Source organism: Lactuca virosa, chromosome 3 (assembly GCF_052849685.1).
Source record: "Lactuca virosa cultivar CGN04683 chromosome 3, Lactuca_virosa_CGN04683_v6, whole genome shotgun sequence".
Classification (NCBI taxonomy): domain Eukaryota; kingdom Viridiplantae; phylum Streptophyta; class Magnoliopsida; order Asterales; family Asteraceae; genus Lactuca; species Lactuca virosa.
In genome coordinates this window covers 334,891,828-335,036,006 of record NC_136428.1, presented here as the reverse complement: position 1 = coordinate 335,036,006, position 144,179 = coordinate 334,891,828, and the positions used below count along the sequence as shown (strand labels likewise).

The 144,179-nt window shown below is 38.4% G+C and overlaps 2 protein-coding genes across 2 annotated transcripts; one reads left to right on the top strand and one right to left on the bottom strand.

The window, feature by feature from the left end:
• Positions 1–89,656: 89,656 nt before the first annotated feature.
• LOC145167444 (F-box protein AUF1-like) lies at positions 89,657–91,273 on the top strand. Its single transcript, XM_079086653.1, has 2 exons — positions 89,657–90,680; positions 91,068–91,273. The coding sequence occupies exons 1-2, from the start codon at positions 89,668–89,670 to the stop codon at positions 91,132–91,134; spliced, it is 1,080 nt and encodes a 359-aa protein (XP_078942779.1). The 5' UTR covers positions 89,657–89,667; the 3' UTR covers positions 91,135–91,273.
• Positions 91,274–115,289: 24,016 nt separating this feature from the next.
• On the bottom strand, positions 115,290–117,654 carry LOC145167443 (uncharacterized). Its single transcript, XM_079086652.1, has 3 exons — positions 117,075–117,654; positions 116,039–116,095; positions 115,290–115,446 (listed from the first exon to the last, which is right to left on the bottom strand). The coding sequence occupies exons 1-3, from the start codon at positions 117,311–117,313 to the stop codon at positions 115,413–115,415; spliced, it is 330 nt and encodes a 109-aa protein (XP_078942778.1). The 5' UTR covers positions 117,314–117,654; the 3' UTR covers positions 115,290–115,412.
• Positions 117,655–144,179: the final 26,525 nt, after the last annotated feature.

Below are 144,179 nucleotides of genomic sequence, written 5' to 3'. Positions count from 1 at the left end.
CCTTCACTTCTTTGGAGAATTGATCAAAACACCAAGAATGCACTCAAGGGACCTTCCAAGCACAAGAGCACACAATATAGGAATTAGGATTTCGTGGGGGCTGATTAGAGATGAGAGGGAGGCTGGTCCTTAAGGAATAATGTTCTTTATATAGTGCTCAAACCCTAAAATGTAGGGTTTTGGGTCTGGACACGTACGCTTCACGTACTCCTTAGTACTCAGCGCGTACGTGCATGGCATCCGCGTCCAACTTCAATCAGTACGCCAAACGTACGTAGGGTGGTATGCCCAGCGTACGACACCCTCTCATGGCCCAAAATGATAAAAGTCTAAAGATTCCAAAGCCTAACCAAAATTATTTAAGCAATCAACGATTAAAATAAGTACCTTAGAAATCGAGCGTTATAGTGTTTACGATTCTAAAAATGAACAAATCTTTAAAAGATCTTTTGAGAAGGGTTACTTTTAAATCAGATATATGCCTAGAAATGTAGCAATATGTTTTGGTATGCAAGTGATCCATAACACTACTAAAAAATAACTATATTTACAAAGAAAGAAAAAAATCACTATCATTGGACCTTTTAAAAATAGGATATTTACCCTAGTGACCATATTTTTGAAGTGTTAAGAAGCTAATAACAATTTTTCTCATCTTGTTACAAATGACCAACATGTTCGAAAATTGTTTTTTCTAAAAAATATTTCAACATTTCAAACATTTTTTAAGCAAAGAAAATTCAAGAATCATATATTTTTCAAAGTTTCAAAAATGCATCGTAAGTTAAAGAAAGGAAAAAAAAGGTCTCCATGTGGAATTATATTACCATCATCAACCAACAATATTAGTTTTGTTTGATCATTTTTATAGTCGTCAACATCAAATGTTGGGCTAACATCAAAAATAGTCTTACCTTTATACATAGAATCACCTCTTTCTACAGACCCATTGTACGAAGGAATATGATTCAGTGTTATAGGTAATAAATTGCAAATTTGGATACTTCCAGTAAATCTCATTTATTTTTAAAGAGTTCTCTTACGAATCATGAATGGAAAGGGAGATACTTTTATTTTTTGTTAAACCTAGTTCTCTTGGTCAAGACCTTCCTTCCCAATATTGGCCAACCGAGGATGGAGATTTTATATTTTAGGAATCTTATTTTGTATTTTCCATTAATGCTGACTTTTTCTTCCTATTCCAGAATAGTTCCAAAGTTCGACGAACTTTTCCCTCTTCAAGAGGATACTGAAGTGAAGGTCCGAGAATTTTTGAGGATCTCAATAGTGGAAAGAAGCTTTGGGCGAGCAGAAGCTTGTCTTTTGGGAAATCTTAGTTCATCCACTGCAATTTAGGATTCAAAATCGAGCATGTATACAAGTAAGTAAAAATTTATTCTTTATCTCCACCATTTTTGTGTCGATTTACAACGTTATTTTTACTTAGGTTTAAGGCAGACTCGTTAATGTGCTCGCCTTAGCTCTTATTTCAATGTAGATGACTTCCTGTCTTCAGAGCCTATTGTGAAAGTTGAGAAACCTACCACTATAGGTACAAGAAAATTGGAGACCAAAGCCAAAAGTCCTTATCCTAAGAAGAGGAAATTTGTTGTGCAGATAGGCCAAGAAGTGTTTGAAGGGTTGAATCCTTTTGATGTTAAACATAAAGTGGTTATGATACTTCAGTCTGTAAGTTTTATATTCTCTTCCCTTATTAATTTCAAGGGAAATTTCTCATTTATAGTATTTTGAGTTTCAGGCTACTACCTTAATGTTGAAAGGTACCGAAGAACTTAAGAGGGAACTCGAGACCACCAAAAAACAATTTAAGCAGGATATGGAAAAAAGGATAAGGATCTTGTGTCGAACATGAAGGAGCTTGCTAGTAAGAGGGAAGAATTAGAGAGGGTGATGGAAGAGATGTATGATTTGAAGGATCAACTAGACGATATTGAAAACAAGGATAAGACGTTCATGGGTGTCTCGGTTTTAGAAGCGAGGTTGAAGATAGTAGAGGATGTTCAGGAGAACATGGTTGAGTCTTGGGATCAGATATTGAGAAGGTTGGTGAAGAGAGTGTTGAGGATCAGATATTGAGGGTCCAGTGGAGGGTGAGGATGTTGTTCCTTGATGTGTTTAGGTTTATTTTGTAACAACCCAAATTTTCCAATAAAATGTTTCATTTTAAATAACAAAATCATTTTCATAAAGTGTAAAATTCCAGTCACAATTGTTTTCAAAATCCATAACATCAGATAAATTATTCATAATATCATAGTGTCCCAAATAGAACGCCAGAGAGTGCATGCCGCGCCATCATGCTGGGCTCTTGCCCTTAGATCCTGAAGTACCTGAAACAACCAACAAACTGTAAGCTAATGCTTAGTGAGTTCCCCATAACATACCCCACATAATCCACATAATCAAATAATCCATATAAACCATATCAGTCATATAAGCCATGCATACAAACATATAAGGATGCCATGGAAACCCTCTAGGGTCTTACTCCAGGATGTCGTGGGCTCCCCTCAGGGTCTTATACCTATGTCCCATGGGCTCCCCCATGGTCTTTACCTGGAGTGCCATGGTCTCCCCCATGGTCTGATATCCAACTGCCATAGGCTCCCCCGAGGTCTTCACATATCTAAATAATAAGATACTAGCACATTCACATATATACATACTAACCATATCAATAGTGATCCTAAAATAATCACCACAACTAACTGAATGGGTCGGCCTTGGTGCCTTCGACCCATTGGTATGGTGAGGAGACTCACCTTAGTCTGCTTAACATGAAAGGTGCTCGCCTAACAGTCCGAAACCACACGCGCTGAACAGTAATACAATTAATCCTAAATTAGGATTAAGCACTATCTAATTAAAGAGTTAAAATACCTAAGCCCAAGTTCTTTCATAATGGCCCAAGGGTCTTCCTTTTTGCTAATGGGCCTAAGGTCCAAGATAAAATCACTAATGAGCCTCATGGCCCAATAAGCCCAACTAAAACAACTATGGACCCAAAACAGATTATCAACCCAAAACTCTAAAAGGGATCAAACCCAACATTGAATAAGGCCCAATAGGTTTACAGGCCCAAAACAAGCCCAAGCCCATCTGAGTGCGTACGCTTGCGTACCATTCCAGTACACTCAACGTACTAGCTCCTTAAGCATTACGCACTGCGTACATGCTACTACGCACGACGTACAAGACAGACATGCACAAACGACCATTAAGCTCTTAATGCTTGGGATATTAACGTCAAGATTTAGATCTGAGTCCATTAAGATATACTAAGGCATAAAGTTGGCAACTTTATGCCCTTGCATGCTCCATATGCTCCCAACAACCGTTTACAACCCATAAGACCTTTCCAAGGGTCTTAACTCATGCATGAGGTCAAAACACCCATCAAGACTGCATTTTTATGGTATGAATGAACTAAGGGACCTCAGATCTATTATTCCTAAGCTCTGGAGTTGATCAAACTCCTAAGAGGTGATTAATGAACACAAAAGGGGACTATATAGAATACCCTAGCTCTAGAAATGATAATGATGACCAAGGAGAACGCTTTTTACCCCCTCAAGCTTGCTAAGCTGCTCTAAATGCAAGATCAAGAAGCCATTCCTCGTTCACGCTTGTTTCCTCTTCTTCCTTTTAGCTAACACACCAAGAATATGGTATTAAAGGCACTCACAAACTCAAGAAACACACATTCTAATGATTTTAGGGTTCTAGGGACGATTGAGGGTGGAGGAGGCAGGTTAGGGTGATGCTCAAATGAGATAAGGATGCTTAAATATGTAACAAGTCCGGAAATTAGGGTTTTAAACATCAGTCACGTACGCCTCGCGTACCCCTTGGTACGCCCAGCGTACGTGTCAACCCTCCGCAATCAACCATCCTTAGTACGCTAAGCGTACTCCAAGAGTGCGCCCAACGTACGAAGAGACCATTATGCAATAAATTATCATTCCAAGGGTACAAATAGTATTTAACCGATTTTTAGTGTTACAAATCTCCCCCACTTGTTCTATACTTCATCCTCGAAGTCCGCTGTAAACAGATCCGGGTAATGCTCCCGCATCTCACCCTCCAGCTCCTATGTCCATTCCGAGCCCTTTCAATGCTGCCATTACACCTTCACTAGCTTCACTTCTTTGTTACGAAGAACCTTAGTCTTCCAATCCAGAACCGAAATGTTTTTCTCAATGTAGTTCAGGCTCTCATCCACCTGAATGTCATCGAAAGAGATAACTGTAGTTTCGTCAGTGACACACTTCCGAAGCTGGGACACATGGAAGGTGTTGTGGATCTGACTCAGCTCATCCTGAAGGTCCAATCGATAAGCGACCCTGCCGACTCGGGCAGAAATCCTGAACCGACCAATAAATCGGGGCCCCAACTTTCCCCTCTTCCGAAACCTAATGACACCCTTCCATGATGACACTTTCATCAAAACGAAATCTCCCACCTGAAACTCGAGATCCGATCGGCGCCGGTCAGCATAGCTTTTCTGATGGCTCTACGCGACTCGCAACCTGTCGCGCACCTGCTGAATCAACTCGGTAGTCTTAAGCACCGCCCCAGTGCTTCCCATGACTCGATGCCCAACCTCACCCCAGCAAACTGGAGTCCTACATGTCCGACCATACAGCATCTCAAACGGGGGTTGGTCAAAGCTAGCATGATAACTGTTGTTGTATGAAAACTCTGCTAGTGGAAGGTAGGTATCCCAGCTCCCTTCCAAAACGCAAGCATAAAGCATATCCTCGAGCATCTTAATCGTCCGCTCTCTCTGACCATCGGTCTGAGGGTGGTAAGTGGTGCTAAAATGTAACTTGGTGCCTAATTCTTCATGGAACTTCCTCCAGAACCTGGAGGTGAATCGAACATCGTGGTCCGAGACAACAGATACTGGCACTCCATGTCTGACCACCACCTCTCGCACATATATAACTGCTAATTTCTCAGCAGAGATACTCTCGGAGATCGGAATAAAATGGGCGCTCTTCGTCAATCTGTCCACAATGACCCAAATGGAATCCACACCCCTCGCCGTCCTTGGTAACTTCGTGATGAAGTCCATGGTGATCTCTTCGAAATGGGTAGTGGCTGAACCTTGCCCAGAGGTCTCTGATGTTCGGCCTTGACCTTCCTGCAGGTCAAGCACCGCTCCACAAACCATGCAACTTCCCGCTTCATGCAGGGCCACCAGTAACTCAACCTTAGATATTTGTACATTTTTGTAGCCCCCGGATGAATAGAGAACTTGGACTTGTGTGCCTCCTCCAAGATATTCTGTCTCACTCCCCCATATACCGGTACCCACACCCGACTACACTGTGTCAAAAGACACCGACCATCCTAAACAAACAAGGGAATCTGACCCTGAATTCGCTCTATCTTCCAGTTCTCTTTCTTCAAACCCTCCACCTGAGCCTCCTTGATCATATCCAACAAGGGGGAAATCACCGTCATCCTCAAACAAACATCCCTAAGGATAACAATCAATATGAAGCAGTAAAATAAATTATGTACCAGCCATGACGTCTGACGCTGCCCGAGCCTCCTCGGTAGTCAACTGAAATGCGCGACTCTTCACCGCAGGAACTTCCGCCTTGGTAGGTCGGCCATCAGTGATCCTTTCTGTGTCGGGCGCAGGCACCGCCACTGCTCTTCTTCTTCCCTGCAACCTCAGACAATCGGCCTTTTTATGACTGGTCCGGTTGCAGTGGAAACAAATCAAGCCCTTCTTGGGGCAATCCCTACTCACGTGGCCCGACTGGCCACATACGTAACATCCCGAGCCTGCTGCTCGACAAGCCCCACTGTGCAGATTACCGCACTTGGCACACCGGCCACGACCCATCTGGCTCCCCCCATGGTCTGATATCCAACTATCACAGGCTCCCCCCGAGGTCTTCACATATCTAACCAATAGGATACTAGCACATTCACATATATACATACTAAGCATATCAATAGTGATCCCACAATAATCACAACAACTAACTGAATGGGCCGGCGTTGGTGCCTTCGACCCATTGGTATGGTGAGGAGACTCACCTTAGTCAGTTGAACACAAAAGTTGCTCGCCTAACAGTCCGAAACCACATGCGCTGAACAATAATACAATTAATCCTAAATTAGGATTAAGCACAATCTAATTAAAGAGTTCAAATACCTAAGCCCAAGTCCTTTCATAATGGCCCAAGGGTCTTCATTTTTTTCTAATGGGCCTAAGGTCCAAGATAAAATCACTAATAGGCCGCATGGCCCAATAAGTCCCAACTAAAACAACTATGGCCCCAAAACACAATATTAGCCCAAAAATCTAAAAGGGGACCAAACCCAACGTTGAATAAGGCCCAATAGGCTTACATGCCCAAAACAAGCCCAAACCTATCTGAGTGCGTACAGCTTGCGTACCACTCCAGTACGCTCAATGTACTAGCTCCTTAAGCAGTACGCACTGCGTACATGCTACTACGCCCGTCCTACAAGTCAGACATGCACAAACGACCATTAACCTCTTAATGCTTGGGATATTAACGTCAAGCTTTAGATCTAAGTCCATTAAGATGTCCTAAGGCATAAAGTTGGCAACTTTATGCCCTTGCAAGCTCCATATGCTCCCAACAACCCTTTACAACCCATTAAGACCTTTCCAAGAGTCTTAACTCATGCATGAGGTCAAAACACCCATCAAGGCTGTATTTTTATGGTATGAATGAATTAAGGGACCTCAGATCTACTCTTCTTAAGCTATGGAGTTGCTCAAACTCCCAAGAGGTGATTCATGAACACAAAAAGGGACTACATAAAAAATCCTAACTCTAGAAATGACAATGATGACCAAGGAGAAAGGTTTTTACCTCCTCAAGCTTCCTAAGCTGCTCTAAATGCAATATCCAGAAGCCCTTCCTCGTTCAATCTTGTTTCCTCTTCTTCCTTTTAGCTAACACACCAAGAATATGGTATTAAAGGCACTCACAAACTCAAGAAACTACTCTATTGATTTTAGGGTTCTAGGGAAGATTGAGGGTGGAGGAGGCTGGTTAGGGTGATCCTCAAATGAGATAAGGATGCTTAAATAGATAACAAGTCCGAAAATTAGGGTTTTGAAAATCAGTCACGTACTCCCCGCATACGCCTTGGTACGCCCAGCGTATGTGTCAACCCTCCGCGATCAACCATTCTTAGTACGCTAAGTGTACTCCAAGAGTACGCCCAACGTACGAAGGAACCATTATGCAATAATTATCATTCCAAGGGTACACATGGTATTTACCTGATTTGGAGTGTTACATATTTCATTATGGGTTGTTTGGACAATTATTTTAATTGCATTTCTAAGATATTTTATGGCATGTAATAGTTAATCTAGGTTATTCATGCTTTGGGAATACATGGTACTTTTTCTTTTGAACGATGATGGTCAATTTAAAATACTTTTTTTGGTTTCATATCTAATTTTTAAAGACATGTTAGAGAATAATCACTTAAAAATATATTTAGATAAAATATTTTCAAGGATAAAAATAATTTACAACACGGAATGATATGATGTTAAAAATGTAGCATAAAGGTTCAAACTTATTAAATTATGATAGGTTCAAGGAAACTAATGTGTAGAAAGCAATCTTAGATACGAATTCAAAGATGTTATAAATATTGTGTACCTTATGTTGAATCTTTAGGATGATATCTTGGACAAATGATACTTCGTTTTATTTCTTGGAATGCCCCCATTTTTTGAAATCTTTTGATTTTGATTTTCTATCTTAGATTCAAATGTCTTTAGCTTAGTGAACACGACCATGTTCAAACCAATTGACATCATAAAAATGTTGCACGTATTGGGATAACCTCATCCTAGGATTGTTCCCTTGGGATTTCCACATCCTTGGGATGTTCCCTTGTGCTTAAGTTTAACATGCCAATGTTAAATGGGTGGGTATAAGTTCCCGGCTATATGACACACCCATGTCATCCCATTTATTTTCGCTTACGTTCTAACAGATAGTTAGTAATATGAAGGTTGTCGGTTAGTAAAGCGTAAGTCGATCCCCATATCCTTTGACTATTTATAGAAATCGTACGTCCAAGAAAGGTGTTTAAAACTAATCTCATAGAAAGATGTTAGTCTTTAAACCTTATAAGGTATCTTAGATACCTTGGATGTTAGGAGGGGAGATCAATCCCTAAAATCTTGGTCAAGATTTTTGGTGTCTGCAAAACAAAGATCTTGGGTAAAAGGTGGGTGTTAGCTTAACTAACACCCCTCCGATGATTAAGTCAATATCAAGAGTAAGAATATATAACTGATAATTGACATAAAAAAGGAAAACATACATGAATATCTCAGACCAAAATCTTAAGTTTAAGCAAAAATAGGTCTTAAGATGTATAACATTCTAGGAGCTTGGTAACACTTGACCATATAGGGTAAATAGCCAATATACCCCCTTTCTAGCTTCTGAATCTATAAGGTAAGGACCTTCCCACTTTGGAGCGAGTTTCCCTGCACTATGTATTTTGGAAAACTTTTCTAAGGAAATGATCTCCTACCTAGATACTTCTCATTATGATATTCTTGTCGTAAGGTTTGGCGATCCTTTGTTGGTATGCCACCATCCGTATCTTGGCAAGATCCTTGAGTTCGTCCACCATGTCAAGATCTTTAGCCAGGATCTTTTTATTTCCCTCTTGGTTGCAGAATCTTTTCCTATCTATAAGGATCATGACTTTTGGTGGAATAAACTCCCAAATCATAACCTTATTTTCGATATTTTTTACAAGAGAAAGAAAAAAAATTCAAACTCGATCTTTATATTGTGAAAATATCATTTAATCAAGGCTCTGATACCGCTGATAGGTTTTCTATATACTTCTTAGATTAATTGCATATCAATGAAAAAAAACAATTTTAATCTAAGGAAAGCAAACTCTAAAACCTACAAAGATCTTTAACCTAATTGATATAAACAACTACAAGATGGATCAAGAAAATACTAACCTTTAGTAAACTAATCTGCTTGATGAAATTTGATGTAAATCGAATTACAACAAGCCAAGGAAGATGGAAACAAAAGTAGATTGCCTCTAATGGTTTACACCTAACAATAACAAATTATTGAATGTAACTACGTAAGAAATTAACCCTTAGGACAACAGAGATCAACTAAGGAGTTATTAAAGAGAGAATAGAAACTCTAGAACAATAGGGTTGGATGAATTCTAAGAGTGCCTAGGAGGGGGTATTTTTAGGCTCTGATTTATTGGATCGAAGGAAAATTTGAATAATTAAATAATCTAATTTAATCCAAATTCAATATGTTTCCCATCCATGCCTTGGACGAAAATTCAAGGGCTTATTGTAACATTTTCATTCTCGTATCTTTCCGTTTAGCCCTTCATTTAAAAATCCTTGCAATTTGGTCCCTAGCCGAGTATGATGGGCATACTGTAGGAGTACGCTGGGCTTACTGGCTCGTTGGATTGGTCGCAGAGGCGGCCACATACGCGGGGAATACATGGAGGTACGCGGGGCGTATGGTCACAAGGGGCAAACCCTATTTTTTTTGGGTTTGTGCCCTATTTAAACACCTTAAATTGCTCATGGACTTTCTTATGACCAACCTCCACCTCTCCAAACCCAAAGAATGAAACCCTAATTGCCTTTTGAGTGTTTTGAGCTTGGAAGTGAACTTTGAAGGTGTTTTTGGTGATCTTGAAGGAAGAAGAACTCTTGGAAGTTGCATTGGTGTGGCTAGAGCTTGTGGATCCCGAATCATCACCAACTTGGAAAGATTTTTGAGGTATAAAGCTCTTAACTTAATGATTCATTTTGATAGATCTAGTTAGGGCTTGTTTTTGTGCTTTTTATGGTCCTTTAAGTCATGCATGAGAATATTAGCTACTCCAGAAGCTAAGGATGGTAGATCTTAGCATTTTTGAGGTCCCTTGTTCATAAAAATGCAATCTTGGTGTGTTATATTTGACCATGCATGATTTGGGGTTCTTATTATGGGTTTTATTGAGTATTGGGTCCCATTAAGTCATGCAAAGGAGTAAAGTTGCCAACTTTACGTGTTAAACATCATTTAGGATCAGATATGAGAATTAGACTTAGTGGCTTACCCAATTAAGCATTTAATAGTGAGTTGGGTTGGATGCGGAGTACATGGATCGTACCCAGCTTGTATGCAGTGCGTACTGGCGAAAGAATGTGTACACAGGGCATAAGTCTGAGTACGTCGGGCGTACTCAGCATCCATTGACTTTTGTTGACTTTTGAGATTTGGGCCCATATGGGGTTTTAGGCATCATTTAGGATTTTTGGGCCATATTGGGCTTTTGGGTGTCATTGGGCGGTGCCCGATTATGGTTTATGACGTAATTATTAATTAGGGTACTATTTAATGATATTTAATGCAGAGGTTTCCCGGACAAGCATTCTGATCATTTACCTAGTTGTTTCAGCAGTTTGAGGTGAGTCTCCTCCATGTGTTAAGCAGGTCAAAGGCACCAATTTCCGCCCATGATTTATAGTTATTGAGGTTCTAGCTGTCTGTGTGACCTTGCATGTGTTATATGTGTATCGGGTCGGGCCCGATGCTAGGCGGGGCCTGATGAGTGTGTTATAATATGATCGTTGTTACTGTACTTGCGGGTCGAAGGCACCAATGCTGACCCAGTGGATTATGTTATAGTATGCTAGTTGTCTTTGTGACTCTTGCATGTCTTGTATGTGTTTGTATGTATACTGGGAGGGGCCCGATGCCAGGCGGGGCCTGATGAGTGTGTTGGGCGGGGCCCATCACATGTTACTGACAGATCTGTTCCGGGCGGGGCCCGATGGTTGTGGGGCATGGCCTATTGTATGTTTGATATGTATGGTATGAGGTATTTTGGGGAACTCACTAAGCTTCGTGCTTACGGTTTTCAGTTTATGTTTCAGGTACTTCCAGATCGAAATGGAAGAGCTTGGGGGTGATCGCATCGCACACACACCATGATTTCTGCCTTATATGAATTTGATGTATTGAGATGATTAGTTGACTTACTCTGATGTTCCTTATGTTTTTATGAACATGTTTGGTTGGTGGTTTTATTATTATGAAAAATGAAATCTTTGGTCTTGAATTTTGGAATGTTTCAAGTTGGTATCAGAGCCTTGGTTTGATGGATTCAGGCCTATACTCGGGTGTGTCTGAACTTAAACTAAGGATTTGCTAAATTTTTCATAAAATAAATTTTTACACAAAGATTTTTTCTAATAAAATAAAGGGGTGTTGTGTATGCAATTGATCGAGCTCAGATAATTTTTCCCAAAATACCCATACATGTTTATGTTATGCTTTGAATTATGAATCTATGAATCACATGCTAGATTACGGCTAAGGATCTGCTCAGGATTGCATGATAGAATTCTAGGAGAGATACATTTGTATGCCTGATGTATGAGCTTGTAGACTTGCATGCTAGTACTGATCAGTCGGTGATAGGATGGCCTGTTTAGGTTATGCTTGATTCCGATTACTCGATGCTCGAATGCTGCTTGCTTTGTGCTATTTAGGAGTTACCATTAACATCAGCTAATTAGTAAGCGAATATATTAAGTTACATATTATTAAGACTAGATAATTTTAGAAGGTTAGGTTTTAACTCTATTGCACAACTCTTGTTTGAGTGCAATCGTTGTAGCGTGAGACCTTTCATTCGAAGAATTATCTGGTGTCAGTGATATGCAATAGTATCTGTGAGCTAGTTAGAGGGTGTTAGAGGGAGTTCCTTATGCAGATGATGGCAGAGAGTGGTGTGGTGGTTGCCGTAGGAAAACCTAGGAGATGATTCGGTACTGAGAGCCTTGTCTTGTTGAGGGTTGTTTGGATTGATTAGGGAGTGACTTGGAGGACTCTGGGCGATCCTTGAGGAAAGTACGAATAGATGTGGAAGGTAGTATAGTCCAGTACTACTGGAAGCAGAGGATTTGTACTCGAGTCAAGGAAAACCACGATGATACCAGGGAGCTTGTAGAGTGTGGGATTTTCTTCGAGTTTGTTATGATGGTTTATATGGTTTATGTTTCAGTATTGTGGTAACTCGAGGATGTTCTAGTGCAGATGGGGGTGCCGGTGATGGTTCAGGTTCGGGCTCTAGGGTCGGGTTTATGGATAATCAGATGTGGGAGTTCATGTCAGCAGAGATTACCCGCAATATTCTTGAGCAGACTCTGATGATCTTTGGCACGATCAAGGACGGTATTCTGGAGATTTTGGATGAGTGCTTGGGCGCTTTTTGTTCTACTATGGTCACAGTGATGGGCGCTTGCACTTTGATCTTATGTGAGTTACGGGCATGTGGAGCCCCGAAGTTCTTCGGGAAGAAGGACCCAATTGCAAGCAGGCGTTGGTTGGTAGACGTCGGGAATGCCTTTCAATCTAGCCTTTGTCCTAAGCAGGTGAAGGTCAGACTTGCAACCTATATTTTGAAAGACAGAGATCGAGACTGGTGGGAGGAGGTTCGACATGTTGTGGGAGGCGAGTCGATTGATTCGATGACTTGGGAGGATTTTGTGTCGAGGTTTCGGGCTGAGTTTGTACCTGTGATTGATGTCCAACAGTTAGCAAGGGAGTTTCAGGACCTTCACCTGACTATTGAGACGGTGGTAGCGATCACTGCTATGTTCAGAGAGAAGGGTTACTGGTTCCGCAGTATGTGTCAGATGAGGAGATGAAGAAGGCGAGATACCACAAGATGTTGAGGAGCGATATCAGGCAGTTTGTGAGCTGATCCAGTTGCAAGACATTTGAGGATATGATAGTACGAGGCAGAGAGAGAGAGAGAGAGAGATTTACTTGGAGATGGAGAGGAAGAGAAAGACGGATCAGGTTCATAGTTCAGAGGGCTCGGGCAAGAAGCCCAAGGTTTTTCACTCAAGATTGAGGGGCCAACAGGGTCGAGGCCGCTGCAGCAAGTGCGGCAAGACACACGATAGGGCGTGCAAGGTGGGTGGTTCTGGTTGCTTCAAGTGCGGCAGGATAGGTCATATCATCAGGATTGCACTGCTTCCACCACCACCCATGTATCTGATCTGATTTGCTTCCATTGCAATCAGAGGGCGCATAAGAAGGCCAATTGCCCGTGTTTGGTAGCGGGGGAACCAGTTGTAGCACCCGCTTCAATGACTTTTCTTATTACTGATGGCCGATAGGGTAAGGCGGATGCGCCTGTTGTGAGGAGCAGGGCATTCCAGCTATCAGCCGAGGAGGCCCACGCAGCACCAGATGTGCTGACGGGATCGTTCCTTGTGATCAATATCTCTACTTTGGTATTTTTTTGATTCGGGGGCTACCCGATCTTTTGTATCTCTTGCACTCAGCAAGAGGTTGTTCGATGCTCCGGGGGAGCTGGATTTCCCATTAGAGGTTGAGATTGCAGATGATCATCCAATGCGGGCATCGAGGGTTCATCGGGGTTGTGTTTTAGAGTTGTTCAGTGAGCGGTACCCGATTAATTTGGTTCCTATAGCCCTACATGAGATCAAGGTTATAGTAGGGATAGATTGGCTTAGCCCCAATGGGGAAATAATTGATTGCGAGCAGCGGTTGGTGCGTATTTGGACCTTGAGTGGGGGAGAGTTGGTGATTTAGCGAGACAGTGTTTAGCATGGGCTGATCCTATTTTCAACAGCTAGGGCCAGACGCTATCATCAACAAGGTTGTTCTGGATTTGTGGCCTATGTAATGGATACCCGGGAGAAGGGTAAAGCGACCGTGGACGATGTTCCGATTGTTTGGGAGTACCCGGATGTATTTCCGGAAGATTTTCCTGGAGTGCCTCCGATATAACACTTGGTCCAGGTATAAAACAATTCTTGTTATTTTCGAGAGTTTGGATTGGAACTCGACGAGTTGGGGAGCTCCAAATCATCGTGTTGGAACTTTTCTGCCCGCAAATTTTAAGAGGCCGACTCGACGAGTTGGCGCAGGTGGAGAAAACCCTAAATTTCGGGTGTTGCACCTTTTATAAAGGTCTTAACTCTTGTGGCTGGCCTCCCTACTGTTGGGTTTTGAGCACTATAACACTCCTATGGTGCACATGCAACCCTAAATGCGTTGGATCTATGTTTTCTCTATTATACATGCATATTTTCAATTTTTCCAAAGCATTGTCCTAACTAGCATACAAATTGCCAAATGAATAATATATCAAGATAGATGACTTACCTCTTAGAAGGATTTGTAGTTCTTGACCTTTGAAAGCTTGAGCACCCCAAGTGTGATGCCTCTAATGGTTCACAAACACCAATATGAAAAAGGTGACTTAAGAGAATAAGCTACTTATCTCAAAGAGAAGGTGTGACCGATTTTGGCTCATGAGGGTTCTATTTATAGTGTTGCTCATGCTAGGGTTACACTTTGTAAACCCTAATGACCCATGACTTTCCACATTCTCATGCTCCATGGATTTAACCTCCATGTACTATCCATGGATTAACTTATTGGTTTAGCTCATCTAAATAATCATGGATCATTAGCCCACACTACAAGAATCATTAATTTACATAATCAATCCCCATATATTTAATTAGTCTCTTTTGACCCCAAAATTAATTCCAAATTAATTCTTTATCAATACTAATTAAATAATTCCATATTAATATATTATACTTGTAATATATTAATAAACCATAAATAACCTTATTTTCAAAATCCATCCTATCAAATTGCACCGGTGAAGGTAACCCAAAAGGACCATGCTCCAATCGGGTCAAGTACATACCAGTTATAGTTATGGGCTTAGACACCAAATCCAACAGTCTCCCACTTGGATAAGTCTAATAACTATTACTGCTAATGCACTTGAGGATCCGACTTAGCAATCGTAAGCTTTCAAAAGCCGCTGTCGAACTCTGACCTAGTCAGTGACGCGTCCTTCAGATAAGGGATCATATACTCCTCTGTGCTTAAGATAACTATGCGGACAAACAAATGGAACATAGTCTACTTATTGTCCTACAATTTGTTTCCCGATTTCCGATTTGTCTGACATAGAACGTAACTGAACACATCAATTTAGTTCTGACCGTGCCCGACACATAGTCAAAACAGAATCATCGAGGGGCCCAAGATATCGCTTTTAATCCTCTTAGGGTAAAAGGAACAGATAAACGTCGACAAGTTTTATAACATCAAGTTACTGATGTGTTTTCACGCCATCAATGCACAACCAACTCATAGTCAACAACTCATATATCTTGGTTTGAAGATTATATGATATTATCGTCTCACAATCACTCGTGATAAATTCCATGAAGTGATTCAGGCGAGCGCGGGTTGAATCCAATACTCAAATCTTATTTCAGGAGCACTCATGAATGGTGTAGCAAACTTTTGCTATGTCTAACTCCTTAGACAATCTACAAGCCAACTCATGACAGTCTTCTTTCATACTTACTTCCGACGTATGATCGACTGTGGATGGTTTGAATAATTTTATTATTCTGGAAGTCAAAACATGCAAAGTGAAACAATAGTAAATAATTGACACAAGACAGTAACTTTACTTATAAATAAAAATCCTTTTATTTAATCATCAAATGTCAGTTACAATTTAGCTATTACAAGTTTCGATTTATCTAATTACTAAAACTAATATCGTCCGTTAGCCCAATGCCCCTCGCATGCTGCAAGTGCTTAACCCTAATCAGTCCCTTTGTAAGGGGATCTGTTGGGTTGTCCTATGACGCTATCCCATTTACCACGAGGTGTCCTTCTTCTACTTGATGTCTTATTAAGTGGTACTTTCTGTCGATATGCCTGGATCTACCATGATCTCTCGGTTCCTTGGTTAAGGCAACCACCCCTTCATTATCGTAGAAAATCTCCATAGGCTCCTTTGTGGATGGAATAACTCCAAGGTCTCCGATGAAGTTTTTCAACCATATCGCCTCCTTCGATGCTTCGCTTGCTGCTATGTACTTTGATCCGCACGTTGAATCAACTACAGTCCCCTACTTGGAACTTTTCCATGTCACTGTTGGGTCTAAAATATGGTTTATACTTTGCTTTTCTAGGCAATTCTATTATTTAGTCTAGGACCGTAAACATCCTTGGTGTTTGCGGTTAGATGTGTTCACGAGTGTGTTCACGGCCAGGTTGTGTTTACGGCCGTGAACCTGTTCACGGCCCATGTTCCATATAAATAGATTTTAGGTGAGTGAGGAGTGTACGGCTAGAGGAGCTTAAGTGTGTGTATTCTAAGGTGTTCTAGAGAGAGAAAGGAGAGAAGGTGCAAGTGTGTGTGAATCTTGTGTATTATTCATCATTCCAATCTTGAATACATCATAGATTCATATTATTCTTCTTCTCCTTCTTTTTATTTTGATCTTGCATCATCCAATTGATTGGGATTCCGCACCATCAATTGGATCTGATTGATACACAAGCAGATTTGGGACTTACAAGTGGTATCAGAGCTTGGATTGTATCAATCAATTTTTGCAAAATAGGGGGGGTTGTTCTTTGCATTTTTGATAAAAACGAGTTTTTCATCGAGTTTTGGAGCAAAAAGGGTGTAAAACGTCGTTTTTTTCGTAACTGTTGAAGGGTTTACGGCCCTTGAAGGGTTCTCGGCCTTTGAAGGGTTCACAGCCCAAGAAGGAGTCACGGCCCGAAGTTTGTTTACGACCGAGAACAATTTGCGGCCATTGGAGTTCACGATCCTCGGTGTACGGCTCAGCATCCTCGCACGTTCACGGTTCTCGCTTCGTCCTCGGCCGAGCACGTGTTCGACCCAGCGAGTCTTCGATCAGCAGCATTAGTGCGAAGCAGCGCACACTTAAAAAAGGGGAAGGAAATTTTGGGGTTGCCTGGGATCGAACCCGGGTCCCCTGACTCTTCAACCAAGCGCCTTACCAGTTGGACTAGGAAGCCACATGTTTCATTCCTCTCGGATTTAATTCAAAAAGACTCCATTTCGAACCCAATTTCGCAAATTTGACACTTTCAGACCAAAAATCAATTTCCTTTTATTTTTAAATTCCATTTTCTTCCAAAAATTTTAGCTTTAATTTTTTGAATTTCTAAATTGACCTTTGACCTAAAATTTTGACTTTGACTTTCAAGTTTGACCTTTGACTTTAAATTTTGACTTTCTCGTTTAACTTTCGAATTTTCAAATTTAGTTTTCGGTTTGACTTTTAAGTTTTACTTTTTAAATTTGACTTTTAAGGTTGACTTTTGAGTTTTCAGTCAAAGGGCATTTTTGATAAAAATGAGTTCCGCATCCCTCCCTGTCGATGACGTTTCATGTACTCCATCTTGTGAAACTACTATTAAGTTTCTTCGTGAACAAATCGATTTATTAAAAAGAGAAAATGAGGAACTTAAATATGAGGGGTACCAACTTAGGAAATGCCAGAAACCATTGAAAGAACAACTAGAGGACAAGACTAAGGACTTTAGGAAATTACAGGCAGAGTACAGTGACAAGTGTGTCCATTATAGATATCTTAAGAAAGATTTTGATGTTGTGACTGCCGAGCTTGACACATTGAAAAACAAATTTGAAAATGCGGATTTTAATTTCAGAAAATATGATGTGTCAAGTGAGGTAGTTGCATCCATGATTGAAAAATAATTAAAATTTAAAGATAATCAAAATAAGGGTCTTGGGTACCACATTGTTCCACCTCCCTTTAATGACAACTATAACCCACCCCTTGAGACCAACGAGGAAGAGACACCTGCTCAGTTTGACCCACTCCCTGAACCAGCTTCAGTTAAGACTGAACTAGCTTCAGTTAAGACTGAACCATCTGGGCCTACTGAGATTATTGAGGTGAATGTTTCTAATGCTTCTACTTCATGTGCAGGTAAAGTAGTAGAGGATGAGAACAAGGAGAACTCTACTGAACAAACAAACGACCCCTTGAACTCTGAATCTATTGCTTCTAATCAACCTGATGTTGGTAAATACAGGCCACCAAAACAAGCAAATCAGAGTACCTGTTGCAACTGTGCTTGTGGGAACAATAAGAGACAATGCAAGGGCACACCACGAGGGGCAAGAAGAAACAACTTCCCAATGAACAAAAAGACATGTTTTCACTGTGGAACACCTGGACACATTGCCCGAAACTGTCCAAATCGCGCATATGTTCCCTACTATGCACAAGGGTGGCAAAACGCGCCAAGAGGGAGATTTTCCAAAAGAAATCCCTCAAGGTCAAGTTCAGACAATGGCGACTGGAATTCCACGAAGGGCAAGAGTTCAACTCCCAAGGCCAAGAATCCAAATCCCAATGGCAAGAAGGGAATGCCGGCCAAGAAGTCCAATCCAAGAGATGCTCCAGTGAAACCAAGACCGGTTAGGTCAAAGTCATCTCGGCGATTGGCTTCGAGTTCAAAATCAAGTGTCGGGGCACCCATCGGATCGAACAAGAAATGGGTTAAACCCGACTACAGATGGGTTCCGAAGGTTCACTCTCCCAAATCATCTAATGACTCTAATATTTCTTCATCTTCTGTTTGTGATAAGCAGGACATGACATGGGAGAGAGTACCTTGTGTTGATGACAAAGGTCAACCCATTTTCAAAATGGACTGGGATCCAAAGACCAACTGATCCCGCTCTGTGTCGGAGCAGCTATGGAGGCATATCATCAGACTTCGGTTTGTTGATAGTGGTTGTTCCAGACACATGATAGGGGACATCTCTCAACGGTACAACATTCAGAACTTTGTTTGAGAGTATGTGTCTTTTGCGGGAAAGGAAGAATGGAAGGTATCACTCATGGGGTTAGTTCTTAATGACATGAAGAATTTTCGGATATGTTCTGAGATTATGCATGCTGTTCTCAGACATTCTGGATGCAAATTCAATCAGGGACTTACGGTTTGATTTTTCTTCTCGATACTCCTGAGTTTATCTTACACTAATTTGTGTTGAAGACAATCTTTTATTTTCTTATAGTTTTTCATTAGTAGGTATTATTGGGAAGTGATATCAAGAAAGTGATAACGGCCAGTCTAAACTTGTGTAAGGGACTGAATCTGAATTGTCTAGACTCTGTGTTCAATGTGCTGGTAGGCACGAAGGATTTGACAGTGTGGATTTAGATAGGATTGTTTGGACTGACCATACGACGCTCGTGTAGATTGAGCTGTGAGATAAACATGGGAACCCAAGGGATACACTAAATTAATACGCATCTAGAATAGCGGTTCAACTTTTCCTTGATGTACAGACTTATGTCCTTAATTCTGGTTCTGATAGGGCAACTGGGGGTTCTGATAAAGTAGGTCTGTAGGAAATTATTTTCTTGCTTTCTATCTGTCAGTCATATGTTGCTTCCTCTGCGTGATTGGAAGAGATTCGACCTGGAATGCAACATATGCAACTCTATTTATACGCACCTCCTTATCTATGAAATTATTTCTATCTGTTAGCCATATGATGTCCCCTCTGCGTGATCGAAAGATCCAACTTGGGACACAACATATGCACCCTACTATCTCTATAATCCTCTATCTCTGTTAGTCATATGTTGTCCCCTCTGCGTGATTGAGAGAGATCCGACCTGGGACACAACATATGCACCAATTTTAAATCTGACTTCCTCCTTAATAATTGTTTACTCACCTAAAGTAAAGAGTTCTTTGGAAGTTCTTGATAACTAGTGTATATCGGGAAGTGGGGAACACATTCTAGTGCAACTAAAATTGAACCATTTAGAGGTTGTCTGTAGATCTCACTGCTTAATTTAAGTGGACAACAATACCCATGGTCGTCGTCAGCTGAATGGTATATTTGGAAATTTTTGTCAATATTCTTCGTGTTTAAGTGGACCACAGTACCGACAATTGACCAGATTTATTCATGAAGGTGAAGGTACTGATAAACAAAGTTAAGACTGTCTCACAACTTTGATCCCAAGTATTTTTGTTTTTGTTAAATTTGTTCATAGTTTTCCTCTATGCACAAATTTAGGGGGAGAATTAAAAAAAAATTCAAAAATCAAACAAAAATCAGAAAATTCAAAAATCAAACAAAAAATAAGAAAATTCAAAAATCAAACAAAAATCAGAAAATTAAAAAAATCCAAAAATAGTGTTGTTTTTGTTTTAATGCTCAGAAAATTCAAAAATCCAAAAATATTGTGTGTTAAGTTCTCTTTTAGTTTTGTTTTGTTTTGAAAAGTGAATTCAGATGTAGATGAGACTCATGGAGACTGTATCGAGATTTTCTGAGCCAAGGCTTCGTCCGTGATCATCGAAGAATTCTCATTCGAAGGAGCAAGAAATGAAGATTATTCTTTCAACATTCAATCCTTCAACCCCAGAAGCAAGGTCAAGTTGTACTTGAAGATTATGTGACAGATTGCATTGAATCCTCCTCAATCAATTTGTTGCTATCTATGTACCTGCTGAAGTGATCCAGAAGATTAGATCTCTCTATTGTTCTCTCTGAAGATTCTCAAGCTGAAAGCGCCATCTTTCAAGAATCTTTTCAAAAAGCCTCCTCACCCAATGTGCGTTCATAGTCAAATTTTGAAGAAAAGCCCAACTGCTCAAGATGAAGTCATTCATTGAAGATTCATCAAGTTCATCTTGAAGTTGTGAAAGAATTTGAAGATTAATGTTGAAGCCAAGCTCCCAATGAAGATTGACAAGAAAAGCCAGCTACATTTTTAGGGGGAGTTTGTTGGGTCAGTTAAAAAAGAAAGCTATAAACCAAGGGGGAGATTGTTGGGTCTAAAATATGGTTTATACTTTGCTTTTCTAGGCAATTGTATTATTTAGTCTAGGACCGTAAACATCCTTGGTTGTTGCGGTTAGATGTGTTCACGGGTGTGTTCACGGCCAGGTTGTGTTTACGGCCCATGTTCCATATAAATAGATGTTAGGTGAGTGAGGAGTGTACGGATAGAGGAGCTTAAGTGTGTGTATTCTAAGGTGTTCTATAGAGAGAAAGGAGAGAAGGTACAAGTGTGTGTGAATCTTGTGTATTGTTCATCATTCCAATCTTGAATACATCATAGATTCATATTATTCTTCTTCTCCTTCTTCTTATTTTGATCTTGCATCATCCAATTGATTGGGATTCCATACCATCAAGTGGATCTGATTGATACACAAGCAGATTTGGGACTTACAGTCACTGCTCCCCCATTCAGGGTAAACACCCAGCCCGAGTGAGAGCGGAAATTATCTCGGTCGGTTTGAAAGTTGGCGTCGCTATACCCTGTCACTCTCAAGTCATCACTCCCACCAAGGGTAAGCACCCAGTCCTTAGTCCTCCGTAGGTACTTAAGAATGTTCTTAACCACAGTCCAATGAGCTTTACCAGTATTCCCTTGATATCTGCTGACCATGATCAAAGCAAAGGCCACATCAGGGTGAGTACAAGTCATAGAATACATGATCGAGCCAACTGCGGAAGCATATGGTATCCGACTCAATTCTGCTATCTCAGCCTCTGTACTCGGACTCTTAGTCTTACTCAGTTTGGTATTGCTCTGGATAGGTAAGTCACCTTTCTTGGACTCCTCCATGCTGAAACATTTCAACACCTTGTCCAAGTAGGTAGTTTGACTAAGTCCTATTAGTCTTTTACTCCTGTTTCTCAATATCCTTATCCCTAGGATATAAGCAGCTTCTCTGAGGTCCTTCATAGCGAAACACTTCCCAAGCCAGGACTTAACCTCCTGCAAGGTTGGGATGTCGTTTCCTATGAGCAGTATGCCATCTACATACAATACCAGAAAGCTCACTATACTCCCACTAGCTTTGACATATACACAGGACTCATCCTCGCTTCTCGAAAATCCAAACTCTTTCACTTTATCATCAAAACAAAGATTCCACCTGCGAGATACTTGTTTTAATCCATAGATGGATTTCTCAAGCTTACACACTCTATTAGGGTACTTTGCATTGACAAAACCCTTTGGCTGACTCATGTAAACATCTTCATCCAACTTTCCATTAAGGAAAGCGGTTTTGACATCCATTTGCCATAGTTCATAATCATGAAATGCAGCTATGGCCAACATAACCCTTATAGATTTAATCTTTGCTACTGATGAGAAGGTCTCATCATAGTCAACTCCCAGAGTTTGAGTAAAGCCCTTCGCAACCAGTCGCGCTTTATATGTGTGTACTTTCCCATCGATGTCGGTCTTCTTCTTGAAGATCCATTTGCACCCGATTGTCTTTCGACCCGGTACATTATCAACCAAGTTCCAAACTTGATTGTCATACATTGACTGAATCTCGTTGTCCATAGCCTCTTTCCATTTTGCAGAATCGGGGCCTGCCATGGCTTCCTTGTAGTTGTTAGGTTCATCCAAATTTACCAGTGTGCTATCACTGATAAATGTATCACCTTCAGTAGTAATATGGAAACCATAAAACTAAGGTGTATTTCTAACTCTACTGGAACACCTCAGAGGTAAGGAATCGTCAATTGGATCAACCGGAGTTTCCTCCTCAGGTTGATTGCTAGTGTTTGAGGTTCCTTCACCTCTTGACTCTTGAAGCTCTTCAAGGTCAATTTTCCTCCCACTATTTCCTTGGCCTATGAGTTCTCTCTCGCGAAAAACTCCTCTCCTTGCAACGAAGAGAACATTGTCACTCGGTCTATAGAAGAGATATACAAAGGATTTATGTGGGTAGCCGATGAAAATACATCGCTCACCCCGAGGTTCGAGCTTGTCGTGAGTTTCTTTTCTCACGAAAGCGTTGCAACCCCAAACTTTGATGTGGTCTAATGTGGGAACTTTCCCTGTCTACATCTCGTGCGGTGTTTTGGAAACCTTTTTGATAGGGACTAGATTAAGGATATGGGTGACAGTCTCTAAGGCATACCCCCAAAATGAGATAGGTAACGAAGCTCGACTCATCATGGAACGAACCATGTCTAGCAAGGTTCTATTGCGCCTCTCAGCCACACCATTAAGTTGTGGTGTCCTAGGTGGCGTTAATTGTGAAACAATTCCACATTCCTTAAGATAGTCTAGCAACTCGATACTAAGATACTCTCCTCCTCGATCGGATCGCAACATCTTTATCTTCCTACCCAATTGATTCTCCACTTGTTGCTCAAACACCTTGAACCTTTCAAAAGTTTCCGACTTATGCTTGATTAATTAAATATACCCATATCTACTATAATCATCAGTAAAAGTCACATAGAAGCGGTTAGCATCCCTTGTGGCGGTTCTGAATGGTCCACACACATCAGTATGTATGAGATCCAACAGACCTTCACCCCTTTCACAAGAACCAGTGAAGGGTAACTTGGTCATCTTTCCAAGTAAACAAGATTCGCAAGTGTCATCCGACTTTAAGTCGAATGACTCCAAAACTCCATCCTTTTGGAGTTGGGCTATACGCTTCTTGTTGACATGTCCAAGATGACAATGCCACAAGCAGGCCTTATCCAAATCATTGGAAGAATCAATATTCAACACATTATTTCCTAAGTTATCTACAACCATCACAGTTTCATATATACCATTGCAAGGTAATGCTTCAAAATAAAATACACCATTACAATAAGCATAAATACCACCATTTTCATTATTAAAGGAAAAGGTAAAACCTTGTTTATACAAACAGTGAAAGGAAATAACATTTCTCGCCATATCGACCGAGTATCAACAATTATTCAAATATAAATTTAAACCATTACTAAGCAATAAAGAATAAACTCCAATCTTGGTCACAGGCGACATTATCCCATTTCCCATGATTAAGTTTATCTTCCCGTGCTCCACATCCCTACTTCTTTTTAGTCCATGCAAATCAGAACAAATGTGAATACCACAACCTGTATCAAGGACCCAAGAATTAGCATGTAATGAGTTATTAGATTAAATAGTGTAAATACCTGCAAAGGAGGGCATGATCTTTCCATCCTTTATGTCCTGCAAGTACTTGGGGAAGCTTCGTTTCCAGTTCCCTTTTTCATGACAGTGGAAGCACTCTGCTTCTTTTGGATTGGAAGAGGGATTAGCAGAACCAGCTTTGGTCCCACTAGAAGAGGATCCATCAAGAGACTTTCCCTTGCGGCTCTTGTAGGGAGCCTTCCTCTTCTTTCCCTTCCCATGTCCAATTGCCAGAACAGGGGCAGAAGTAGTAGTAGTAGTAGTAGGAGTAGACACAACCGACTTGCCTTTCAAGTTGCTTTCTGCAGTCCTAAGAAAACCTTGAAGCTTGCTAAGAGTGACCTCCTCCTTGTTCATATGATAGGTCATACGAAACTGATCATAACAAGAAAGTAAAGAGTGTAGAATAATATCTATGGCCAATTCTTCATCAAAATTGACATTCAATTTAAGCAAGCGGTTCACGAATCTCTGCATCTTCTGCAAGTGGGCCGTGATGGGTTCACCATCCTTCATTTTGGTTGTGATCATGGAGGCAATGATCTCATACCTCTCCTGTCGAGCACTTTGATGGTATCTTTCCTTCAAATCTTGATACATTTCAAAAGGATAGTAGTCCTCATAGGACTTCTGCAGCTCAGCAGTCATGGTAGCAATCATTAGACACGACACCTTTGTTGCATCCCTCTCATGAGTAATGTGTTCAACGATTTGTTCAGGAGTAGCAATGGTGACATCAATCTCCTTAAGGTCTTTATCTAGGACATATTCTTTGTCCTCATAGAGAATAGCCATTCTGATGTTTCGAATCCAGTCATTGAAGTTCGAGCCATCGAAAATGATCCTCCCACAAAGGTTCATGAGGGAGAAAGAGCCTAAAGGGATTGGGTTGGAAGCATTGTTTGGGATAGACATCTGTAAACGAAGAAGAACAAAGTTTAGATTAGATGATAATCCTAAATATTACAACCAAATGAAATATTAAGGCTAGGACCCAACATAATATTCTACAATTTCGAAAAGGGATGTCGTAATCCAATTGTAAAATATTTGAAGGTAGGTAAATGACGATTTACCAATTTCCACCATGAAAAACAAAATAGATTATTAAGTTTTAATTGAATTGAAATTCCTAGATCCTTTGAGATTCATTGAACTTTTTCAATGACATGTTTAAATCTCGATTGTGCCCTTCAAGTTTGTGACTAGAATGCCGAGGATCACAAACAAGGTGTGAATAACCATGCAAATTAGCTTGGTACACCCAATGTTACAAATCACCTAATCAATGTGCCGGTTAACCACACACGCTCCATTGATCTATGATTAACATCAAGTTACCCTTTGCCACACATTGTCAGTCCCAGATTAGTCTGCCGGTTAACTACACACGCTTCACTAACGACTTAACAAGGTGCAAAGTGTAATTTCATGGATTAGCACCATTTTCACATTTTTCTAAAGTAACTAAGATTGGGAATTTTAATAAAAGTTTAGTTACTTTATTTTTTAGTCATTATACTTTTAATGAGGGAGAATTAATGTCCTATCCTACCCGTTCGGCTAACGACCCTCCACCAGTCAAGGAAGCAGTGGGTGAGAGTGGACAACCATTAAACTACCATTTTATAGGCAGCAACCTTATACCCCCTTATAGACCGGCTTCGTGAATGAGGCCTACTAACGGTAAGACCGACTTGTCTTATACATATATATATATATATATATATATATATATATATATATATATATATATATATATATATATATATATATATATATATATATATATATATATATATATATATATATATTATTAAACTTATAATATTATAAAGTATAAGGGTTGAATTTTAATTTTTAAAACTCTAGGGTTTGGAATTAAAGTTTCATTAGTGTGACTTTACAAATTCCAAAACTTGAGGGCAAGTTTTGAAACTTGTCAAAACTCTTCACATTCATAACTTATGAGTTTAATTGGATATTAATGTATGAGGCCTTTTATTTTCTATAACTTGAGGACAAGTTATGGAGGTCATTAAAATTCATTTAGATCATTTTTCTAACAACTAAAATTATCACATAATCTATGATCTAACTAAACTCATAATCAAGATAATTTCTAGTCAACAATTTGAAAGCAATTTTGTTTATCATATAAAAACAACAATTATTTTAAAACTTTGACAATTATCTTGTGGTTGGATGAGTACAAGCACCACCATATCATAAAAACATTTCCAATGATCCAAAACAGTTTGTGGTAATGTTCCCAATCCAAACCAGGCCAAGAAACTCGAAATTCTACAAACAGAGCCTTCAACTCGTCGAGTCATGAACTGGACTCGGCGAGTTGCTCTTTTACTGAGTGGACTCGTCGAGTCTGTTTATGTACTCGGTGAGTTCACCAGTCAGAGGCCAAAATTTCGACTTTTTCAGCTTTGAAAAACTAGTAAGCATCAAATATAATAGTGAACAATCGTAGGCTCTGATACCACTGTTGGGTTTTGAGCACTATAACACTCCTATGGTGCACATGCAACCCTAAATGCTTGGGATCTATGTTTTCTCTATTATACATGCATATTTTCAATTTTTCCAAAGCATTGTCCTAACTAGCATACAAATTGCCAAATGAATAATATATCTAGATAGATGACTTACCTCTTAGAAGGACTTGTAGTTCTTGACCTTTGAAAGTTTGAGCACCCCAAGCATGATGCCTCTAATGGTTCACACACACTAATATGCAAAAGGTGACTTAATAGAATAAGCTACTTATCTCAAAGAGAAGGTGTAATCGATTTTGGCTCGTGAGGGTTCTATTTATAGTGTTGCTCATGCTAGGGTTACACTTTGTAAACCCTAATGACCCATGACTTTCCACATTCTCATGCTCCATGGATTTAACCTCCATGGACTATCCATGGATTAACTTATTGGTTTAGCCCATCTAAATAATCATGGATCATTAGACCACACTACAAGAATCATTGATTTACATAATCAATCCCCATATATTTAATTAGTCTCTTTTGACCACAAAACTAATTCCAAATTAATTCTTGATCAATACTAATTAAAGAATTTCATATTATTATATTATACATGTAATATGTTAATAAACCATAAATAACCTTATTCTCAAAATCCATCCTATCAAATTGCACTGGTGAAGGCAACCCAAAAGGACCATGCTACAATTGGGTCAAGTACATACCAGTTATAGTTATGGGATTAGACACCAAATCCATCACCTACCAGCCTCCCTTGTCCAGAGAAACCCTAGATTCATATTGCATCTTCCGTCTTGAGTGTGGTGAGCTTAAAAGAGTGGTTTTTGGTGATTCTTGAAAGGAGCTTGGAGGTGGGAAGCAACTAGCTTGAGGGAGGGGCTTTACATCTAGAAACTCTTCTTCAAGGGCAACATCTTTGAGGTATAAAGTCGACACCTTGTCATGTAGTTATCTAGATCTCCTTACTTGAAGTTTAAGCTTGATTTTTGGGTCCTTGGTTGAGTTGTACAAGAAGAAGAGGATTCCAGGGGTTGATAGGGTAGATATGACCCCTTCATGACCTCTTGAAGCTTAAAGTTGCAAACTTTGTTAGCCCCTATGTCCCATTCATGCACTGTGTCCATTATAAGATCATAAATGAACCTTAGAGGGTGTTTCTAGCATGCATGGACGTAAAGTTGGAAACTTTACGTGATTTGCCTGCCTTGGGACATCAAATCTGTGTTTTGGAACGTTGGAGTGAGATTTTAAGGGCTTAAAATGGGTGAAGACCCTCTTTAAAGAACCTAGGGTTTGAGTTTGAAGCTTTATGGATGGTTCTTGGGGTAAAGTTGGAAACTTTACCCTATAGACATCATTTTCGAAAAGATCTAAGGTTTGGAGTCCTTAGATTCAAAGGAAGCGGCTTAATGCATCAAGAAGTTGGTTTTCTGACCCACTCGACGAGTTCATGAGTGAACTCGACGAGTTGGTGGGTCTTTTCACGAACTGACCGGTCGACAGAGGAACTCGACGAGTTGATAGCCAAACTCGACGAGTTGAGTCAACTCGGAATGTTGACCTTGACTTTGACTTTGTCTAAAGTTGACTCTTAGGGTTTGAAGTATTGAGTTGAATCTAAGGAGTTGTTTATGTTTAGGTATTGAGTAGAGCTGATACTCAGAGCCAGGACCTATTCAGCTACTGTCAGCATTTGAGGTGAGTCTCCTCACCATACCAATGGGTCGAAGGCACCAAGGCCGGTCAATATTATTTAGTTGTAATGATTATTTGTGGATGTGTTATCTATGTGATATGTACTCATGTGAAGACCATGTGGGGGTTCCCATGGCAGTTGGTTAAGACCATGTGGGGGTTTCCATGGCAGTTGGTTAAGCCCATGTGGGGGTTCCCATGGAATTCGGAGTAAGACCAAGGAGGGTTTCCATGGCCTCCTTATATGTTGTTTGTATGCATGACGTATGTGGATTTATATGATTATATGTGTGGTATGTATAAGGAACTCACTAAGCATTAACTTACAGTTTTCTAGTTGCTGTAGGTACTTCGGGATCTAAGGGCAAGGACCCGACATGATGCCGCAGCACGCACTCTCTAGCGTTTTGTTAGGAGCACTCTGATCTTTTGAATAATTTAATCGATGTAATGGATTTTTGAGAGATATTTTGTGGCTGGAATTTACAATTCAGGAACATGGATTATTATTTAAATGAAAAAATTTATTTGAAGAGTTGTGATGTTACAAATTGGTATCAGAGCCTTGGATTGAGAGACTCGAGCACACTCGCGGGTGTGTCAGAACTCAAACTGAGGGAATGGTAAAATTGTTTTTGAAAAATCAAAAGTTAAAAACTTCTTGAAACCGATTTCTTTGTAAGAAAAAGGGAGAGTGCAATGCGAGTAATCGGCCGAGATCAAGTAAATGTTTCCCTAACATGTTAGCCATGCTAGAGTTATATTTGGAAATTGATAATTGGATGGATTTTGCTATGTGCATGCTTTCAAAGTTGTATACGTTTAGGATTGCATAGCCCTAGAATGATGAATTCTGCCTTATTACTGTTCCTTTTCTGGATTGTGGTCTAGGGTAGAAGCTTATTTAAAAGTGTATGTGATTCTATCTGTGTATAAATTGAATGCATAGGGCAACCTGTTATAATTGATTTGAGTTCTGGTTTGATGGGGATGGAGAAAATCTTAGGATAGCCTACGTGCGAGTTATGTGGTATTCTGTGGGTCATGCTATTATTTTAGGGAAAATTAGAGTTTTTAGGTAGAGCCTTGGGGAGGGTACAGGTAGCTGTGGAAGGTAGTATTGGGCCCGTACTACTGAAAGCACATGACCTATACCCGAACCAATGTTAGACCTGGAAGCTCTAAGGAGACCGGTGAGGACGAGGAATTCCTTTTTCGAATATCCTTATCATTCTGTTTTGTGGTATTTTCAGTTGAGGATGGTGATGATCACTCGAGGTTTAGGATCAGGATCGGGATTTGGGTCGGGCTCTGGTGCAGAGCCCATTGATGAGAGGCTGCACAATCTTATCGCAACCGAGGTGACTCGTGGCATTCTTGATGCTACCTCGGTGATTTTTGGGACCGTCAAGGAGGGTATCATGGAGATCATGGAGGAACGGCTCAGGTCTTTTCGATCCAAGATTGCTACATGTCAGGTTGGGGCCCGAGCTCCCTCATTCCGGGAGTTCAAGGCGTGTGGGGCGCCCGAGATTTTTGGGGTCAGGGACCCCATCACGAGTCGATGTTGGGTGGCAGACATGGAGAATGCCCATCGCACGAGCTTTTTCCCCGAGGCGGAAAAGGTGGGGTTCACATCTTGTATGTTGAGGGACTGAGCCAGGGATCGGTGGGAGGAGGTTACCCGCAAGGTAGGGTCAGCAGGTGTGGCTGAGATGACCTGACAATAGTTTGTGAGGAGATTTGATCAGGAGTTTGCACCGTCTATTGAGGTGCAATGTTTGGTGAGAGAGTTTCAGGATTTACAGCAGACCGCTAAGACTGTGGCGGAGATCACCGCCAAGTTTCGGGAGCGAGCATTGTTGGTTCCGCAGTACGCTACGGACGAGGAGATGAAGAAGACCATATATCATTCCATGCTGAGAGATGATATTCGAGAGTTCGTGAGCTTTTCAGGGTGCAAGACCCTAATGAGATTGTAGAGAAGGCCCGGGAACGGGAGATTGAGTTAAAGCTCCGCACGAAGCGGAAGCCGGAGCAGGTTCAGGCGGCAGTAGGTCGGGCTAAGAAGCCTAAGACCCCCGATCATTCCAGCAGGGTCCATCCGCGCCGTGACCGATGTGCTAAGTGCAGGAGGTCGCACAGTCGAGCTTGTCTAGTGACAGGTCCAATATGCTATACATGTGGCCAGCCGGACCACATGAGCAGGGATTGCCCCAAGAAGGGCTTGATTTGTTTCCACTACAACCGGACCGGTCATAATAAGGCCGATTGTCCGAGGTTACAGGGAGGAGGAGGACCAGTGGCGGTGCCTGCGCCGGCCACAATGAGGATCACTGATGGCCGCCCCGTCAAAGCCGAAGCTCCTGTGGTGAAGAGTCGTGCATTTCAGCTGACTACTGAGGAGGCCAGAGCAGCGCCGTATGTCGTGCCCGGTACGTAGTTTACTTCCTGTTGTTTATCTTATTTTTTATGCTTATGTATGTGTGATATTGTTTAGGGACCTTTTGGTCAATGGTATGTCAGCTCAAGTTCTTTTTGATTCGCGGGCTACCCGATCATTTGTATCTCTTGCGCTCAGCATGAAGTTCTGGGATGCTCCGGGGACTTTGGATTCCCCACTCGAGGTGGAGATCGCAGACGATCGCACCATGAGTATTGCGAGGGTACATCGGGACAGTGTGCTGAATGTGTTCGGGGAGAGGTTCCGCGTCGATTTGGCTCTGATACCGTTGTAAGGGATGAAGGTGAGCATCCGAATGGATTGGTTGGGGCCCAATGGGGTCATGATAGACTGTGAGCACCAGTTAGTGAGGGTTTGAACCCCAAGTGGGGAAGAATTGATTATTCATGGGGAGAGAGCCTCGCATGGGCCAACCCTCTGTTCGACTACGAGGGCTAGGAGACTTCTCCAACAGGGTTGTTCGGGATATTTAGCATATGTTTCTGATACGAGAATTGAGGCCGCGTCAGATTTGAGCAGTGTACCAGTTGTACGAGATTTTCAGGATGTATTTCCTGAGGAGTTACCTGGGGTGCCTCCGGAGAGACAAGTGGATTTTCGTATTGATTTGGTGTCGAGTGCAACTCCGATAGCCAAGGCACCATACCGCCTAGCTCCGCCTGAGATGCAGGAGTTGTCTACGCATCTTCAGGAGCTTCTAGACCGAGGGTTCATTCGTCCGAGCAGTTCCCCGTGGGGAGCATCGATCCTATTTGTGAAAAATAAGGATGGGTCACACAGGATGTGTATTGATTATAGGGAGCTGAACAAGCTAACGATGAAGAACCGTTATCCGCTTCCAAGGATTGATGATTTGTTCGATCAGCTTCAGGGTGCATCTTGGTTCTCCAAGATTGATCTTCGGTCAGGGTATCATCAGATGAGGATTGGGGAAGTGGATATACCGAAGACGGCTTTCAGGACTCGCTATGGTCATTATGAGTCTGTGGTGATGCCATTCGGGATCACCAATGCTCCAGCAACGTTCATGGATCTCATGAATCGGGTTTGTAGACCAATATTGGATCATCTGTGAATGTCTTCATTGATGATATCTTAATTTATTCTAAGAGCAAGAAGCAGCACGAGCAGCATTTGAGGGAGGTGTTGGAGACCTTGAGGATGGAGAGGTTGTATGCCAAATTCTCTAAATGTGATTTTTGGTTACGGGAGGTGCAGTTTTGGGGCACATTATCAATCAAGAGGGTATTTTGGTTGATCCAGCCAAAATCGAGGTGGTGATGCATTGGGAGGTTCCAAAAAACGCATCCGAGATCCGAAGATTCTTGGGTCTTGTAGGGTACTATCGGAGATTTATTTAGGATTTCTCCAAGATCTTCGTACCTTTGACTCGTTTGACCAAGAAAAGTGTGGCCTTTCGGTGGGGTCCAGATCAACAAACGGCATTCGAGACCTTGAGGCAGAAATTATGTGAGGCCCCGATTCTAGCACTACATGAGGGATTGGATGACTTTGTAGTGTATTGTGTTGCTTCTATTTTGGGATTAGGACTGATTCTAATGCAGAGGGGGCATGTGATTGCTTATGCTTCGAGGCATTTGAAGCCTCATGAGATGAATTACCCCACTCATGACTTGGAATTGGGGCGGTGGTGTTTGCCCTCACGACTTGGAGGCACTATTTATATGGGGTTCGATGCACCATTTTCACTAATCACAAGAGTTTGAAGTATTTAATGGATCAACAGAATCTGAACATGCGGCATAAAAGATGGCTTGATGTCGTAAAAGATTATGATTGCGAGATTATGTACCATCCCGGGAAGGCCAATGTGGTGGCCGATGCCTTGATCCGCAAGGCGGCGAGTGCTCCGATCGGAGACGTTTGTCTGAGGATGATGGTGATTTCCCCTTTGTTGGATATGATTAAGGAGGCTTAAGTGGAGGGTTTAAAAAGAGAGAACCGGAAGGTTGAGCGGATTCGGGGTCAGATTCCACTTTTTGTTCGAGACAGTCAGAGTTTACAGACTCAGTGTGGTAGAGTTTGGGTACCGGCATTCGAGGGTGTGTGGCAAAAGATCTTGGAGGAGGCGCACAAATCCAAGTTTTCTATCCATCCGGGGAGACTTGAGGTTGACTTATTGGTGGCCCTGCATGAAGCGAGAGGTTGCATGGTTTGTTGAGCGGTGTTTGACCTGCAGGAAGGTCAAAGCTGAGCATCAGAGGCCCCACTACAAGGTCCAGCCCTTGCCTATCCCCATATGGAAATGGGAGGAGATTACTATGGATTTTATCATAAAGTTGCCTAGGAAGGCTCGGGGCGTGGATTCCATTTGGGTTATCGAGGACAGGTTGACCAAGAGTGTGCATTTTATTCCAATTTCTGAAAGTATCTCCACCGAAAAAGTAGAAGATATTTATGTGCGGGAGGTGGTAGTCAGGCATGGGGTGCCGATATTTGTGGTCTCGGACCTTGATGTTTGATTCACCTCCAAGTTTTGGAGGAAGTTCCATGAAGAATTGGGCACTCAGTTATATTTACGTACCGCTTACCACCTTCAGACCGATGGTCAGAGCGAACGGACGATTCAGACGCTCGAGGATATGCTTCGGGCTTTCGTATTGGATTTTGGAGGGAGCTGGGATACTTACCTTCCACTAGCAGAGTTCTCATACAAAAAAAATTATCATGCTAGTATTGTCCGACCCCCGTTTGAGATGTTGTATGGTCGTAGGTATAGGGCTCCAGTTGTGGGGGTGAGGTTGGGCATCGAGTCATGTGTGACAACCCGAAATTTCTAGCTTGTACAAACTATTCACTTCAATAAAAGTCAGACTTGTTTCTGCTAGCTTTTAGCACTGTTTGGAGTCTGTTTGAGCATTATAAGCTTAGTACATCAAGGGACCAAGTGTTAGAATGGGTCAACTAAGGTTCCAAACCATTGATCAAGCCATAAACCCTCAAATGAGGAGTTTACGGCCAGGACCATGAGTTTACGGCCGTAAACTCATGATGGCAGTAAACTCATGATGGCCGTAAACTCCAGCCTATAAGTATGATGATTGGTCCATTTTTCTACACTCTTTCCATTTCTAAGGCTTGGAACTCGAAAGCTCTCTCAAGAACATCAAGAACACTAAGGTGTTTTGGGCCGAAAACACCCTTCTTTGCCTTCAAATCGTAAGTATAACTTCCCTATTCTTGTTAGCTAGTTAAGACTCAAAATGCTAGCCTTGAAATCAAGCTTTTCCAAGAACATGAGGTGTTTACGGCCAAGAGCATCTCCCTTGGCCGTAAACCCTAGTTTGGTGTGCAAATTGGACCTTAAACTCTTCCTAAGGCTTGGACATGAACCTAGAACCCTTCTTCAATACTTTTTGCCCTTTAAAACACCCATATGCCAAAGTAGCATGAGTTCATGGGCAGTAAACTCATGGGCAGAAAACTCTTGGCAGTAAACTCATGGGCAGTAAACTCATGGGCAGTAAACTCTTGGCAGTAAACTCATGGGCAGTAAACTCTTGGCCGTAAATTCCCTTGGTCATGCCATTTTGGCCGTAAACTCCTTTGAGTGGTCGTACACCCTTAGTATGCAATCATATGTGATTCATATCCTTCAATCTTAGAGTTTCCTAGTCTAAATAAGGTGTTACCTTTCATGATTACTTGTATAAACTTTAATCTTATACATATATGTGTCCTTATATGCTAATTAGGATTCGTGTGTGTGCTCAAGTCTTCACTTGACACCTAGCATCCTAGACCGATCTCTCAGTCGTATCGCCCACTACAGGTGAGTTCATACCCCTACATTTTCCGTGCTTTTAATGTTTTCAGGGGGGAATACAAGCTAAACATAAATATTTTCAAAACTCATGCAATTCTCATACTTTAACCCATTTGTACTGTGTTGAGCATAAGGGACGTTTTCACTAAAATTGCATAGTTTTCCGGACTCGATATTCACTACGTTATACATGCAAACTATAATTGGTATAGTTTGGGATTTTCAAAACATAACAAGTACAGAAACTTTCACTACTAAACATATGCACTAAGACAGAAACAGTATACAGTTTACATCACTACTTTATCATGGTATTCATAACTGTAACTATCACTACATACGGTATACATACGGATTTTCACTATGGTAGAACGCTACTACACTACATGTAAACTAGATTGTACGATACTGTGAGGCACTACTTCAATATTGTACCCTTAGGTGTACAGGGATAAATCCTATCATAGTATAACCAGAGTCTCCTGGAGGGAGAGAGTGAGATTTGTGAATAGATCTATTCGGGACTGACAATCCCACACCCGAACTACTAGCTACAGTTGGGCAGACATGCCTAGGGTGAAAAATGTCATTTAACTCGACGCCTGAAGAACGTTGGAAAGGTCTCTAGTCATATCAAGTATTGTTATACGACTCACAATATGTAAAATCACTCTTGGTTTACAAACTGTCATTCTTCAACAGTTTTATTTTACTAAATAGAACTAATACACACTACCACTGGAGAATTTCCAGGGTTTTAAAACAGTATCGATCATACAATGGTTTCACGTACGAAATACTTATGCATCATGATTAGCATTAGCTAGTCACATGAAGCATTATTTTCGCATATCACTATAGTTTTCAGTAACGAACATTCATGGTTTTATACAGAATTGAAAACACTACATTTTCACTAAAGAAAATATCGGATTTTCTTGAAACTATACGAACACCTTTACGAGCTCATCAACAAGTTTTCATTACAAAATACCGCTTATGAACTCACCAGCTTTATGCTGATATTTTTAAACTGCTTGTATTCTCAGGAAATCAGTAGACAGGTACTTGCTGGATTTTTGAGAAGCTGGAGTAATAAGAGTTTTATGTTTATACTTTACAAGCTATTTGATGTAATTCAAACAAGTTTCAGACAAAGTTTCAAACTGATGTAAACATTTTTATTTAAGTATTCACTGTAATGGTTGTGTTGCTATGATTGCTATTATTCATTGGTTGTGATGCTACATATGACGTCATCAACCCCATAACGTTTCCGCCATTCTGGTTTTGGGGTGTGACAGATTGGTATCAGAGCCCTTGTTTATAGCGAACTAGTATACCGAACCTTACGTGGTACACAACTATAAACACTAATAGGCCTAAGGCTCTACGCTAAAAGTATACTTTCGAAAATATAAGTATTTTTATAAAAAGTATACGAGCATGCATACATAACAGAATTTGTGTCATTAGTAGAACAAAACAAAAGTATTTGGATGTCAGAATGTTGCGGTTAAACTTGCGCACTTATGTAATCATGTCTAGGGTGAATATAGCTTGATCAACTATATTCAGTCGAGACATGACCAACATGTGCTTGGGAGTGACTGTGGTGTTACAGCATGCCTAAAACTTACCAAAATCATCCCACATAAAATACTATAGGAGTATTTTAGCTAGAGCCAAACTCAGTACACGGATTCATTCCAAGCATTGCTACATCTTCTTTCTTAAGCGATAACTTACTTGCATTAGTAATATTTCTGTGCTTATCGCTTGGTAGAACACTTTTGTTATCAGGATGAGATATATCTTGTTTGATATATCTTGAGGACTTACCATCCCCTTCTTCCTGATTGTTTCTAGAGAAAGGTGCCTCCCCGACCAAGACCCATCAGAAGAAACAACAACACTCCGCCACCACCACCACCTCCTCAGTTCGACCCTGTCATGTTTCAGGCAGCAGTCACAGCCGCCGTGACTGCAGCAATGGCACAAGTGAATGCTGGTGGGGCTGGAGGTGGAACCGACCCATAAAGACAAGACGGAAGTCAGGGACATCAAAAGGAATGTTCCTACAAGGATTTCATGACTGCAAAACCCAAGTCCTTCGACGGAAATGGAGGTGTCATCGCTTTGACTCGATGGTTCGAGAAGATCGAATCCATCTTCAAAATTTGCGCCTGTTCCGAAGAAAACAAGGTGAAGTTCCCCGCCTGCACTTTCACCGACAGAGCTTTGACCTGGTGGAATGGTCGAGTCAAAACCCTAACCCTGTCAATGGCTAATGCCATGGGTTGGGAAAGACTGAAGGAACTCATGCTTGTGGAATACTTCCCGATGGGCGAAGTGCAAAAGGTGGAGCACGAACTCTAGAATTTGAAGATGAAGGGTTCCGACATCGCTGCCTACACCGCTAGATTCTGTGATCTGGCTCTCCTCTGTTTGGGAATGGTCACCCCGGAAAGCAAGAAAATCGAGAGGTATATTTGGGGACTGACGTAACCAACCAAAGGAAATGTCTTGGCTGCTAGATCAGCTACATTTGAATGCGCCAAGGATCTGGCACAGACTCTGATCGATCATGGAATCGATCTGGATGAGGTGGCAGTTGTTCCCGAGCCACAAAAGGAAAGTGGTGGGAAGAAGAAGAAATTATGGAACAAGCGGAAGGGTTAGCCTTCGCAGGAGCCCTCCAAGAAACAACAAACAGTGGCAGTTGATGCTGTTACTGCTCCTGCTGCTGCTTCAGCTACTGTCCCAGCCACCCAATCTCCTACCGGTGTTTATGCTGGAAAACTACCTCTGTGGCTGTGCAACAAGTGTAACTTTCATCATCACGGACCCTGCCGTGAGTTGAGCTACAACAGCTGTGGAAAGAAGGGACACACAGCTCGATACTGCAAGGTGCCAACACAACCAACCAACCAGGCTGCGGGAGCGGGTGCTGGTCAAGCTTGTTACGGATGTGGAGAGGTTGGGCACTTCAGGAGAAACTGCCCCAAGGCAACAACTGGTGGCAATACAGGAAGAGTTCTGGCGATGGGCCAGGAGGAAGCGGTCGCTGATCCTACTGTTGTTACGGGTACGTTTCTCCTTGACAACTCTCATGCATGCATTCTTTTCGATTCTGGTGCGAAGAGGAGTTTTGTTAGTCATGCATTCAAACACCTAATCAAATGTAAATCCCAACCTTTAACCGAAACGTTCACCATCGAGATGGCTAACGGAGAGAAAGAAAGCGCGAACGAGATATTCCTAGGCTGTAGTCTTACTTTAGGCAATCATTCCTTTACCATCGATCTATTGCTTGTATCTATTAAGAGTTTCGATGTCATTATTGGTATGGATTGGTTAAGCCCCAATTGTGCTGATATCCTTTGCTGCGAGAAGGCTATCCGTCTCAATCTTCCCTCTGGCGAAACCCTTATGATTTACGGTGATAAGCTCAGTTCAAACCTCCGTATCATTTCGTGCATCAAAGCTCAGAAGTACCTGCGGAAGGAATGCCATGCGTTTCTAGCTCATGTTGTTGATGAGGCACAAAAGGGTAAAGACCTCGAGAGCATCCCCGAAGTCTGCAACTTTCCTGATGTCTTCCCTGAAGATCTCCTAGGAATCCCTCCTGAGCGTCAAGTCGAGTTTCGCATTGACTTGATCCCCGGAGCTACTCCTGTAGCTAAGTCTCCTTACCGTTTAGCGCCAGCGGAAATGCAAGAGTTATCCAGCCAGCTCAATGAGCTGATCAGCAAAGGATTCATAAGGCCGAGTTCCTCACCCTGGGGAGTTCCGATCTTATTCGTGAAAAAGAAAGATGGATCCTTTCGGATGTGCATTGACTACCGAGAACTGAACAAGCTGACCATCAAGAACCGATATCCCTTACCCAGAATCGACGATCTCTTCGACCAACTTCAGGGAGCCAGTTATTTCTCAAAGATAGATCTGAGATCAGGGTACCATCATTTGCGAGTTCATGAGAATGATGTGCCCAAGACAGCATTCCGAACTCGCTATGGACACTACGAATTTATAGTAATGCCCTTTGGTCTGACCAACGCACCGGCAGTATTCATGGACCTGATGAATCGAGTGTGCCGCCATTTCCTGGACAAGTTCGTGATCGTGTTCATCGACGATACACTCGTCTACTCTCGGAGTGAGAATGATCATAAACAGCACTTGAGACAGGTGCTAGAAACATTAAGGGCGGAGAAGCTATATGCAAAATTTTCAAAATGTGAGTTATGGATCAGGAAGGTGAATTTCCTCGGTCACGTGGTTAGCAAGGAAGGCATACATGTGGACCCTTCAAAGATCAAAGCCATAGAGAATTGGTCTGCACCAAAGACACCCACAGAAATCCGTCAATTCTTGGGTCTCGCGGGCTATTATCTCCGGTTTATCCAGAATTTCTCCAACATCGCTAAGCCTTTAACTACCCTGACACAAAAAGTTGTAACCTTTAGTTTGGGAGTCAAGCAAGACACTGTGTTTCAAACATTGAAACAGGCCCTATGCAGCGCACCTATCTTGTCCCTGCCCGAAGGGACGGAAGACTTCGTGGTCTATTGTGATGCATCCAATCAGAGCCTAGGTTGTGTGCTCATGCAGCGAGGAAAGGTCATCGCCTATGCCTCGAGGCAGTTGAAAACACACGAGGTCAATTACACAACTCAAGATTTGGAGTTGGGAGCAGTGGTCTTTGCGTTAAAGATCTGGAGACACTATCTCTACAGAACCAAGTGCACTATCTTCACCGACCATAAAAGCTTGCAGCATATCTTTGATCAAAAGGAGTTAAACATGAGACAGCGGCGATGGGTAGAGCTACTCAGTGACTACGAGTGCGAAATTCGCTATCATCCCGGCAAGGCCAATGTGGTAGCAGATGCCCTCAGTCGAAAGGAGTATTCAGGGCGTAAGGTGAAGGCACTAACAATGACCATCCATTCCCATTTTTCCGCGCAACTCAGAGAGGCTCAGATGGAAGCTTTGAAACCAGAGAACGTGGCGAATGAATCATTGCGAGGAATGGACAAGAACTTGGAGCTCAAGGGAAACGGAGTGTACTACTTCATGAACCGGATCTGGACCCTAAAGTACGGTGGTTACAGAGAAGTTGTCATGAATGAAGCTCACAAGTCTAGATACTCCGTTCACCCAGGTTTGGATAAGATGTATCTGGATCTCAAACAACTCTACTGGTGGCCGAACATGAAAGCGGAAATTGCAACCTTCGTGGGCAAGTGTTTGCCTTGCTCCAAGGTAAAGGTGGAATATCAGAAGCCCTCAGTTTTACTTCATCAGCCAGAAATACCTGAGTAGAAGTGGAAAAGGATAACGATGGATTTTATCACCAAGTTACCCAGATCTCCGAGTGGGCACGACGCCATCTGGGTAATAGTCGATCGGTTGACGAAGTCTGCCCACTTCCTGCCAATCAAAGAAAACTTCAAGATGGAGAGACTCACACGGATATTATGACATCCCCATTTTCACGGCCAGAAAAGACCGATTTTGTTTATGCTTTATAAAAATCATAGTACTTCTTTTGATAAAAATGTTGCGGAATTTGTTCCCAGTAAAACATGATAAGTACGTTATCAAAGCATTTATGAAGAAATGTATTTTTATTCATTTTAAAACATTGGGGTGTCATCGTAAATACAGAAACATAAGCATAAACAGAACTTACATTCATTTACACTAGTGATCTACATCTCTTTTAAATCCCTAAGTGTAAAGTAGCTTCATATCGACACCTGTGATACAAATAAGCTTGAGTGGGTCAGGTTGGGAAACCTAGTGAGTACATAGGGTTTTCAACCCACAATAATATAATTATTATGTTAAACATCAAACAACCAACCCAATTACCCATCCCCCATTATCTTCTTTACTCTTAAGGATCTACCCTAAGATTCAGTTATTCCTCGTTCATTCATTCCTAAGGAGTATCCTAAGGAATCGGCACTAAATCTGCATAGTCACCAGGATTTATCTCTGTCGCACCCCCAAACCAGAACGGCGGAAACGTTTGGGGGCGGACGACTTAAGGTAAGTATCACAACACATGTAACATAGTAATCAAAGTGCAAACAACCATTGCATTAGTAAGTATAAGTTTTACATAAGTGTTTAAACATTACATATTCAAATACTAAAGTAGGTACAGCAGAAGACAAGAGTCGCGGTACGGTACTAGGTAGTCTTCTCAAAAGCTTCGAGAGTGTACCTGTCTACTGGATTCCTGAGAACACAAGTTATTTGGAAAGAGTAGATCAGCATTTAAGCTGGTGAGTTCATAAGTATTTTAGTTTTGTTAAGTATACCCTAAGTTCTTTGAATAAGTTCACTGGTTTCTCCAGGAAATCCTATATCTCCTGAGGTGATTAACTGATAACCTCAATAGTTTCCCTCTATAATTACTTAGTTTATACTGAATATACATAACATAATATTGAATTGACAGTTAAATGGGTGTATCTGCCCTAAGCCCACAACCAAACAAGGAACAGGAGATAAGGCGGAAGTCACACATTTCATTGTCAATCGGATATTACTTATGTACAACTCTGATGTAATAACTAAGGAATTATAGAATTAACCACTAAAGGTCTTTTATGTTATACTAGTTTACAAAGATTGAATGACTAAGTTTCATTTGATAAGTGGTTTAATCCCATAAACCGTTTCATTTGTAAAAGTAGTTTAATCCCATAAACCGTTTCATTTGTAAAAGTGTTCTTAGTTATATCTGTTCTATAATAAAAACCTTAGAATTAATCCTGGAGAGTATTGTATTATCCATAATACTGCCTTGTGGTTTTAAATGTTCAAAACCAGAAGTACAATACATGGTTTCATGATACGTAGCTTTTACTGTAAGTAAAAACTGCTGAAGGTATATCTGGTCGGGATGTAATTAACTTTTCTTACTATTATAAGATAAGTATATTACTTTGTAATTCACTCGTTGTTTTATCCATGTGAGTCGTATTAACCATACTAATATGACGAAAATGCTTGCAGCGACGTTCTTCAGGCGTCGGAACGGTATGATATTTGACACCCTAGGCCTGCCGGCCAAACTGTAGCGAACAGTAAAGGTGCGGGATTGTCAGTCACATATAGATCTATACACAAATTCACGCTCTCCCTACAAGAGATTTTGGCTAATAGTTCAGGACTTAAAAAGGTCGTACTTAGATAAGCACACCGTGAAGGGTTTCACAAATTTATTGTTTCAACGAGATTCCCGATGTATTATTGTTATTACCCGATGAATGCTAACTCTGGTACTTTGTATCGTACCCTTGGTTAATGCAAACCCGGTAAGATGTATTATTACCTCGAGTTTGCTAACTCGGGTACTCTGTATAGTACCTTTGCTAATGCCAACCCGGCAGAATGTATTATTACCCGTGATTGCTAACTCTGGTACTCTGTATATCGTACCTTTGTTAATGCAAACCCAGTATGATGTATTATTACTCGTGATTGCTAACTCTGGTACTCTGTATATCGTACATTTGTTAATGCAAACCCGACATTACCACATGTTTGCTAACCTTGGTACTCTGTATCGTACCTTTGTTAATGCAAACTAGGTATGATGTATCTTTACTTCTTTAATATGTTATTCGTATATTAAAGGTATTATCCATATCTTGGTATAGTTGAATGAATTTTGGTAATTTCCTTGGAAAGTATACAGTTGTAATTCATACTTGTATCTTTAGTTTTGAATGATAAATTATACCTATTATAATTTATATGTTCTATCTGATTAGCATGGTTTTTCATGGATGAACACCTTTGCTCAGCCTGATACAAAGGTGAAGATACCAAAAGGAGTAACCTTTGGTAGTCATATATGTATAATATATATACATATATATATATATATATATATATATATATATATATATAATTAAGAAGGAAACGACATTCGGACAAACAATACAACCCTAATTCCACATCCAAACAAGGAAAAGGATATAGGATAATTCATTAGTCCTAAGCCCTTCAAATCTTATTTATATGTTTATACATATATAAACATGATTTTGGCATTTATACTTTGAAATAGCTTATAAAACATTTTTCAAAGAATTTAACGGAGTTTTTACATGACTTTAAAGATTTAACATGGCTTCACGTTATTTTGGAAGTATTTGATAATTCTTAAAAGCATACAGAATTATTTTGCGTGATTATTATCACATACAGTTATTAACACAATTTAATATTGTGTTAAACTTGTATTCCCCCCTAAAAATTATTTAAAAACCATTGAAAAGGTAAATTATAGGGGTATGAACTCACTTTGATAAGCGGTGATTTGGGCAGCGTTTCGTTTCCCGTAAAGAGTTTATTTAACGAGAAACCGGCTCAAACCGGGCAGAGTTTCCACAGGAGAGAGGTTACTTCTCGGGAATCTCGGGGCTTCGAGGCTTGCTTAAGGTTCGAGACTTCATACCGGGGCTTTAGGGGTTGTATATGAGTTTGTGGAAGTGGAAAATGTGAAAGAGAATGAAAATTGGGGTGAAAAGTGTAAAAAAATCTGGAGGGCTCGCTGCTGGCTGGCTCGGATTGGACCGGACTTCGGTCCAATAGAAGGAGGACACGTGCGAAGGAGGGTGTCCGAGGGGTGTCTCCGGTGCATCTCATGCGAAGCTGTTCGCTTCTTAGTGGACCTCAGCTGCGGTCCAATCAGGAGGTGCCACGCATGGCTTCGGTCCACTCAGCAGCTGCCACGTGCGAGGTGACGTGTCACATGCGAAATTTCCCAGTTTTTCTTATTTTTCTTTATTTTTGTGCCAAAACTTGCGAAAATCATAACGTTCGCATACGAGCTCCGTTTTTGGCGTTCTTTATATGCACGCGTAGGTAAAATCATACTCTACGACTTTCGTTTAGACTTCGTCGGCTAATTTTGAATTTATTTTTAATATTATTATTTTAAACAGACCGAGACGGGAATCCGTTAAAAATTCATAACTTCATCATACGACGACCGTTTTTGTCTGTCTTTTTACCGTTGTGCTACTTTTGACGAGACCTTCGATTCTCGTTTAAGTTGCGTCGGCTAAATATCGATCGATTTATATTTCGAATTTTTAGCTGTCTACTGCTAAACCGAAACTTCGAAAAATCATAACTTCCTCATACGAAGTCGGATTTTCACGTTCTTTTTATGAACGTTCTCGGTTTAACATATTCTACAAGTTTCATTTAGATTGTTAAGGCTAAAAATCCTTTTATCGAAAATTCGCTTTTTACACTGAACAGTGTTTTGCCGGTTTTACCTTGGATTTTCGATTGGTCATAACTTCTTCGTTATAACTCGGATTTCAGTGTTCTTTATGTTTTTGGAAACCTTGTTACAAACTCTACCACTTGGTTCATCCCAATTATGATTATTGATCAATTAATTTTTGACCAAACTTTGACTGGTGTCACATTATCCCCCCGTTAGAGGGAATTTCGTCCCAAAATTAAGTCTAAAGTGATACTCATGGACTAGGTCTAATCTTTCCTTCCCAAGTGAATCCAGGTCCCTGGTTTGTAATCCAGCGAACCTTCACTAACGGGATAAGACTTAGCGTGGTTCTTCAGATTTCCCTATCCATGGTTTTTATTGTTTCTTCTACAGAGTGTAGACTTTTATTTAACTTGATTTCATCGAGTGAAATAACAAGTGTTTTATCGGATGGACACCTCTTTAGATTTGATATGTGAAAGATGGGATGAATGTTATTAAGTTTTTGTGGTAGTTTAAGTTTAAAAGTACAAGACCGATTCTAGTAAGAATCTCAAATGGTCTTATGTACCTTGAATTTTGTATTCCACGCTTTCACAAGCGCATCTTGTCCTTCCAGGGTGAGACCTTCATATGACAAGGTCATCAATCCTGGAATTCCAAGGGTTTTCTTTTATCGAAGTCGTAGCTTCTCTAGTTGACTCTAGAAGCTTTATGGCGTTTCCCGATTCGTATTTTGTTTTTGGTAGTTTCTCGGATGAATTCCAGATCAGCGAGGGTGCTGTGTGGAAATTGGATCTCTAGCTAGTTGCGTATTACCTACTTTAGTCCAGTGCAGATAGAATCTGTACTTATGACCACAGAAGGTTTCGAATGGAGCAACTTAAATGCTAGTGTGTTAAAGGACTCGACTAATTGGTAAATGGATATCCCATTCTTTACCATAGTCGATCCCATAGAATCATGACTACTCTGGTTGCTAGAGATTTTTGAGTGACGGCCTGAACTGAGAGATGAATCTATTATCTCAGTAGAGATAACAGATATTGGCATACCGTACACTCACACGTTCTAGTTATCTTCTCTACTTGCCACATGTTCAGGTTTCAAGGCTTCCTGTTGAGCCTCCTTACTCTATGTGGAGAGATTTGAATGGGTTATCATAGTCCATGATTGGTACTATGACTTGGGTACTCCTTCCGACTTAGGGTGTTAGCTACTATATTGGCTTTGTCAAGATGAGAACGAATTTCAAATTCGTAGTCATTTAGTAGCTTAACCCATCGTTGTGGTCTCATGTTGAATTCTACCTGGTAGAATATATGATGCAGGCTTTTGCTCCGAAGTTCATGATCAGACTCATACTTGGCTCATCCACCATAACCTCGTGTATACAAGTCGTATATAATTTAGATTTCACAAGACGTTCGGATGGGTGACTCTGCCCCAGGTCCACAACCAAACAAGGAACAGGAGATAGGGCGGAAGCACACATCCTTAATCTTGTTAAGTCTAACTTATATACCACCCTCGTGTATACACTTAGCAGCGATAGATTAACTTAATGAGTTCTTAGTCTCTATTCTTGAACTTGACCTGCGGTACAATGATTTTCCTATGAGATCTATTGAGGTACTTCGGTAGTTACTGACTTCTAAGACTACTTCGGTGCTTTTCGTTTGAAGTTTCCTGTCTACTGAGTAGGCTAGAATGGCGAGGTACTCTTCGCATGGGTACTTCTGAAGTGTTGAAACGAGAGACAACCTAAGGGTTTTGTGTTATGGATTGAAAGAATTTCATCTTACGGCTGATTAAGGAAAAAGTTCTCTTATACATCATAAGAATTTTCACATGGTAAGGGCCAGGCCAAACCATGTCGAATGAGGATGTCGGAATTTTCTCGATGAAATAGATAATAAGTCGTTCTGGGACAAATGCTTACTAGGATGATATCCTATGTACCTAAGTTCTCAGCGTTTCTAGTTTTATTATGTTATTATTGCTACGAACCCCTTTTGATTCGAAATTGGCGGGTACTACCAATACGAGGGTTCTGACAATTTGAAATTATGAACTTTCATGAAACGATCCTTCATAGGTCTCTCTATAATCGCTTGGTGTATACAAGTCTTGTATAATTAAGATTGGTAAGACCTTTGATTGAGCAACCCTGCCTTAAATCCACAACCAAACAAGGAATAGGAAATGAGGCGGGATTACTCACTCTAAGTCTACAAATCTTAATTATAAATGACCCTTATGTATACACTAAGTTATCATAGCTTACCTGTTAGGGTTTCAAATTTTTATATAAGTAATTATAGATAATTATCGGGGTTTGGAAGCGTACCAAAATATAGCAGGGTTCTTTGATGCTTTCCCATGTATTGGGATCAAAATCCTCCTGCTCCCCCGTCGTTCTTCTCTGTGGACAGTCCCTCTTGTAATGTCCTATTTCACCACAAAGGTGACATATGGGAATGGTTCCAACATCGGTAGCTAAAGTGATGAACTCGACCGGAGTTCTACAGATGCGGGCGGTATGCCCCTTCATGTTGCATCTTTCAATGCAGCTCTCGGCAAACTCCATGATGATGGTAGTTGCACTTGCTGCAGTGTGGGAGGTTTCCTAAGTATGGCTTGGTTGGTGCTAGAATAACAGGGCTGATGGGGGTATTGACTGCCCCAGTTCGTTGCCCTCTGTTAGGTTCTTGAGTTGAACAACTCCCTTTCGTGTTCTCGAACTTTCGTTTAAGGTTATTAGGCTTAAGGTTCAAGGTGTTCTTACAAGTAGGTGCTCGTTGTTGTACTTGGCCCACACCACGATCGGGGTTACCGATAACATTACTACTAACATTTGTATTGTTAGTATTAAGGTGTGCCGTGACAGCTGCTACAGCTGCTGTGACCGCAGCTTGAAACGTAGCCGCATCTATCTGGAGGATTGGTGTTTTGCTGGTGGGTTGGTTACACTTCTTTGGAGGCATGATTCTGTTACATGATAAGAAAATGAGTTCGTGAGCGACTATCGTGTCTCTAGATGTATCCTAACCACTTGTATCTGTGTATTAATCTTTTGTTTTGTTATATTGTTCTTAATGATTCGACCTGCATCCCTATGATGCAGTCCTGGTAAGGAACATAGTTAAGTTTCTAGAATGGTTAGGAACCGAGTATCATCCGAACTAAGTTACCTTCGTTTGGTGGATATCGTTTTCCCAATTTTCGAAAATATTCGAAAACAATTCATAACGGTGTCTACATAAAATAGACTTATGAATTTGAGAAGTAATCACTATCAATTAAGATTTCGTGATCTGATTTATTGTTATTAGCCGTGATAGAAAAAGAGGATAAGCTCCAAACCTAATGTGAGTAATGAAATCACTAACTCACTAGGTTGAACCGATTTACTAGTTATTTACTTAGATGAAAAGGTGCTCGAACACTTCACATGAATCATGCGTGGTTTTCCTTTGTTCTATTCTGGGTGGTAATGATTTGTTCTCTCCTGGTATCTATAGGGTGTCCCTCTCCTCTGTAGGTATATTGAATTCCCGGGCTATCTTACTTCCGATTCTGACACTGATCCCATTACTTCGTAATGAAGATTTTGAATCTCGGAAGTTCATGCGAATATCTCATTGGTGTCCTTAATAGGGTAAAGGCACTAAATGATTTCTATAGTTTATGTACTTCTCATATGTTTCTTTCTTGGGATTCCCCTAATGAAATTATGTTGGATCCTCCTTGACTCTTCTATTGATTGCTGGAGTAACTATGTTTATCTAACGGGTTTATACGAGAATGGGAATGTCTAAAGAATCTATGAGAAAATTTTTACGAAGGTGATTCTTTCTGGTCCTTCTATAATCACATGGTGTGTACCGATTATATATAATCCAGATCAAATAGACCTTTGAATAAGTAATCCTACTCTAAAACCACATCTAAACAAGGAAAAGGAAGTAGAGTGAAAATCACATATTCTAAGTCTATAAAATCTCGGCTATATATAACCTTAACGTATCCACTTAGTAATTATAGATCTATCAGAACAGATCTTTTTAACATTTTCCTAAAGGTATGAAACATACCTCCATGTTATTTTAGTTATGAGTTTGATTCTTGGACTTCTAGATATAAGAACTTGACAAGTTCTCAGTTTTCTTGTTATAACATCCTAAAATACTCCCATAGTATTTTAGTCTTTATGTTTGGTTCTACAATTCTTTTGGTACTTAGGTAAGTCTTAGACCAGTTGCAACACTACAATCACTTCCCAAACACGTGTTGGTCATATCTCGGATGAATATAGTTGATCAGGCTATATTGATCCCAGATATGATTACGTCACTGTCTAGGTTTGACTGCAATGTCCAACATCCAAATACTTTAGTTTTGTTCTTCTTGTGATACTCATTCCGGTATATATACTCTGCATGTACTTATACTTTTATAAAATATTAATATATTTTTAAAGTATAACTCTTGGTCAGAGTGTTTTTATCCCAATGGGTTTATAGTTGTATATCTTTTATGACTGATATACTGAGTTCACTATAAACACTGCTCTGATACCAATCTGTCGCACCCTCAAACCAGAACGGCGGAAATGTTCGGGGGCGGAGGACTTAAGGTAAGTATCACAACACATGTAACATAGTAATCAAAGTACAAACAACCATTTCATTAATAAGTATAAGTTTTACATAAGTGTTTAAACATTACATATTCAAATATTAAAGTAGGTACAGCAGAAGACAAGAGTCGCGGTACAATACTAGGTAGTCTTCTCAAAAGCTTCGGGAGTGTACCTGTCTACTGGATTCCTGAGAATACAAGTTATTTGGAAAGAGTAGATCAGCATTTAAGCTGGTGAGTTCATAAGTATTTTAGTTCTGTTAAGTATACCCTAAGTTCTTTGAATAAGTTCACTGGTTTCTCCAGGAAATCCTATATCTCCTGAGGTGATTAACTGATAACCTCAATAGTTTCCCTCTGTAATTACTTAGTTTATACTGAATATACATAACATAATATTGAATTGACAGTTAAATGGGTGTATCTGCCCTAAGCCCACAACCAAACAAGGAACAGGAGATAAGGCGGAAGTCACACATTTCACTGTCAATCGGATATTAATTATGTACAACTCTGATGTAATAACTAAGGAATTATAGAATTAACCACTAAAGGTCTTTTATGTTATACTAGTTTACAAAGATTGAATGACTAAGTTTCATTTGATAAGTGGTTTAATCCCATAAACCGTTTCATTTGTAAAAGTAGTTTAATCCCATAAACCGTTTCATTTGTAAAAGTGTTCTTAGTTATATATGTTCTATAGTAAAAACCTTAGTATTAATCCTGGAGAGTATGGTATTATCCATAATACTGCCTTGTGGTTTTAAATGTTCAAAACCAGAAGTACAATACATGGTTTCATGATACGTAGCTTTTACTGTAAGTAAAAACTACTGAAGGTATATCTGGTCGGGATGTAATTAACTTTTCTTACTGTTATAAGAGAAGTATATTACTTTGTAATTCACTCGTTATTTTATCCATGTGAGTCCTATTAACCATACTAATATGACGAAAATGACTGCAGCGACGTTCTTCAGGCGTCGGAACGGTATGATATTTGACACCCTAGGCCTGCCGGCCAAACTGTAGCGAACAGTAAAGGTGCGGGATTGTCAGTCCCATATAGATCTATACACAAATTCACGCTCTCCCTACAAGAGATTCTGGCTAATAGTTCAGGACTTAAAAAGGTCGTACTTAGATAAGCACACCGTGAAGGGTCTCACAAATTTATTGTTTCAACGAGATTCCCGATGTATTATTGTTATTACCCGATGAATGCTAACTCTGGTACTTTGTATCGTACCCTTGGTTAATGCAAACCCGGTAAGATGTATTATTACCTCGAGTTTGCTAACTCGGGTACTCTGTATAGTACCTTTGCTAATGCCAACCCGGCAGAATGTATTATTACCCGTGATTGCTAACTCTAGTACTCTGTATATTGTACCTTTGTTAATGCAAACCCGGTATGATGTATTATTACTCGTAATTGTTAACTCTGGTACTCTGTATATCGTACATTTGTTAATGCAAACCCGGCATTACCACATGTTTGCTAACCTTGGTACTCTGTATCGTACCTTTGTTAATGCAAACTAGGTATGATGTATCTTTACTTCTTTAATATGTTATTCGTATATTAAAGGTATTATCCATATCTTGGTATAGTTGAATGAATTTTGGTAATTTCCTTGGAAAGTATACAGTTGTAATTCATACTTGTATCTTTAGTTTTGAATGATAAATTATACCTATTATAATTTATATGTTCTATCTGATTAGCATGGTTTTTCATGGATGAACACCTTTGCTCAGCCTGATACAAAGGTGAAGATACCAAAAGGAGTAACCTTTGGTAGTCATATATGTATAATATATATACATATATATATATATATATATATATATATATATATATATATATATATATATATATATAATTAAGAAGGAAACGACATTCGGACAAACAATACAACCCTAATTCCACATCCAAACAAGGAAAAGGATATAGGATAATTCATTAGTCCTAAGCCCTTCAAATCTTATTTATATGTTTATACATATATAAACATGATTTTGGCATTTATACTTTGAAATAGCTTATAAAACATTTTTCAAAGAATTTAACGGAGTTTTTACATGACTTTAAAGATTTAACATGGCTTCACGTTATTTTGGAAGTATTTAATAATTCTTAAAAGCATACAGAATTATTTTGCGTGATTATTATCACATACAGTTATTAACACAATTTAATATTGTGTTAAACTTGTATTCCCCCCTAAAAATTATTTAAAAACCATTGAAAAGGTAAATTATAGGGGTATGAACTCACTTTGATAAGCGGTGATTTGGGCAGCGTTTCGTTTCCCGTAAAGAGTTTATTTAACGAGAAACCGGCTCAAACCGGGTAGAGTTTCCACAGGAGAGAGGTTACTTCTCGGGAATCTCGGGGCTTCGAGGCTTGCTTAGGGTTCGAGACTTCATACCAGGGCTTTAGGGGTTGTATATGAGTTTGTGGAAGTGGAAAATGTGAAAGAGAATGAAAATTGGGGTGAAAAGTGTAAAAAAATCTGGAACCCTCGCATGCTTTATATAGTCCGAAGGTTCGGACCCGAGCCTATGCGAGGCTGCCATGCATCGGACAGATGGCGAAGGGAGGGGGCTTCTTCGGACCGGAGGCTCGCTACTGGCTGGCTCGGATTGGACCGGACTTCGGTCCAATAGAAGGAGGACACGTGCGAAGGAGGGTGTCCGAGGGGTGTCTCCGGGGCATCTCATGCGAAGCTGTTCGCTTCTTAGTGGACCTCGGCTGTGGTCCAATCAGGAGGTGTCACGCATGGCTTCGGTCCACTCAGCAGCTGCCACGTGCGAGGTGACGTGTCACATGCGAAATTTCCCGGTTTTTCTTATTTTTCTTTATTTTTGTGCCAAAACTTGCGAAAATCATAACTTTCGCATACGAGCTCCGTTTTTGGCGTTCTTTATATGTACGCGTAGGTAAAATCATACTCTACGACTTTTGTTTAGACTTCGTCGGTTAAGTTTGAATTTATTTTTAATATTATTATTTTAAACAGACCGAGACGGGAATCCGTTAAAAATTCATAACTTCATCATACAACGTCCGTTTTTGTCTGTCTTTTTACCGTTGTGCTACTTTTGACGAGACCTTCGATTCTCGTTTAAGTTGCTGTCTACGTCGGCTAAATATCGATCGATTTATATTTCAAATTTTTAGCTGTCTACTGCTAAACCGAAACTTCGAAAAATCATAACTTCCTCATACGAAGTCGGATTTTCACGTTCTTTTTATGAACGTTCTCTGTTTAACATATTCTACAAGTTTCATTTAGATTGTTAAGGCTAAAAATCCTTTTATCGAAAATTCGCTTTTTACACTGAACAGTGTTTTTCCGGTTTTACCTTGGATTTTCGATTGGTCATAACTTCTTCGTTATAATTCGGATTTCAGTGTTCTTTATGTTTTTGGAAACCTTGTTACAAACTCTACCACTTGGTTCATCCTAATTATGATTATTGATCAATTAATTTTTGACCAAACTTTGACTGGTGTCACAATCTCGTTTATTGACAACATCGTTTTTAAGAGTCCACTCGTAATACCTGTCAATGGGTTTTTAGAGTACACCGGGTGAACACATCGTTCACAACACCTACAGGTTGCGAGCCTGCTAGTGTGCCACTAGACTGTCTAGAATAGTCCGTGGTTGTCATCCATACTCTGCTAGATGACTGGGCCATCGCTTGCGTCATCGTTTGGCTCATCGCTTTGGCTCATCGCTTAGGTCATCGCTTCGCACCATATTTTATCACTCATATATCATCGCTCATCATTCATCTCATCTTTCATCGCTCATCATTTATCTCATCTTTCATCGCTCATCATTTATCTCACCTCTAATCTACCCACGTTTTACCCAACACATTTTGTAGATATAAAATACATATACAGTTTATATCATTTAAAACATGTATAAAACGTTTCATCCAGCATAGACAGCAAGTATTCAGATAATACACACACATAGCACGTAATTTATATAAAATACTTTATATCTATGTGTAAGATGAAAGTAACTACGCACTCACCTGCAGGTGGTGTCTCTGCACTCGAACAGCGCTTCATTACTTCTTAAAACAATTTCCCTCGACAAAACCTAGTATCAATACCACTAGGGTTTAGTCTAACGTTAACCGCGACTAATTAATAGTCTAGCTATTATTATTATTATATAAGCGTTAAATAACACTCAATATAACTCGTAATAATAGTCCAATTAATTATTTTAAGGACCTAATAACATTACTATAATTATTTAAAAGTTATATTAAAAATTGTGTAGGCGTAGCTCACTTACAGCGAATTTTAAAGAAATCGGGCTTCGCTTGGAGCAGCGTTTCCGAACCGAAAGACCCTTTTTCTCGGGACTCCGGGAGCCTCGGGGCTTCCCTCGGGTGCTAGGGGTTCACCTAGGCTTTAGGGGGGTTTAAAAACCCTAGAGAGAGAAAGTAGTGAGAGAAGGAATGAGTTTTGGAGTGAAAATCTCGGCTGCCCTCGCACCTCTATTTATAGGTGCGAGGCCTCGCTGGTACGCGTTGTGTTCCTTTTGTCTACGCGGGGCGTAGCTTCGGTCGTACAACAGGTGGCACTCTTCTGATGGAGCGACGTGGACCCTCTCGGAACCGCAGAAGACATCCCTACGCGCAGCGTTTCCTTCGGACGTGAGGCGTTACTCGGACGCTGGGCGTTCGTTTCGTACGTGCCGCGTTTGCAAGCCAGGTGTCCGAATCCGAAGACCAGACCGTGATCAGCAAGCGACGGCCCTGATCGAGCCATGTCATCACCCCCTCTTAGTTTCGCATTTTTCTTTCCCAACTTCTAAAATTCATAACTTTCGCATACGAGCTCCGTTTTCGACGTTCTTTATATCCACGCGTAGGCGGGAACGCACTCTACAACTTTCGTTTAGACTTCGTCGGCTAATTTTGAATTTATTTTAAAAGTTATATTTTTAACAGGCCGGGACAGGATTGGTCCGTTACAAATTCATAACTTCTTCATCCGACGTCCGTTTTCGTCTGTCGTTTTATCGTTATGCTAATATTAACGAGATATTCGATTCTCGTTTAGGTTGTGTCGGCTAAAAACCTCTCGATCTAATATTTGAACTTCGGGCTGTACACTGTTAAGCCAAAACTTCGAAAAATCATAACTTCCTCATACGAAGTCAGATTTGGGCGTTCTTTTTATGGACACTCTCGGTTTAATGTATTCTACGACTTTCGTTTAGATTTCTAAGGCTAAAACTCGCTCTATCTTAAATTCATTATTTACGCTTCCCGGTGCCGTGCCGTTTTTGTCGTAAAACTTCCACGGGCCATAACTTCTTCGTTATAACTCGGATTTCGGCGTTCTTTATATGTACGGAAACCTTGAGACATATTCTACAACTTGGTTAAGATTATTTATTCTAAATAATATTTTTTCGAAAAGTCGTTTTCGACCCCTATTATCTCCAGATTGACTAGCCCGGATCTACGGGCGTTACAATTATCTCCCCCTTAGGATGATTACGTCCCGGAATCATCAACGAAACAGGACAGTATAATGACTCCATACGTTATCTCTTCATCCTAGGTAATAATCGTAACTTCCTCATTTCTTCGAATGAGTATCTAACTCTTGGACTCCTTGACTGCAGGCGGTGCTCGATCTTGCACTTGCTCCCTATCTCACGTTAGACTCCAAATTATGACCTTCAAGTCACAATCTCGATCCTCACTGGATACGAACTTAAGATAAGTTCTTTTATTACTACAATGGAACGATGTGTCATATTCTAATGACCTATCATCGTATGTTGCTACGCTTAGACTCAGGTCTCTTAGAGTCTTCCAGAACAGACTATACTTTCCTTCATGTTCTAATCTCATCTTAAAAGGTAGCATTTCTAGCTACAAGCAACCGTCGTGATACCTCTACTAATCGCTTTGATTAATTCTCCCAGATTAAGTCAGGTGCTACATCGAACTTGGTTCTCGGAACCACGTAACATACTCGTCTTAGTCAGACTCAATTCGATATGACCACTAGGGTCGGAATAACAACAATCTTCTTATTCATTACCGAAAGAATGGTAACGACATACTTGAATAAAATGGAATCAATTACTAGCTTCTTGGTAACCTTGTGACTTTCCCTGATCCAAGTGTGAGTCATGTGCTTCCGGTAGTATAGGCCTCTACTACCTTTCACACCTACTCATACTCGTCCAAGTATTGTCTCGCAGTTCTCCAAGTCAATATCACAAAAACAATTTTAACACATACAAGTGTGTCCAAATAATCATAAAAATTTCCCTAGACTCTACTAGGACATCTTCCATGCGCATCTTCAATCATCAATTCTGCTTCAACTCGGTTGGTGATGGAAATTCCAGATGATAGGAAAACTTTAGGAATTACACCAATCGTTCTATCATCCCGCCAATCAAATGTGTACATTCAGATGTACCGTACTTCTCTAGACGTACTGCTATTTTATCAGACGTATTCTAAAGGCAAGATACCTCTCTTATAATATCTTCCGATAGGTATCATTCACTATCGTAAGCCTTCTCATTTCCTTTATTTACTCAATTCACTACGAGTCTTCACCATGACATTCTATACACCAAAGCAGGCGTTCGGTGTATCGAGACGAGAATATAGATAGAGGAGGGTTTAGACGTGTAATCCTCCTTATTACTCCGAAAAGTTACATGCCAGTTCTAATACCGTAATTAAACGTTTAGAGACCTGAACACATAAATTTTCCAGATCTGGTTGGCAATAGACCATAGATCCGATCATATAATGCATATCATAAATCATTTATCACATAAAAGCATGTTAGGTATTTTCCCTAAATAAGCTAGTGCTTGTGTCTATTCAGGTGTACTACCTAAAATATATTAGACACACTCCTCGCAATCATCGCTAAGCATTCTAAGTTTAAGTCTAGAAATAAATCCTTATTCCTAGTTCGCTTAAACCAATGCTCTGATACCAACTGTGACATCCCCATTTTCACGGCCAGAAAAGACCGATTTTGTTTATGCTTTATAAAAATTAGAGTACTTCTTTTGATAAAAATGTTGCGGAATTTGTTCCCAGTTAAACATGATAAGTACGTTATCAAAGCATTTATGAAGAAATGTATTTTTATTCATTTTAAAACATTGGGGTGTCATCGTAATACAGAAACATAAGCATAAACAGAACTTACATTCATTTACACTAGTGATCTACATCTCTTTTAAATCCCTCAGTGTAAAGTAGCTTCATATCGACACCTGTGATACAAATAAGCTTGAGTGGGTCAGGTTGGGAAACCTGGTGAGTACATAGGGTCTTCAACCCACAATAATATAATTATTATGTTAAACATCAAACAATCAACCCAATTACCCATCCCCCATTATCTTCTTTACTCTTAAGGATCTACCCTAAGATTCAGTTATTCCTCGTTCATTCATTCCTAAGGAGTATCCTAAGGAATCGGCACTAAGTCTGCATAGTCACCAGGGTTTATCTCGTTTATTGACAACATCATTTTTAAGAGTCCACTCGTAATACCTGTCAATGGGTTTTTAGAGTACACCGGGTGAACACATCGTTCACAACACCTACAGGTTGCGAGCCTGCTAGTGTTCCACTAGACTGTCTAGAATAGTCTGTGGTTGTCATCCATACTCTGCTAGATGACGGGGCCATCGCTTGCGTCATCGTTTGGCTCATCGCTTTGGCTCATCGCTTAGGTCATCGCTTTGGCCCATCGCTTAGGTCATCGCTTAGGTCATCGCTTCGCACCATATTTTATCACTCATATATCATCGCTCATCATTCATCTCATCTTTCATCGCTCATCATTTATCTCATCTTTCATCGCTCATCATTTATCTCGCCTCTAATCTACCCACGTTTTACCCAACACATTTTGTAGATATAAAATACATATACAGTTTATATCATTTAAAACATGTATAAAACGTTTCATCCAGCATAGACAGCAAGTATTCAGACAATATACACACATAGCACGTAATTTATATAAAATACTTTATATCTATGTGTAAGATGAAAGTAACTACACACTCACCTGGAAGGTGGTGTCTCTGCACTCGAACAGCGCTTCGTTACTTCTTAAAACAATTTCCCTCGACAAAACCTAGTATCAATACCACTAGGGTTTAGTCTAACGTTAACCGCGACTAATTAATAGTCTAGCTATTATTATTATTATATAAGCGTTAAATAACACTCAATATAACTCATAATAATAGTCCAATTAATTATTTTAAGGACCTAATAACATTACTATAATTATTTAAAAGTTATATTAAAAATTGCGTAGGCGTAGCTCACTTACAGCGAATTTTAAAGAAAATCGGGCTTCGCTTGGAGCAGCGTTTCCGAACCGAAAGACCCTTTTTCTCGGGACTCCGGGAGCCTCGGGGCTTCCCTCGGGTGCTAGGGGTTCACCTAGTCTTTAGGGGGGTTTAAAAACCCTAGAGAGAGAAAGTAGTGAGAGAAGGAATGAGTTTTGGAGTGAAAATCTCGGCTGCCCTCGCACCTCTATTTATAGGTGCGAGGCCTCGCAGGTACGCGCTGTGTTCCTTTTGTCTACGCGGGGCGTAGCTTCGATCGTACAACAGGTGGCACTCTTCTGATGGAGCGACGTGGACCCTCTCGGAACTGCAGAAGACATCCCTACGCGCAGCGTTTCCCTCGGACGCGAGGCGTTCCTCGGACGCTGGGCGTTCGTTTCATACGCGCTGCGTTTGCGAGCCAGGTGTCTGAATCCAAAGACCAGACCGTGATCAGCAAGCGACGGCCCTGATCGAGCCACGTCATCACCCCCTCTTAGTTTCGCATTTTTCTTTCCCAACTTCTAAAATTCATAACTTTCGCATACGAGCTCCGTTTTCGATGTTCTTTATATCCACGCGTAGGCGGGAACGTACTCTACAACTTTCGTTTAGACTTCGTCGGCTAATTTTGAATTTATTTTAAAAGTTATATTTTTAACAGGCCGGGACAGGATTGGTCCGTTAAAAATTCATAACTTCTTCATCCGACGTCCGTTTTCGTCTGTCTTTTTATCGTTATGCTACTATTAACGAGATCTTCGATTCTCGTTTAGGTTGTGTCGGCTAAAAACCACTCAATCTAATATTCGAACTTCGGGCTGTATACTGCTAAGCCGAAACTTTGAAAAATCATAACTTCCTCATACGAAGTCAGATTTGGGCGTTCTTTTTATGGACGCTCTCGGTTTAACGTATTCTACGACTTTTGTTTATATTGCTAAGGCTAAAACTCGCTCTATCATAAATTCATTATTTACGCTTCCCGGTGCCGTGCCGGTTTTGCCGTAAAACTTCGACGGGCCATAACTTCTTCGTTATAACTCGGATTTCGGCGTTCTTTATATGTACGGAAACCTTGAGACATATTCTACAACTTGGTTAAGATTATTTATTCTAAATAATATTTTGTCGAAAAGTCGTTTTCGACCCCTATTATCTCCAGATTGACTAGCCCGGATCTACAGGCATTACAGATATATCTTCGAGAAATAGTTCGCCTCCATGGGGTACCTGTATCCATTATCTCCGATCGAGATAGCAGTTTTACCTCAAGATTTTGGCAATCACTACAGAAGGCTCTTGGAACTAAATTGGATATGAGCACGTCTTATCATCCTCAGACAGATGGACAGAGTGAGAGAACAATTCAGACATTGGAAGAAATGTTGAGAGCCTGCGTCATCGGCTTCGGCACGTCATGGGACACTCATCTTCCTTTGGTTGAATTTTCCTACAACAACAGCTACCATACCAGTATCAAGGTTGTGCCGTTTGAAGCCCTCTACGGCCGCAAGTGCAGATCCCCTCTGTGCTGGGCTGAGGTGGGTGACACGCAGCTAGCCAGGGGTCAAGTCCCTGACAGCACTCTCACTGGTCCTGAAATCATTCGAGAGACAACTGAAAAGATCGTACAAATCCGAGAACGACTGAAAGCCTCACGAGATAGGCAGAAGAGTTATGCCGATAAGAGACGAAAACCCTTGGAATTCCAGGTTGGTGACCGCGTCCTTCAGAAGGTCTCACCCTGGAAAGGCATGATACGTTTCGGAAAACGTGGAAAGCTAAACCCAAGGTACATTGGACCCTTTGAGATCCTTGCTAGGATCGGTCCCATAGCATACAAACTCCAGTTACCTCGAGAGCTCAATTACGTCCATCCTGTCTTCCACGTATCGAACCTAAAGAAGTGTCTGTCCGATGAGACACTTGTGATTCCTCTCGACGAGATTGATTTGGACGAGAGTCTACACTTCGTGGAAGAACCTGTCGAAATCATGGACCGGGAAGTCAAACGTACGAAACAGAGTCGCATCCCGATAGTGAAGGTCCGTTGTAATTCCAAGCGAGGTCCTGAATTCACTTGGGAGCGCGAGGATTCAATGAAGCAGAAGTACCCCCATCTCTTTCCAAGTTCATGATTGTACTCTATTCTTGAATTTTGGGACGAAATTCCCTCTAACGGGGGGATGATGTGACAACCCGAAATTTCTATCTTGTACAAACTATTCACTTCAATCAAAGTCAGACTTGTTTCTGCTAGCTTTTAGCACTGTTTGGAGTCTGTTTGAGCATTATAAGCTTAGTACATCAAGGGACCAAGTGTTAGAATGGGTCAACTAAGGTTCCAAACCATTGATCAAGCCATAAACCCTCAAATGAGGAGTTTACGACCAAGACCATGAGTTTACGGCCGTAAACTCATGATGGCAGTAAACTCATGATGGCCATAAACTCCAGCCTATAAGTATGATGCTTGGTCCATTTTTCTACACTCTTTCCATTTCTAAGGCTTGGAACTCGAAAGCTCTCTCAAGAACATCAAGAACACTAAGGTGTTTTGGGCCGAAAACACCCTTCTTTGCCATCAAATCATAAGTATAACTTCCCTATTCTTGTTAGCTAGTTAAGACTCAAAATGCTAGCCTTGAAATCAAGCTTTTCCAAGAACATGAGGTGTTTACAGCCAAGAGCATCTCCCTTGGCCGTAAACCCTAGTTTGGTGTGAAAATTGGACCGTAAACTCTTCCTAAGGCTTGGACATGAACCTAGAACCCTTCTTCAATACTTTTTGCCCTTTAAAACACCCATATGCCAAAGTAGCATGAGTTCACGGCCGTAAACTCATGGGCAGTAAACTCATGGGCAGTAAACTCTTGGCAGTAAACTCATGGGCAGTAAACTCATGGGAAGTAAACTCTTGGCAGTAAACTCATGGGCAGTAAACTCATGGGCAGTAAACTCTTGGTAGTAAACTCATGGGCAGTAAAGTCATGGGCAGTAAACTCTTGGCCGTAAACTCCCTTGGTCATGCCATTTTGGCCGTAAACTCCTTTGAGTGGTCGTACACCCTTAGTATGCAATCATATGTGATTCATATCCTTCAATCTTAGAGTTTCCTAGTCCAAATAAGGTGTTACCTTTCATGATTAGTTGTATAAACTCTAATCTTATACATATATTTGTCCTTATATGCTAATTAGGATTCGTGTGTGTGCTCAAGTCTTCACTTGACACCTAGCATCCTAGACCGATCTCTCAGTCGTATCGCCCACTACAGGTGAGTTCATACCCCTACATTTTCCGTGTTTTTAATGTTTTTAGGGGGGAATACAAGCTAAACATAAATGTTTTCAAAACTCATGCAATTCTCATACTTTAACCCTTTTGTACTGTGTTGAGCATAAGGTATGTTTTCACTAAAATTGCATAGTTTTCCAGACTCGATATTCACTACGTTATACATGCAAAATATAATCGGTATAGTTTGGGATTTTCTAAACATAACAAGTACAGAAACTTTCACTACTAAACATATGCACTAAGACAGAAACAGTATACAGTTTACATCACTACTTTATCATGGTATTCATAACTGTAATTATCACTACATACGGTATACATACGGATTTTCACTATGGTAGAACGCTACTACACTACATGTAAACTAGATTGTACGATACTGTGAGGCACTACTTCCATACTGTACCCTTAGGTGTACAGGGGTAAATCCTATCATAGTATAACCAGAGTCTCCTGGAGGGAGAGCGTGAGATTTGTGAATAGATCTATTCGGGACCGACAATCCCACACCCGAACTGCTAGCTACAGTTGGGCATGCATGCCTAGGGTGACAAATGTCATTTAACTCGACGCCTGAAGAACGTTGCAAAGGTCTCTAGTCATATCAAGTATGGTTATACGACTCACAATATGTATAAATCACTCTTGGTTTACAAACTGTCATTCTTCAACAGTTTTATTTTACTAAATAGAACTAATACACACTACAACTGGATAATTTCCAGGGTTTTCAAACAGAATCGATCATACAATGGTTTCACGTACGAAATACTTATGCATCATGATTAGCATTAGCTAGTCACATGAAGCATTATTTTCGCATATCACTATAGTTTTCAGTAACGAACATTCATGGTTTTATACAGAATTGAAAACACTACATTTTCACTAAAGAAAATATCGGATTTTCTTGAAACTATACGAACACCTTTACGAGCTCATCAACAAGTTTTCATTACAAAATACCGCTTATGAACTCACCAGCTTTATGCTGATACTTTTAAACTGCTTTTATTCTCAGGAAATCAGTAGACAGGTACTTGCTAGATTTTTGAGAAGCTGGAGCAATAAGAGTTTTATGTTTATACTTTACAAGCTATTTGATGTAATTCAAACAAGTTTCAGACAAAGTTTCAAACTGATGTAAACATTTTTATTTAAGTATTCACTGTAATGGTTGTGTTGCTATGATTGCTATTATTCATTGGTTGTGATGCTACATATGACGTCATCCACCCCAGAACGTTTCCGCCATTCTGGTTTTGGGGTGTGACATCATGGGAAGCACCGAGGTGGTGCTTAAGACCATTGAGTTGATTCAGCAGGTGCGCGACAGGCTGCGGGTTACGCAGAGTCATCAGAAAAGTTATGTTGACTGGCGTCGCTCGGATCTCGAGTTTCAGGTGGGAGATTTTGTTTTGATGAAAGTGTCACCATGGAAGGGTGTCATTAGGTTTTGGAAGAGAGGAAAGTTGGGTCCCCGATTTATTGGCCCATTCAAGATTTTTGCCCAGGTTGGCAAGGTGGCTTATCGATTGGATCTACCGGACGATCTTAGCCAAATCCACAACACTTTTCACGTGTCCAGTTTCGAAAGTGTGTCGCTGATGAGGCCGTAGTTATTTCCTTGGATGATATCCAAGTTGACTAGAGCCTGAATTATGTGGAGAAACCTATTGCGGTTCTGGACAAGAAAACAAAAGCCCTACAAAACAAAGAAGTGAAGCTAGTTAAGGTGCAATGGCTGCACCGAAGAGGCTCCGAATGGACCTGGGAGCCGGAGGATGAGATGAGGAAGCATTTTCCAGACCTTTTTACATCAGCAGACTTCGAGGACGAAGTCTAGTTCAAGTGGGGGAGATTTCTAACGCTTGGTCCAAGTATAAAACAATTCTCGTTATTTTTCAAGAGTTTGGATTGGAACTCGACGAGTTGGGGAGCTCCAACTCGTCGTGGTGGAACTTTTCTGGCAGCGGATTTTAAGTGGCCAACTCGATGAGTTGACGCAGGTGGAGAAAACCCTAAGTTTCTGGTGTTGAACCCTTTATAAAGGACTTAACTCTTGTGGCTGGCCTCCGTACCAACCTCCCTTGTCCAGAGAAACCCTAGATTCATATTCCATCTTGCATCTTGAGTGTGGTGAGCTTAAAAGAGTGGTTTTTGGTGATTCTTGAAAGGAACTTGGAGGTGGGAAGCAACTAGCTTGAGGGAGGGGCTTTAGATCCAGAAACTCATCTTCAAGGGCAGCATCTTTGAGGTATAAAGTCGACACCTTGTCATGTAGTTATCTAGATCTCTTTACTTGAAGTTTAAGCTTGATTTTTGGGTCGTTGGTTGAGTTGTCCAAGAAGAAGAGGATTACACGGGTTAATAGGGTAGATCTGACCCCTTCAGGACCTCTTGAAGCTTAAAGTTGCAAACTTTGTTGGCCCCTATCTCCCATTCATGCACTATGTCCATTATGAGATCATAAATGAACCTTAGAGGGTGTTTCTAGCATGCGTGGACGTAAAGTTGGAAACTTTACATGATTTGCCCACCTTGAGACATCAGATCTGTGTTTTGGAACGTTGGAGTGAGAGTTTAAGGGCTTAATGGGTCAAGACCCTCTTTAAAGAACCTAGGGTTTGAGTTTGAAGCTTTATGGATGGTTCTTGTGGGTAAAGTTGGAAACTTTACCCTTCTAGACATCATTTTCGAAGAGATCTAAGGTTTGGAGTCCTTAGATTCAAAGGAAGCGGCTTAATTCATCAAGAAGTTGGTTTTATGGCGCACTCGACGAGTTCATGAGTGACCTCGACGAATTGGTGGGACTTTTCGCGATCTGACCAGTCGACAGAGGAACTCGACGAGTTGATAGCCAAACTCGACGAGTTGAGTCAACTCGGAATGTTGACCTTGACTTTGACTTTATCTAAAGTTGACTCTTAGGGTTTGAAGTATTGAGTTGAATCTAAGGAGTTGTTTATGCTTAGGGATTGAGTAGAGCTGATAATCGGAGCCAGGACCTATTCAGCTACTGTCAATATTTGAGGTGAGTCTCCTCAGCATACCAATGGGTCGAAGGCACCAAGGCCGAACCATATTATTTAGCTGTAATGATTATTTGTGGATGTGTTATCTATGTGATATGTACTCATGTGAAGACCATGTGGGGGTTCCCATGGTAGTTTGTTAAGACCATGTGGGGGTTCCCATTGCAGTTGGTTAAGAGCATGTGAGGGTTCCCATGGCATTCGGAGTAAGACCAAGGAGGGTTTCCATGGCCTCTTTATATGTTGTTGTATGCATGGCGTATGTGGACTTATATGGTTTTATGTGTGGTATGTATAGGGAACTCACTAAGCATTAGCTTACAGTTTGTTGGTTGTTTCAGGTACTTCGGGATCTAAGGGCAAGGGCCCGGCATGATGGCGCAGCACGCACTCTCCGACGTTTTGTTATGAGCACTCTGATCTTTTGAATAATTTAATCGATGTAATGGATTTTTGAGAAATACTTAATGGTCGGAATTAACAATTAAGGAACATGGATTATTATTTAAATGAAAATTTTTATTTGAAAAATTAGGCTGTTACAAATTGGTATCAGGGCCTTGGTTTGAGAGACTCGGGCACACTATCGGGTGTGTCAGAACTCAAACTGAGGGAATGGTAAAATTGTTTTTCAAAAATCAAAAGTTAGAAACTTCTTGAAACCGATTTCTTTGTAGGAAAAAGGAGAGTGCAATGCGCGTAATCGGTCGAGCTCAAGTAAGTGTTTCCCTAATATGTTAGCCATGGTATAGTTATATTTGGAAATTAATAATTGGATGGATTTTTCTATGTGTATGCTTTCAAAGTTGTATAAGTTTAGGATTGCATAGCCCTAGAATGATGAATTTTGCCTTATTATTGTTCCTTGTCTGGATTGTGGTCTAGGGTAGAAGCTTATTTGAAAGTCTATGTGATTCTATATGTGTATAACTTGCATGCATAGGTCAACCTGTTATAATTGATTTGAGTTCTGGTTTGATGGGGATGGAGAAAATCCTAGGATAGCCTAGGTGCGAGTTATACGGTATTCTGTGGGTCATGCTATTGTTTTAGGGAAAATTAGAGTTTTTAAGTAGAGCCTTGGGGAGGGTACAGGTAGGTGTGGAAGGTAGTATTGAGCCCGTACTACTAAAAGCACAGGACCTATACCCGAACCACTGTTAGACCTGGAAGCTCTAAGGAGACCGGTGAGGACGAGGGATTCTTTTTTCGAATATCCTTATCATTCTGTTTTGTGGTATCTTCAGTTGAGGATGTTGATGATCACTCGAGGTTTAGGATCAGGATCGGGATCTAGGTCGGGCTCTGGTGCAGAGCCAATTGATGAGAGGCTGCGCGATCTTATCGCAGCCGAGCTGACTCGTGGCATTCTTGACGCTATCCCGGTGATTTTCGGGACCGTCAAGGAGGGTATTATGGAGATCATGGAGGAACGGCTCGGGTCTTTTCGGTCCAAGATTGCTACAGGCCAGGTTGGGGGCCGAGCTCCCTCGTTCCGGGAGTTTAGGGCGTGTGGGGCGCCCAAGTTCTTTGGTGTCAGGGACCCCATCACGAGTCGATGCTGGGTGGAAGACATGGAGAATGCCCAGCACACGAGCTTTTGCCCCGAGGTGGAAAAGGTAGGGTTCGCATCTTGTATGTTGAGGGACTATGCCAGGGATTGGTGGGAGGAGGTTACCCGTGAGGTATGGTCAGCAAGTGCGGCTGAGATGACCTGGCATGAGTTTGTGAGGAGATTTGATCAGGAGTTTGCACCGTCTATTGAGGTGCATCGGTTGGTGAGAGAGTTTCAGGATTTACAGCAGGCCACCGAGACTGTGGCGGAGATCACTGCCAAGTTGATCAGGAGTTTGCACCGTCTATTGATGTGCAGCTAACATATAAAGAACCGTTATCCACTCCTAAGGATTATCGATTTATTTGACCAGCTCCAGGATGCATTTTGGTTTTCCAAGATTGATCTGCGTTCGGGTTATCATCAGATGAGGGTCAGAGAGGAGGATGCACAGAAGACGACCTTCCGGACTCATTATGGTCATTACGAGTTCGGGGTGATACTCTTTGGTCTCACTAACGCTCCAGCTGCATTCATGGATCTCATGAATCGAGTATGTAGACCCATGTTGTATCGGCCTATGATTGTATTTATTGATGACATTCTGGTCTATTCCAAGACCCAGGAGCTTCATAAGGAGCATCTGAGGGAGGTATTGGAGACCCTGAGGAGGGAGATATTGTATGCGAAGTTCTCCAAGTGTGAGTTCTGGTTGTGCGAGGTGCAGTTTCTGGGGAACCTTGTCAACCAGAACGGTATTATGGTCGATCCGGCCAACGCTGAGGAGGTGATGAGGTGGGAAGTTCCGAGGTCTCCATATGAGATTCGAAGTTTCCTTGGGATGGCAGGTTACTATCGGAGATTCATTTAGGATGTCTCCAAGATAGCGGTTCCTTTGACTCGGCTTACTAAGAAGACTGTCACGTTTTGTTGGGGGCCTGAGCAACAGGCATCTTTTGAGACCTTGAGATAGAGATTGTGAGAGGGGCCGATTCTAACCCTTCCGGAGGGTGTTGAGGATTTTGTGGTATAATGTGATGCTTCGATCACAAGGTTGGGAGCAATGTTGATGCAGTGGGGTCATGTGATTTCTTACGCTTCGAGGCAGCTGAAGCCTCATGAGGCAAGTTATCCTATGCATGATTTGGAGTTGGGGGTTGTGGTGTTTTTGCTCAAGATTTGGTGACATTACCTTTATGGGGTCCGTTGTACTATCTACACGGATCAGAAGAGCCTAAGGTATTTGATGGACCAATCGAATCTGATAATGAGGTAGCGTAGATGGTTGGATGTGGTGAAGGATTATGATTGTGAGACCCTTTACCACCCAGGGAAGGACAACATGGTGATCGATGCTCTTATCCACAAGGTTGTCATAGGTGTTTGAGGATGACAGTGATTACCCCACTCTTAGAGAAGATCTGAGAGGATCAGGTTGAGGTTATGAAGGAAGAGAACCGGAAGAGTGAGCGCATAGTGGGTCAAGGTGGCTTCCTTTGATTATGATAGTTGGGGGTTATTGAACCTTCATCAGAAGGTGTGGGTTCTGTATTTGGGTGGTGCGTGCCAAGTTTTGATGGAGGAGGCGTACAAGTCGAGGTTCTCTATTCATCCTGGAGCCACAAAGAGGTATAGGGATCTCCGTCTCGACTATTGGTGGCCATGCATGAAGCGAGATGTGGCCTGGTATGTGGAGAGGTGCTTGACTTACCAAAAAGTCAAGGTCGAGCATCAGCGATCTCACGGCAAGTTGCAGCCGTTAGACATTCTTGTTTCGAAATGGGAAGAGATTACCATGGATTTCATCACGAAGTTTCCAAGACAGTGTGTAGAGTGGATTCGATATGGGTCATCGTGGACCGGTTGACCAAGAGCGCGCATTTCATTCTGATTCAGGAGAGTATCTCTGTGGAGAAGTTGGCTGACATGGGGTGGCGGTTTCAGTGGTTTTAGACAGGGATGTCCGGTTTACTTCCAGGTTCTGGAAGAGGTTTCACGAGGAGCAGGGTACTCGTCTTCATTTCAGCACGAATTTCCGCCTGCAGACTGATGGAAAGAGTGAGCGGACTATCAAAACCTTGGAGGATATGCTTCAGGCATGTGTATTGGATTTCGGTGGGAGTTGGGGTACGTATCTCCCTTTGGCGGAGTTTTCGTATAACAACAGTTATCACACCAACATTAATCGACCTCCTTTTAAGATGTTCCATGGGAGGAAGTGCAGGACCCTAATATGTTGTGGTGAGGTCGATTAGCGAGTCATGGGGAGTACTGAGGTGGTACTCAAGACTACTGAGTTGATTCAATAGGTTCGGGGTAGACTTCAGACAGCTCAGAGTCGGAAGAAGAGCTATGCCGACAAGCGCCGATCAGATCTAAAGTTCCAGGTTGAGGATATGGTTATCCTGAAGGTGTCACCTTGGAATGCTATCATTTGATTCAGGAAGAGGGGCAAGTTGGGCCCCATATAGATCAATCCTTTCAAGGTTTTGGCCTGGGTGGGCAAGGTTGCTTATCGCTTGTATCTACCCGAGGAGCTTAGTTAGATCATAGCACGTTTCACGTCTCTCAACTATGGAAATGTTTGGTTGATGATTCCGCAGTGGTTCCATCGGAGGATATTCCGGTGGATGATCACCTAATTTATATCGAGAGACCGATTGCCATCCTTGACATGAAGACGAAGGCTCTGCGGAACAAGTCAATGGATTAGGTAAAGGTGCAGTGGTAACACCGCAAGGGTTTATAAAGGACGTGGGAGCCCGAGGTCGAGATGAGGGAGCATTATCCAGAGTAGTTCGCAGCAACAAACTTCGAGGACGAAGTCTGATTCAAGTGGGGGAGAATTGTAATATTTTCATTCTGGTATCTTTCCTTTTAGCCCTTCATTTAAAAATCCTTTCAATTTGGTCCCTAGCCGAGTACATTGGGCGTACTCTAGGAGTACACTGGGTGTACTGGCTCGTTGGATTGGTTGCGGAGGCGGTCACGTACGCGGGGCGTACGGTAACCAGGGGCAAACCCTAATTTTTATGGTTTGTTCCCTATTTAAACACCTTAAGTTGCTCATGGACTTTCTTATGACTAGCCTCCACCTCTCCAAACCCTAAGAACGAAACCCTAATTTCCTTTTGAGTATTTTGAGCTTGGAAGTGAACTTTGAATGTGTTTTTGGTGATCTTGAAGGAAGAAAAACTCTTGGAAGTTGCATTGGTGTGGCTAGAGCTTGTGGATCCAGAATTATCACCAACTTGGAAAGCTTTTTGAGGTATAAATCTCTTAACTTGATGGTTCATTTTAATAGATCTAGTTAAGGATTGTTTTTGTGCTTTTTATGGTCCTTTAAGTCATGAATGAGAGGATGAGCTACTCCAGAAGCTAAGGATGGTAGACAGTTGTAAAGAATATTAAGGATTGTTTTTGTGCTTTTTATGGTCCTTTAGTTATGACATTGGACACTATTCCAACAAGTCATTAGACAGTTGTAAAGAATATCCTCAAGTATATGAAAAGAACTAAGCATATGTTTTTAGTATATGGATGAACAGAAGAGTTGCGAGTTATAGGTTATACTGGTGTGATTTTCCAAACAGACAGAGATAACTCTTATATGCAGTCAAGATGGGTGTTCTTACTGAACGAAGGAATGGTTACGTGGTAAAGTTCCAAGGAGAAAACATTGTCTGACTCGACATGCGAGTATGAGTATATTGCAACTTGTGAAGCCGCGAAGGAAGCAACATTGTTAAAGAACTTCATCAGTGACCTTAGAGTTGTACAAAGAATCAAAGAATCTATGGAGATTTTTTTGTGATAACGAAGGTGCAGTCGTGTTGACTAAGGAACCTAAGGACGATGTAAAGTCCAGACGCATACTTAGAAAATAGTCAAATACCATTATGTTCGGCATAGAGTGGAAAATAGACACATCATGGTGAATAGGGTATCATCGGAGAGATTCATGTTGATCTATTCACAAAGTCATTATCAAGAGAGAAACATGATGTCATGCTAGGACCATTGGCATGAGACTCGAGAATGATATGATGTAATAGTTTAGTTGATTAGTTTGATTTATTTTGAAACGTATAACAATATGAATTGTAAACATTTTCATGTTTATTTTGTGGTGACTTAATAAAGATCTTATGTTGCTATCAAAGTTGTGTTATTCATTTCTGTTTTTCAATTTTTGCATGTTTTGAACCCATTTTCAAGATGATTAATTATATTAAAACCTACACAGTGGATCACACTCTAGGACGTGAGTGAAGTGATTTAAGACTATCATGAGTATTAGTTAACTGGCCATTGAGATTAGGCATTACAATTAAGATTGCTCTAACTCTCAGTAGTACTTGAAATGGAGATTTAAGTATTGGAACAACCTGCACGTAGAGATCACTTAATGGATTTAGTCACAAGTAATTCTAAGATGATAACATCTCTTATTCTTCAAAACGAGATGCATATGGTTTTGCTTACAAAATCTGTTGTGTGTTGGTATGCTCCAACGCTATCTGTAAATGGTAGTCATAATGGGTATCTCCATGTATTATTAGACGAGTAGACAAAAACTATGTTGTCCAAGATTATTAGTTCTTTCTCATAACTAGGAAGTGATATCTATGTGTCCTTCGAGGATTTGGTGTTGGAATCTGAAGTGCTTGGCCGAGCCCTGACTAAATTGATGTGTTCAATTTAAAAGTCATAAATCAATATCGAAAAACAAAATTTTGAACATCAAGATTGATTCTTATCCATGTCTTATGTTCATACAAATATGTATAATAAAGGAATATTTGATCACTTGCCTAAGGACTAATTTTTTTGTTCCAATTAGAGTTTGGCAGTTGCATTGGATGACTACTCTCTGTTGATTGTTAGGAAAGTATTAGACCTTAAAAGTTAAATACGTGTCCAAGTACGGGACTATTGGAAATAGTATTCAATGTCATTAAATGTTTGTTAATATTTCTAATAATAACAGAGTCCTTTTGGGTTAGCTTCATAACACAAATAGCTAAAAGGAAATGGAGATATTAAATTGTTAGCTTATTAAGTGACTTATAAATTAATCGGAAATTATTTTGGAGTTAACTAAATAGTTTTAATTAATTAAAGGGATCGAGTATTAATTAATTCATAAGAGATTATTTAGAATATTCTAGAAGTTCTTGGAGCATGGTAGGGGACGGTTCTACATATCCCTTGATAGGGATATGACAGGTTTTGAATAAGGTAAGGATAAACCCTAAGAGCTTGAAACCCTTGAAGATTTATCTGCTACCTATAAATAGATTGCTAGGGTCAAACCCTAGTTGTTGATTCCCTTTCTCAAACCATCCAAGCTCTCTCTCTCTCTCTCTCTCTCTCTCTCTCTCTCTATCTCTCTATCCCTTATGCAAAAATTATAACCCCTCTCTTAAGGTTAGGGGTGTAAAAGAGTCGAGTCGAGCCGAATACTACCAAGCTTGAAGCTCGGCTCGACTAAAATACTTAAGCTCGAAACTCGGATCGAACTCAACTCGAGCCTTGATTTTAAGCTCAAACTCGGGCTCGTGAAATACTCGACAGTCTCGAGCTCGGCTCGGCTCGACTCGACTAAGATTTAAAAAAAAATCAAAATCACTAAATTGAGTAAGAAATATTAAACATTCCACATGCAAATGTCCAAACTACCAAAAAAACACTATTAATCACCTAATATCAATATAACATCAACCATATATGTCATAAATGAATAATTATAAAGAAATGACATATATGCTATAAATGAACATTTATAAAGAAATGGCATATATGTAAATTACACTAAGCTCGACTAAGCTCGCGAGCCTTACAAGCTGAGGATTTTAGTACTCGAGCTTGGCTCGATAAGGTACTCGAGTAGCTCGATCTCGAGCTTGGATTGATTAAGGTCGATTCAACTTCGAGTATTTTCCGAGTCGGTCTCGAGTTTCTCACGAGTTGGCTTGTCTCACTTACACCCCTACTTAAGGTTATCGGATTTTTGCAAAACCCTAATCTAGGGTAAATCTTTGTTAGCTTTTGGAGTTTGTGGGCCTAATTACATTAGAGAGATTCTACTTTGGATCATTCATCCATTCAAGTTCTGGCAGTCACATGATCTCAATCAAAGGAACTAGAAAAGGTTACTATTCCATCTCATAGTTTGTTTTAAAATAGATTGTTATAACTGGTAAACCCTAGACCATAGGGTGCATGTACACTTAGGTAAATTTGATTGTTTCCGCTACCTTTAGAAAGTATATTGATGTTACGAAAACCCAACAATCATATATCTTCCCACAAACTTTATAATGGGTTCATTCAACTGGATTTAATATGTGGTGGATATCTTAAAATAATGGATATGATATGGACAATTGAAAATAAAGTTTTAGATGTTTGCTATGGCAAGGACAATATCTTCTGAGGATAATAGAAATATATCAATGTTTTTAATATATTTTTTATTTTGTTTATGGAGTTCTATAATTAACAAATTGAAAACTAGAAGTAGGATTTGATACGGACTAAAAAATGGTAGGAACCTCAATAACAAATATTGCTTATAGGATTAAAGAAATTAGTTATTTATATTCAATTTTATTTATCATCCAAATCTTGCGAGATGATATAATATTTTAAATTAGTTCGGAGATTTTCATAATATTTAGGAAATACTAAATGTTTAGAGGATAAAAAAGGAAAAAGAAAATAAAAATAATAATCTTGGATTAGTATCATTGTTTGATTAAGATTTCGCATTAAATCAAACGATTGCATTGATGCTTTGATAGATCCGAGTTCAGGGACTTACAAGTGGTATCAGAGCCTTAAAACCGACTTAAGGCCATTTTGGTATCAATTGCTTTTCGAAACATTAATTCGTTTGTGGTGTTTTTGGGTTGTGTTAAAAAGAAAAACGAATTTGTTGTTCATCGTGTTGCTGTTCTTCGTGTTCATCATTTTCTTAGTGTTCTTCACTAATTTTGGAGGACATTGCGTTGGAAATTGTTTGTGGTAATTTACCAAATTTGGAATTCATTGGATAAGGAAACACGATCAAAAACTCGTTTTCGGTTAGGTTTTAGTGTTTTCGGCGACTGGTGAATAACGTTTTCGGTAAAAAGGGTATTGCGTTCTCGGCTTGGAAGAGTTCTCGGCCAACTGTTTTCGGTCAAATTGTTTAATTTTCAAGGTTTTCGGTCTAAGTGCATTTATCTTGGTTAAAACCAAATTGCACTATCAGATTTATTTTTGTTGGTAAATAATGAGTTCTTACAATAGTACCAATGAGGTTAGTGTAGCCTCATCCTCTCATTCCTGTGAAGGTAAAATAAATAAATATCGTGAACAAAATGAATTATTAGTTAGAGACGTTTTTGACCTTAAAAATGAAATATATGAAATTAAGAAAGTAAATAAACCGCTTAAGGAAAAACTACAAGCACAAACTAAAGATTTAAACAGGATTAAAGAAGAATATAGCACCAAGTGTGTTCACTATCATTTTGCCAAGGCCAAAAATCAGACTCTCAAGAAGAAGAAAATCAGACTCTCAAGAAGAAAAGGGTTTGAGAGAAAAGGGTTATGTCTGACAAGAGATCTGATTTGAGAAATAGTTCAGTCAAATCAAGATCGGTAAGGTCGAAGTCATCTCGGTGATCGGCCTCAAGCTCCAAAACAAATGTTGAAGCATCCATTTGATTAAACAAAAAAATGGTTAAACCTAACTACAGATGGGTACCAAAAGTTCCCACTCCCAAATCACCTAAAACTTCTAACATCTCTTCGTTTTCTGTGTTTGATAAACAGGATATGACTTGGGAACGCGTATCACACATAGATGACAAAGGTCAACCCAGTTTCAAAATGGACTGGGTTCCTAAAACCAATTGATCCCGCACTCTGTGTCGAAGAATCTATGGAGGATTATCATCAAACTTCGGTATGTTGATAGTGGCTGTTCCAGACACATGATATGAGACATCTCTCATCTGCATGACATTCAGAATTTTAATGGAGAGCATGTGTTCTTTGCGGGAAAGGAAAAGGAAAGATCACAAATGGGGATTGCATCAATTGCTGAATTACGGTTTGAATTTTCTGACTCTTCTATTCTATGTGAAAATAATGTTGATTTTCAATCGTCCAAAAACCTATTTTTTTAAAAACCAAGCTTATGCTTGTGGGATTTATTAAGATGATATGTTTCGAAGACTGAAATTTCTTTTCAATGTTATTTAGTATTTCTTATTTTATTTCATTTTGTTTTACTTTTAGTATAAGAAATTTGTGACAATTTTTGGGAAGTGATATGAGTTAGTGATAAAGGGAAAACGAAATACGTGTAAAGCACTAAAGCAGAATTGTCTAAACTCTATGTTCAATGTGTTGGTAGGCATAAAGGACTAAGACTAATGGACTAGACAATGTGGATTCATTTGAACTTAGAAAACCTCATTTGGACTGACAATACGACACTTAGATATATTTAACAGTAAAATAGACAAGGCGGCCTATGACATAAATTGAAGTTAACTATCATCTAGATCTGTGGCTCAACACTTCATTAGCGTATGGACTCGTGTCCTTAATTCTGGTATTGACAGGGGGTGACTGAGGGTTTCTGATAAATTGGGTCTGTTTAAAATCGTTATTCTTTCTTTCTTAGTCAGCCACATGTTGTCCCCTCTGCTTGATCGGAAGATCCGACCTGGGACACAACATGTGCACATAGATATGTATTCTTTCTCTCTCTCTTTGTCAGTCATATGGTGTCCCCTCTATGTGATCGGAAGATCCGACCTGGGACACAACATATGCACTCAGATGATGTTCACTGCTTTTAAGTTAGTATATCGTCTCCTACATATGTCCTACTCTCTATGTTAGTCATATGTTGTCCTCTTTGCGTGATCGGTAGATCCGACCTGAGACACAACATATACATTTCACAATGATTATTTACCCACCTAAAGTAAAGGATTCCGAAGAAATTTCCTTGATTATCGGGGTATACCATGAAGTGGGGAACATGTTCCAGTATACTAACATTAACTGTACCCATAACTAAAGGCTGATTGATAGATTTTAGTGGCTAAATTTAAGTGGACAACAATATCCTTGGTCGTCGTCAGACAAAATGGTATATCTAGGAATATAGTAGCTTTATATCGTCACTCATAATCTATCATGAAAATGTTCTTTGTGTTTAAGTGGATCAGAATATCAATGATTAACCAGAGCTTTTCATGAACGTGTGTGCTGATAAACCTCATTAATTTGCTCCATAACGTTTGATTCCAAAAGTTTTTGTTCTGGATTACATTTTTGTTTTTATTTAAATTTGTACATATTTTCATTGTTATGCACAAATTTAGGGGGAGAAATTATACAAAACAGAAATAAATAATAACAATAAAAAATTAAAAAATAATAAAATAATAAATATGTTTGATTTTATTCTCGTTTTGGTTTTTGAAACGTAAAATCAAAAGAAAATTTTTTTATTATTAAAATTGGGTTATTTTTCCATGTGCCGAAATCGGTTTTAAGTGAGCCAATTTTTTTTCTTCGGTAATATTTATACCTCCTTTTCGGCTGATAAGGGTTTTTCACCGAAAAACCCCAAACAGCCATCATCGTCGTTTTTCTTCTCTCCCAAAATCTTCGAGTTCTTCTGTTAAAAACTACCCATTTGTTGTTTTGTTGCAAACTGTTCGGTGAATCGGGTATTATTTGGGTTTTCGATCATGGCAATGGCATTTAAAGTTGTTTTTGGTGTACTCGGTTTCACAGATTTGCAGGTTTTTCGAGTGGATTTTTAAAGGTTTTCGAAGAACTGAGTTGGAACAGGTTCCGATGAGATTTCGGGTTTTCGGTTCAACCCGGATTCGACCGAAATCAGATGAAGATCTGACCGAAAACTGGGTTCTCGGCCGAAATCAAACGGCATTGACCGAAATCATCTGGTCAACAAGTGTTTTGACCGAAATCAATCTTTTTGACCGAAATCGACTGAAACCTTGACTTTAACCGAAAATGACTAAACCTTTGTCGTTGACCGAAATCGACTAAAATTTTGACTTTAACCGAAATCAGATTTCAGACTCAATTTAATTAATTTTAAATTAATTCTTACTTGACTAGTTTGGTGCAGACAAATGGCAGAGCAACTTAAATTCGCAGACTCTCACAACATTGTTGGATATCTCATGGATCCTCCTGCTGCTCATCAAGAATTCAAATCCATGATGGTGGGTTTGAACAACTGCAGGATATCTCAAGCCCTTAGTGCCAATCCAGTCATTCACAAAGACTTGATCACTAATTTCTGGAGAAATTCCTCGATCAACAAGCTAGGAGCAGATGGAGCTGGTACTGTGGAATCTTTTGTGAAAGGAACACAAGTGATAATCTCTGAACAAGTTATCCGATAGGTACTTGAATTTGGTGATGCATCCGCATTCACAATTGAGTACTCTGCTGATCGGGTCAAGGGAGTTCTGGATAAAATGTGTTATGAAGGAATCTATCCTCCCACCATCAAGAAGCTACTGCCACCCTACTGGAGGTTCCTGGCACACTCCTTTGTTATTTGCATTTCTGGAAGAAAGGGAGGTTCTGATGAAATTAGTCAGTCTGTGACCTCAGCCATTGTTGCTCTGGCTATGGACTGGGATTACAACTTCTCAAAGTTTGTTTTTGAAGAGATGAAAAGAAACCTTCTGGGAAAGAAAAAGGACCTATTTTTTATGTACCCTAAGTTCCTTCAAATGATCTTTAATGAAAAATATCCCCAAATCAAAAGGTCGTCTGATACTTTGGATATGAATACTTTGGGTCCCAACACTTTTGGACTCATGAAGCAATCGAGAAAGGCTACCAAAGTTGCTTATCAGGGATTGAGGGAGTTAGTTAAATTTGGAAAGTTTGCTGAAGTTGAAGACACTCCTGCTGTTAGTTCCATAAATGTTGAATAAAATCTTCAAACTCATTTTCTGACAATTCATCTTCTTTATCCTCTTGAACTTCTTCATCATCAGATATTTCAATCTTTTCAAAGGCAAATTCTCCAAAGGAAAAAGCAAGTTCCCTGAATCTGAATTAGTTGATGTGGTTATGCTTTAAAACAGAGTCTTTGATCTGGAACAAAGCTCTGCTGAAAAAGATTTGATAATTGGAAAGCAGGACATTCGGATCAATGAGCTTGAGACAGAGAACTCTAAAAAAGATTCAAAGATCTCAGAACTTCAAGAAAATCTCGGTGGTCTAACTGATCTATTCTTTGACCTGAAACAGCGCCTATTTCAAAAGTTTGGTGATGAATTTCAACCTTTGAGTGCTGAAGGAGAAAAGATCACTGCTTCTAGTTCATGTCCCGCCAATCCAGCTTCTCAATCTTCAAGTGAAAGAGCTACAAGGCCTGCTCCGGATGCTAATCTTGATACATTCTTATCTTATTGCCCTGCTTCTCCTCAAGAAAGAAGAGAGAAGCAAATTAGGGTTGAGCAGCTGAAAGGAAAAATGCTCGTGATGAAGCATTCAAATCAAAATGCTCCAGGTGATCACCCTGAAATGTTTTTCAGGGAAACAGGGAAGAAATTCACAGATAAATATGTGGATCATTCTGGCATCATCATGTGGGGATAAGATGCTGATAAAAAGATGTGGGTCGTGAAGCGGAAAAGTGGAAGAATTGAATATTATGAGAATAAAGTTGACTTCTTGTCCTGGACAAAAGTTGATCTTTCTGAACTCATCCACGCACCTTTCCACAATCCAACCAATGATACCATGGCCTGGTCCTTTAAGAATTTTCTTGACATTAAAGCGAAAAATAACTTTGAAGACTTAAAGACTGCTTCATCGTTTACTAAGAAGGCCAAGGGTGTCATTGATCCACGCACAAACAAAACCATGGTGAATGTCATGTGGCCACCCACAAAGCAAGCCAAAAGGATTCCTTTTCCCAAGCGTTTACCTGAAGGCGCTTTGGATACAATGCAATTATGGGTTTATGATGAGGCTACTGTAACTGTGGTGATCAAGCTAAAGAAAAACCAGTTTCGTATTGTTGATCCCAAAGATTTGTTAAAGTTTGTAGAACGTGATATCCACACTTTATAAAATTTTCAGATCATTGTGGAGAATGAATTATTTGAACCTGCCGCAAAATCTTTCACCGGAATGGTAGCTAGAATTATTGACAAGAAGCTATGGGTAGGGGCATTTGATCAAGCAGACGTGCATCTCGTAGAGAAACCTTGAGGAGAACAGAAAGCAATAAACCAAGGGGGAGATTGTTGGGCTATATTTAGTGGTTTATGCTTTGTTTTGAATGTATTATATGGTTCTCGGTTTTGGACCGAAATCACCTAGTGATTTCGGTGCTCTTAGTGCGTTTTCGGTGGTCCTATTATGTATGGGCTTTAGGTTATCGATTTAGTATATATATATATATATATATATATATATATATATATATATATATATATATATATATATATGTGTGTGTGTGTGTGTGTGTGTGTGTGTGTGTTTTTGGTGAACACTAGGCAATCACAGTTGAAGTGTGATTGAGTGTACTTGATAATTAATCAATAGAATTGTGTGCATTCAAGTTATTGAAACGTGTTCTTGATATATCCAATTGATTGTTTCGTATCATTGTTTGGTTAAGATTGCGCATTAAATCAAACGATTGCATTGATACTTTGATAGATCCGAGTTCAGGGACATACAAAACAAGAAGATATTAAGTCACAAGATGGCTTGTATGTAAGTGAAAATATTAATTGAGAAGCTTCAAGGAATGAGTGATCCCTGATATGAGAAATTGATATACTGGATGTCGGTTGTGGATGTAAATAGTACTTCCGGTGGAAGTAATAGAATGTGAGTAATAAGATTAGTGGAGAGTGGTGAATACTCTTTGAAATGTCATATACTGACATTATCCTTGTTGTGGTGTAACGGTTTGATACGATATCGTTAATGGTATCATAGCTTGATACGATAATTTTTAAAAGGTAACAGGTTGGCGTAATGAGTTTATAGTGTCACAAGTTGACACAATATGAGTTGATAGTGTCACAGGTTGACGAAATAAGTTGATAGTGTCACAGGTTGACACGATATGAGTTGGTAGTGTCACAGGTTGGCACGATACGTTACATTTTGGTATAATGATTGAGCGATGTCACGGGTTGACAGTATAATAACAAGATAATTAGAATGAGTGCAAGATGACATCCTTGGAGTGATTAGTGAGTAGTGACTCAAATGTTGTATTTGAGCAAAGTATTGAAACTTTGGGGTTACATGAAGGTATTCATAGATGGGATGTATAGCTATTGAAAAGCGGATGGTTGTGTTGGGATGTGATTCACAATGGTTCGATCTATTTAGCGTTTACTTGATATCCACTATGAGGGATTTGTTAAGTGTTTATATCATGTTTGTTGGTGTTAAGAACCATTTTATAATTAATGAGGTGTTGAATTTATGGTATATTGAGTTGATATGTTTGTCGATATGTGGAAATGTTGTGTAAACTGAGATGATAATCGGTGGTAAATAATTAAGTGAATTTTGAGTGATATGCCCAATTAAGTGATTATAGGTATATGTTTACTGATTTTGGTGATACACTCGTGAGTTGAGAATGAGTCGTCAGTCAAGTACCAAATGATAGTCATGAAGGGCTAACAGAAATAGTCAACTTTAAATAAGTAGTAAGTGAGTACTACTTGTTGCAAAGAGAATAAAAATGATAAAAACGTTATGAATAAGTGTAGATAGCTAAGGATAGTATATACGTTTCTATCCTCATTATGTGTGATCTTCTGCATTATAAATTTCTCACAAGTAATGTTGGTTTATTGTGAGACTTGAGAAAAATGTTAATGATCAGAAGAAATGTGAAAAGTGAGATGTTAAATTTTGATAGCAAACCATGGCCCTTCTGGTGTTAGAAAGGGTTGTTATTGTTAATATATGTGCTTATAGTACGAGCGTACATACGGTTTATGTTGAATTATGATAACACAATGCGTAGTTGTGCATTTTATGCAATGGAAGTGAGTGATGTGGTTAGATAGTTCTTATTGGGAAGACTATGAGTTAGTGAAACTCCTAAATTGTAGTATGGGATTCCAGGAGGTTTCGAGGATGGAATCTCTTAAAGGAGGAAATAACTTGTTGAAACGTCCCTAAAATAAGACCCAAAAACTTTCCAAATTTAAATTACTAAAATAGTAAATCATATCATCTTCATATAACCAAGGTAATCAAAGTTTTATCAATACATCATCATTATCAGAGTAAATCACAGAATACGGAAACATGTGGTGTGTGCTCTACAATCAACCCAAGCTCTTCCCTTTTGTAAACAGAAGAACCATAAACATAAACTGAAAATCGTAAGCACAAAGCTTAGCGAGTTTCCCCAAAATACCATATACGATACATATCAACATATAATGGGTCCCCGCCCTACCTCGGGCCCCGCCCGGTATCGAGCCCCGCTCGGATTACAGATATGTCAATCACCAGGACCCGCCTGACATCGCGCTCTACCCGTTACAGACATAATCATATAAACATATAATCATATAAATATATAATCTTCTAGAACATGCAATAATCACAAAAACCATAGCATACCATACAGTCATCGAGCCCCGCCCGACATCGAGCCTTGCCTGATAATCATAAAAGCACATACTGATAACTAGCATACAATATACTCATCAGGTCATGCCTGGCATCGGGCCTTGCCCGGTAAGCATACCATCACATAACGCATGCAAGAGTCACACAAACATCTAGCATCCTAAGATAATAACCATGGGCTGGCATTAGTGCCTTCGACTCACTAAACTCAGTGAGGAGACTCACCTCGAACTGCTGAACCACACTGATAAATCCCTGGCTGCTGGTCCGACAAATCCCCGAGCTATAAATATCAAATAACATCCAATTAATACTTGAATCCCAATCCATAACTATCATCCCACAATTAGGGTAAAAAGAGCATTTTACCCCTCAACTAGTTTGGTCCAGACTAAGGCCCAAACCTACTATCCAAAAGGCCCATAAATCAATTAATCATACAAGGCCCAATCATGGCCTAATTTTCTAAATTGGGCCCAAACCCTTCCATGGGCCTTAATCCAAGGTTCAAAAACATTCTTAGCCCAAAACACTTAAATTCTGATGGCCCAACAAGGCCCTAAACATCCAAGCCCAAACTATGGCCCAAACCGAAGACCAAAAGATTTGAGGCCCACTCCACAACCAAGATCTGACTTCCTTGGACTGATTTATCATGTAAAGTTACTAACTTTACGTTCATGCATGTCTAAATGAAGCTCTTAATCTTAAAAAGGACTTAATATGTGACTTAATGCATGCATGAGACCCAATATCCCATAAAGTTGGCACCTTTATGCTTAAGAACCTCATAACAAGCTTAGATCTAAAAGGATAAGCCCATCAAACACCTTAACTTATCAATCGTCCCAAAAAGGGACCCAAAAACATAAAAAAAAACCAATAAATAAAGAGATCTAAGCATTTAAAAGCCAAGATATGAACTTGATACCTCAAGAGGCTTGCAAAATGAGGGGTGATTCTCGATCTAAAACTTCACACCAGGCAATGCAACTTCACTTTTCTTCAATTCCTTCAGAATGAGCAACAAGAGCACCAACTTCCTCTCAAGAGCTCAAAAACACAACCATGGAGGCTTAAGGGTTGATTTAGAGTTTTAGGAGGTTTGGGGATTGGTAAAGAGGCCATCCCTAAATACTTAAGGTCCTTATATAGGGTGCAATACTCTTAAATTGGGGTTTCTTAAACTCCTCGTACGCCCAGCGTACGAGGCCGAGGCTTCGCAATCATTCCTTCTTGTTACGCTAAGCGTACACCGGTGTATGCCCCGCGTACTTCACTTCGCATTAGTAGGCCCCACGTACTCCTTATGTACACCCCACGTACTAGGGTTACCTTTAAACCCTAAAATACTCCGAAGGCCAAAACTTCTTCATTATAAATCCGATTTCGACGATCCTTATATCCATGAAAAGGTAACGAGAAACTCTACGCTTTTATCAACTCATACGCACCTTAAGATTTCCTGAACAAAATCCAATTTCCATAAGAGCCCGAGATGACACATTACCAAAATACCCCTTGGCTCCAGAACGCAAACCGAACACCCGCATCATCTAAATTACGTCACCCACACCCAAATGGGAAACAATTCGAGACAGGGCGTTACACTTATAATACCTGTTTTCTAAACATGCATTACGTTAAGAGATATAGATCATTGTGAGATGAACATATGAAATAAAGCCCTGAGTTGCTTTGATTTGAGAAATGTTATTTAAAATAAAGATAGCTGAGGGATGTTGTAGTTCGTGTGATGAGGATTCTTTGGATATAAAGTTTGTTAAAAATGGAGTCCGTATGAGAAAATTACTACCATATGAAGTTGAGATGAAAATAGATTGCTATTCGCAGAAAGTTCACCTTTGACCACCATGACGTGGTTATATGGTTGTCATGATGTGACAAGTTGTGTGTCATGAAATACATGTATCGAACGTTGAGAAACACGTAGCAATTATCATAGAAATAGGTCACCACGATGTGACCAATAGATTACCACAACGTGGCATGTGACGAGTCACCAAGACACGTGGCTAGAGAGTGCAACACATGGAAAAATCGGGGTCTAACTAATCACCACAACGTGGCTCATGTATAGCCATGACATGTGGCACCTTAGGTTATAAATATATAAGTTTTGATGTTATTTGGGGGATTTTTGCACGTTCGATCAAAGATACTGCTCGGGAATCATTCTCGGGAGATTATACCAGAGGAATTATACCGATGTACGGGAGATACGTGGCTAAATTACAAGATCATGGAGATATTGGCATGTGACGAGCTAGAAAGCAGAGTAGGTCAAGGACCGAAGTCGATGTGTCTGCCAGCTAACTAGGTGAGTAACACTACTCTAACACCTGTTGTAGTATGAATGATTGAATATCATATCATTGATATGATGCTATAGAGATACACACATACCACGAGATAGTATATTTACACGTGCAGGTGAATCAAATGAGGAAATGGTGTTGTTCATGTGTCACGGGTTGACACTTTGTTATTGGTTGATGTCTCACAGGTTGACACGATGTTATTCGTTGATGGGTCACGGGCTGACACAATGTTATTCATTGATGTGTCACGGGCTGAAACGATGTTCTTCGTTGATGTGCCACGGGCTGACATAATGTTATTCGTTGATGTGTCACGGGCTGACACGATGTTATTCGTTGATGAGTTATGAGCAGACATGATGATCCGTGTGGTAATTGTTGAGTAATAGTTTAAGGTTTACTTGTGAAGTTGCGTTGATACCTTTTTAGATATCTTTAGGGAGATTCGTGGTTAAATTTGATGATGATTTGCTTGATATATGTGTGATATGTATGTGGTTATGCGACTCATGTTATTGTAGTTGTTATTCACTAATCCGTGTGGCTTACAGTATTTGTTTGTGGTTGTTTTGCAGGTTAGAGGTAGTAACACCTGACTCAGATCCTGTATGTGTGGCCAGTACGATCACTGGTGATAGCTTCTTATGCTCCAGCATACCAGTGTACACTAAAATGTCTAAAACGTTGTTTTTATAAAAAGGTTGTTCCTGAGGTGTACCTGCTGTGAAAACTTGGGTGTTATATATATATATATATATATATATATATATATATATATATATATATATATATATATATATATATATATATATATATATATATATGTCCTTTATTATGAACTTTTGGAAAAAGAAACTTTCAAACATAAGTTTTTTTTTCTATCACACTTTATATGTCCTTTATTATGAACTTTTGGAAAAAGAAACTTTCAAACATAAGTTTTTTTTTCTATCACACTTTATTTACAAGATTATAAGTTTTAAAAAATATATCGAAAATGATATTAATGCTAAATTGGATGATTTAAAATTATTATGGTCCGAAAATATTATTATTCGACATACTTATGATCTAAAAATATTATGATCATTAACCATATCTTTATCATTTAAAATTATACGATTATATATATATATATATATATATATATATATATATATATATATATATATATATATATATATATATATATATATATATATATGATCCAAAATTTATTATGAATTAAAACCTAGTTTAACTGAATATATATTATGATAATATAATCTAAAAGTAAGATGATCCAAAATGAGATGATTCAAAAATGATATAATTGAAAAATGATATTATCGAAACAGATTATGATTCAAAGTGTATAATTAAAATATGTTATCATTCCTGTTATGATTCCTAACAAATAAAACTCTGACTAAACTACGGTTAAACAAATAAAAATTAGTAAAACAAAAAAAAGCATAAGAAACTGTAAAAATGTATAAAGAACACAAAAAACAAAAAACAAAAAAAAACATAAGAAAATCTAAAATTATGTTTAATTGTATTAAAATTAAAAAAATGAAAAAGAAAGTAAAAAACAAAATAAAACCTACCCGCTAAATAATGATATATAGACGTGTCTAACACATTATCAAATAATGATATATAGACGTGTCTAACACGTTATCGTATCTTAAACGAGCGATAGATGCAATCACATCACATCCAAACATTGCATTTGATGTTTATGTCATTGACGAAATGGTCGGCGAGAATTATTCTCGTGATCACTACCATATTTTTGGTACCTATCTCATCTAGACCATTTAAAACTAAGTATTATATTATTTCTTCTTCGAAGTTCTCAATTAGAAGCTAAATTATTTGGATAAGAAATAAAAAAAATACACTTATATCTTATTATTAGTATATGATATTGCTAATTTATTTGGATACATCTTGAAAAATAAAAATAATGAGTAGGTATTCGGAACCAGAACAGGTTCTGTAGAGCAGTTCCAAAACCTTAAAGGATCGATGTAATGAGTTTCAATTCTCATTCCTAAAATTTTTAGGAATTGCGAATTCCAACAAATATAGTCAGGTGCCACCTATGCACCTATGCTCCCTCCTAACTTTCAGAGTGGGAGAACCGTTTGAGATATTCAGACTTGACTATGTTACCCTTAAACAAAATCAATAAAGGTATTTAACGTATAAGGACTAAATATGTAAATAAACATATTTTGTTTGGGTTTCTTGAGAACCGTAATACAAACCGCCGACATCCCACCTCATCATCACTCACCCTTCTTTTCAGTAGATGTATTTAGCTATCTAGCCTCTAGTCGCCATCGCCGGCTACCCACTCTCCAGTCACCACCCACACACTACCTACCTTCTAATTGTCGTTGAAGGTGTGTTTTTCTCACCGCTAGTTCCCCTCACTGTTCTCCCATGTTCTCTTCTTCCTATGAGTGAAACTGGGTAACTGTATTATGTATTGATCACGTACATACGACAATACTATATAATAGATACATTTACACTCTACACCCTATATTATTAACTTATATTATTATCGTCTAATAATCTCCCGCAAGCTAAGGCCAGGGAGCAAGCCGGAGCTTGGATTGTAACAGGAGAAAATGTTGTGATGGAAATGGCTTTGTGAAGACGTCTACTATCTGATCATTTGTATGGATGTGCTGAAATGAGAGTTGTCCTTGTGCTACCTTTTCACGAACGAGGTGGAAATCAACTTCAACATGTTTGGTGCATGCATGAAATATTAGATTTGCCAAAAAATAGGTAGCACCTAGGTTATCACACCATAATGTAGGAATAATCTTGAGAGGAACCCGTAATTCTCTTAGAAGCACTTGAAGCCATGTAAGTTTAGCCACTGTATCTACTAGAGCCTTGTACTCGGACTCTGTTGATGACCGAGAGACAGTCCATTGTTTGCGAGCATACCAGGAAACAAGATTTGATCCTGGATATATAACAAAGCCCCTGGTGGATCGACGGTCATCTGGGCAACCCAGTCCGCATCACAATAAGCAGTAAGCAAAGGATTAGTAGCATTAGGATAAGCATGAAGTTTCGAATCCGAGTTGCATTGTAATCATAAATCGTAAGAAGCAGTCCCTTGTAAATATCTCAAAATACGCTTCATGGTTGACCAATGATTCTCAGTGGGGGAATTCGTAAATTGACAAAAAAAAATTACTACATAAGTGAAGTCTGGCCGTGAGAGTGTGATGTACTCGAGAGCACCAACAATTTGTCGATAACGAACATGATTGTCAAAAGTTTGATTGTCACCAATCGCTAAGTTTGCATTCATGTCATCGGAGAGGAAATAAGTTTGGAAGCAGAGAGACCTACACGTTGTAACAATTCAAGAATATTTTTTTCTGAGACAAGATGATAGAGTCTGTTTGATAGTGTATTTCAACACCTAGAAAATAGGATAGAGCGCCCATATCTTGCACAATAAAGGAGTTGCTAAGGTAGTGTACCATTTGATTAATCACATGAGAATCATTACCTGTGAGAATAATATCATCAACTTAAACTAACAGATACAATAGAATGCCTCGAGATGAATAAACAAATAGTGATGGGTCGGTCTGAGACCCCTTGAAACCGAGAGCCAAGAGGGATGTGGATAGCCGATGAAACCAGGCCCGTGGAGCCTGTTTTAGGTCGTACAATGATTTATGGAGAAGGAAAACATGATCTAGATTTGTTTGATCAACGAAGCCTGGAAGTTGCTGTATATACACTGTTGCTTTTAGATCCCCATGTAAGAACGCATTTTGTATATCTAATTGTCTCTTGTTAAGTAAAACACAAAACGAATGGTTTTTGCCTTTACAACTGGACTAAACGTCTCTTGTTAATCAATCCCTGATTGTTATTTGAAACCCTTAGCGACTAATCGTGCTTTGTAGCGTATGATGGCATCTTTCTGGTCCTTTTTTAGTTTATATACCCACTTACAGTCCACAACATTTGTATTGTTTTGACATGTCACTAAAGACCATGTACCATTTTTCATTAGGGTTAACTATTCTTCTAACATAGCTGAGCGTCATTGTGGCAAAGTGTTAGCAATGTAAAAGGATAGAGGTTCTGTATGGGAGTGTAGTTTATACTAGTATGAAAGGATGAAGGCTGGTATGGTCTAGTTTGTTTAGGGTAAGGTTGAAGATGAGAAGGTCGCGGATGTGGAAGGGTAGTATTGGTAGGTTGTGTGACTGGTTGGGATTCCGAAGGTTGGAAGGGCGTGTCGGTTTGTTGTTGTGTAGTAGAGTTTGGCTGAATCGGGTAGGAAGTGAGCTGTCGGTTTGTTATTGTGTAGTGGTGGAGGGAATTGTTTTTTTGTGTCGATGGTATGTATGGATAAGAGGAGGTAAATTGTGTTTGGTTGGTATAGGAATAGTACAGCCAGAGTTTCAAGGTGAGGGTGTAGATTGATTTGGGTTAGATGTAGAAAGTGGCTGATTTTAGAGTGATATAGGAATAGGATAGGATGACACATATGGGTCATATTCTGGTGTTTTTGAGTTAGGGGATTGGAGCTGGTCATGTGGTGAAGTAGAGAATGGAAATGATGTCTCATTAAAATGAACATGGCGAGTAATTCAAATGCGTTCAAATGATGGGTCGAAACATAGATAACCATGATGTGAAGGGTTGTAGCCTAAGAAGACACGCGACGTGGAATGAGATTCCATCTTGTGTTTGTTTTAAGGATGAATATGTCGATATCACTGACAACCGAAGACTCGGAGGAAAGAGAAGTCTGGTTTATTGTGGAAGAGATGTTTAAAGGGTGATGTATTGTTTGTGTTTCGTGAGAGAATTCGATTTATGAGATAGACAACAGTTTCGAAGACAAAGTGCCAAAACTTTTATGGGACACTAGATTGAGTAAGTAGGGTCAAACCGGTTCGACAACGTGTCGATGTCTTTGTTCTACAAAACCATTAGAATTGGGAGAGATTGCAGAACTCCCCGTCCAATCAGTTTGAACGATTTTGAGTTTTGTTTGAAATTGTCTTTCAACCATCACAAGAAAGATTTTAAAGATCAGGAAAACATCAGATTTTAATTTAGAGGAAAGAACCACATAAAGCTTGAGTAATGATCAACATAAAAGAAGAAAATAAGTATGGCCATCAAAGGAAGTAACGGGTGCTGGACCCCACCCATCACAAAATACAAGATCTAAGATATGAGAACTTTTATAAGAATAAGGTGGTAAATGGAGCTTAGATGATTTTCCAATCAAACATGAGTCACAAACAAAAGGAGAACATTTATTTGACAAAGGTAACTGATATTTAGATAACATAGACTGTAAAAGATGAAAGTGGAGATGTCCAAACCGTTGATGTCAGACGTAGGAGGAAGCACGCACTGCAGAAAACACAATCTTAGGAAGTGACTAAATCTAAGGTAGACAGATTGAGTAAATCCCATCATTAATTAGACCCATAAGGAGGATAGTGTGGGTAGCCGAGTCCTTGATAACAAAATAAGAAGCATGAAATTCAAAATAAACATGGTTGTCAAGACAAAAATTTTGAACAGAAAGAAGATTGTGTTTTATATCAGGAACATGAAGGATTTGTTTTAAAGAGAAAGACTTGTTAGGTGGGTAAAGTTTTGAAGAGCAAACATGAAGGATGGGTAGACCCTTACCATTACCAACATGGAGATTGTCTTCACCATAATAGGGCTCGGTTTTGTCAAAGCTATGTAAGTCATGTGCAACATGATGACTAGATCCTGTGTCGGTCAGCCATGAGGTAGACACTTGGGAGCGGTGATTTGCATAGTTGGCTGAAGGTGGTGGCCTCCAAAATGTATTTGGATCACGGTTTGGACATTGGGAAGGAACGTTACCTATGTCGCACTTGTTACAACTTACAAGTTCCATAAACAGTGTTCTGATATGAAGCCCAAGAAAATTGGGTTCGGTTACCTCCATTCTGATTTGTAATATGGAAGTAACCTTGTGTACGATTGTAATTCCCTAGACCACGACAGTTTGATTGCCCTCGGCCACGAGTGTTTCCAGATCTATTAGTGTAGAATGCTTGAGCAAAATTATGGTTTGTTAGCTGAATTTGAAGGCCAAGTTGTGAAAGGAGTTGTTGTAAATTCAACAGGGAAGCAGATGACGTGGTTGTTATGTTGCGGCTGGTTGTGGTTGCTGTGAATACTTGAACAGGTGAGACTTCGGGCGCTGATTAATTTGTGCACATGTAGTCGTGATCTGAAAGGGTGTGGAAGTTTTCTAGTATGGATGGTGGATTTTAGTCCATTATACTCATCCCTAAGACCAGAGATAACCAACATGACTAGATCTTTTACTTTCATTCGTTCACCGATATTTGCAAGGGCCTCGGCATAAAACTGAGCCTGGTTTAGGTAGACGTAAGCGGTCTCACCAGCTTGCATTGAAAGTTTAATGAGTTGGGTCTTAAGGGTATATTCCGTGGAAGACGAGTGTGGAGCATAGGCTCACTCAAGAGAAAGCTAGAACTCACGAGATGTAACACCCTGAACATGTTGGAATGAAGATTCAAAAATTGTAGACAAAAGTAACATACGTACATGGGCATCAATGGCGATCCAGATTGCATAATCAGGATTGGCGACTTCATAAACTGTGGCTTCTTTTCCAGTTGTGGTTGTGGTTGTGGTAGTCGTTTGTGGGCAAAGGATTTTACCATCCACAAAGCCGAAAAGACTATTGGTAACCAGAAAAGGTTGAATCATGGTTTTCCAATAGTCATAGTTGGTAGGTGATAAAGTAAAACCAAACTTGTGAGAGTTATTGGTTGTCTTTTCGGTTGAGGTAAAGGCATTGAGAGGCTCCATTTGAAGAGGGATTATCGATTTGTAGAAGATGGTAGACTATTTTGTGATGTGTGCCTTGTAGCGGCAAATTTAGATATAGGGTTAGGGTGATTAGGCGGCTCTGATACCAAATGAAACTTGGTAATTGTATTATGTATTGATCACATACATATGACAGGAATATATAATAGATACATTTACACTCTACATCCTATATTATTAACTTATATTATTATCGTCTAATACTATGCATCATGACACCACCACCATCTATTGTTATCACATTGTTGTCCTCTTCTGCCATTAATTTGCAACCATTGATGAATGCAACTGTTTTTGGTTTGATATGATTTTCACAGGTGATGGTTGTGGGTTCATTCTTTCCAAAAACTCAACAACAATCGATTTTTTCCTGTTTTATTTTTGTTTTTCATGTTTGTGGTTATTGAACTTATTTTCTCATTCATGTTTGTGGGTTCGGTCTGTTATGATATTTGATTTTTTGTTTTGGGATTTAATTAGCCTGGAACAAAGATGAAGATGATGTGCATATCATATTCAACTTTAGATTTGACTTTGCCTATAAATTTGTGAAATGTGAACCATAAAGATAAATTAATGTTTGTATTTTATCATGCATCTGGTATTGATTTTGTGAATTTATATCAATATTTTGCTGTCTATTTTGCATCTAGTGTTGATGATGTATATATCAATATTCAATGAGTGATTGTTTTTTATTCTAAGCTCCGTATTGATGGTCACCAAAAGATATGCCTAGAAGATGAACAAATGAAAATGGTGGGGCGGAGGGAGGGGAGTGCCAACGGTAGACCGATGGTTTATAGTTGGTGGTTGCCTTTAATATCTATAAATGGTTAACGAATATAAAAAAATGATAAAAATAATAAAATGACTGTATTTTTGTATTTTACACTTATTTATCATAGCTTTTCTGACGTGCTACATGGAAGGACCATTGTGCAATTGTTTGAAACCATATGGACTAATTTTGGAAATTACGGTATTTTTACATTTAACACAGCTTTTCTGACTTGTTATATGGAAGGACCATTGTGCAATTGTTTGAAACGATATGGACTATTTTCGGAAATTACTCATTATTATTTTTATTTTTTTATTTTTATTTTTATTATTTTTATTTTATATCATCAATATAAAAGTTAACAGGAGGATGATCATAATTCGGTATTACAATGTCGGATGAGCCCACCGTCGATTTTCTGTCCCAAAAAATTGAGGAACCTCGAGAAATCCGGCGAAGGACATGCAAAGATTCGTCTTCAATCAGTCGTTTACCAGACGAAATCATCCTCCTAATATTAAACAGATTAATCGATTTGAAAACCCTATGTTTTTGCTATCTGGTTTCCAAACGTTTCTCCTCGATTGTAGTTCAAGTCGATGCCATTTCCTTCGCTTCTCCAGTCTTAAACCCTCACATTTCCGATAAGAACACCATCAGTGATGTCTCCCCAAGTAGGTCGTTTCTGCGCATGATTTCGTCGTTATACGGTGAGTCCTTTCTATCTGCCTATAGGTTTTTGATCAAGTTTAAAGGAGTGAAGTCCTTATGTATCGAACTTCTAGCTCCGGGTCATAGTGCTGTCGATAGTCGTTTGTTCAAATGGAAGGTTAAGTTCACGAAGAAAATTGAATCGTTTATGTTTCTGTGGCCGAATTCAGTTTGTGATAAGGATGGATTATGTGTTAATGGAAATGGGGATGAAGAAGAAAGCGTCGAGTTAATCGGTGATTTGTTGAAGAACAAACATGTCATTTCGTTTCAGTGTCTGCAGGATATCATGGCATGGCATGTGATGTTGTTGTACCTCGTTAATGATCTACCCATGTTGGAAGAGGTATCCATTAGCGATTCAGGGAGAAGAGGGAGGCTTTCTCTAAGTGGGAAAGAACTCAGTGAGGTTAAGGAATGGGTACATTCAGCTTCGGAAACTGTGCTCAATCGTGTAAATGTTCCTACTATAATGCGGAACTGTTATTTTTCGGTTTTGAAATTGCCAGTTTCAGGGTATGTGATGAAGGGGATCTATTTTTGTGTAATGGAGATGAAAGATATCGAGGGTGGAAATGAGTTTCTTATGAGCAGTGAAAATGGTGGTTTTGAAGATAAAGAAGAGTCTGCATATACTGAAGCTATGATGGAGATTTTGAAGAAGTATAAAGGCATGATGCTTACTCAGAACCTGTAAGCAATGTTCTTTTAACTTCTATATCTTAATCACATATAATCATAATTTTTGTTCTCCTAATGACAAATCAATTAGGTTGCATTTTAAGACTCTTCCCCTGTGCAATTAAATATCTATCAAGTTAGAACGTGTTCTTTATGCCAAATCAATTAAACATGATAGAGGACTTAATTCATTTAGATATGAACCATGTAGCATGAATCATTTGAGTGTATGTTTTTGTTTAGACTTTAGAGTTTAGACTTGAGTCCCTTTTGTGGTTAATTTTTTTTGTAGATCTACCACTCTGTTTGAAATTTACCCCTTAAAAGAAACCAACTTTTAGAAGATTAAGCAATTTGTGTCATTACATTTTGTGTTAATTGTGTTCTTTCTTTTTGCAGGTCGTGGAACCTTAATGAGGAAGCTGGGCAACATGGTAGGTTACAGTTTCGAATTTTAGAGCCATAAAAACTTTTGGATGCACAAAACTTGCTTGTTGGTTTTTTAATTGAATGTAATGAAGTCTTGCTGCTTTGTTATAAATGTTAGTTTGAAAATTGTAGATTTTGATCAATTAATATGCATTTGAAAGTTGTTTTTGTTAGAAGGGTAAAATAGTAATTTTTAGCATTCAGTAGATGCGTTAGCAACAGATGCGTTAGCAACCTTACAGGTTAGACAAGCAATAGTCGTTAATAATGGTACATTTTAATTAGTATTATTGAATTTAAGAAACTAATGTGTGCAATTAAAACGATAGCGATACAAGTCGTACATTTATAAATGAAATGACATAAATGTTACCCGTATATCCGGATATGTTGTGAACCCCAAATGGAAAGTTAGATGACTAATTTGTCTAGTAAAAATAGAAGTTTGCAAGAAAATCGTTCTAGCATTATCTAACCTATTTGTGAATTGTGATTGACTGTAAGATGTTTTATTTCCTAATTATTAGAACTACTTTGTAAAAAAACCATGCTACTCATTACAATTTATGTTATTTTGTATGTATGACTTTATTTTTAGGTTATTTTGCTATATTGTAAGAAAACCATGCTACTCGTTACAATTTGTGTTATTTTGTATGTATGACTTGTATTTTTAGGTTATTTTGCAAGTTCGCGCAACAACTAATGAGATGCTACTCATTACAATTTATGTTATTTTGTATGTATGTTGTGAACCCCAAATGGAAAGTTAGATGACTAATTTGTCTAGTAAAAATAGAAGTTTGCAAGAAAATCGTTCTAGCATTATCTAACCTATTTGTGAATTGTGATTGACTGTAAGATGTTTTATTTGCTAATTATTAGAACTACTTTGTAAAAAAACCATGCTACTCATTACAATTTATGTTATTTTGTATGTATGACTTTATTTTTAGGTTATTTTGCTATATTGTAAGAAAACCATGCTACTCGTTACAATTTGTGTTATTTTGTATGTATGACTTGTATTTTTAGGTTATTTTGCAAGTTCGCGCAACAACTAATGAGATGCTACTCATTACAATTTATGTTATTTTGTATGTATGACTTGTATTTTTAGGTTATTTTGCAAGTCCGGGCAACATATTAAGATAGATTGCTAAATGTTAATTGATAGAAGATGGAACGGATTTTTAAAACAAGTATTAGAGATAGAGTTTATTTTAAAGCATATATACTCCTAGAAAGGTAGCAACATGTTTTGGCATTTAAGTAATGCATATCACTATTTCGATCGAACAATATCAAAACACCGTTATGAAATTTTAATACCCTTAATAAACATTTAACCCAACAATATCTATTTTTTATTAAATGGCATTTAAGTAATGCATATCTTTACCGGTATCGGTTCTGTCCAATGCTCATCCATAGTGATTTGTTTTCTTCATGATGTTGTTTTGAGATAAAAACAAATGTACATCGCTAAATCCAAATGAATACTAAATAAATCAAATAAACATGTTTAATTAATAAACAATCTTTAACAAAATCAAAGAAACTTATGCACCGTCCAAGAGTATTAAAACTTTCCTTTAATCGCTTGAGTACATGGTATACTACCTATTTGTCGATAATCATTCAACCTAGAGAAAAATAACATATCTCAACTAATTCGAATAATAATAAACCAGCTTCAGATTTATTCAAATTCCAAACCATCATCAAATGCAAAATCGCCCAAATTTACCAATTCTTAAAACAGTAGGAAATCTATAAAACATCTCATTACCACTAAGACCTCTAACATTAACATCGAAATTCAACCACAAACTTGGTAATCTCAGTAAATACAGTGACTAAATAAACAATTAAAAGTTTAAGAAATCAACTAAATGGGTCTAAGAAATAACTGAGACCACTAACAAAAACTAAATTTGATTCTCACGCTAGATAATTAAATTTAATCATGTGTTTTGATCTTGTCTCTTTAGTCTTCTCGCCAATCAAGCCTTCAACAGTTCATCTCAATATTCCAGTCGCTATATAGTCGGTTTTTCTTGATTCAAGTCTCAAGAGCTGAGCAATCACCAACCAAACAAGATACTTAATTACTGTTAACTGTAATGAGAAACAAACAATTAAAAAGATCAATGAAGCATGTATACATTTCATACACACACAAAAATAACCAAAACCATCACATGTTATAACCTAACATTTTGAAGTGTCACGGAAACAAAGAGTAAAGGATAAACTTGACAAACAAAGGTCTATTGTGTTGCTATCACTTAAAAAAGGTAAATGTTTCTATAATGGTACTTTGCTATGTTAAGTTTTCTGAACCCAAATTAGTAGAAAAAATAGTGATAAGCTTTAATTTTGCTAGTCTTCATGTCATCAAGACATAACGCATCAGCCTCAACATTTTTAGCAAAAAACACACATTAACATATATAAACCATGACATGAAAACCAATAAAAGATTGATTTGTAACTGATTTTGCAATAAAAAATACATTGTACCAAATAGTTGGTTTGAATCTCAGATCCATTATAAACTAAAACTCCATATTTGATCACTTGAACTAAAAACTCTAGGTTTGAATCTCAGAAATAAAACATACACAAAACACAAGCATACAACAAATTACGTACAAGAGGTAGTAGTGGGTGTTTTAAAAACAGGAACATATCTTAACTGATACAAGATTCTTTCAACTTAAGCAACTTCAACATTCTCTTCACTTACATTTTCCATATGCGTAAATGATTTGAAATAATCAAAAATCCTTTTGAACTGATACAACACTTCTTGCCAAGTTCAAGCTTAAATAAGTTGGAGAAGATTTGCGTCACAAAAACTCAAGTATGCAGGGGTGTTTTCACGGATCTGAAGGTTTGTTTGAGGCAAACGAAAGAATGTGTAACGCCCCGTTCCTGGTACGTATTTAATTTGATTAAATGTTTCTTTTTGTAAGAGCTACTCGGCGAGTTGTAGCCCTAACTCGCCGAGTAGATGTCGAATTGGACGCGGGCTTTAAGTGATCTACTCGGCGAGTCCACGCCTGGACTCGGCGAGTAGGCCAGTCAGGAGGAAACCCTAATCCTTAGGGTTTGCACCCTATTTAAACGTCCTTATAGCCCCATCTCAGCCTCCATCACCCTCAGAGCATTCCTTATCGAAACCCTAGTCTCTATTGGTGAGTTTGAGTGATTGTTGCCTTGTGAAGGGACTTTTGGCGCACATTGGAGCAAGTGGAAGAAGGAAGGGGTTGAAGAGCTCAAGGTAGGGGACTTAGATCCAGAACACATTCATTTGTGGTCACCCATTCTGGTAATAAAGTTTCCATCTTGATTATTGATCTATTAGATCTTGTTTGTCCCTAAATTGTTGCTTTTAAGCCCTAAAACCCCAAATCCTTGGTAGAGAAACCTTATGGTTGGGCTATACTTCAGATCTGGACCCTCATTACCTTCTAGAGTTGTAAAGTCTCAGTTATGTTCGTGATTGAGGTCCCTCTTGAGCTTAGAACCCCATTAAGAGCTTAGTTTTGACATTTGGAGCCCTTAAAGCTATGCATGCATGTAAAGTTTGCAACTTTACGTGATAAGCATGCCCTAGAAGCCTAGATCTGTGGTTTGGAGCCGCTGCATGGCTCAAACCAGGTCTGTATGGAAAAAGGACTGAATGAACTCGGCGAGTAGAACGCTGGACTCGGCGAGTCCTATGAACATAGCCGTGAACTCGGCGAGTTGGTTGAGCAACTCGGCGAGTTCGTTGAAGATTGCCTTGAACTCGGCGAGTTGTTAGAAGACTCAGCGAGTTGGCTAGGGTTTCTTCCAAATCTTGGCCACGTATGAACTCGACGAGTTAAAAAGGGAACTCGACGAGCCAATCAAGGATTTCACGACTTCTCGAGTTCAGGAAGGACTCGACGAGTCGGTGATCTGCACTCGACGAGTCGAGTCAACATAGACTGTTGACTTTGACTGTGGACTTTGACTTGGACCAAGGGTTGACCAGTTGACTTCTGATGGTTTCTGGTAATTGGGAGATTTATGAAAAAGGTTTGTATGGTACCTATAGGTGGTGGAGTTCGTGTTGGACCCAGGAGTTGAGCCTTCTTATTTCCGACGACAGTTGCGAGGTGAGTTATCCTCACTATACTAAGGGGTCTAAGGCACCAAGGCCGGCCCATTGGATATGATATCCTAGTAGTTGTATTATGTTGAGTATGAGTTAGTTATGCATGCTAGTTTGATACGCTAGAGGGTAGGTCTGTAGGACTACTTGTGATACTGATTGATTGTCTGTATGTGCATTATCTGTTACATGTTGATATGTTATGTGGGATGGGTTGAGGTTGTATTGCTCCGTGCGGTAGCCAACAAACCCTAGAGTATTCCATATATGAGCTGAGGGCCCGATAGGCATTCCAGACTCATACTGAGGACTTGGGAGCATTCCAGATACGAGCTGAGGGCCCGGTAGGCATTCCAGACTCGTACTGAGGGCTCGGTGGCATTCCAGATACGAGCTGAGGGCCCGGTAGGCATTCCAGACTCGTACTGAGGGCTCAGTGGCAATCCAGATGTGAGCTGAGGGCCCGGTAGGCATTCCAGACTCACACTGTGGGCCCAGGGGTATTCCAGTCTGTAAAGCTGTGGACCCGTTATGTGCTGTTCTGCTCAGTTTGTTATGATATGTCATGGTGTGACATGGTTATGTGGACTGTATGTGTATCGGTATTTTGGGGGTAACTCACTAAGCTTTCGGGCTTACAGTTTCAGTTTATTGTTTCAGGTACATCAGGGGATCGCGGCAAGGCGAAGGCATGATCGTACAGCTCCTCCTATTATGTTATGTTTCTGGGAAAACTCTGATATAAATGTATTTTGAAAACAAAGTTGTAATGTTTTGATAAATTCGACATGTTTTGAAAGTTTAAATCTGGCTTGAATTTTTGGGTGTTACAAGTTGGTATCAGAGCCTTGGTTTGAGTGAATTGGAGGAACACTCGTGTGACTCCAGTCTCAAATCAAGGAAAGGATTTTCAAAATGATTTTTCAAAAAGGTTTTCAAAATAAATAAAGGAGGATGCAGGGCGTACGATCAGTCGGAGCCAGTAAGTAGACCCCAAAATACCATACAAGTTATTTGCTTATACGATATGATAGAACAGCATGTTAGTGCTAGGCTAGGGATCTTCAGGAATTGCATGATAGAATTGCCTGAATACATGATGCCTGCTAGCCTAGGGTTTCCTTTATGTGAGATTGACATCATTACTGTAGTTGTCTAATGTATGCATCCCAGCTGTACATAATTAAGATCTTATAGCCTGAGAATGTTTGATTTGGCCTTATGTTCTGTTCTTGTTTGATTGGGGGCTTGGGGTAGGATTGGATATTCTAAAGTCTATAGGGTCCAGCGTTATGCATGGCTAGCATACATTAGTGCTGCAGGGTTGGTGGAAGTTTCATGGATAGGAGGGATTGAGTGAGACCGGGAGGTCAGTTATAAGATATTTAGCATTCCTCTAGGAGTGAGGATTGAGCACTCGCCATGTTGTGCATATTGTTAGGGTGTTGTGGTGATACTTGGGGCAAATATGGGTAGGTGTGGAAGGTAGTAGGGGCCCATGCTACTGAAAGCACAGGACCTATACGCGTGTCAAGTAAGTCGCAATCCCTAGGGTTAGTAGGGAGTTGGCTCCCAGTGATTTATATGAATTATCTGATAACTGGTGATATGTTTCAGAATGGTGATGACGAGGCGCTTCGTGGCTGGATCCGGTTCGGGATCAGGATCAGGGGACAGAGGCCAGGAGGGGCCGACAGCACCTGAGCCAGTGGTGCAGATGGGTACAGAGGAGTTGGATGCCAGGATTCGAGAGATCCTGCATGATGAGGTTGCTGCTGCATTCCGGGCTCAGTTACCGGAGATGTTCGGGTCAATCAAGACCGCCATGGTGGAGTATTTTGATGAGCGTTATGCAGCCCTTGCAGAGACAGCCGCCGCAGCAGCTGCATCAGCTGTATCGGCGACGGGAGGAGGAGTTGGTAGAGGTTTTCAGTACAGGGACTTCGATAACACGAAGCCCCCTACTTTTGATGGGACGCAGGATCCCATCAAGGCTATGAGGTGGATTTCAGATGTGGAGGGGTGTTTCTTCACCTGCTCGTGTCCTGCTGACCAGAAGGTCGGGTGTGCTCTGAACCTGCTTAGGTCTGGGGCCAAGGACTGGTGGAGACTTGCGACTGGGTCGTACTCTGATGATCAGAGAGCTGCTGTTACTTGGGAGCAGTTCAGGGATATGTTTCGCGCCCGTTACATTCCACGGGTTGAGCGGGAGCGATTGGCACAGGAGTTTTTGAGTTTGAGACAGGATGGGGAGTCGGTGACGGAGATCACCCGGATGTTCACTGAGAGGGCTATGTTTTGCTCGGAGTTTGCTTCAGAGCAGGCCCAGATGACCCGTTATCTGAGCATGCTCAAGACGGATATCCGTCAGTTTGTGTCTACCCAGCGATGTGATACTCTTCTAGAGTTGCAGGAGGCCGCCAGACGGCGTGAGTTGGAGATTGAGCAGCAGTTGAGAGAACAGCGGCAGGCCCCGGCACATTCTCAGCCGGCGCCAAAGCGGTCTAAGACCGCTGATACTAGGACCGGGGGTCAGCAGAGCCGCACATGTGGGAAGTGTGGCAAGGGTCATTCTGGTGTGTGTCGAGCTGGTAGTGGATGCCACAAGTGTGGCAAGGAGGGGCATTACGCCAGGCCGCTCCAGTTCAGAGTATGAGGTTATGTTACCATTGTGATCAGGTTGGCCATTTAAAGGCCAACTGCCCGTTACTCGCCGCCAAACCGGCGCAGGCTCCAGCGCCGGCTACTTTGAGGATCACGGATGGGAGACCAGTCAGAGCAGAGCCTCCAAAGGTTCAGGGTCGTGCCTTCCAGCTTACAGCGGAGGAGGCCAGAGCAGCACCAGATGTGGTTGCTGGTATGTTTCTATCCTTATCTCGTTTTCCTATATCTGTTGTATGCTTATCTGTTGCACCTGTGGTTAGGTACGTTTTTAGTGAACTCCTTGCCTGCTTTGGTCTTATTTGACTCGGGGGCGAGTCGGTCCTTCGTATCTCAGACATTTAGTAGGGAGTTCAGTGCGCCAGTGGGCGAGTTAGAGTGTCCGTTGCGAGTGTCTATCTCCAATGAACACGGGGTTTCTGCTTCTTCAGTTTATCGAGGGTGTGACTTGGAGATTTTCGGGGTGTCATTTCCGATAGATTTGATTCTGATTCCCATGGGGGAGGTATGCGTGATTGTAGGCATGGATTGGCTCAGTCGATTCGGTGCCATGATCGACTGTGAGGGGCAGCGAGTAGTAGTTCGAACCCCAAGTGGGGGAGAACTGATTGTATATGGCGAGGGCACAAGAGTGGGATCAGGGTTTTGTTCAGCTGCCAGGGCACGACAGTACATTCAGCACGGGTGTGCAGGTTATCTAGCGTATGTGGTAGATACGCGAGCCAGGGATCAGATTTCGGTTTCCGACGTACCGATGGTCAGGGAGTTCGCAAACGTATTCCCGGAGGAGTTACCAGGGATACCTCCAGAGAGGCAGGTCGAGTTCAGGATCGACCTGGTGCCAGGTGCGGCCCCTATTGCTAGGGCGCCGTACCGATTGGCACCGCCAGAGATGCAGGAGTTGTCATCGCAGCTGCAGGAACTGTTGGGCAAGCAGTTCATTCGACCTAGCCGTTCTCCATGGGGAGCACCGATACTTTTCGTCCGGAAGAAGGACGGGTCGCACCGGATGTGTATCGATTACCGGGAGTTGATTAAGTTGACGGTGAAGAACCGTTATCCACTCCCGAGGATAGACGATCTCTTCGACCAATTACAGGGTGCATCTTGGTTTTCCAAGATAGACTTGAGGTCTGGGTATCATCAGGTCAGGGTCAGAGAGGAGGACGTGGAGAAGACCGCGTTCCGAACTCGTTATGGACATTACGAGTTCGTGGTGATGCCGTTTGGGCTCACCAACGCGCCAGCGGTGTTCATGGACCTGATGAATCGGGTCTGTAGACCGATGCTTGATCGCTCGGTCATAGTGTTTATAGATGATATCTTGGTGTATTCCAAGACCCGAGAGCAGCATGAGGAACATCTGCGAGAGCTGTTGGGAGTTCTAAGACGGGAACGGCTGTACGCCAAGTTCTCGAAGTGTGAGTTTTGGTTACGGGGGGTCCAGTTCCTCGGACATCTCGTTAACCAGGAGGGGATTTTGGTCGATCCGGCCAAAATCGAGGCGGTTATGCAGTGGGAGGTTCCGAAATCTCCCTCGGATATTAGGAGCTTTCTGGGGTTGGCAGGGTACTACCGGAGGTTCATACGGGACTTCTCCAAGATTGCAGTGCCCCTCACTCGTCTGACAAGGAAGGGAGTGGATTTCCGATGGGGTCCCGAGCAGCAGAGGGCGTTTGAGACCCTCCGTCAGCATTTGTGCGAGGCTCCAGTATTGACACTCCCGGAGGGAGTCGAGGATTTTGTGGTGTTCTGTGATGCATCCATCACAGGTTTAGGGGCGGTCCTCATGCAGAGAGGACGAGTGATAGCCTACGCATCGCGGCAGCTGAAGCCGCATGAGACGAGATACCCTACGCATGACTTGGAACTGGGGGCGGTGGTGTTCGCCCTCAAGATATGGAGACACTACCTCTATGGGGTCCGTTGTACCATTTACACGGATCACAAGAGCTTGAGACATATCATGGATCAGCCGAACCTGAACATGAGGCAACGCAGGTGGCTGGACGTAGTCAAGGACTACGATTGCGAGATCCTTTACCATCCTGGTAAAGCGAATGTAGTGGCGGACGCTTTGAGCCGCAAGTCAGCGGGTCTTCCACCCCAGCGGTATGTATGAGGATAGCGGTGGATTCTCCGCTGGTGAGTTTGATCAGAGATGCCCAGGTTGAGGGCATCCGCCCGGAAAATTGGAAGCTGGAGAGGATCAAGGGCGAGAACACCGGTTTGTGCAGGATAGTCGGGGACTATTAACCCAATGTGGTCGGGTTTGGGTTCCAATGACGGGTGGGGTTAGGCAGACGGTTATGGAGGAGGCTCATAAGTCTCATTTCTCTATTCACCCGGGGGCTACCAAGATGTATCGGGATTTGAGTTTGAGCTATTGGTGGCCATGCATGAAGCGGGAAATCGCTTGGTACGTTGAGAGGTGTTTGACCTGTAGGATGGTCAAGGCCGAGCATCAGTGGCCGCATGGAAAGCTGCAGCCCCTAGAGATTTCCATGTGGAAATGGGAACAGATCACGATGGATTTTATTACCAAATTGCCGAAGACGGCAAAGGGGTTTGATGCTATATGGGTCATCGTGGATCGATTGACCAAGAGCGCCCATTTCTTGGCTATACAAGAGGGCTCATCGGCCGCGAAATTGGCCGAATTGTACGTTCGGGAGATCGTGTCTCGCCATGGGGTTCCTGTCTCCATTATCTCTGATCGGGATGTCAGGTTTACCTCCCGCTTCTGGCAAAAGTTTCACGAGGAGCTGGGCACGCGATTGCACTTCAGCACAGCATTCCACCCACAGACAGACGGCCAGAGCGAGCGGACTATTCAGACCCTCGAGGACATGTTGCGGGCATGTGTCATTGATTTCGGTGGGAGCTGGGATTCTCACCTACCGCTTGCGGAGTTCGCCTACAACAACAGCTATCATTCTAGCCTTGGCGCCCCGCCATTCGAGATGTTGTACGAGCGGAGATGTCGCACCCCGGTTTGTTGGGGCGAAGTTGGGCACAGGGTGATGGGTAGTACGGAGGTAGTCTTGCAGACTACCGAAAAGATCCAGCAGGTTAGACAGCGTTTGCAGACCGCTTAGAGTCGGCAGAAGAGTTATGCCGACAAACGCCGATCCGAGTTGGAGTTCCAGGTGGGTGACATGGTCCTCCTGAAGGTATCACCCTGGAAGGGTGTCATCAGATTCCGAAAGAGGGGCAAGCTGGGCCCCAGGTTCATTGGTCCTTTTAGGGTTTTGGCCCGGGTGGGTCGGGTCGCCTATCGATTGGATCTCCCGGCAGAGCTTAGCCAGATCCACAACACTTTCCATGTTTCTCAGTTGAGGAAGTGTTTGGTGGACGAGTCAGCAGTAGTACCCATGGAGGATATTCAGGTTGATAGCAGCCTGAATTATATCGAGAGACCAGTTGCGATCTTAGATCGAAAGGCGAAGACCTTGAGGAAAAAGGTGGTTCAGTTAGTGAAGGTGCAGTGGCAGCACCGGAAGGGTTCAGAGTGGACGTGGGAGTCCGAAGAGGAGATGCGGGGGCATTACCCGGAGTTGTTTTCAGATGCAGCAGCAGCAGACTTCGAGGACGAAGTCTGAGACAAGTGGGGGAGAATTGTAACGCCCCGTTCCTGGTATGTATTTAATTTGATTAAATGTTTCTTTTTGTAAGAGCTACTCGGCGAGTTGTAGCCCTAACTCGCCGAGTAGATGTCGAATTGGACGCGGGCTTTAAGTGATCTACTCGGCGAGTCCACGCCTGGACTCGGCGAGTAGGCCAGTCAGGAGGAAACCCTAATCCTTAGGGTTTGCACCCTATTTAAACGTCCTTATAGCCCCATCTCAGCCTCCATCACCCTCAGAGCATTCCTTATCGAAACCCTAGTCTCTATTGGTGAGTTTGAGTGATTGTTGCCTTGTGAAGGGACTTTTGGCGCACATTGGAGCAAGTGGAAGAAGGAAGGGGTTGAAGAGCTCAAGGAAGTGGACTTAGATCCAGAACACATTCATTTGTGGTCACCCATTCTGGTAATAAAGTTTCCATCTTGATTATTGACCTATTAGATCTTGTTTGTCCCTAAATTGTTGCTTTTAAGCCCTAAAACCCCAAATCCTTGGTAGAGAAACCTTATGGTTGGGCTATACTTCAGATCTGGACCCTCATTACCTTCTAGAGTTGTAAAGTCTCAGTTATGTTCGTGATTGAGGTCCCTCTTGAGCTTAGAACCCCATTAAGAGCTTAGTTTTGACATTTGGAGCCCTTAAAGCTATGCATGCATGTAAAGTTTGCAACTTTACGTGATAAGCATGCCCTAGAAGCCTAGATCTGTGGTTTGGAGCCGCTGCATGGCTCAAACCAGGTCTGTATGGAAAAAGGACTGAATGAACTCGGCGAGTAGAACGCTGGACTCGGCGAGTCCTATGAACATAGTCGTGAACTCGGCGAGTTGGTTGAGCAACTCGGCGAGTTCGTTGAAGATTGCCTTGAACTCGGCGAGTTGTTAGAAGACTCAGCGAGTTGGCTAGGGTTTCTTCCAAATCTTGGCCACGTATGAACTCGACGAGTTAAAAAGGGAACTCGACGAGCCAATCAAGGATTTCACGACTTCTCGAGTTCAGGAAGGACTCGACGAGTCGGTGATCTGCACTCGACGAGTCGAGTCAACATAGACTGTTGACTTTGACTGTGGACTTTGACTTGGACCAAGGGTTGACCAGTTGACTTCTGATGGTTTCTGGTAATTGGGAGATTTATGAAAAAGGTTTGTATGGTACCTATAGGTGGTGGAGTTCGTGTTGGACCCAGGAGTTGAGCCTTCTTATTTCCGACGACAGTTGCGAGGTGAGTTATCCTCACTATACTAAGGGGTCTAAGGCACCAAGGCCGGCCCATTGGATATGATATCCTAGTAGTTGTATTATGTTGAGTATGAGTTAGTTATGCATGCTAGTTTGATACGCTAGAGGGTAGGTCTGTAGGACTACCTGTGATACTGATTGATTGTCTGTATGTGCATTATTTGTTACATGTTGATATGTTATGTGGGATGGGTTGAGGTTCTCCTGTTCCGTGCGGTAGCCAACAAACCCTAGAGTATTCCAGATATGAGCTGCGGGCCCGATAGGCATTCCAGACTCATACTGAGGACTTGGGAGCATTCCAGATACGAGCTGAGGGCCCGGTAGGCATTCCAGACTCGTACTGAGGGCTCGGTGGCATTCCAGATACGAGCTGAGGGCCCGGTAGGCATTCCAGACTCGTACTGAGGGCTCGGTGGCAATCCAGATGTGAGCTGAGGGCCCGATAGGCATTCCAGACTCACACTGTGGGCCCAGGGGTATTCCAGTCTGTAAAGTTGTGGACCCGTTATGTGCTGTTCTGCTCAGTTTGTTATGATATGTCATGGTGTGACATGGTTATGTGGACTGTATGTGTATCGGTATTTTGGGGGTAACTCACTAAGCTTTCGGGCTTACAGTTTCAGTTTATTGTTTCAGGTACATCAGGGGATCGCGGCAAGGCGAAGGCATGATCGTACAGCTCCTCCTATTATGTTATGTTTCTAGGAAAACTCTGATATAAATGTATTTTGAAAACAAAGTTGTAATGTTTTGATAAATTCGACATATTTTGAAAGTTTAAATTTGGCTTGAATTTTTGGGTGTTACAGAATGCATAATGTCCAATCTTCAAATGCATATTTAATTACTAGACTATTTCAACGGAAAAATAATGATTACTTACTAGTATGCAAATCAAACACATACAAGCATACACAAACACATAGAAACACACACATATATATATATATATATATATATATATATATATATATATATATATATATATATATATATATATATATATATATAGATTCTAAGTAGAAAGTGAGAAAAATACTTGTTACAGATTAGGGTTCTTTAATGGAGATAATGAAGGGGAAAATGGAAATAGGAATGAAGTTTCGATATCAAGAAAATTACAGGAAATAGAAAAAGAAGTTTAATTTCAGGAAAAATTACTTGTGTTAGTTTATATTGTTATTTATACATATTGTATAGTGTAGGGACCTTATTGTAATATTATTTTATATAAATATACTGCATTCACAGCCTCTCATTAACGAGGCTTTTTACACTAATCAACATGGTATCAAGCTAGGGTTTTATTACTCACACAAAATCACGTACGGCTTCAACATACTCCAGTGACTGTCAATTTTTTTTCCAGTCGCTTACTCAAAGTGCCTGCTATTGTTGCTGCCATCGATTTTGATGCCGCCCTTCTTTTTCAGATCATAGTACTAGCAGTTTTCTCTTGCTGCCTCTGTCTCTTCTGTGATTGATCTGCTGTCTTCCACATTCCTTTTCTCGGCTGCTACTTCTCCAAGGTACAATCATGTCTTCTACTCCTGTTTCATCATCATCTACAACCCCATCCAAATTAAGTTTAGTGTGCACTCTTACCAACGTATACAACCAATTCAGTTTTAAATTAACTGTTGACGGGTCAAGATACAAATTATGGAGGCAAATCTTTTCCAATATGTGTAGAGGTACTTTATCCTATGACCATCTTTCCGGGAAGTCAGTTCCAACAAATGATGATGATGAGGAATGGTTCTCTGTTGATGCTAGAATCAAGTCTTCGTTTTACAGTATTTGTGATCCCGGATTATTGCAAATTATATCTAGTGATGAGTGTACTGCCAAACAACTTTGGGATAGATTGGATGAATTCTTCAGGAACAATAAGATGTCTCGAATGCTAAAACTACAAGATCAATTTCGGGACACTAAGAAAGGCTCAATTTCTATAACTGAGTTTTGTCATACACTTAAGAACCTAGCTGATGATCTCAAAGATGTGGACTCAAACATCACTGAAATTGAATTAGTCATGCAAGTTCTGAGACAACTTCCACCCTCCTACCATAGCATTGTTGATGTCATCACTAACATGAAGCCATTCCCGTCTTTTCTTGAGGCCAAAAACATGCTCCTCTTGCATGAGTCTCGCAAGACATGTTCAGATTCTATACTTGAACCATCCATGACACAAAGTGCAGCCCTCTATTCTTCATCCAACAACTCGGGAAGACCTAAGAATCGCTGGAACAAAAACAGGAACGGTAATCGAAATGCCCCATGAAAATTTTCTCAGGAACATCCCGTCGATCCGCAACCCCACTTCGCTGGAATTCTAGGACAACCACCTGATGTCCTCGGTAATGTAACAACTGCTCCTCAGCAGCTTCCCTCACACCAATCGCTGTCCTCTATTCCTACTCGGCAACATTACTATGATGTGCACCAGCAGCCTTTAACAACACTAAATCAGTATCCGCAGCTGCTGAATCAACCTGCCTTCCATTAACAACCACAACTCGTTCCAGCAACTTCCATCCTCGGATATGCCTCCCAACATCAGCAGTTTCATGCGCCTTCAGGGCAGATTTCTCAGCAGCCTCATGCACCTTATCAGCATCCACAGTTTTCTACTGGAGTCTCTTTCGGTGGCAACGTGCAATCCACTCCTCAACAATATACAAACTTAGCATCTGTGTTTCAAGCCATGTATGTTCCGCCGCCACCAGACAACAACACTTACATGGACTCGGGTGCTACATCCCACATGTCCTTCAACTCAGGTAACATGCTTTCTCTAACACCGTGTACTTCTAGATCTATAATGGTTGGTAATGGTGCTATTCTTCTTGTCACTCACATTGGTCAAACTTTTTTCCCGCATTCTCACAACCGCTTAACTTTGAATAATGTACTTGTCTCGAACAAACTTGTTAAAAATATCATTTCTGTTCGCCAATTTACAACTAATAACTCTGTTTCTATCACTTTTGACCCCTTTGGTTTCACTGTGAAAGACTTTAAAACAGGTGCATTTATTCAGCGATGTGATAGTGTCGGTGATCTTTATCCTATCGTTCCATCACCGGCTCATTCTCCTTTGGCTACCTCATGTGTTGTTGTCTCTCTCCCTACCTGGCATAGACGTCTTTGTCACCCCGACACTTCTATTTTGAATTTTTTACATTCTCGCAAATTTATATCTAGTACTTTTAATAAGCTTCCACTTGTCATGCTTGTCAGCTTGGGAAACATTATCGATTACCTTTTTAATCTTCTGTTACTAAATCATCTCGTATGTTTGAATTAGTTCATTCTGATTTATGGACATCACCTGTAACTAGTATGAGTGGTTTTAAATACTATGTTCTTTTTCTAGATGATTATACTCATTTTTTGTGGGTCTTTCCACTTCATGCTAAATCTGATGTGTTTGATGTTTTCTCTAAATTTCATGCTTATGTTCTAACACAATTTCAATCCAACATCCAACTTTTTCAATGTGATAATGGGCGTGAATTTAATAACCAAACATTACTTACTTTCTTTGCCCTCAAGGGTATTAAAATTCGTTTTTCATGCCCTTATACATCTCAACAAAATGGTAAAGCCGAACGTGTCATTCGTACTATCAATAACGTCCTTCGCACATTCTTATTTCAAGCCTCTCTTCCGCCAAAATTTTGGGTTGAATCCCTCCTCACAACTGTTCACACTCTTAACCTCCTACCCACATCTACCCTTTCCTTTGAAACTCCCTTTGAACTCCTCTTTGGTCATTTTCCTTCCTACAACCATCTTCGCGTCTTTGGATGCTTATGTTATCCAAATCTTTCCTCAACTGCTTCCCACAAACTCTCTCCCCAATCCTCAGCATGTATTTATCTTGGCCCTTCTTCTGATCATCGTGGCTATCGTTGCCTTGATCTTGTATCCCAACGTGTTATCATTTCTCGCCACGTCCTTTTTGATGAAGACCAATTCCCATACTCTGATTTTCACGACACACCTTCCCCTTCAGACTACGATTCTTTTTTGTCTGGAGATTCCCCTCCTATCCCGGTCACACCCACCCCAAATGATACTAACCCTCCCTCCTCCCCTCTTCATGTCTCTACTAGCATCAGTCCCCCTCAACCTCCCTCTGATTCTCCTTCTTCTACCCAATCCCATCTACCTCCTCCTCCCACACACTCTATGGTTACTCGCTCTCGTACTAGGTCTCTCAAACCCAAACAAATCTTTATGTGAACCTAACTGGAAATCTGCTTAAGCTCTATGTGAACCTAACTGGAAATCTGCTGCTTAAGCTCATCCATTTCTCATACTGTCTCATCCATTTCTCATATCCCTCGTTCTACTGCTTAAGCTCTATGTGAACCTAACTGGAAATCTGCTATGGACTCTGAGATGTCGGCTCTTCAATCAAACCATACATGGGATCTTCTTCCCCCTCCTCCTCACGCCAACATTTTCGGTTGTCGTTGGCTTTATAATCATAAATTTGACAGTAAAGGCCATCTTGATCGCTATAAAGGTCGCCTTGTCGCTCAGGGCTTTTCTCAACTTCATGGTCTTGATTTTGATGACACCTTCAGCCCTGTTGTCAAACCCGCCACTATCCGCATTGTTCTAAGCATTGCGATCTCCAAAAACTGGCCTATACATCAGCTGGATGTCAAAAATGCTTTCCTTCATGGTGACCTCTCTGAAGAAGTCTATTTTAAACAACCTCCTGGATTTGTTCATCCCACTTACCCTCATCATGTATGTCATCTACGCAAGGCTCTCTATGGCCTTAAACAGGCTCCTCGTGCCTGGTATCAGCGATTTGCTGTGTTTATCGCCTCTCTCGGTTTCACCAGCAGTCGCTCTGACTGCTCTCTCTTTACTTATCATTCTGGGTCTGATCATATCTTTCTTCTTCTCTATGTTGATGACATTATACTCACCACCTCCCCTCCTGCTCTCATCTCTCGCATCATCATCTTTCGCATCATCTCTTGTCTTTCGTCTGAATTTCCTATGTCCGACTTAGGTTCTTTATCTTTCTTCCTTGGCATTGCTTCGTCTCGCACTGCTAACGGTCTGTTTTTATCCCAAACTCCCTTTGCTATGGATATTTTAGCTCGTGTTGACATGTCCTCCTGTAATCCCTGCACCACTCCATGTGACACTAAATCTAAATTATCTACAGATGGATCTCCTGTTTCTGATCCTACTCTTTATCGAAGTATTGCTGGTGCCCTGCAATACCTTACATTTACTCGTCCTGATATTGCCTATGTTGTCCAGCAAATCTTTCTTTTCATGCATGATCCGCGTGAACCTCATCTTCTTGCCCTTAAGCGTATTCTCCGCTATCTCCAAGGGACTCTATCTCATGGTTTGTCTATACGACCCTCTTCCACTGATCACTTGGTCTCGTATTCTAATGCTAATTGGGCTGGCTGTCCTCACACTCGTCGGTCCACTTCTGGGTTTTGTGTTTATCTTGGCGACAACCTTGTTGTTTCTCGATCCTCAGCTGAAGCTGAGTATTGTGGGGTGGCAAATGTCGTTGCTGAAGCTGCATGGCTTTGCAATCTACTTCTCGAGTTATCATGTCCATTATCTAAAGCTACGGTTGTGTTTTGCGACAATGTGAGTGCCATGTATCTATCCTCTAACCCTGTACAGCACCAACGTACCAAGCATGTGGAAATAGACTTACATTTTGTTAGGGAACGTGTTGCTATTGGACATGTGCGTGTTTTGCACGTGCCATCGGCTTATCAATTTGCAGATATTTTTACCAAGGGTCTTCCTACACAGTTATTTTTGGATTTTCGGAACAGTTTGAACATTTGTAAACCCCACGCTCAAACTGAGGGGGTGTGTTAGTTTATATTGTTATTTATACATATTGTATAGTGTAGGGACCTTATTGTAATATTCTTTTATATAAATATATTGCATTCACAACCTCTCATTAACGAGGCTTTTTACCCTAATCAACAACTTGCATTTCTTCTAGGTCGTGATGAAAGTGTTGCAGGGGAAAATGGATGAGGTTTCGATTCACGTTTATCGGCATGATTGTGATTGTGGAGGCACTTGAAGATATATATATATATATATATATATATATATATATATATATATATATATATATATATATATATATATATATATATAGAGAGAGAGAGAGAGAGAGAGAGAGAGAGTATGTGTGTGTAGTGCTCTAGTGGCACTGCATTAGGATTTTTGTATTAGAAGGTGGGGGAAGACGAAGCTTCTAATGACGAAGGATGAAGAGTGGCTGGCAGGATTTAGGGTTTTATTGGTGAGGGAATACATGCATGCGTTTAGAAAAAGCTTATATGTCGTTTGGTTTATCTGCATTAGGTTTTTTACATGATTATAAGGTAATTGATTCTTAAACAAGTTGATTAGATTAGTAGTTTGGTTGAGGTTTGAAAATTCATCTTTTATTTTAGAACAAAGACGGGACATGGGGGAGAAAACAGAAAAAATAAAATCAAGTTGATTTCCATAATCATCTCCTAAAAGCAATAATTACGGGTTAGTTTTTTCATAAAGGATTAATAGTTTATCTGCATAATTTGATTGTATATTTAGGAGTGAAAATAGTAATTTTTATCATTCAATAGATGCGCTAGCAACCTTACAGGTTAGACAAGCAATAGTCGTTAATAATGGTACATTTTAATTAGTTTTATTGAATTTAAGAAACTAATGTGTGCAATTAAAACGATAGCGATACAAGTCGTACATTTATAAATGAAAGGACATAAATGTTACCCCAAATGGAAAGTTAGATGACTAATTTGTCTAGTAAAAAAAGAACTTTGCAAGAAAATCGTTAAACCTCTAACCTATTTGTGATCGACTGTAACATGTTTTATTTGCTAATTATTAGAACTACGTTGTAAGCAAACCATGATACTCATTACAATTTATGTTATTTTGTATGCATGACTTTATTTTTAGGTTATTTTGCTACTTTGTAAGAATACCATGCTACTCGTTACAATTTGTGTTATTTTATATGTATGACTTGTATTTTTAGAATATTTTGCAAGTTCGTGCAACAACTATTGAGATGCTAATCATTACACTTTATGTTATTTTGTGTGTACGACTTGTGTTTTTGGGTTATTTTGCAAGTTTGCACAACAACTATTGAGATGCTACTCGTTACAATTTATGTTATTTTGTATGTATGAATTGTATTTTTAGGTTATTTTGCAAGTTTGCGCAATAACTATTGAGATGCTACTCATTACCGTTTATGTTATTTTGTATGTATGACTTGTATTTTTAGGTTATTTTGCAAGTTCGGGTAACAACTATTAACAACTATTGAGGTAGATTGCTAAATGTTAATTGATAGAAGATAGAATCGATTATTAAAACCACTATTGAGATAGGGTTTATTTCAATGCATATATACTCCTATAAAGGTAGCAACATGTGTTGGCATTTATGTAATGCATATCACTATTAGATCGAACAATATCAAAACATCGTTATGAAATTTTTATACCCTTAATAAACATTTAACCCAAAAATATCGATTTTTTATTAAATGACATTTAAGTAATGTGTATCATTTACCAGTATCGGTTCTGTCCGATGCTCATCCATAGTGATTTTTTTTCTTCAGGATGTTGTTTTGAGATAAAAACAAGTGTACATTGCTAAATCCAAATGAACACTAAATAAATCAAATAAACATGTTTAATAAATAAACCATATTTAATAAAATCAAAGAAACTTATGCACCGTCCAAAAGTATTAAAACTTTCCTTTAATCGCTTGAGTACATGTTATACTACCTACTTGACGATAATCATTCAACCCAGAGAAAAATAACATATCTCAACTAATTCGAACAATAATAAACCAACATCAGATTTATCCAATCTTCAAACCATCATCAAAGGAAAAATCGCCCAAATTTACCAATTCTTAAAATAGCAGGAAATCTATAAATCATCTCATTACTACTAAGACCTATAACATTTACATCCAAATTCAACCACAAACTTGGTAATCTCAATAAATACAGTGATTAAATAAACAATTAAAAGTTTAAGAAATCAACTAAATGGGTCAAGGTATAATTGAGACCGCTAACAACAACTAAATTTGATTCTCACGCTAGATAATTAAATTTAATCTTGTGTTTTGATATTGTCTCGTTAGTCTTCTTGCCAATCACGCATTCAACAATTCATCTCAATATTCCAGTCACTATATAGTCGTTTTTTCTTGATTCAAGTCTCAAGAGCCGAGCATTCAACAACCAATCAATATACTTAATTATTGTTAACTGTAATGAGAAACAAACAATTAAAAAGATCAATGAAGCATGTATACATTTCATACGCACACACACGTCAAACGACCTATAACCAGAACCATCACATGTTATAACCTAACCTTTGAAGTGTTGACACAGAAACAAACAAAAGAGTAAAGGACAAACTTGACAAACAAAGGTCTATTCTGTCGCTATCACTTAAAAAAGTAAATATTTCTATAATGGTACTTTGTTATGTTAAGTTTTCTGAACCTAAATTAGTAGAAAAAATAGTGATAAGCTTTAATTTTGCTTGTGTTCATGTCATCAAGACATAACGCATCAGCCTCAACATTTTTAGCAAAAAACACACATTAACATATATAAACTATGACATGAAAACCAATAAAAAATTGATTTGTAAGTAATCTTGCAATAAAAAATACAAACATTGCACCAAATAGTTGGTTTGAATCTCAGATCCATTATAAACTAAAACTCCATATTTGATCACTTAAACTAAAAACTCCAGGTTTGAATCTTAGAAATAAAACATACACAAAACACAAACATACAACAAATTACGTACAAGACGTAGTAGTGGGTGTTATAAAAACAGAAATATATTTGAACTGATACAAGATTCTTTTGGCTTAAGCAACTTCAACATTCTCTTCACTTACATTTTCTATATGCATAAATGATTTGAAATAAACAAAAATACTTTTGAACTGATGCAACACTTCTTGCCAAGTTCAAGCTTAAATAAGTTGGAGAAGATTTGTTTCACAAAAAATCAAGTATGCAGGGGTGTTTTCATGGATCTGAAGGTTTGTTTGAGGCAAACGAAAGAATGCATAATGTCCAATCTTCAAATGCATATTTAATTCCTAGACTATTTCCACGGAAAAATAATGATTACTTACTGGTATGCAAATCAAACACATACAAGCATACACAAACACATAGAAACACGTATACATTTATAGATTCTGAGTAGCATGTGAGAAAAATACTTGTTACAGATTAGGTTTCTTTAATGGAGATAATGGAGGGGAAAAATGGAAATAGGAATGAAGTTTCGATATCAAGAAAATTACAGGAAATAGAAAAAGAAGTTTAATTTTAGGAAAAATTACTTGCATTTCTTCTAGTCGTGATGACTTGTATTTTTATATGTATGACTTGTATTTTTAGATTATTTTGCAAGTTCGTGCAACAACTATTGAGATGCTAATCATTACACTTTATGTTATTTTGTTTGTGCGAGTTGTGTTTTTAGGTTATTTTGCAAGTTTGCACAACAACTATTGAGATGCTACTCGTTACAATTTATGTTATTTTGTATGTATGACTTGTATTTTTAGGTTATTTTGCAAGTTTGAGCAATAACTATTGAGGTGCTACTCATTACAGTTTATGTTATTTTGTATGTATGACTTGTATTTTTAGGTTATTTTGCAAGTTCGGGTAACAACTATTAACAACTATTGAGGTAGATTGCTAAATGTTAATTGATAGAAGATAGAATCGATTATTAAAACCACTATTGAGATAGGGTTTATTTTAAAGCATATATACTCCTAGAAACGTAGCAACATGTGTTGGCATTTATGTAATGCATATCACTATTAGATTGAACAATATCAAAACGCCGTTATGAAATTTTTATACCCTTAATAAACATTTAACCCAAAAATATCGATTTTTTATTAAATGACATTTAAGTAATGCGTATCATTTACCGGTATCGGTTCTGTCCAATGCTCATCCATAGTGATTTTTTTTCTTCATGGTGATGTTTTGAGATAAAAACAAATGTACATTGCTAAATCCGAATGAACACTAAATAAATCAAATAAACATGTTTAATAAATAAATCATATTTAATAAAATCAAAGAAACTTATGCACCGTCCAAAAGTATTAAAACTTTCCTTTAATCGCTTGAGTACATGTTATACTACCTACTTGTCGATAAGGGTGTTAATCAGGTCAACCCGATCGGGTTTTGAGTTAATTGGGTCGGCTTAGTCGGGTTTTAGAAAATTAATTTTTGACCCTAAACCCGACCCTATTAAGATACGAGTTAGTCGGGTTCGGGTTGATCGGGTTTCGGGTTAATAGGGTCGGGTTAATCGGGTTAGTTGGATTAAATGTGGTATACTAGTTGGGGTGATCTTGGCAAAATCTAACATGAAGTATTCTCTTCCAGTGTCATCTCAGTATGCAAAACTTGCTGCAAATTGATGATATATATATTAAAAAGATGATAAAAATTTGGAACTAGTAAACACATGTCCATCATGAAGGCAACGTACAACAAAAGAAAATGTCATTATATACAAAATTATCATGACTAGTTAATAAGAACACAAAAAATTAGTACACGTAAATTTATAATAACTATCAGTTAATTCCTTATATATGTTTATTTTAATAAACCAGTGTAATTTACATTTTAATACACCTTAATATGAAAGACCCAATATGTATCCTTCTAGAAAAACATAACGAAAGATTAGTAAATGTAAAATAAGCCAATTTATATGCATATACATAGAAGTAAATAATTTTCTTATTTCAAAGAACATGTGTTTGTACTTCACAAGTGGAGGATGCAATACGTAAAAGAGTTGTAGACTTGTAGTATGCCTTTATTCGGGTTAATCGGGTTAACCCGCAACCCGATTTTTTTAAAAAAATCAACCCTACCCGACCCTAATTGCAATTCGGGTATGTCGATTTAACCCGAATAACCCGATTTAGAATTTTGACCCTATGAAACCCGACCCTAAGTACCTTATTTGGGTTCTAGTCGGGTCGGGTTAATAGGGTTCGGGTTTTTTTGACACCCCTACTTGTCGATAATCATTCAACCCAGCGAAAAATAACATATCTCAACTAATTCGAACAATAATAAACCAGCATCAGATTTATCCAAACTTCAAACCATCATCAAGGGCAAAATCGCCAAAATTTACCAATTCTTAAAATAGTAGGAAATCTATAAATCATCTCATTACTACTAAGACCTATAACATTTATATCCAAATTCAACCACAAACTTGGTAATCTTAATAAATACAGTGATTAAATAAACAATTAAAAGTTTAAGAAATCAACTAAATGGGTCAAGGTATAATTGAGACCGCTAACAACAACTAAATCTGATTCTCACGCTAGATAATTAAATTTAATATTGTGTTTTGATATTGTCTCTTTAGTCTTCTTGCCAATCAAGCCTTCAACAATTCATCTCAATATTCCAGTCACTATATAGTCGTTTTTTTCTTGATTCAAGTCTCAAGAGCCGAGCATTCAACAACCAATCAATATACTTAATTACTGTTAACTATGTTAACTGTAATGAGAAACAAACAATTAAAAAGGTCAATGAAGCATATATACATTTCATACGTACACACACGTCAAACGACCTGTAAAAAATAACCAGAACCATCACATGTTATAACCTAACATTTGAAGTGTTGACACAGAAATAAACAAAAGAGTAAAGGACAAACTTGACAAACAAATGTCTATTCTGTCGCTATCACTTAAAAAAGGTAAATATTTCTATAATGGTACTTTGTTATGTTAAATTTTCTAAACCTAAATTAGTAGAAAAAATAGTGATAAGCTTTAATTTTGTTTGTGTTCATGTCATCAAGACATAACGCATCAGCCTCAACATTTTTAGCAAAAAACACACATTAACATATATAAACTATGACATGAAAACCAATAAAATATTGATTTGTAAGTAATTTTGCAATAAAAAATACAAACATTGCACCAAATAGTTGGTTTGAATCTCAGATCCATTATAAACTAAAACTCCATATTTGATCACTTAAACTAAAAACTCCAGGTTTGAATCTTAGAAATAAAACATACACAAAACACAAACATACAACAACAAGAGGCAGTAGTGGGTGTTTTAAAAACAAAAATAGATTTCAACTGATATAAGATTCTTTCGGCTTAAGCAACTTCAACATTCTCTTCACTTACATTTTCTATATGCATAAATGATTTGAAATAAACAAAAATACTTTTGAACTGATACAACACTTCTTGCCAAGTTCAAGCTTAAATAAGTTGGAGAAGATTTACTTCACAAAAAATCAAGTATGCAGGGGTGTTTTCATGGATCTGAAGGTTTGTTTGAGGCAAACGAAAGAATGTGTAACACCCCAAAAATTCAAGCCAATTTAAACTTTTTAAAACATTTAAAACCATTAAGTCATTACAGTTTACTTTCAAAATAATTTAAACATCAGAGTATCCCCATAATCAATCATGAAAATGTAAAGATGTGCACGATCACGCCTTCGCCTTCCTGCGATCATCCGAATACCTGAAACAATAATCGATAAATGTAAGCTCAAAGGCTTAGTGAGTTACTCCTAAAATACCAACCCATACTAACCAGAACAAATATCATATCAATAAAAAATACAGAACAACATGCATAAAGAGCCTTCAGCCTGACTGGACCGCCTCGCAGGCCTTCAGTCTATCTGGACCGCTCTCCGAGCCTTCGGCACGTCTGGACCGCCTCGTGGGGCCTTCAGCCTATCCGGACCGCTCGTCGGGCCTTCGGTCTGACTATCATACCCTCCTGGGTCTGTAGTCTATCCGGACCGCCCTAGGTATGTTGGCCTTCAGCACAAAGCAGGACCGCCTCAACCCAAACCCCCAATCAAACAAACATGTGCACATACATATCATACGCTAGCATATATAACAGTCAACCGATCTAACAGATCAAATAACATAGCATCATCCTATGCCCAGGATACTGACCTAACTAGGTCACTAACATATGTACAGATAATCATACGGATCTAACAGATCACATAGTATAGCAACATCCTATAACCAGGATACAATCATAAAGGGCCGGCTTTGGTGCCGTAGACCCTGTTGATATAGTGAGGAGAACTCACCTGACACTGCTGAAGTCCCGTAGATACGCTCCAGCCGCTGATTGACAGATTCCGGAACTGTCAACATCAAACAATACCCAATTAATAATTTGGTTACAAGCTCAAAGTCCAACTCACACTCGAAAAGCCCAAAAGTCAAGTAATGGGCCAAGGCCCAACATATGGCCCAATCTTCCAAATTGGGCCCAAGTCCTCACATGGGCCTTATCCTAAAACCCATCTAATTACTTTGGTCCATTAACTTGTTCTTGAATGACCACCAAAACCCTATAGGAAGGCCCAAATAAAATTAAGGTTTCACATAAAATGACAACTAGAGTTAAGTGTTTCTCACTTAACCCATTAAGAACTTAATCCAATAAGGACTTAATCCATTAAGTCCAATATTGCTTAGATTAATCTTTGCCAATGATTATTATTTAATATTTCAAACTATTAAATAATTCTCATGTGTGTTTTCCGATTAATTCTCAAAATTAGGGTTTTATTGGCACTAAGGTTTTCCAAACCCTAATTAGGGTTTCCAACCCAATTTCTAGCCCATTTATTAACTTGTTGGGCTTTTAGGTCATTTAGGGCTTTATTGGGCCTATTAGGCCCACTAAAATATCATTAAGTCCATTAGGGTTTTACATATGCCCATTAGGCTTCATTGGGCCCATTTGGGCTTACAAGGCCCATTAGGGTTTCAAGCACCCCAAACGAATCAACTCGACGAGACAAGCACACCGCCACCCGACACGGCAGCCGATGGCGGCAGGATGCGGCAGCCACCACCTCACGGTGGTGGTTAGGGTTTTCTTTTCCATTTTTTCACTTTCTAGTTACATGTTACAATGCTTATACCCAAAATATTCACATACACACTAAATAGAAAAACATACACACAGCCACCCTATGGTGGCCGGCGGTGGTGCATGGCGGCAGCCACCACCTCACGGTGGTGGTGGTGGCCTTCTTGTGAAATCCGACCAAAAACCACAGCCAAAACCACATACACACATCCTTCTGTTGCGAGATAAACCTAGCCACCCACCTGGCGGCGATGCTGACACAAGAAGTCCAGCAGCAGCGGCTTAACGGCAATGTCGGCGGCAGAAACCACGAACCCCACAGCCGCAAACACGACCGGCTTCTCTCACGACCACAGCGTCGGTCTTCTTCTTCTTCTGCCACCACGGAAATGACGACATCTGATGGCAGCGATGAAACAGTACCAGCAGCAAAAGATCGGTTAGCGGCGGCGCTCGACGGCCCTAGCGGCGATGGCGGCATGGCTGAAAGGCGGGGCAGGAGAAGAAAGAGAAGAGGCGTCCGAGGACGCTATCACACTGCCCAGACGTCGCTCCAGTCGGCTTTCTTCGTTCGCGCATGGCGTCACCGGCAGCAAAGGTGTGACGGCTTCACAATGGGGAGGCAGCAGGCTGCGGTCACAGCAATGGTTCTCCGATCCCTACCCGGTGCAGCTACCCTCGACAGCCCTCGGTGGTCTCTCCCGGCTATGCACAACAATCGGCGACGAATGATGGTGATGATCCGATGGCAAGACGACAGGCGACGAGGTGGCGGCCAAGAAAGAGGATGGAGATGGCGGCTGGTGCTTAGAGGCTTAGGGTTAGGGTATGGACGGGAATGAAAGGCTATATGCCCGGCTCCATTAATCTTTGACCCAAAATGACACAAATGGTCCCCCATTCTCATCTTTTCTTTCAAGCTAATCCATAATTTACGATTTCAACCCTCAGCCTTAAAATCCATTACACATTAAGTACGAAATTTACCAAATAGCCCCTATGCCTCCAAAATCTCTTCAAGTGAAGTCCCAATATTTATCCCTTAGTCCCTGCTTTAATAAATATTTGCAAAACTAACCCGGAACTTACATTTTAACCCTTGACTTCTATAAATCTTTACAAAATAAATCCCAGAATTACACTTTGATCCCCGGATATTCAAATCCTGCCACTTGGCTTCCCGAAATAAACTCCCAGCTAATTGTTACTTGATTTTAAGCCATAATGACATATAATAATAATACGATTTGCTTCTCGGGTTCCAGGTTATCATTTAATTATTATATTCTAAATGGGATGTTACAGAATGCATAATGTCCAATCTTCAAATGCATATTTAATTCCTAGACTATTTCCACGGAAAAATAATGATTACTTAGTGGTATGCAAATCAAACACATACAAGCATACACAAACATATACACACACGTATACATTTATAGATTCTGAGTAGCAAGTGAGAAAAATACTTGTTATAGATTAGGTTTCTTTAATGGAGATAACGAAGGGGAAAAATGGAAATAGGAATGAAGTTTCGATATCAAGAAAATTACAGGAAATAGAAAAAGAAGTTTAATTTTAGGAAAAATTACTTGCATTTCTTCTAGTCGTGATGACTTGTATTTTTATATGTATGACTTGTATTTTTAGATTATGTTGCAAGTTCGTGCAACAACTATTGAGATGCTAATCAATACACTTTACGTTATTTTGTTTGTACGACTTGTGTTTTTAGGTTATTTTGCAAGTTTGCACAACAACTATTGAGATGTTACTCGTTACAATTTATGTTATTTTGTATGTATGACTTGTATTTTTAGGTTATTTTGCAAGTTTGTGCAATAACTATTGAGGTGCTACTGATTACAGTTTATGTTATTTTGTATGTATGACTTGTATTTTTAGGTTATTTTGCAAGTTCGGGTAACAACTATTAACAACTATTGAGGTAGATTGCTAAATGTTAATTGATAGAAGATAGAATCGATTATTAAAACCACTATTGAGATAGGGTTTATTTTAAAGCATATATACTCCTAGAAACGTAGCAACATGTGTTGGCATTTATGTAATGCATATCACTATTAGATCGAACAATATCAAAACACCGTTATGAAATTTTTATACCCTTAATAAACATTTAACCCAAAAATGTCGATTTTTCATTAAATGGCATTTAAGTAATGCGTATCATTTACCAGTATCGGTTTTGTCCAATGCTCATCCATAGTGATTTTTTTCTTCATGGTGTTGTTTTGAGATAAAAACAAATGTACATTTCTAAATCCAAATGAACACTAAATAAATCAAATAAACATGTTTAATAAATAAACCATATTTAATAAAATCAAAGAAACTTATGCACCGTCCAAAAGTATTAAAACTTTCATTTACTAACTTCAGAACATGTTATACTACCTACTTGACGATAATCATTCAACCCAGAGAAAAATAACATATCTCAACTAATTCGAACAATAATAAACCAGCATCAGATTTATCCAAGCTTCAAACCATCATCAAAGGCAAAATCGCCCAAATTTAACAATTCTTAAAATAGTAGGAAATCTATAAATCATCTCATTACTACTAAGACCTATAACATTTACATCCAAATTCAACCACAAACTTGGTAATCTTAATAAATACAGTGATTAAATAAACAATTAAAAGTTTAAGAAATCAACTAAATGGGTCAAGGTATAATTGAGATCGCTAACAACAACTAAATCTGATTCTCACGCTAGATAATTAAATTTAATCTTGTGTTTTGATATTATCTCTTTAGTCTTCTTGCCAATCAAGCCTTCAACAATTCATCTCAATATTCCAGTCACTATATAGTCGTTTTTTCTTGATTCAAGTCTCAAGAGCCGAGCATTCAACAACCAATCAATATACTTAATTACTGGTAACTATGTTAACTGTAATGAGAAACAAACAATTAATAAGATCAATGAAGCATGTATACATTTCATACGCACACACACGTCAAACGACCTGTAAAAAATAACCAAAACCATCACATGTTATAACCTAACCTTTGAAGTGTTGACACAGAAACAAACAAAAGAGTAAAGGACAAACTTGACAAACAAAGGTCTATTCTGTCGCTATCACTTAAAAAAGGTAAATATTTCTATAATGGTACTTTGTTATGTTAAGTTTTCTAAACCTAAATTAGTAGCAAAAATAGTGATAAGCTTTAATTTTGCTTGTGTTCATGTCATCAAGACATAACGCATCAGCCTCAATATTTTTAGCAAAAACACACATTAACATATATAAACTATGACATGAAAACCAATAAAAGATTGATTTGTAAGTAATTTTGCAATAAAAAAAATACAAACATTGCACCAAATAGTTGGTTTGAATCTCATATCCATTATAAACTAAAACTCCATATTTGATCACTTAAACTAAAAACTCCAGGTTTGAATCTTAGAAATAAAACATACACAAAACACAAACATACAACAAATTGCATACAAGAGGCAGTAGTGGGTGTTTTAAAAATAGAAATATATTTGAACTGATACAAGATTCTTTCGGCTTAAGCAACTTCAACATTCTCTTCACTTACATTTTCTATATGCATGAATGATTTGAAATAAACAAAAATACTTTTGAACTGATGCAACACTTCTTGCCAAGTTCAAGCTTAAATAAGTTGGAGAAGATTTGCTTCACAAAAAATCAAGTATGCAGGGGTGTTTTCATGGATCTGAAGGTTTGTTTGAGGCAAACGAAAGAATGCATAATGTCCAATCTTCAAATGCATATTTAATTCCTAGACTATTTCCATGGAAAAATAATAATTACTTACTGGTATGCAAATCAAACACATACAAGCATACACAAACACATAGAAACACGTATACATTTATAGATTCTGAGTAGCAAGTGAGAAAAATACTTGTTACAGATTAGGTTTCTTTAATGGAGATAATGAAGGGGAAAAATGGAAATAGGAATGAAGTTTCGATATCAAGAAAATTACAGGAAATAGAAAAAGAACTTTAATTTTAGGAAAAAATACTTGCATTTCTTCTAGTCGTGATGACTTGTATTTTTATATGTATGACTTGTATTTTTAGATTATTTTGCAAGTTCGTGCAACAACTATTGAGATGCTAATCATTACACTTTATGTTATTTTGTTTGTACGACTTGTGTTTTTAGGTTATTTTGCAAGTTTGCACAACAACTATTGAGATGCTACTCGTTACAATTTATGTTATTTTGTATGTATGACTTGTATTTTTAGGTTATTTTGGAAGTTTGCGCAATAACTATTGAGGTGCTACTCATTACAGTTTATGTTATTTTGTATGTATGACTTGTATTTTTAGGTTATTTTGCAAGTTCGGGTAACAACTATTAACAACTATTGAGGTAGATTGCTAAATGTTAATTGATAGAAGATAGAATCGATTATTAAAACCACTATTGAGATAGGGTTTATTTTAAAGCATATATACTCCTAGAAAGGTAGCAACATGTGTTGGCATTTATGTAATGCATATCACTATTAGATCGAACAATATCAAAACACCGTTATGAAATTTTTATACCCTTAATAAACTTTTAACCCAAAAATATCGATTTTTTATTAAATGGCATTTAAGTAATGCGTATCATTTACCAGTATCGGTTCTGTCCAATGCTCATCCATAGTGATTTTTTTCCTTCATGGTGTTGTTTTGAGATAAAAACAAATGTACATTGCTAAATCCAAATGAACACTAAATAAATCAAATAAACATGTTTAATAAATAAACCATATTTAATAAAATCAAAGAAACTTATGCACCGTCCAAAAGTATTAAAACTTTCATTTACTAACTTCAGAACATGTTATACTACCTACTTGACGATAATCATTCAACCCAGAGAAAAATAACATATCTCAACTAATTCGAACAATAATAAACCAGCATCAGATTTATCCAAGCTTCAAACCATCATCAAAGGCAAAATCGCCCAAATTTAACAATTCTTAAAATAGTAGGAAATCTATAAATCATCTCATTACTACTAAGACCTATAACATTTACATCCAAATTCAACCACAAACTTGGTAATCTTAATAAATACACTGATTAAATAAACACTTAAAAGTTTAAGAAATCAACTAAATGGGTCAAGGTATAATTGAGATCGCTAACAACAACTAAATTTGATTCTCACGCTAGATAATTTAATTTAATCTTGTGTTTTGATATTGTCTCTTTAGTCTTCTTGCCAATCAAGCCTTCAACAATTCATCTCAATATTCCAGTCACTATATAGTCGTTTTTTCTCGATTCAAGTCTCAAGAGCCGAGCATTCAACAACCAATCAATATACTTAATTACTGGTAACTATGTTAACTGTAATCAGAAACAAACAATTAATAAGATCAATGAAGCATGTATACATTTCATACGCACACACACGTCAAACGACCTGTAAAAAATAACCAGAACCATCACATGTTATAACCTAACCTTTGAAGTGTTGACACAGAAATAAACAAAAGAGTAAAGGACAAACTTGACAAACAAAGGTCTATTCTGTCGCTATCACTTAAAAATGGTAAATATTTCTATAATGGTACTTTGTTATGTTAAGTATTCTGAACCTAAATTAGTAGAAAAAATAGTGATAAGCTTTAATTTTGCTTGTGTTCATGTCATCAAGACATAACGCATCAGCCTCAACATTTTTAGCAAAAAACACACATTAACATATATAAACTATGACATGAAAACCAATAAAATATTGATTTGTAAGTAATTTTGCAATAAAAAAATACAAACATTGCACCAAATAGTTGGTTTGAATCTCATATCCATTATAAACTAAAACTCCATATTTGATCACTTAAACTAAAAACTCCAGGTTTGAATCTTAGAAATAAAACATACACAAAACACAAACATACAACAAATTACATACAAGAGGCAGTAGTGGGTGTTTTAAAAATAGAAATATATTTGAACTGATACAAGATTCTTCCGGTTTAAGCAACTTCAACATTCTCTTCACTTACATTTTCTATATGCATAAATGATTTGAAATAAACAAAAATACTTTTGAACTGATGCAACACTTCTTGCCAAGTTCAAGCTTAAATAAGTTGGAGAAGATTTGCTTCACAAAAAATCAAGTATGCAGGGGTGTTTTCATGGATCTGAAGGTTTGTTTGAGGCAAACGAAAGAATGCATAATGTCCAATCTTCAAATGCATATTTAATTCCTAGACTATTTCCACGGAAAAATAATGATTACTTACTCGTATGCAAATCAAACACATACAAGCATACACAAACACATAGAAACACGTATACATTTATAGATTCTGAGTAGCAAGTGAGAAAAATATTTGTTACAGATTAGGTTTCTTTAATGGAGATAATGAAGGGGAAAAATGGAAATAGGAATGAAGTTTCGATATCAAGAAAATTACAGGAAATAGAAAAAGAAGTTTAATTTTAGGAAAAATTACTTGCATTTCTTCTGGTCGTGATGACTTGTATTTTTATATGTATGACTTGTATTTTTAGATTATTTTGCAAGTTTGTGTAACAACTATTGAGATGCTAATCATTACACTTTATGTTATTTTGTTTGTACGACTTGTGTTTTTAGGTTATTTTGCAAGTTTGCACAACAACTATTGAGATGCTACTCGTTACAATTTATGTTATTTTGTATGTATGACTTGTATTTTTAGGTTATTTTGCAAGTTTGCGCAATAACTATTGAGGTGCTACTCATTACAGTTTATGTTATTTTGTATGTATGACTTGTATTTTTAGGTTATTTTGCAAGTTCGGGTAACAACTATTAACAACTATTGAGGTAGATTGCTAAATGTTAATTGATAGAAGATAGAATCGATTATTAAAACCACTATTGAGATAGGGTTTATTTTAAAGCATATATACTCCTAGAAAGGTAGCAACATGTGTTGGCATTTATGTAATGCATATCACTATTAGATCGAACAATATCAAAACACCGTTATGAAATTTTTATACCCTTAATAAACATTTAACCCAAAAATGTCGATTTTTTATTAAATGGCATTTAAGTAATGCGTATCATTTACCAGTATCGGTTTTGTCCAATGCTCATCCATAGTGATTTTTTTCTTCATGGTGTTGTTTTGAGATAAAAACAAATGTACATTTCTAAATCCAAATGAACACTAAATAAATCAAATAAACATGTTTAATAAATAAACTATATTTAATAAAATCAAAGAAACTTATGCACCGTCCAAAAGTATTAAAACTTTCATTTACTAACTTCAGAACATGTTATACTACCTACTTGACGATAATCATTCAACCCAGAGAAAAATAACATAGCTCAACTAATTCGAACAATAATAAACCAGCATCAGATTTATCCAAACTTCAAACCATCATCAAAGGCAAAATCGCCCAATTTTACCAATTGTTAAAATAGTAGGAAATCTATAATTCATCTCATTACTACTAAGACCTATAACATTTACATCCAAATTCAACCACAAACTTGGTAATATCAATAAATATAGTGATTAAATAGACAATTAAAAGTTTAAGAAATCAACTAAATGGGTCGAGGTATAATTGATACCGCTAACAACAACTAAATTTGATTCTCACGCTAGATAATTAAATTTAATCTTGTGTTTTGATATTGTCTCTTTAGTCTTCTTGCCAATCAAGCATTCAACAATTCATCTCAATATTCCAGTCACTATATAGTCGTTTTTTCTTGATTCAAGTCTCAAGAGCCGAGCATTCAACAACCAATCAATATACTTAATTACTGTTAACTGTAATGAGAAACAAACAATTAAAAAGATCAATGAAGCATGTATACATTTCATACGCACACACACATCAAACGACCTGTAAAAAATAACCAGAACCATCACATGTTATAACCTAACCTTTGAAGTGTTGACACAGAAACAAACAAAAGAGTAAAAGACAAACTTGACAAACAAAGGTCTATTCTGTCGCTATCACTTAAAAATGGTAAATATTTCTATAATGGTACTTTGTTATGTTAAGTATTCTGAACCTAAATTAGTAGAAAAAATAGTGATAAACTTTAATTTTGCTTGTGTTCATGTCATCAAGACATAACGCATCAGCCTCAACATTTTTAGCAAAAAACACACATTAACATATATAAACTATGACATGAAAACCAATAAAATATTGATTTGTAAGTAATTTTGCAATAAAAAAATACAAACATTGCACCAAATAGTTGGTTTGAATCTCATATCCATTATAAACTAAAACTCCATATTTGATCACTTAAACTAAAAACTCCAGGTTTGAATCTTAGAAATAAAACATACACAAAACACAAACATACAACAAATTACATACAAGAGGCAGTAGTGGGTGTTTTAAAAATAGAAATATATTTGAACTGATACAAGATTCTTCCGGTTTAAGCAACTTCAACATTCTCTTCACTTACATTTTCTATATGCATAAATGATTGGAAATAAACAAAAATACTTTTGAACTGATGCAACACTTCTTGCCAAGTTCAAGCTTAAATAAGTTGGAGAAGATTTGCTTCACAAAAAATCAAGTATGCAGGGGTGTTTTCATGGATCTGAAGGTTTGTTTGAGGCAAACGAAAGAATGCATAATGTCCAATCTTCAAATGCATATTTAATTCCTAGACTATTTCCATGGAAAAATAATAATTACTTACTGGTATGCAAATCAAACACATACAAGCATACACAAACACATAGAAACACGTATACATTTATAGATTCTGAGTAGCAAGTGAGAAAAATACTTGTTACAGATTAGGTTTCTTTAATGGAGATAATGAAGGGGAAAAATGGAAATAGGAATGAAGTTTCGATATCAAGAAAATTACAGGAAATAGAAAAAGAACTTTAATTTTAGGAAAAAATACTTGCATTTCTTCTAGTCGTGATGACTTGTATTTTTATATGTATGACTTGTATTTTTAGATTATTTTGCAAGTTCGTGCAACAACTATTGAGATGCTAATCATTACACTTTATGTTATTTTGTTTGTACGACTTGTGTTTTTAGGTTATTTTGCAAGTTTGCACAACAACTATTGAGATGCTACTCGTTACAATTTATGTTATTTTGTATGTATGACTTGTATTTTTAGGTTATTTTGGAAGTTTGCGCAATAACTATTGAGGTGCTACTCATTACAGTTTATGTTATTTTGTATGTATGACTTGTATTTTTAGGTTATTTTGCAAGTTCGGGTAACAACTATTAACAACTATTGAGGTAGATTGCTAAATGTTAATTGATAGAAGATAGAATCGATTATTAAAACCACTATTGAGATAGGGTTTATTTTAAAGCATATATACTCCTAGAAAGGTAGCAACATGTGTTGGCATTTATGTAATGCATATCACTATTAGATCGAACAATATCAAAACACCGTTATGAAATTTTTATACCCTTAATAAACTTTTAACCCAAAAATATCGATTTTTTATTAAATGGCATTTAAGTAATGCGTATCATTTACCAGTATCGGTTCTGTCCAATGCTCATCCATAGTGATTTTTTTCCTTCATGGTGTTGTTTTGAGATAAAAACAAATGTACATTGCTAAATCCAAATGAACACTAAATAAATCAAATAAACATGTTTAATAAATAAACCATATTTAATAAAATCAAAGAAACTTATGCACCGTCCAAAAGTATTAAAACTTTCATTTACTAACTTCAGAACATGTTATACTACCTACTTGACGATAATCATTCAACCCAGAGAAAAATAACATATCTCAACTAATTCGAACAATAATAAACCAGCATCAGATTTATCCAAGCTTCAAACCATCATCAAAGGCAAAATCGCCCAAATTTAACAATTCTTAAAATAGTAGGAAATCTATAAATCATCTCATTACTACTAAGACCTATAACATTTACATCCAAATTCAACCACAAACTTGGTAATCTTAATAAATACACTGATTAAATAAACACTTAAAAGTTTAAGAAATCAACTAAATGGGTCAAGGTATAATTGAGATCGCTAACAACAACTAAATTTGATTCTCACGCTAGATAATTTAATTTAATCTTGTGTTTTGATATTGTCTCTTTAGTCTTCTTGCCAATCAAGCCTTCAACAATTCATCTCAATATTCCAGTCACTATATAGTCGTTTTTTCTCGATTCAAGTCTCAAGAGCCGAGCATTCAACAACCAATCAATATACTTAATTACTGGTAACTATGTTAACTGTAATCAGAAACAAACAATTAATAAGATCAATGAAGCATGTATACATTTCATACGCACACACACGTCAAACGACCTGTAAAAAATAACCAGAACCATCACATGTTATAACCTAACCTTTGAAGTGTTGACACAGAAATAAACAAAAGAGTAAAGGACAAACTTGACAAACAAAGGTCTATTCTGTCGCTATCACTTAAAAATGGTAAATATTTCTATAATGGTACTTTGTTATGTTAAGTATTCTGAACCTAAATTAGTAGAAAAAATAGTGATAAGCTTTAATTTTGCTTGTGTTCATGTCATCAAGACATAACGCATCAGCCTCAACATTTTTAGCAAAAAACACACATTAACATATATAAACTATGACATGAAAACCAATAAAATATTGATTTGTAAGTAATTTTGCAATAAAAAAATACAAACATTGCACCAAATAGTTGGTTTGAATCTCATATCCATTATAAACTAAAACTCCATATTTGATCACTTAAACTAAAAACTCCAGGTTTGAATCTTAGAAATAAAACATACACAAAACACAAACATACAACAAATTACATACAAGAGGCAGTAGTGGGTGTTTTAAAAATAGAAATATATTTGAACTGATACAAGATTCTTCCGGTTTAAGCAACTTCAACATTCTCTTCACTTACATTTTCTATATGCATAAATGATTTGAAATAAACAAAAATACTTTTGAACTGATGCAACACTTCTTGCCAAGTTCAAGCTTAAATAAGTTGGAGAAGATTTGCTTCACAAAAAATCAAGTATGCAGGGGTGTTTTCATGGATCTGAAGGTTTGTTTGAGGCAAACGAAAGAATGCATAATGTCCAATCTTCAAATGCATATTTAATTCCTAGACTATTTCCACGGAAAAATAATGATTACTTACTTGTATGCAAATCAAACACATACAAGCATACACAAACACATAGAAACACGTATACATTTATAGATTCTGAGTAGCAAGTGAGAAAAATATTTGTTACAGATTAGGTTTCTTTAATGGAGATAATGAAGGGGAAAAATGGAAATAGGAATGAAGTTTCGATATCAAGAAAATTACAGGAAATAGAAAAAGAAGTTTAATTTTAGGAAAAATTACTTGCATTTCTTCTGGTCGTGATGACTTGTATTTTTATATGTATGACTTGTATTTTTAGATTATTTTGCAAGTTTGTGTAACAACTATTGAGATGCTAATCATTACACTTTATGTTATTTTGTTTGTACGACTTGTGTTTTTAGGTTATTTTGCAAGTTTGCACAACAACTATTGAGATGCTACTCGTTACAATTTATGTTATTTTGTATGTATGACTTGTATTTTTAGGTTATTTTGCAAGTTTGCGCAATAACTATTGAGGTGCTACTCATTACAGTTTATGTTATTTTGTATGTATGACTTGTATTTTTAGGTTATTTTGCAAGTTCGGGTAACAACTATTAACAACTATTGAGGTAGATTGCTAAATGTTAATTGATAGAAGATAGAATCGATTATTAAAACCACTATTGAGATAGGGTTTATTTTAAAGCATATATACTCCTAGAAAGGTAGCAACATGTGTTGGCATTTATGTAATGCATATCACTATTAGATCGAACAATATCAAAACACCGTTATGAAATTTTTATACCCTTAATAAACTTTTAACCCAAAAATATCGATTTTTTATTAAATGGCATTTAAGTAATGCGTATCATTTACCAGTATCGGTTCTGTCCAATGCTCATCCATAGTGATTTTTTTTCTTCATGGTGTTGTTTTGAGATAAAAATAAATGTACATTGCTAAATCCAAATGAACACTAAATAAATCAAATAAACATGTTTAATAAATAAACCATATTTAATAAAATCAAAGAAACTTATGCACCGTCCAAAAGTATTAAAACTTTCATTTACTAACTTCAGAACATGTTATACTACCTACTTGACGATAATCATTCAACCCAGAGAAAAATAACATATCTCAACTAATTCGAACAATAATAAACCAGCATCAGATTTATCCAAGCTTCAAACCATCATCAAAGGCAAAATCGCCCAAATTTAACAATTCTTAAAATAGTAGGAAATCTATAAATCATCTCATTACTACTAAGACCTATAACATTTACATCCAAATTCAACCACAAACTTGGTAATCTTAATAAATACACTGATTAAATAAACACTTAAAAGTTTAAGAAATCAACTAAATGGGTCAAGGTATAATTGAGATCGCTAACAACAACTAAATTTGATTCTCACGCTAGATAATTTAATTTAATCTTGTGTTTTGATATTGTCTCTTTAGTCTTCTTGCCAATCAAGCCTTCAACAATTCATCTCAATATTCCAGTCACTATATAGTCGTTTTTTCTCGATTCAAGTCTCAAGAGCCGAGCATTCAACAACCAATCAATATACTTAATTACTGGTAACTATGTTAACTGTAATCAGAAACAAACAATTAATAAGATCAATGAAGCATGTATACATTTCATACGCACACACACGTCAAACGACCTGTAAAAAATAACCAGAACCATCACATGTTATAACCTAACCTTTGAAGTGTTGACACAGAAATAAACAAAAGAGTAAAGGACAAACTTGACAAACAAAGGTCTATTCTGTCGCTATCACTTAAAAATGGTAAATATTTCTATAATTGTACTTTGTTATGTTAAGTATTCTGAACCTAAATTAGTAGAAAAAATAGTGATAAGCTTTAATTTTGCTTGTGTTCATGTCATCAAGACATAACGCATCAGCCTCAACATTTTTAGCAAAAAACACACATTAACATATATAAACTATGACATGAAAACCAATAAAATATTGATTTGTAAGTAATTTTGCAATAAAAAAATACAAACATTGCACCAAATAGTTGGTTTGAATCTCATATCCATTATAAACTAAAACTCCATATTTGATCACTTAAACTAAAAACTCCAGGTTTGAATCTTAGAAATAAAACATACACAAAACACAAACATACAACAAATTACATACAAGAGGCAGTAGTGGGTGTTTTAAAAATAGAAATATATTTGAACTGATACAAGATTCTTCCGGTTTAAGCAACTTCAACATTCTCTTCACTTACATTTTCTATATGCATAAATGATTGGAAATAAACAAAAATACTTTTGAACTGATGCAACACTTCTTGCCAAGTTCAAGCTTAAATAAGTTGGAGAAGATTTGCTTCACAAAAAATCAAGTATGCAGGGGTGTTTTCATGGATCTGAAGGTTTGTTTGAGGCAAACGAAAGAATGCATAATGTCCAATCTTCAAATGCATATTTAATTCCTAGACTATTTCCACGGAAAAATAATGATTACTTACTCGTATGCAAATCAAACACATACAAGCATACACAAACACATAGAAACACGTATACATTTATAGATTCTGAGTAGCAAGTGAGAAAAATATTTGTTACAGATTAGGTTTCTTTAATGGAGATAATGAAGGGGAAAAATGGAAATAGGAATGAAGTTTCGATATCAAGAAAATTACAGGAAATAGAAAAAGAAGTTTAATTTTAGGAAAAATTACTTGCATTTCTTCTGGTCGTGATGACTTGTATTTTTATATGTATGACTTGTATTTTTAGATTATTTTGCAAGTTTGTGTAACAACTATTGAGATGCTAATCATTACACTTTATGTTATTTTGTTTGTACGACTTGTGTTTTTAGGTTATTTTGCAAGTTTGCACAACAACTATTGAGATGCTACTCGTTACAATTTATGTTATTTTGTATGTATGACTTGTATTTTTAGGTTATTTTGCAAGTTTGCGCAATAACTATTGAGGTGCTACTCATTACAGTTTATGTTATTTTGTATGTATGACTTGTATTTTTAGGTTATTTTGCAAGTTCGGGTAACAACTATTAACAACTATTGAGGTAGATTGCTAAATGTTAATTGATAGAAGATAGAATCGATTATTAAAACCACTATTGAGATAGGGTTTATTTTAAAGCATATATACTCCTAGAAAGGTAGCAACATGTGTTGGCATTTATGTAATGCATATCACTATTAGATCGAACAATATCAAAACACCGTTATGACATTTTTATACCCTTAATAAACATTTAACCCAAAAATGTCGATTTTTTATTAAATGGCATTTAAGTAATGCGTATCATTTACCAGTATCGGTTTTGTCCAATGCTCATCCATAGTGATTTTTTTCTTCATGGTGTTGTTTTGAGATAAAAACAAATGTACATTTCTAAATCCAAATGAACACTAAATAAATCAAATAAACATGTTTAATAAATAAACTATATTTAATAAAATCAAAGAAACTTATGCACCGTCCAAAAGTATTAAAACTTTCATTTACTAACTTCAGAACATGTTATACTACCTACTTGACGATAATCATTCAACCCAGAGAAAAATAACATAGCTCAACTAATTCGAACAATAATAAACCAGCATCAGATTTATCCAAACTTCAAACCATCATCAAAGGCAAAATCGCCCAAATTTACCAATTCTTAAAATAGTAGGAAATCTATAATTCATCTCATTACTACTAAGACCTATAACATTTACATCCAAATTCAACCACAAACTTGGTAATATCAATAAATATAGTGATTAAATAGACAATTAAAAGTTTAAGAAATCAACTAAATGGGTCGAGGTATAATTGATACCGCTAACAACAACTAAATTTGATTCTCACGCTAGATAATTAAATTTAATCTTGTGTTTTGATATTGTCTCTTTAGTCTTCTTGCCAATCAAGCATTCAACAATTCATCTCAATATTCCAGTCACTATATAGTCGTTTTTTCTTGATTCAAGTCTCAAGAGCCGAGCATTCAACAACCAATCAATATACTTAATTACTGTTAACTGTAATGAGAAACAAACAATTAAAAAGATCAATGAAGCATGTATACATTTCATACGCACACACACATCAAACGACCTGTAAAAAATAACCAGAACCATCACATGTTATAACCTAACCTTTGAAGTGTTGACACAGAAACAAACAAAAGAGTAAAAGACAAACTTGACAAACAAAGGTCTATTCTGTCGCTATCACTTAAAAATGGTAAATATTTCTATAATGGTACTTTGTTATGTTAAGTTTTCTAAACCTAAAGTAGTAGAAAAAATAGTGATAAACTTTAATTTTGCTTGTGTTCATGTCATCAAGACATAACGCATCAGCCTCAACATTTTTAGCAAAAAACACACATTAACATGTATAAACTATGACATGAAAACCAATAAGATATTGATTTGTAAGTAATTTTGCAATAAAAAAATACAAACATTGCACCAAATAGTTGGTTTGAATCTCATATCCATTATAAACTAAAACTCCATATTTGATCACTTAAACTAAAAACTCCAGGTTTGAATCTTAGAAATAAAATATACATAAAACACAAACATACAACAAATTACATACAAGAGGCAGTAGTGGGTGTTTTAAAAACAGAAATATATTTGAACTGATACAAGATTCTTTCGGCTTAAGCAACTTCAACATTCTCTTCACTTACATTTTCTATATGCATAAATGATTTGAAATAAACAAAAATACTTTTGAACTGATGCAACACTTCTTGCCAAGTTCAAGCTTAAATAAGTTGGAGAAGATTTGCTTCACAAAAAATCAAGTATGCAGGGGTGTTTTCATGGATCTGAAGGTTTGTTTGAGGCAAACGAAAGTATGCATAATGTCCAATCTTCAAATGCATATTTAATTCCTAGACTATTTCCATGGAAAAATAATGATTACTTACTGGTATGCAAATCAAACACATACAAGCATACACAAACACATAGAAACACGTATACATTTGTAGATTCTGAGTAGCAAGTGAGAAAAATACTTGTTACAGATTAGGTTTCTTTAATGGAGATAATGAAGGGGAAAAATCGAAATAGGAATGAAGTTTCGATATCAAGAAAATTACAGGAAATAGAAAAAGAAGTTTAATTTTTGGAAAAATTACTTGTATTTCTTCTAGTCGTGATGACTTGTATTTTTATATGTATGACTTGTATTTTTAGATTATTTTGCAAGTTCGTGCAACAAATATTGAGATGCTAATCATTACACTTTATGTTATTTTGTTTGTACGACTTGTGTTTTTAGGTTATTTTGCAAGTTTGCACAACAACTATTGAGATGCTACTCGTTACAATTTATGTTATTTTGTATGTATGACTTGTATTTTTAGGTTATTTTGGAAGTTTGCGCAATAACTATTGAGGTGCTACTCATTACAGTTTATGTTATTTTGTATGTATGACTTGTATTTTTAGGATATTTTGCAAGTTCGGGTAAGAACTATTAACAACTATTGAGGTAGATTGCTAAATGTTAAATGATAGAAGATAGAATCGATTATTATAACCACTATTGAGATAGAGTTTATTTTAAAGCATATATACTCCTAGAAAGGTAGCAACATGTGTTGGCATTTATGTAATGCATATCACTATTAGATCGAACAATATCAAAACACCGTTATGAAATTTTTATACCCTTAATAAACATTTAACCCAAAAATATCGATTTTTTATTAAATGGCATTTAAGTAATGCGTATCATTTACCAGTATCGGTTCTGTCCAATGCTCATCCATAGTGATTTTTTTTCTTCATGGTGTTGTTTTGAGATAAAAACAAATGTACATTGCTAAATCCAAATGAACACTAAATAAATCAAATAAACATGTTTAATAAATAAACCATATTTAATAAAATCAAAGAAACTTATGCACCGTCCAAAAGTATTAAAACTTTCCCTTAATCGCTTGAGTACATGTTATACTACCTACTTGACGATAATCATTCAACCCAGAGAAAAATAACATATCTCAACTAATTCGAACAATAATAAACCAGCATCAGATTTATCCAAACTTCAAACCATCATCAAAGGCAAAATCGCCCAAATTTACCAATTCTTAAAATAGTAGGAAATCTATAAATCATCTCATTACTACTAAGACCTATAACATTTACATCCAAATTCAACCACAAACTTGGTAATCTCAATAAATACAGTGATTAAATAAACAATTAAAAGTTTATGAAATCAACTAAATGGGTCAAGGTATAATTGAGACCGCTAACAACAACTAAATTTGATTCTCACGCTAGATAATTAAATTTAATCTTGTGTTTTGATATTGTCTCTTTAGTCTTCTTGCCAATCAAGCCTTCAACAATTCATCTCAATATTCCAGTCACTATATAGTCGTTTTTTTCTTGATTCAAGTCTCAAGAGCCGAGCATTCAACAACCAATCAATATACTTAATTACTGTTAACTATGTTAACTGTAATGAGAAACAAACAATTAAAAAGGTCAATGAAGCATATATACATTTCATACGCACACACACGTCAAACGACCTGTAAAAAATAACCAGAACCATCACATGTTATAACCTAACCTTTGAAGTGTTGACACAAAAACAAACAAAAGAGTAAAGGACAAACTTGACAAACAAAGGTCTATTCTGTCGCTATCACTTAAAAAAGGTAAATATTTATTTAATGGTACTTTGTTATGTTAAGTTTTCTGAACCTAAATTAGTAGAAAAAATAGTGATAAGCTTTAATTTTGCTTGTGTTCATGTCATCAAGACATAACGCATCAGCCTCAACATTTTTAGCAAAAAACACACATTAACATATATAAACTATGACATGAAAACCAATAAAATATTGATTTGTAAGTAATTTTGCAATAAAAAAAATACAAACATTGCACCAAATAGTTGGTTTGAATCTCATATCCATTATAAACTAAAACTCCATATTTGATCACTTAAACTAAAAACTCCAGGTTTGAATCTTAGAAATAAAACATACACAAAACACAAACATACAACAAATTACATACAAGAGGCAGTAGTGGGTGTTTTAAAAATAGAAATATATTTGTACTGATACAAGATTCTTTCGGCTTAAGCAACTTCAACATTCTCTTCACTTACATTTTCTATATGCATGAATGATTTGAAATAAACAAAAATACTTTTGAACTGATGCAACACTTCTTGCCAAGTTCAAGCTTAAATAAGTTGGAGAAGATTTGCTTCACAAAAAATAAAGTATGCAGGGGTGTTTTCATGGATCTGAAGGTTTGTTTGAGGCAAACGAAAGAATGCATAATGTCCAATCTTCAAATGCATATTAATTCCTAGACTATTTCCATGGAAAAATAATAATTACTTACTGGTATGCAAATCAAACACATACAAGCATACACAAACACATAGAAACACGTATACATTTATAGATTCTGAGTAGCAAGTGAGAAAAATACTTGTTACAGATTAGGTTTCTTTAATGGAGATAATGAAGGGGAAAAATGGAAATAGGAATGAAGTTTCGATATCAAGAAAATTACAGGAAATAGAAAAAGAAGTTTAATTTTAGGAAAAATTACTTGCATTTCTTCTAGTCGTGATGACTTGTATTTTTATATGTATGACTTGTATTTTTAGATTATTTTGCAAGTTCGTGCAACAACTATTGAGATGCTAATCATGTGTGGTTACCTTATAGGAATAAAATGAGTTTTCATATGATAAGCTATTGATTGTTTTTTTAGACTTTTTTTTATATAACTTTAGAAGAATGATGTTTACTCATTGATCATTTTATTTTAAGCCTAATCTTTAAGTTTTGTTTGCTTTTGGATTCAAGATCATAAGAAAAAACATATTGTATACAAACACCTCCTAAATTTCTTCAAATGTAACCACACTTCGTTCAAATCAATCGCAATGCGTAGGCTTTTTTACTAGTTAGTGATAAAGTCTTAATATTCATAAAACAATTATGATTCAAAACAACACAATTAAAATTCTCATCTAAACTATGCAGAACTCAACAATAAGTCATAAAGATAAAAACTTTAACACATAAGGATTTTTTATCAATTAAACACAATAAGTTTGACAACTAATTAAACCCAAATCTTTGAAATCAACACATAATGTAAGGGTTCATCTACTCTAAGTGAAAGGAAATGAGATTAGCCTACATTGTGAGGTAAAAAACAGTAAGAAATCATAATAAAGTTGCTAGATATGATAAATAAAAGCAAATCGAATGATTTCCACTTGACTCAACCTTGATTCTTCAACCCTTGCTCCAATTATATACTCCAATTTTGAAATCGCTCCAGAAGGGTTTTAGGTCGTTGTAAGCCCAAATACATATGCACCTTGTTACCTACTCTTAAGGTCAAAGGGAAGCATCTATTTATAGTTTACAAAACTCCCATATTTTGCATTGTGTTTGACATGGTTACACGTTTCATTCTCTAGGCTCCCCCGACAAGTAAGGACTCATCAGCTTAAACGTGTAACACACATGTTTCCTACTAGATTAGGTCATAGTTTGTAATCACTTTGGTGAACCATTATAATCTTTATATGAATGAATAAGAAAAGCTTATTCATATATTATATGCTTACATGTTCTATAGGATATTAGGTGTATTTAATAATAAAATAACTAAATTTTAAAATACGCGTTGAAGATAAAAGATTACTTAGGACAAATAATCTTAACCTAATTGTAGTATATGTCATAAGGATTCCATATATTTATGGAGCGTTCAAATCCGACTTCATTTGAAGAAGTTATACTTCTTCAAAATTTCGCGATTTAATCGGCACGACTCTACGTCTTGTGAAAAGTAAATTTTCGATAAATTTCTTTTTAGCCTTAGTGATCTAAACGAGAGTCGTAGTAGTCGTTAAACCAAGAACGTGCATATAGAGAACGTCCAAATCTGACTTCGCAAGAGGAAGTTATGATTTTTCTAATATTCAGCATATCAGTATTCTGGCCTCTCGAATGTGAATTCATCACCTTGGGCTTCTTACCCGAGCCCTACGATACTTGTGCCTGAACCAACTTCCTCTTACTTACTGTCTCCAGATCAATCTCTTGCTCACGAGCCCGAGCTATCATGTCCTCCAATGTCTTGCAGCTAGACATGCTCACAAACTCCCGAATCTCATCCTTCAACATATCATGGTACTTGGCATTCTTCATCTCCTCATCTGCCACATATTGCGGAACCAACAAAGCTCTCACTCGAAATATGACGGTAATCTCTACCACTAAATCAATAGTCTGGTGAAGATCCTGGAACTCCCTCACCAGCTGCTAAACCTCGATCACCAGTGCAAACTCAACCTTGAATCTCGTAACAAAATCATTCCAATTCATCACCACAACAGTTTCGCCTCCCAAGGCCTACCTCCTCCCACTAGTCATGGGCTCTGTCTTTCAAAATACAGGATGCAAGTCTGACCTTCTCCTCCCCGGGACAGAGGCTAGACCGGAAGGCGTTCCTGATGTCCGCCAACCACCATCTTCTAGCAATGGGGTCCTTCTTCCCAAAGAACTCAGGAGCCTCGCATGCACGAAACTCTCGTAAAGTCAAAGAGTGTACACCCACCATAGCCACCATCTTAGTACGGAATACGTCCGGACGCTCATCGATCAACTCTATAATACCCTCCTTGATCGAACCAAAGATCACATGAGTCTGCTCCAAAATGCTACAAGTAATCTCCGACGAAATGAACTCTCGCATCTGATCATCTAAGTGCCCGGCTCCAGAGCCCAAACCCGATCCATCACCAAGACCTGAACCACCTTGAGTGACCACCATACTAAAAACAAACAATGCAAACCATCAAAAAACACTCGAAGAATCTCACACCATGCGGGTTCCTTAGTATCCTCGTGATTCCATTGAATCGAGTACAGATCATGTGCTTTCAGTAGTACGGACCCGATACTACCTTCCACACCTATTCATACTTTCCTCAAGAGTCATCTCTGACTCCCCTAAGTAACTCCCATACCCAACATTCTACATTCCTGCTAAATAACGTATCCTCTAAACTAGCATGCTTCCTAGGTTCTCCTAGGATTCCCTTCCCGCCACTCTTTGCCATCAACTATAGAAGAAACTCCCTCTAACACCCGCTAACTACTTTACGGATATAATTATATGCAACAAATACTAGATAATTCTTTGACTATAAAGTCTGACATTACAATGGTTGGACTCAAACAAGAGCTGTGCAATAGAGTTAAACCTAACCTTCTAAAATTATCTAATTTCTGTAACATGTAACCTTGCATATTCGCTTTATAGTTTACTGGTATTAGCAGTGGCCATCCTAACATATCATCTGCAATCCACACTAGCATTCAGTTCTAGAGGCTCATACGGTAGGCATACAAACAACATCTCTCCTAACATAGAATTATGAGCAGATCCTTAGCCGTACTCTAACATGTTTTTCATATATTCACATACGGAATCAAATAAACATGTATGGGTATTTTAGGAACACTTACTTGAGCTCGACCGATTGCATGAATTACACCATATTTTATAAAAAATCCTTTTTCTTTTCACTAATTTTCTCAATTTGAGTTCTGACACACTCAAGAGTGTGCTCAAATCCCTCAAACCTGGCTCTGATACCAAATTGTTGTTGGGATTTGTATACTACAACATCCTATGGTGCACATACAACCCTAATTGCTTTGGATTTATGTTTTCTCTAATTATACATGCAATATTGTTTCCAAAGTGTGAAGCCTACAACTAGCATACAATTGACATAAACATCATAGAATTGAGTTATAGAATTACCTCTTTGTTGTAGCTTGTAGTTTTGGCCTTTAAGAACTTAGCACCTCAAATGTGATGCCTCAAATGGTTCACAAACACCATGAACAAATGGAGGACTTTTGAGAGAGAATATGGAGCACTAAAATTCGGCTATGCTTCTCCAAGAATACATGTTCAACCAATTTTAGCCCAAAGGGGTGTCATATATATAATGTAGGAATCCAAGAGTCATGGGTAAACCCTAATCCATACACTTGGGTTATGATCCATATTTCATGTGGGCTAACTCTTCATGTATACTTACATAAACTTAGCCCATCATGGATCAATAGCCCAAACAATATGTATATCACTGATTTACATAATCAGTCCCCGTTCATTTAATTAGTCTTTTCTGATCACTAAATTAATTCCAAATTAACCCTTGATCAATACTAATTAAATAACATGATTTCATATTAATATATTAGAACTTATAATATATTAATAATTCATAAATAACCTCTTCTCAAAAGTCCATCCTATCAAATTGCTTTGGTGAAGGCAACCCAAATAGACCATGCTACTCTCGGGTCGAGTACATACCAATTATAGTTATGGGCTTAGACACCTAATCCAGCAATTGTAACATCCCGAAAATACTAAGTATTTTTTTTAAGATCAACCAAACCATCGGCCATACATTTCAAAAACCATCATGTATATCATAGGAGAAAAACAGTTATCAGAGTACAATCCCAAAATCATAAAATATCAGAGACGGGTGGATGCGATCCCAAAACTATAAAATATCATTGGTGCCTTCGACCCACAAGTACAGTGAGGGTCCAAAATCAAGCTAGGAAGGGAGATGGGGACTTTCTTGCTAATCCTTGGCTTACTCCTCCTTACTTCTTCCTTTAAAATATCCTAAAAGCACTCAAGAAGGCTTCAAAAATGAAGGGAAGGAATTAGGGTTTTTCTCAGAGCTTAAGAGGGTGGTGGAAGTTGAGGGTGAGCAAACCCTAGCCTCCTCATTCCTTTAAATAGGATGCAAAACCCGAAAAATTAGGGTTTAAGACGTCAGGGGAGGCCACGATGTGGCCTTTACTTGCCATGTTGTGGTGAGTCAAAAGAGACACGCGACCAAAAATGCCTCGCCACACCGTGTCGATCATTCCCCACGTCGTGGCGACTACCAAAATTAAACTTAAAATAAAATAAAATATACCTCCAAAGAAACCGGATGTTACAGAAGATGGGGATAGCACTGACAATCGAAGACTCGGAGGAAAGAGAAGTCTAGTTTGTGGCAGAAGATATGTTCAAAGGGTGATGTATTGTTTGTGTTTCGTGAGGGCATTAGATTTATGAGATAGACAATAGTTTCAAAGGAAAAGTGCCAAAACTTTTATGGGACATGAGATTGAGTAAGTAGGTCCAAACCGACTTCAACAACATGTCGATGTCTTTGTTCTACAAAACCGTTTTGTTCACTTGTATGTTGAAAAGAAAGTCTATGAATAATACCGAGGGGAGAAAATAATTCAGATAGATTGTGAAACTCCCCACCCCAATCAATTTGAACGGTTTTGAGTTTTTTTTGAAATTATCTTTCAACCATAACAAGAAAGATTTTAAAGATTAGGAAAACACATATTTTAATTCGAGAGGAAAGAACCACATAAAGCTAGAGTAATGATCAACACAAAGCCATCAAAGGAAGTAATGGGTGCTGGACCCCACACATCACAAAATACAAGATCTAAGATATGATAACTTTTTGTAAGAATAAGGTGGTAAATGTAGCTTAGACGATTTTCCAATTAAACATGAGTCACAAACAGAAGGAGAATAATTATTTGACAATGGTAACTAATATTTAGATAACATAGACTATAAAAGCTAAAGGTGGGGATGTCCAAGCCGTTGATGCCAGATCTAGGAGGAAGCACGAACAACACAAAATGCAACCTTGGGAAGTAGCTGAATCTGAGGTAGACAGATTGAGTAAAGCCCATCATTACTTGAACCCGTGAGGAGGATAGTATGGGTAGCGCAGTCCTTGATAGCAAAGAAGAAGCATGAAATTTAAAATAAACATGGTTGTCAAAACAAAATTTTGAACAGAAAGAATATTGTGTTTTATATCAGCAACATGAAGGATTTGTTTTAAAGAGAAAGATTTGTTAGGTGAGTAAAGTTTTAAGGAACCAACATGAAGGATGGGTAGACCCTTACCATTGCCAACATGGAGATTGTATTTGATGGGTTTACATGCAATAACGCGTATAAATCCTTTAACACTTAAGGGTACATGTTGTTGGTGATTTGTTATCATCAATTTTATTTAAGTGTAATGGGATTACTTTGTTGACCAAAAGTGATATTGGGAAATATTAAACAGGTCAGGAAGGTGTGGAGTACACACTTGTTTAAGTTTGATCAAGTTTCAAAGTACACTGTCATTTAGGGGCGAAGCCCCTGAACGAACGGGGGTCCAGGGGCAATGCCCCTAGGAGCGGGGTCCAAGGGGCGGCAGCCCCTGGCGGGGTCCAAGGGGCAAAGCCCCTGGCTAGGGTCGAGAATTGACCCATTTTGACTTTTATTCAAATACCCATTTTTGGTGGTTCGTGATAGTTTTAAACTGTTATATGACAGTTTTCAGATAGAGATCTAAAAGTCAATTTGGTCTCATTTTCTGGTACTCACGAAAACATACCCTCTCATTCTCTTTCTTTTTCTCTGATTTTCTCCGAGTCTTATCCAATTAAGGATTTGGGAGTACCACCCAAATACTTCGATTTGATAGTGATAATCACGGTTCTCAGATTTCCAAGTGTCATTAAACCCATATTTCTAACACATGCAACCTATTAGATCTAGTCAGAACTCTATTGAAGTAATATTCTATTGAACAACAAGAACCCTATAACCCTAGGTAATTTCAAAAATCATAGAAGAAAACAAACCTCTTGATTGTTATAGTAAAAAATCAAACAATCCTTCTTGTAGTTGCTTGGAAACTAGGACCATAAATCTCGTGCTTTTGATGGTTCAAACCCAACCCTAGTAACAAGGAGGCTTATGAAAAAGGTGAGGGGATATCAAATTTTCGGCTATCCTTATGTAAGAAGGAGTTAGCCAAAATTTGATCCCAAGGGGTCGTTTTATAGTTGAGTTAGGAAACCCTAGATAACCCTAATTTTAATATTATATTATATCTCAAATCTGGTAATTATCCACTCTTTAAGTATCTATAAGGAATAATCTAGAAACTCTAGATTACCCTCCAAGAATCCGTCCACCTCCATAAGGGAAGGTTCTGGAACCTCCTGCTCAACTATTAAACAATTACAATTAGACTCTTGTACTATTAATTAATCCAATTAATCCCAAAATTAATTCCAATTAATTTCAGATTAATTATTAATTAAATATTACTATTTCTAATTAATATAGTATTTTCATAACATATTAATAAATTCATTTATTACAATTATTAATCATATAATAAATCAATAAATCATTATCTCTCTCTCTCTCTCTCTCAAAGTCATCCTTTTCAATTATTAGGTTTGAGGGAAACCCAAAAGGACTTTCCTAATAATTCAAGTATATACTAATTCAATTATTGGCTTAGACACCTAATACAACAGTCTTCACCATAATAGGGTTCAGTTTTGTCAAAGCTATGTAAGTCATATGCAACATGATGACTAGATCATATGCAACATGATGACTAGATCCTGTGTCGGTCATCCATGAGATAAACGCTTGGGAGCGGTGATATGCATAACTGGTTGAAGGCGGTGGCCTCCCGATGTTGTTGGATCACGGTTTGGATGTTGGGAAGGACTGTGATCTATGTCACACCTATTACAAGTTCCATAAACAGTGTTCTGATTACAAGCCTAAGAAAATTGGTTTCGGTTACCTCCATTATGATTTATAATTTGGAAGTCACCTTGTGTATATTTGTAATTCCTTCGTCCACGACGGTTTGATTTCTCTCGGCCACGAGTGTTTCTAGATCTGTTGGTGTAGAATGCTTGAGCATAATTATTGTTTGTTGGCTGAACTTGAAAGCCAAGTTGTGAAAGGAGTTGTTGTAAATTCTATAACTGATCCAATGACAGGGAAGCAGATGATGTGGTTGTTGTTTTGCAGTTGGTTGTGGATGATGTGAATGCTTGAACATGTGGGACTTCGGGCGTAGATTTGCATACCATGTAGTCGTGATCTGAAAGCAGACCATGTAATTCAGAGAAGGGTGTAGAAGTTTTTCTAGTAATGATGGTGGATTTTAGTCCACTATACTCAACCCTAAAACCATAGATAACCAACATGACTAGATATTTTCTTTCACTGGTTCACCGATATTTACAAGGGCCTCGGCATAAACCTGAGCCTAATTTAGGTAGGCGTAAGCGGTCTCATCAGCTTGCATTGAAAGTTTAAGGAGTTGGGTCTTAAGGGTATATTCCCTGGAAGACGAGTATGGAACATATGCTTGCTCAAGAGAAAGCCAGACCTCACGATATGTAACACCCTGAACATGTTGGAATGAAGATTCATAAATTTTAGACAAAAGTAACATATGTACATGGGCATCATTGGCGATCCAGATTGCATAATCAGGATTGGCGACTTCAGAAACTGTGGCTTCTTTTCCATTTGTATTTGTGGTTGTGGTAGTCGCTTGTGGGCAAAGGGTTGTACCATCCACATAACTGAATAGACTATTGGTAACCAGAAAAGGTTGAATCATGGTTTTCCAATAGCCATAGTTGGTAGGTGATAAAGTAAACCCAAACTTGTGAGAGTTATGGGTTGACTTTTCGGTTGAGGTAAAGGCTTTGAGAGGCTTCATTGAAGAGCGATGATCGATTTGTAGAAGATAGTGAAAGGTCTATGCTCAAGAGTCATATTAAAGTGATATTGCTAATTAACATATACTAATGGGTCACACTAACAACTTGATATAATTGATTATTTATTAGAAATTGATTTTAATAAATATTCAATAAAACTCTTATAATTAAATTGGAAATTATTTATTTCATGAAAATAATAATTTTCATTAGCAAGTAACATATTATTATTCATATGGTATGAATTAATAAGTCATGTACAACTTTTTGGACTAGATAAATGTTTTTTTCTTTTACCTAAAAGTTAGAGTTTATATTTTATAAACTTGTTTTATAAAATTTGAACTTGTCTTTCTTTTTATACTCTTGTGGACGAAATTTATGAGGCTAGAGAGGGGATGGGTTTAGCATTAATTTAATGAAAATAAACCACCCTAAGAAAGCATGTTTGACACTCTTATGACATAGGGACATGCTAGTCTAAAGTGGAAGGACCTAATGGTTAAAGACTTCACTTTAAGACAATATAAATTGAGGCTT

Coding starts and splice junctions, on each gene's coding strand:
- LOC145167443 (XM_079086652.1), bottom strand. CDS start 117,313: ATGCCGCCATCGCCGCTAGGGCCGTCGAGCGCCGCCGCTAACCGATCT. Junction 116,096..117,074: donor TGTGTCAGCATCGCCGCCAG/GTGGGTGGCTAG, acceptor TGATGTTGACAG/TTCCGGAATCTGTCAATCAG. Junction 115,447..116,038: donor CGGGACTTCAGCAGTGTCAG/GTGAGTTCTCCT, acceptor TTATTGTTTCAG/GTATTCGGATGATCGCAGGA.
- LOC145167444 (XM_079086653.1), top strand. CDS start 89,668: ATGTCGGATGAGCCCACCGTCGATTTTCTGTCCCAAAAAATTGAGGAA. Junction 90,681..91,067: donor ATGATGCTTACTCAGAACCT/GTAAGCAATGTT, acceptor TTCTTTTTGCAG/GTCGTGGAACCTTAATGAGG.